Source organism: Mytilus californianus, unplaced genomic scaffold, assembly GCF_021869535.1.
Source record: "Mytilus californianus isolate M0D057914Y unplaced genomic scaffold, xbMytCali1.0.p SCAF_5, whole genome shotgun sequence".
Classification (NCBI taxonomy): domain Eukaryota; kingdom Metazoa; phylum Mollusca; class Bivalvia; order Mytilida; family Mytilidae; genus Mytilus; species Mytilus californianus.
In genome coordinates, this window is record NW_026262701.1 from 83,786,255 (window position 1) to 83,912,828 (window position 126,574).

Below are 126,574 nucleotides of genomic sequence, written 5' to 3' on the forward strand. Positions count from 1 at the left end.
GACCGGAGAAAATCAAAACTCATTCCATACTTTAGTTGGATAAGTGGCAGGCAACATGACAGGGCATGGAAACAAGATCCTGTCAGTTAACAATAGAATTTTAATGTCATTAATTTGGCTTCGTCAATATCCTATTATACCTATGCATTACTTTCGCTAAATTTCAGACAGCGTACCAACCATCAGTCACATCATAAGATATACATGGATAAAACTGTGGGAGGTTTTTCACCTATTGTAGTATGACCGACGCCAGCAGAGTGGCTTGACAAAAGGGGAAAATGGCATGAAATACCTAATGTCGTTTGCATGACAGATGGGACATCGCATAAAGATTAGTTCCAATGAATGAACCCCAACAAGACTTTTACAGCGGTCATCGTAATATCATTCTATACATACTCAGGTAATTATTGATCATTAAAAAGTTATTATGTAACGATAGAAAAAAAGGATATATGGTATCCATCCATGACACATTGTCAGTAAAAGCAAAGCGAAACCACAAAAAAAAACCAACAAAGGAACAACGCTCTTATTGCTGTTTTTCATCTCAGAGCCACAGTGACATCTAGCACATCTTACTTGGATGTAATGAACTGAAGTTTGGTTATTTACTAGGCGGACCATGGACACATTTACAAAAAAATACTGTTTACAGATGTAACGTCCAACTTTCACCATATGTCGTTTTTGATTGTGACTTTTGGAATGATAACATCCTTATTGATTATGGGGTCAAATATCAAGGTCACAGCAAGTTTCAAGTGTAAAACTTTGGTAAATTTGGGTTATCTTTTGAAACTTATAACAAATTTAACTTACTTGATTTGATTAAGCCCCATAAAATAGACAAGATCTCTATTGATTTTGAGGTCACTAGTTTACGGTTACAGCAGCCATTGATGGACTGATATTGGTTAAAATCTGGTTTCCTAATGTTATCTTTTGAATCATGTGTCCAACCTTCACCAAAATTCATGTGTCCAAACACTGATGAATTCAATGGCTTTGAAACAAGACATCGTTTCTAAGATTAAGATAAATAGCCGTTTATAATAAATACGTGAGTGTAGTGATGTCATTTATGTATCACAAAGAATATAACCGAGCGATATGTTGAGACTCTCAACGCATAGACTTCATTATTAAATATTGGCAAATCTAATACAAAAGTTAATCAATCCATAAACTATCTACTGATTGTCTCGTGCTGTTACATTTGTTACAGTCTAAATACGTTTTTATTTATTTAATTTGTTATTGTATTTGTACAAACATCCAAACATACTATCCACACTGATCTGTGTCCACACTTGTATTTCTAAAATATAAAGATTCTATACTATTGCTTATTTGATTGAAGGTTATTGCTGACATCGACAAGAATTTTTGCTTTGTACTTTCAGGTTTTCTTGGGCATGACAACGATGCGAACTGGTACCATCAAATAGGGCCGATTGGACCAAATCTGCCGTTAAACTTCCCTTTAAGTTGTTATATATTAGCGGATAGCATATATCCAAGCAATTATCCATCGATAACCCCGTATAAATCTACTGATATCAGAAATCAACAAAGACCAGAGAGACGTCGGCGACGTAAGTTGAATGCACTACATAGGAGGAGACGTGTATATATAGAACATGTTATAAAAGAGATAAAAACATTTAGGGCAATAGGATCGTTAAACACATATCGTCATTCCCGATGGCACATGTCATGTTTGGTAGAACTGTGCGCCAGTCTTTCCAAAAGACGAACAGATATTTTAAATACAGATAGATGAATAAAAAATCTTTGGTATTTTTATTATCTTCTTTTTTTAAGAAATATGTATTCATCTGTTTGAAATATAACTTGCAATAATTATTCACTATCATGTACAATTTCTGATATAGAGATTGAATTCATTAACTATAGTTTATATCAAATAAGGTGATGTGGAGCGTCAAACTATCAAACAGAGTCCAAATTGTGTGAATTGCAATTACAGGGGCTCGTACTATATCAGATACTAGTATATAAGGCATTGACTTGAAAAATGTAAACAGTTCAAACGAAATTTTTTTTTTACAATAGTAAAAATAACCCAAATATGACAGAAAGTAACCAACGTTAACCACTGAACTAAAAGCTCCTGACTTGAGAAAGCCAATGTAGAATTTGGCTTGATTAAACACGTTTATCAGCGCTCAACACTTTGGTGTAACAGCATATTAAAAAAAAACCTGTAAAATTCAGTTGGAAATAGCTCGACTAATCAAATTTGAATGAAACCCAAAAACAATTTCATTTTTTTAAAAGACACCAAGTACCGAACTTAAGGTACCCCCAGTTACTGAAAGCTGATTCTTTCTTGTTAAAATACCTAAGAATATTCAACGTATTTGATTTAAAAAAAAAATAAAAATAATAAGGAGATTGCCAATGAGAAATGAAGTGGATGTAAGCAATCATATTAGGCAACCGTACAGCCTTCATCAATGAGAAAAATCCATACCGTATAGTCGACTATAAAAGGGGCCAACTTGAAAAATATGAAGCATTTCAATTGAGAAAACTACCGGCCTGATTTACGAAAAACAAATATAACAGATATGAACCAACGACAACAACTGAACCACAGGCTCCTGAATTGGTACAGGTACATAAAGAATGTGGCCGGGTTAAACATGTTTGTGAGTGCTCAACCCCCCCCTAAACCTGGGACAGTGGTGCAACAGCACGACATAAGAACAACATAGAAAAACCTTCTTTGAGAGAGCTTGGTTTACACAAATATATACATATTTAAAGTAATTATGAATATAAAATGTGTTTTCAGCCGTGTATCACCTTCACTGGTGATCCAATGCATGGATCGGTCGTAGAGTTATATATATCTCTCTAAGGCGAGACAAAAATTGAAACTCAAAATTTTCGCTTTACTCAATCAGCATGTTATAGTTTTAGAATCCACTTTTAAGACAGACAGCTAGCGCTGCTGGATAACTCGGACTAAGACAAAATCGGCCTATCACAAAATCGGACTATCACAAACTCGGACTATAACAAACTCGGCCTACCACTATTTATATGCAAAATATATTGAACAAACTCGGACTACGATTATTAGATTGTGTTGTTAACGTTTGTTTTCTGACTTTAAAAAAAAACAACTTTATATATAAAAAATTATATACGAATTTATGAGAAAATGATAAATATTTAAAAAAAACAATATATAGAAATGAATTAAAATAAATGTAGGTCCATCATTAAATATGTGTTATATGAGTTGAATTTGATATTTTTGAATGAGGATTATTAACTTATATTTGAAATATTATTGTGATTTTTTCGTTTGTTATGTATATTAACAAAAGCTGTTTTAATGATTGTCGTGTGTGCATGTTTGTATTGTGTTTAATCCTTGGTGTTCATTATTAGTATACAAACAAAGAGAAATTTGATTGGCAGTGAATAGCTTCATTACAATTTCACTTATCTGTAATTCTTTATTAATGGAAAAGTAATTATATTTAAAATTAAATTGTCACATCAAACAGATACAATGTTTTTAGAAAGGCAAGCTGACGCAAACATTTATTATACATATTTCTCAAAACAGATGTGGAGTAAAATTGAAAAAACAACAGAGATTTCTTTTTCTCACAAACCGCTGGGATTCAACCGTTACCAATTAAAGTATGATCAGAAACATATAATTCACTACACTGTCTTATAATTACACAAGAATTGTAATCAAACTAAAGACAGCATTGGCATGAGGGCAGGCAATATAGACCCCAATCGTATGAAATAAAGATCATAAACGTTTTGGCTGCCAATACTGACCCAAAACAAGATACGGTTGTAATTATATGAAATAAAGATAATAAACGTTTTGGCAGGCAATACTGACCCCAAAACAAGCATAGCATTTTATTATTAAAGATCATATACTAGTAAACGTTTTGTCAGGCAATGCTGACCCAAGACAGAAGCATAGCATTTTATTACTAAAAATCATATAAACCGTTTTGGCAGGCAATGCTGACCCAAAACAAAATAGATGTAGTTGTATGAAATAAAGAGCATAAACGTTTTGACAGGCAATACTGACCCAAAACAGAAGCATAGCATTTTTTTTACTAAAGATCATTTACTAGTAAACGTTTTGTCAGGCAATTCTGACCCAAAACAAGACAGTTGTAATTATATGAAATAAAGATCATAAAACGTTTTGGCAGGCAATGCTGACCCAAAACAAAACAATTGTAATTGTATGAAATAAAGATCATAAAACGTTTTGGCAGGCAATGCTGACCCAAAACAAGGTAGTTGTAAATGTATGAAATAAAGATCATAAACGTTTTGTCAGGCAATACTGACCCGAAACAGCTGAAGCATAAAGTTCTGTTACTAACTTAATTCTTTTTATGCTGTAAAATTCCATAAACGCATTTGACTTCAATCCTTGAATCACGGATAGGACAATTCCATCCATGAACTGCAGCAAAAATCTTTGTTTCTTCCTTCTTCTAAAACTAAGTGCTGTATAGTTACGAGAGTCCAAGACAATTAACGAGATAGCCAACTTTAAAGAGATGGTGGAATAATAGCAATTGGTGCTTTGGACTTTCATTGGAACTAGGGTCCAGTTGTGTATCCAAATGCTGATCGAAGTCATATTTTGTAAATTTGTATTTATAAAACAGTCAAAGTAGGCTTTGGTAATCAATGATTCTTGTTCATATGACTCGTACGTCTTGATCAAAATTCTAATCTCGAAATTAGGTATTTGTCATTAAATAATGTCAGTGAAACAGCAACCCATCAACATTCGTATGTTTGTATTATCGGAACTATGGCATACCGCTGATATATGAAAGTATATGTAAGTTGTTGATATCACGCTTTATTGCACATTTCCTTCAATGGGAAAAAGTTCTTTCGTAGATCAATACCAGACTCAGCGCTCTTTGTCCATAGTTAAAGCATGAAATAAACAAAATTAGAATGTAAAAGAATGGAAAAACTTAAATTCTCATTAAAAAACAAAATTGATCTTACTCTAGGACCACAAACATAACGCATGTTAAGGAATAGTATGCGATGATTTAATTATCATAGTTTCTTCCTCTTCAATAATCAACCATTAAACAGACATGATTTTTATATATTATGTATTAAATGAAGAGTATGAACTTTAAAATATTATCAGTATGTCTTGTCCATTGTTATTTTTAATAATAAATCTAGTATAAAGTAAAAGCAAACGACCTTACAATGCATAAGTATTGGCATAAAAATTATCAATTACATTCATCGCAACCCAAACTATATCATGTACATGAATTATACTAGTAAACATAATTATAATAAAATAACACATTAAAAACATGTATTATAAACTGACAAACATGTGAATCTAGCTACATGTCTAAAAAATAATCGCAATTTTGTATGTAGCAAAAGGACTGATTACAAAAATAATTTATTCCAAACCAATCACCATGACGAAATAATAATTAAAAGTAGCATGAGTTTCATGACGAAGCATAAAACAATACAGAGATCATAGACCAAGCTACTACGACCTCTGCAAATAAGTGGAATGAGTTTCATGACGAAGCATAAAACAATACCCACTACATACTAACATATTTACAAAAGCAAATACACAGAGGTCATAGACCAAGCTACTACAACCTCTGCAAAAGTAGCATGAGTTTCATGACGAAGCATAAAACAATACCTACTACATAATAACATATTTGCAAAAGTAAATACACAGAGGTCATAGACCAAGCTACTAGACCTCTGCAAAAACAATACACAGAGGGCATAAGTACAAGCAACCTCGTCCTCTGCAAAAATTAAAATATCGTCCATACTACCCAAACAGACAAAGACAGGTAAATTGGTTCGTAATACATAGGCATTGGGTTGCGATATAGGTAAGAGACATATCCTTTTTATACAGTTAACATTAAGCAAACAAGGTACACCTGCATAAATTAAAATACTAACAATTATAGCGATTAGGCTAACTTGCAAATTTATAAGCTCCAAACAAACCACCGTGACGAGATTTACGAAAGTAGCATGAGTTTCGTGACATAGCATAAAACAATGAAGACTAAATAAAACATAATTGCAAAAGGAAATACACAGAGGTCATAAGTACAAGCAACCAAGCTCTCTGCACCAATTGAAATATCGTCCACCTTACCCAAACAAGTAAGGCAAATGGGTTTGTAGCCCAATAAATAAAAATATACACATCCCTTTGTCGTACGTATTCCCTGGGGAAAAATAAACAAGATTAACTGCAAAAGAAGAGAACGTTTGAAATGATGCTTAATAAAGTATGATGCAATCCCAGTAATCAACTTTAACAGAGACAAATTCTGACTAACACTTTGAATTCGATATTTCTAAAATTGCTAGAAAAATCTCTCTCTAATAATAAATACCCACGGAAATTAAATATAATAAAACATTAAAAGACGAAAGAAAGAAGGGACACCAATCTGAAAACGATAAATAAAAGCATGTAAAATATTATATAATAAAAGGTTCATTTACAAAGTATATCGAAAAACAAAGTCATGGTCAAAACCATGAGAGATAACTCAAATCAATCGTATGATAGGTAAAGATACGTATATATACGTGATCTTATGACAGTAAAGTTTAGGCGGGAATCTCAATAATCACGTGAAATATAAAAATCATGATTTCTTTCGTTTTTCATCATCTTAGAAATACTTGATATTGATAAAATTTATCATAAATGGGCTTAAGTTTAGGAATACTTAGTTAAAACTTGAGTCACGCATTTAACAAAATTAATAGGTTAGCAATAACCAGTCTCGTTAGGTGCGCACATTTTTTTTTTGTACGTCGAGTTAGGTACGTATGTCATTTTATTGGAAATCCCTAGTACTAAATAAGAATCTGTTACTTTAAATAAATATTATATTAACGTAAGGTATATTCATCTATCTTAGGTTAAAATCACACGTAGCGAGTAATATAGAATAATATTAACACTTTTTTGATAAAAAGAGGATGTTTGCAGAAGCTCCAAGGAAATAGTTCGTACTTAAAAAAAAAGTAGATTGAAGTAATCCTGATTAAATCGTAAGGAAAATAATTGCACAACAATATGTTTTGTATTGTGAATATAAAAGAAGTCTTGGACTGAAAGTCAATTAAGCTGGCTAGCATCACAGCGGAATGATAAGTTCAAACATGATTAATTTCTGTAAGAAGTTTTGAAAAATGACGTCTTTTCGAAACATGGCATATGTTTTTTTTTTAAGTTTCTATAGTTTTATAAAGGTTTCAATAACGGGATGAGGTGTCTAGTTCATAAAGACCTAATTTGTCTTTTCGTACAAAAAACACCCTTTTATCGGTCACATTATGACTAACGTAAAATATTTCCCTTTTAATTACGTTCTTCAGTTGGTACATGTAATTGAATAACACTGCTTTCTTTTTCGTATATTATTATTTTTTATATTATGTCGAAGCATACATATTAAATGCTTGATTTCTATATCAGGCGGTTAAAGGCTTGTAGCGTGCGTTTATCCTTTCCTCACATAACGCTTAGTTTTGAATTTTGTTTTGTGGTTTTGTTTTTGTGTCTCGATTTATATAATTCCTTATAGAGATCAGGTATTTTAACATCGGTAAACAACTAATGTTGCCTTTAAATGTTAACTAACTTACCCTGAAGCACTATTACTGTTTAGTTTAACATTTTTTTTATCGTAGACATATAACTTATATCATAGAGTTGAGTGGTTTTACCTAACTTTTTTGTATTGTTCTCTCTTTCATGTACTTTATCTTTTTCAAGTGATTGTGATTAAAAATACAATACATGCGGCGGGCTTAGTTTTAAACATAAATTGTAACACAATATAATCGTTGATAAAATGTCTATTCAAAATTAATGTAAATGGTGTCAGGGAGAAATTTTAGTGACTAAATCAATCGATTTGATCAAACAGAACATCAACGACAAAATGATGGCCCTGTGTTCTCTACATACTTACGTTTGAAGATGCTTCAGGAACCCTTATTTCTATTGGCACAACTACACGTTTAAATTGACATTTAAGTTGAACGAGTTATGTCTTCATTCTCACTGGCAAAGTTCCGATAGTGCCAACAGCAAAATGGGGTGGGGTGTTTTTTTATAATTTTTTTTTTTTTTTTAATTATTTTATTAATGTATTTTGTCAGTAATAAATATGCCTATGGTCGTAAAGGAATGGACTTTGGTCTAATCTACCTTGGTACAAGAATGAGTACTTCAATTGATTTGTACAATATTATTACATATCTATTATTTACAACTATACTATATCAATGAAACAAAAAGTGGTAAAATATCTATGGCAGTAAAAAGTGAAAAAATATCTATGGCAGTAAAACAGCAATTGATTTTTACAGATCATTTTTAAAGTGTATCAGCATATATTTATCAGTAATGTCATATTAAGCAAATGTTTTATTTAAGAGTACATGTATAAAGGAAATTAGCATCATACCATTTTGAGTCCAACTGAACCAAAAGCTCCATATGAGCTATTGTAATCACTTTGCGACCGTCGTCTGTCGTCGTCTCCTTAAAGTTGTCCGAAAATTACAGTTGTTATCAAATAGTTTGTTTCTATGTATGTTGGCGTTTGTTTTTGTTGCACTTCAGTGTTCCTGTTGTTCCTTTGTTTTCCTCTTATAGTTGATATGTTTCTCTCGGTTTTAGTTTGTAACCCGGATTTGTTTTCTCTCAATCAATTTATGACTTTTGAACACCAGTATACCACTGTTGCCTTTGTTTGCTCTGAAACTACCACACGGACTTGAACCAAATTTAGAGTGGGTCGTTCGTATGGCATCTTGATTATGAACTATATTTGACATGTCGACATGAGAAGGAAGCGTATTTATGCATTAGAGCGTCCTTGGATAGATGGAACATCAGACCAACTCATGACCTTAGGATAACGGAAAAACGAACCTTTGATCGGTCATTTTCTTAGCATCTTGTATAGTGAACTATACACATGATTCAGGATTAACATATGATTTTATTGATATCAATTATTTAAGTTATATTTGGAGTGATGAGTTCTCGGAATATTAGGCCGATATTTCCCCCTAGAATTAGACATGTACATATTTGAAATCATATTGTCCAACAAATTGTGTTGCCCGTTCATCTTTTTTCGTTCGGTCATGTATTTCTACAGCAAAACATTCTCTTGTATTTTTATTATACTAATGTAAAATAGTCTGATTCTTTCCCACGATCTCGCCTAATGGTTTTACAAATACCTTTAAATTTATTTGGAAGAGCAGTCATAAAGTTACATTTTTTAATCATAAACCATATATCACAATACAATTGATAATCTCGTAATTGGTGAATCACTTTTGTTACAATTATATATATATCGATCGACACATGCACCTGATTGTCACAGTATACACTGATCCATAAATGATGATTATTATCATATTTCTTTTGGGAGTTGTAAAAGGTAAATATTATAATACTTAATTGATAAATAAGTTCATTTTTTGTACGACTTTGGACCGTTGTAAAATATTAATACTGCTGCTATGAGATAAACTTATGGGTCAAGCAAGTAGGAAAAACATTCAAGTAAAAAAGAGATTTAAACAAGAGCTTACCAAGTGTGAACAAAAGAGTAAAGTCTCAACTTTGCAGAAATTAATGCAAACAATTTAAATGCAAGAGATTTAGGAAACCCGCGTTTCTTAACTGTGTAATAAAGGAAAATATCGGTTAAACTAGCGTATGCAGATGAAATCCTTGTATTTCTATTAGGCCTTGCATGTGGGAAAGGACGGCAACTAAATCAAAATCCATTGAGCAGAGACGAAGACCACGTTCTGGTCATGCACAATCTCTAAAAAAGGAGCATTTATCAATTTCATTTGTTATTCATCGTACCACTAAAAATGATAGTAACTCATTATATTATATTTGAGCTCATTTGGAAATTGAAATTAGTGACTGTGATATTTGTTCATATATATTATCATAGTTCTTTTAAATGATGTCAGTGCGTACGCGGAGTGTTTCTGAAATGAACTTCATGTAAACTAGTTGATCTTTTGAATAAACTTAGTAGTACTATCTTTGAATACCTTTAATACTTTGTGAGGTGTCCTTTTAGCTTGATAACATTTAATATCCTTTTTGGAATCGACTTGTTAAAACACTGAATAATGGCAGGAATAATGCTGACCCAAATACGGTGAATTTCTTGGAACAACTAATTTTTAGATTTAATCATCCAAGTACGTGTTTCAAGTTTTCATTTGATAGATAACCAAACGTTTTCAATCAAATTAAGGTCTGGAGACTGTGCAGGCCAGCTCAAACTGTTAATTCCGTTCCGGTCCACAAAATCTTTGGTAGACCGTGCACGATGGACAGGGTCGTTGTAATCCTAGAAGAAAACAATTTCCTCCCAAAAATGTCGAGCTATTACTGGCTATAAATGTTAATCGAGTATTTCTTGATATTAAATGGCATTAATATTTCCCTCAACCGGAGCAAGAGTTCCGACACAATTTCAGCAAGTACATCCGAAAATCATGATTTGGTATTTTGTTGATCAACGAGAAAATTGCCTTTTTCTAGTTGCCATTAACCGTCCATCGTCTTTTTGCTTTCCACCATGCAAGTCCTTTTTTAGGATTGACTTCTCTGATGACGATTTTCTTCTTGGAAACACGACTGTGATACCCATGTTTATGTAAATGTGCTGAATGGTACGTTTGGAATAAGGAACACCATTAAACGTGTTTGTTATGTCACTCAAAGAATTCCTACGACTTGTTTTTACACTGCGTTCAAGTTTGTGTCACCCGGGGAAAATGGGTGACTTGTAGGGTTGTAAGAGCCTGACTGAATGGCCTCTTGTTACTGAAACTGTGCGATGCGCCTGATCACACAACGAGCGAATACTCTGAATGACAATGAGAGGCTGGGTGACTGACCGAGTCGGTAGCATGGAACTCTGAAAATGAAATTCTGGGGCAAACTAACTCTTGAGACTCTGGAACACGCGATGAATAATTCAATAATTCAGCATGGAATACTTTTATTTCCGATGGACAGTGTTCTGTGTAAAGTCGTGAGTCCGATCTTATTCATTAAAATTATGAAAAGTATTTATACACAATTGAATTGACAAGAATAAACATAGCATTTAATCTGAGTGATATTGTTCACAAAGATTACACAATTTTTAGAACTTGGAAGAAAAACATACATTTATGAATTAGGTAAATAGTCACTAATTAGGTAACGGATTAAACATGTCACTCAATGTCCAAACTGAGAATTACAAATTACTAAGTTACACATCAAAACCACGGATGCCATTTGGTTATCGAGAGAAATGATCGTGAAAGAATACCTAACGGTGGTCAAGCATTGCGATCGGATCGTGAAAGATCTGGTATCGGATCGTGAATGTAATTAATTGAAATTTTACTTCAAAATCTTTTGAAAAATCTGTTATATTTTCAAAACGCGGAACAAATCCGAAAAAAAATATGTCTGTCAAAATGATTCAACATTCTCAATAATACTATGCAATAAGATCTATAAAATATGCAGAACTTTATGAGAAAACACAAAAGATGCAATACAAGTCTATGGGATTCATTAAAAAAGAACATGTTTTGTACTATAATAAAACCGTTCATTTTGTAATTAAAAACACTGAATGTGGTTGATTTTTCATTAAAATTGATCATGAAAGATCGGGCAACGCATTATCACGATAGTGAAAGACAATGCGTGACCAGACAGACACAGGACGTAATAAAACAGACTCGAAAACAATAGTTGAATAGATAAATAAGTATAATCTTCCTTATTTACCTGAGTTTACCTCTAAAAGGATGTGCGCAAATGTAATCAAAAGCTGTGCGCAAATGTAATCAAAAGCTGTGCGCAAACGTAATAATTTTGAGCACAAATGTAATGGTAATGCGCGCAAGTGTAATGCACAGGTTTCTCGGTAAACGACAGAGAAAACGAAACTTTTATGGATAGAATAATCAAATTTTGACCGAAATTTTTCAATAAGCTTCCTTATTAGTGGATTAAAATTGGAAACTACATTCCTCTTGTGGTTATTCTGTTGCATCGAAAGTTCGAGGAACTGTACCATCATAGTTTATCTAAGATTGTTTCAATTTGTGAAGACCGATATTTTATTCTTAAACCACCTGCTGTTGAATTTTAGAAAAAATCATGGTTGTTATAAGGAATTTACTCCAATCAACTCTCTTGGAGTGTTGTCGTCTTCATCTGACACAAGCATGATGGAGAAAGGTTGATGCTTTTAGTTGTAAATAAATGTATGAAATTTTGGCGTTTTTTTTTTATATATTAAATGATTTTTTATGTTATATTGAGAAAGCGCAAATGTCCTATTGAGAAAGCGCAAAGGTTTTTTTTTCAAAGTGCAAATGTCCTAAACATTTAAGCGCAAATGTCTATTTAAAAAGTGCAAATGTCCTGTCAAAAAGCGCAAACGTCCCGCGCCGGACCAGACTTTATAATCAGAAAACAATATTTCTTTTACCAATTGATATACCTGCAACTAGTATATATATATATATCTTTTATTCTTATAAACCAAAGTCCATTGTTTAGAGATATTACAAACATTAATAATATATCAATTAGTCAGAATTAATACAAATGTATGATCTACAACTAGAAAAAGAAAGAAATTCTAGCTTATATAAAAATACATTATATATCTATACAATATGATATAAATAATATTAAACAATGTTACTCCTAAGAGTCCAGCCGTTTGTTAATCAGTCTGATAAATTTGCACAAATAGTTCAGCATTCTGATGTTTCTAGTATTACATGATGAATTTTATACGAAAATTTGCATACAAGCTATTTTTCACCTAAGCAAATATGTAATAAGAAATATACCTTCATTTGCTACTTTAGGAGATAAAAGCGGTATTTTGTAAAAAAAATTATGAACATTTCTTCACATAAATATGCTCTTAATATGTATAACAATTCTTTGGAAATAATTGATTTTTAACAAAGTTTCAGGATTTTAGGGAAATTTTTGGCGATATATGTATCAAATTTAAACAAAATCATTGTTGACTTTTTCATTAAAATTGGCACAAATAATCTTCATACGTAATCAAACCTAATGCCATTTTTAAAAAAAGAGTGGTCAATGTACTCGTTTTCAAGTTAAATCAGTTCAAATGATAAAAAAATGGGCGTAAAATGCATCTTTTCCCGATATGTCACAGTTTGACGTCGCGAAAATAACATTTTACGTTAGCAACATCATTACATCCCCTCTTACTGTATTGTATGCCCTTAACATTGGGATATAACCATGATGTATTACTGACAAAGTACGGTGCATTCCAAACATATGACAATCCACAACTATCTAGAATAGATTTGATATTATTAAGCCATGTAATATTTATCCCATACTTTTTATATGCATAATTATACAAAATAACAGGAAGGTTTTCTTGCTTTACTAACAGAAGTTTTGACCAGTAATTTAAAACCCGCAATTCGATATTAATTTCTAAAAGATATCAACCAAGTTCTCCATAGATCATGAAATCTGGCGTTGACTTCTTTACATTCAACAAAATTTGACAGAATTTAAGGTGGACCCTTTCAATAACAGAATTATTGCCGACCCCCCCCCCCCCCCCCCCCCTTTTCCAAACTTCACATCTAGTTTAAGCGTGTAATTATTTTAACTAGAATGGACATTAATACTTTCATTTGTTTTTTCACTTTTATTTAATTCAACACTTTTCCTTCAAAGTTATTAAAATAACTGAAAACGTGTCTAGAAAAGTAGATCTACAAGATAAAAGGACCTTCAGGAGCGTAAATTTTGAAAAAGTAAAAGTATATATGTATCTGTAATGCATAATGCATCCGCCCTGGAAATATATCCATGTGTATGGTTTTTTTTTGTTATGTTACCTTCAGTTATAAGGAATATCGTTCATGCGTACATCGTATGACAATATTAGCTAATTAATTGTTTATTTCGTGGCTGCGCTGACATATACTAAAAAGGTACCAAGATAACGTTATTTATTCTATAAATATCATTTAATTCTTGTATCACTTACGTTGAACAAAGGTATACTCGATTGTCTGATCAGTTTGTTCACAATAGCTGTACGTCATTGTACCAACTTAGTGGGGAAATTACCAATCAACGTACCTCGCGATCGATTGTGCATGATGCCCAGCTTGAACTGTAATTTAGCCGATTAGGTTCTATTCTCAACCTGAAATTTGTATAAGAGATCAAAACTTTTGAAGGATGGAAAATAGGACTGATATTGCTATAAGGCACCTAGTCGGTTTGGTATTATAAGATAATCAGATCCAATGGCATTGAACGATTATAGCCCTTTTCACCAACATAAGAGAACCGGTATGAGTCATGCAAATCCGATATTTGCTATACCAATTAAAATATAAATTACCATATAATTAGATAATAAGTTGAACGTTTTCGTAGCATCAGATCTTTCACGATCCTTTTCACGATCTTCAAAAAGCGGTACACGATCTTTCACGATCCAAAAAAATAAATTTTTTGTAAATATTTCCATTTTTGCAGAATTTCTGATTGTGCTAAACACAAAATAACTGTAAGAACCATTTGAATCATTAAAATGGAATGACATTTTTCAAAGAAAAGTTGTTTAGTCATTCGAATTATGAAAAAAAAATCTTGTTTGTTTACATATTCAATGCCATTGAAATGGCGAGGAGCAATCTGCCTTTTGTAGTTTTGTTAAAAACGGTTTACTCCTAAATTTGATTTTTCTCAGATACTGATCATTATGTTGAACCATTTTGATAGACAGTTTTATTTTTTTGTAAATTTGTCTGCATAATTCATTATATTAGATTAATAATTGACCTTGCATATGTCTCCTCGATAAAATTGAATTCACGATCCTATACTAGAGCTTTCACGATCCAATCGTAATACTTGACCACCGTTAGGTATTCTTTCACGATCTTTTTTCTCTATAAACCGAATGACACCCGTGAAAACATGTTGATTAAAAGCTACGGATAAGAAATGTAAATAGAAACCAAAATATAAAATAAATTATCAAACACAATGAATTTAAGTCCAAAATGTTAGAATTTTAAATTTTAAGTAAAAGTCCAAAATAATATGAGAAGCGACTTCAAGCTTGGTCACATATGCCTCTCTTCCCAAAACAATTTGATTTTCATATTTTTGACATCTGTTGAGAGTTCCTGACCTTTTTCTTCCCATCTTGTTTTGTACTTTTTTTCAGCAATACTAAGTGGCAGACAAGAAAAAAAAAACGTCCCCTGACGGTAGACCATGTGATACATAACGCTCAAGATAAATACTTTAATCATTAGTGACGTGATTGACGTAGGGCATGGCCATTTAAAACATGAGTTAGTTGTAAGAACGTTAACATTCCACCATTATGACCAAACACTTTTTACACGTCATTGTAAACCATAACTAAATATGTATAGCTATAAAGTTAGGAACACCTTTACAAATGGTCTTATATCCTGTCGAAACTAATATTGTGGCTTTGCACAAAGTCGTGCCTTTCTCAGATTGTTTTTGACGTCTTTAACAAAATCTGTTGGATATGTACTTTTTTAGTCTGGCCTTGAATAATTAAGACGGCAGTAATTTAACGTTGTTCAAACCGCTTAAATAGATTAAGGAGAAGCAAATCAAGGTACTAAACAAAAACTGTGGAAACGTAATTCATTAATTAAAGAGGCGAAAGATACCAAGGTGACATTATAAGTTGCAGTTCACTTTGAAGTAACTTAAAGCAACTCCGAGTACAATTATATCGTAGCTGTGTGTCTTTTGTCTTTCTGTTAGTGGTTTTGTGCTTGTGCAAATCTAAAGTGTCTAGTTTTCTGCAACTGATTTTTTGGGGGGTTTGTTCTTATATTCTTAGAAAACCCTGATGGTACACTCACATGTCTAACCCCATTACATTCCTTAAGTTCCTGTCACATGTCGGAATTCCGAAGTGTTATTCAGTTGTTGTAATCGGTTCCTGTCTGCAATCATTGTTTTCGGTTTATATTGTTTTATAAATCGGACCCATGGTTTCTCGTTTTGTTGTTTGTTTCGTCTCTCTTTTAAATTTTGTCATGAGGGACGTATTATAGCTTATTATACGATATTTGTTTCGCTCATTGTTGAAGGAGTTCAGTTGCATATAGCTACTGCTAACATCAACGCTCTGGTGTCTGGTGGAAGTTATTCCAATCAGAAGCATACCACATCCTCTCATCTTTATATTCATCAGGTAATCTCTTTATCGAAAGTTTAAGAGCTAATGTCAACCACAATTCATGATTATCAAATGTGTAAAAACAAGTATAACAAAAATACCGAATTCGAACACAGAATAACTAATAGGCATGTTTTAAACAGGTCGAGACCACTAGAAATTGACGTCAGATTACATTTGCATAGCACTTTTCCAAATACAAAATGTAAACATGAAAATCTTACCAATCGATATAATGAAGCACAATGCATTGTGGATTACTACGAGATTTCTATCACTTAAGAACAGGTAGAATTTGGTTGAAAAGTGTCATTTTGCATTGTATCGCGGAATCTCATATGAAAATAAAGAGATGTGGCATGATTGCCAATGAGACAACTATCCCCCAAAGTTCAATTTAAGTGGATGTAAGCAATTATAGGCAACAGGCCTGCCTTAAACAATGAGAAAAACACATACCATATAGTCGGCTATAAAAGGCCCCGAAATGAAAGAGAGGCGAAAGATATCAAAAGGACATTCAAACTCATAAATCAAAAATAAACTGACAACGCCATGGCTAAAAAAGAAAAAAGACAAACAGACAAACAACAGTACACAAAACACAACATAGAAAACAAAAGACTGAGCAACGCGAACCCCACAAACTAGGGGTGATCTCAGGTGCTCCGGAAGGGTAAGCAGATCCTGCTCCACATGTGGCACCCGTTGTGTTGATCATGTTAGTACAAGCCAGGTGATAAGTCTTATTCGGTAGGTCACATTTGGGTAAAAGGGGAATGGGATTGTAGTTACGAAGATCACCCACAGTTTTTGGTGGGGTTCGTGTTGCTTAGTCTTTACTTTTCTATGTTGTGTCATCTGTACTATTATTTGTCTGTTTGTCTTTTTATTTTTGGCCATGGCGTTGTCAGTTTGTTTTCGATCTATGAGTTTGACTGTCCCTCTGGTATCTTTCTTCCCTCTTTTGGAACATATCCGTTGTCCTCTGTGAAATGGATATTCCATAGCGGATCAACCAACTCGTATTGGCGTCCGTAAAATTTAAATTAAAAAATTAAAAGGGATGATTTCAGCTTCACAACTTGGAACTCTTGGTTTAATAGCTTCATTGTGAGCAGCAACCCTCTATCAAGGAAATCATGATAGGAAATACAAGCCCTACAATATAGTATCTACTGGGAGATATATACTCCGTATGCAGGCGCTGTTTGACTGTTGCTACATAGAAATGAAAAATTCACAATTGGGAAGCTGAAATCAAATTTTTATCGTAAAGTTTTGTTTTCAGCCGACTCTCATTATCAATTTCTAGATGTAAATCAAGATATGAGACAGACTTAGCTGTATCATTTCTATCCTTTATCTCAAGTTCGATGGGATGAATGCGTTCAACATAGTCACCAAATTTTGAATTATTTAGTGAGAGAACATCATCTGTATAGCGGAAAGTAGAGTTAAAGGATATTGCTAACTTCTTTTTTTTCTTCCTAAGAAGTTCCTGTATGGGGTCAGCCTCATATGAATAAAGGAACAAGTCGACAAGAAGAGGGGCACAGTTGATTACAATGGGAATGCTGATTGTTTGTTGAAAAACACGTCCTCCAAATGTAACAAATACGTTGACAATCAAGAAACCAAGTATCTTGATAATGTCAGTTTCAGAGAATATTTTGTTTGAATCAGAGTGATTTTTTACAAAGTACGATTTATCCCTCCCCAAGACAAGATACTTGTATAGATCTAAGACAAAATATGAAAAAAATCAATTGAGAAAACTAACGGCCTCATTTATAACAAAACAATTTACGAAAAACAAATATGACAGAAATGAACCAACGACAACCACTGAACTACAGGTTCATGACTTTAAACAGGCACATAAAGAATGTGGCGCGGTTAAACATGTTAGAAGGAGTCAACCCTCCCCTTACCTGGGATAGTGGTGTAACAGTAACACATAAATACAAACTATAAAAATCAGCTGAAACGGGCTTAACTCGTCAGATCGATACAAAGCAGAAAAACATCTAACAAAAACACAGAATGGACGTGGCAGGGTATTTATACATCCCTGAAACAAACAAAAAAGACACAAAGTACTGATCTTAGAATACTCACAGTTACTACAGATAGTTCTAACCCAATAACAACTAATACAAAACTCATGCATTTAAGACTACAATGTCAATCAGTACACTTCCACATCCAATTCACTGTAAAAACGTCATTAACAGTCAGAGAAAAAAACATGACCTTGTGCAATGCCAAAATATAGGTATCGACAGATTGTAGTACCGTGAATGTGCATATGTGTATCACAATACTATTTAGTATTGTTTTAATTTACTGATAACAACATCAATACTTATACCAATAAAAACATTATGCAAATATCCAATTATTGTGTTGAATTGGTAAGCTTTTGGAATAAGTTAATTTCAAGGATTGATAAGTTTATCCGGATCGTATCTGAATTTCCAGGCTCGGTTAACAACATAACCGTAAAATTAAGATGTGCTATTCCGTTTGAAATAAGCTATGCCCGTGTCTGAGACGTTTTGTATTTCAATGAGCGTAATCTTTGTGGTATGTCAGGGATTTCGTTACAAATTACTTAAAACCTTTACTTAATTCTTCCATAGATACAAAGATTTGGTTTGGCTGTACCTGTAGAAAACTTGAATGTAGTTGAATGTAGAATTTCGTTCTTAAAGACTTTCATGTAGTAGTTATGTCATACCACCACCACACTATTGGCTGCTTTGTCGGCCGGTACAAACACTAAACGCTTTGCAAGTACTTTAGTTTTGTTTATAATCCTAGAAACGGGCTTATTACTTACTCTTTTAATTATTTCTAAATTATTAACAATAATCAGACATTTATTTAGATAGGAACCATGTGACTTTTCGTCAGATTTCTCCCGTTTACACCAATTATTACAATAGGATAAAAGAGCATCTTTAATGACCTAGGGACGCTTTTTCCAATGTTTTTGACGGTGGACGATATGTTGGTCCTTTTTGCGTAAAGTTTATTACCTCTCGGTCTTGAATTATGTTGAGGTCCATGTAAATACATGGCCATAGGTATCATATCTAAACTTTGATGTTTCATAGTCTAATGTTGAAGGAGCATTTTTGTATATGCTGACGTCTGATGTAACTGACTTATGGTTAAAAATTAAACTTCTACTGGGTATTTTCTACTAATAAGAAATTATAGGTGTCTCTAAGTTATCAAAATATGGAGGAATAAAGTTTTGACCGGTAGTAATTAAATATATTAGACAAATTAATAAAATCTATAAAAATCTAAATCTATATAAAGAATTTTTTTTTATGGTCTTCAGTTTTCTCACTTCGAGGGAACAGTCTATGGATTCAAAAAGCTATAATAATACGTGTACATTCATATTATAGACTGAAAAACGATATTGTATCACACTCGTTAAAAAAAATTAGTAATTTACTAATTGGCATTTGACAAACTTTGCATAATAACTGATATGTCTACCATTGTTTTTAAATATAGATAAGAGATCATCAAGTGTATAATTAGAACGATGTTTTATTTCGTTGATTGCAGTTAATATGATTGCAAAAAAACCTATGATTGTGTTGTCGTTTATCAGCAATAGTCATGATATCAATAGGAGAAGATTGAGAAATATTCCCTATGCCCATAATATTGTTATTTGGACGTGAGGATACGCTATCTGAAGTCGTTTAATCCAAGACAGTTCGCAAATTTTACGGGAATCTTCAAACTGTTTTGTGATTGTCCAGCTGGTTGTTTCTGGACGGTTTGAAGCGATTGGAATTTTATAAATTTAATATTGAGTTTGTGTTTTTTTTTATTTTTTTGTGTTAGTAAATTTAACTTTTGAATTTCTTCGGTCTGCGGAAGCGGTATAGATGTTCTTGTGTTAGTTTGAATAATTCACGTCCAGTTTGACCTACATATTGAATACTACATTTCGGTTTTGTTCATAAAGGCAACAGTAGTATACCGGTGTTCAAAAGTCATAAATCGATTGAGGGAAAACAAATCCGGGCTACAAACTAAAACCGAGGGAAACAAATCATGTTACAAGATATATGAGGCTTTGGGTCTTTCAAGTAATGTCATATGAATATGAGAGAGAAATTTTTTTAAAGTTCTTCCGTTCACTGATGATCAAACAGTATTATCTGAAGGTAATCTGGAGCAGGTTTGTCATTTCTGGCATTTCACGGAAATGTTTGTGGATATCCACGTGCGTTTTTGTTGAACAATCTAGATCCAGAGGCATTGCCTTCTTTAATACATTTGTGAAATGTGCTAAATTTGAAGGTGAATTTCAATTGATTAGCGTCAGTTGAATTTATATTAGGAATGCGTTTTTTTAAGCACGTGGATATTCGAGATGTGGAGAGGATTTTTGTAATTTTACCGTTTATCAATATCATTATATTTTATTGTATTAAAATAGATAAGTAACAGAGGCCGAAAGTCAAAGCTTTGAATTGGGATCTAAATTACTGAATGAGTAGACAATAGGTAGTGCAGTCGAAGAATTCTAATAAAAGTTTTGCATTTATTTTAGACAATAAACTCAAATTAAGAGATCGTTGCTGCTCTATCTCAAAAAGATTTTTACAGTGTAGAATAATACTTTAGGAACACATTATATAACATTTTTAGAAAGATCTCACAGCTCCAACACAACCAATGGACAATTCTATGTTAAGTGGGTCTATAATTTAGTATGACAGCTTCAGACTTTTGACCTAATTAAACTAAACCAAATCACTACTCTACCTAAAAATTCATCACCCAAGTGTTTTTAAAAACATATAATTCTATCCGCCTACCTTATATTTCCTGCATAGAATATAAAGACAAAAACTTGGAAAGTATGAGAAAAATATTTTGCAAGTTATACACTGTCCACAAACGAAAATCAAAAGACGATAACTGTGTCCTCGGACCAACTCCTCGACGTTCAGAAATGAGTAAAACATAACAAACATATAACAAAAACAGGGCAAAACAGAAAATATAAAAATTCTTAGTAAAACCATAAAAGGGAGAAAATATGATAAACTAAACTTAAATTTAAAGAAATAGAACAAATGTTATAATCAAAACAAACAGTAGACAGCTCTCTTACAAGCACAAAAAACCCATAACTGTAAAAATATGAGGGCATACACCATAAGCACCGGACACATTATACAGCATACGCATAACACGAGCAACAAACCCTGTAATCTATATGAAAGTGTCATTTTGCATTGTATCGCGGAATCTCATATAAAAATAAAGAGATGTGGTATGATTGTCAATGAGACATATATCCACCAAAGTTCAATTTAAGTGGATGTAAGCAATTTTGGGCAACCGTACGGCCTTCAACAATGAGAAAATCCCATGCCGTATAGTCGGTTATAAAAGGCAGGCCCGACGTAAAAAATATGAAACAATTCAAATGAGATAACCAACTTCCTAATTTATTACAAAACAATTTACGAAAAACAAATATGACAGAAATGAACCAATGACAACCACTGAACTACAAGTTCCTGACTTGCTTCTATTGCAAGCGAATGTTTATGTTCAAATTACAGTTTACATAACACACGGGTGGCATTCGGTTTATCGAGAAAAAAAATTGTGAAAGAATACCTAACTGTGGTCAAGTATTACGATTGGATCGTGAAAGCTCTGGTATAGGATCGTGAATTCAATTTTATCGAGAAGACATATGCAAGGTCAATTATTAATCTAATATAATGAATAATGCGGACAAATTTACAAAAAAATAAAACTGTCTATCAAAATGGTTCAACATAATGATCAGTATCTGAGAAAAATCAAATTTAGGAGTAAACCGTTTTTACAAAACTACAAAAGGCAGATTGCTCCTCGCCATTTCAATGGCATTGAATATGTAAACAAACAAGATTCATAACTTTCTATTGTTTTACAGACTTCATTGTTTTTTTCATTGTGTTCTCATTTTTCATTTCTTGTATGAATTTACTTGAATCGTCATTTGATACTGGGAGAAACCTCTCCTGATCGTCTAGCTGCTTCAGATGACATCTTGTTTACAAATAGTTTTTGATTGACAGGTTACCGGAAGTCAAATTCGGAGGCTCGATATGGATTTCGAGGGCTTATAACGATATTGGCCCCGAGGGCAAATAACCAACCTTGACTTCCGGCTATTATTGGCCATGCAAAAACGTACATATTAGTACAAAATGTGTGATAATAGCCAATATTGTCATACGATGTACGCATGAACGATACTCCTTATAACTGAAGGTAACATAACAAAAAAAAACATACACATGGATATATTTCCATTGCGGATGCATTATGCATTACAGGTACATAAATACTTTTACTTTTCCAAAAATTTACGCTCCTGAAGGTCCTTTTAACTTGTAGATCTACTTTTCTAGACAAATATTTAGTTATTTTAATAACCTTGAAGGAAAAGTGTTGAAAAAGTTTGGGGGTCGGCAATAATTCTGTTATTGAAAGGGTCCACCTTAAATTCTGTAAAATTTTGTTGAATGTAAAGAAGTCAACGCCAGATTTCATGATCTATGGAGAACTTGGTAGATATCTTTTAGAAATTAATATCAAATTGCGGGTTTTAAATTACTGGTCGAAACTTCTGTTAGTAAAGCAAGAAAAACTTCCTGTTATTTTGTATAATTATGCATATAAAAAGTATGGGATAAATATTCCATGGCTTAATAATATCAAATCTATTCTAGATAGTTGTGGATTGTCATATGTTTGGAATGCACCGTACTTTGTCAGTAATACATCATGGTTATATCCCAATGTTAAGGACATACAATACAGTTAGAGGGGAGGTAATGACGTTGCTAACGTAAAATGTTATTTTCGCGACATCAAACTGTGACATATCGGGAAAAGATGCATTTTCGACCGTTTTTTTTTATCATTTAAACTGATTTAACTTGAAAACGAGTACATGGACCACTCTTTTTTAAAATGGCATTAGGTTTGATTACGTATGAAGATTATTTGTACCAATTTTAATGAAAAAGTCAACAATGATATTTTTTTTTAAATTTGATAAATATATCGCAAAAAATGCCATTTTTTCCCTAAAATCCTTAAACTTTGTTAAAATGAAGGTATATTTCTTATTACATATTTGAATTGCTTAGGTGAAAAATAACTTGTACGCAAATTTTCGTATAAAATTCAACATGTAATATTAGAAACATCAGTATGCTGAACCATTTGTGCAAATTTATCAGACTGATTAACAAAGGGCTGGGCTCTTAGGGGTAACATTGTTTAATAATGTTTATATCATTTTGTATAGATATATAGTGTGTTTTATATAAGCTAGAATTTCTTTCTTTTTCTAGTTGTAGATCATACATTTGTATTAATTCTGACTTAGTGTTATATTATTAATGTTCATAACATCCCTCTACCATGGACTTTGGTTTCTGAGAATAAAGATATATATATATATGTATACTAGTTGCAGGTATATCAATTGGTAAAAGAAATATTGTTTTCTGATTATTAAGTCTGGTCCGGCGCGGGACGTTTGCGCTTTTTGACAGGACATTTGCACTTTTTAAATAGACATTTGCGCTTAAATGTTTAGGACATTTGCACTTTGAAAAAAAAATCTTTGCGCTTTCTGAATAGGACATTTGCGCTTTCTCAACATAACATAAAAAATCATTTAATATAAAAAAAAAACGCAAAAAATTCATACATTTATTTACAACTAAAAGCATCAACCTTTCTCCATCATGCTTGTGTCAGATGAAGACGACAACACTCTAAGAGAGTTGATTGGAGTAAATTCCTTATAACAACCATGACTCTTTCTAAAATTTAACAGGTACAGCAGGTGGTTTAAAAATAAAATTTCGGTCTTCACAAATTGAAACAATCTTAGATAAACTATGATGGTACAGTTTCTCGAACTTTCAATGCAACAGAATAACCACAAGAGGAATGTAGTTTCCAATTTTAATCAACTAATAAGGAAACTTATTGAAGAATTTCGGTCAAAATTTGATAATTCCATCCATAAAAGTTTCGTTTTCTCTATCGTTTATACCGAGAAACCTGTGCATTTCACTTACGCGCATTACCATTACATTTGTGCTCAAAATTATTACGTTTGCGCACAGCTTTTGATTACATTTGCGCGCATTTTTTTAGAGGTAAACTCAGGTAAATAAGGAAGATTATACTTATTTATCTATTCAACTATTATTTTCGAGTCTGTTTTATTACGCACACGCACTTAGTCCTGGAACAATATACAGACAAAAATGCAGAAAATAGTAAACCTAAAGATTAAAAGTACTAATTTCACACGTCGTAACATGCTAAAAAATATACGTAGTACGCTTAGATTCTACTGGATGCCCAAAGACTTGGAGGAAAATGAGAATCCGGTGAAATAACTTTGCAATTATTTACTATGCATCTCTATGAAATATCCCATGACTTAAGTGTTCTGTCTATACGGAAAGTAATTACATCGAACACAAATCCCCCCCCCCCCCCACTCCCCGATTTGTTTCTGACAAACGAACCTCCATGTGTGTGTCTTGGTGTAATTTTACAAGCTGAATCAAATTATTCAAATAATTAAAAAGGCCCTTTGGTGAAAAAATGAAACAGAATGCCATTTACTCTGAAATATTAGCAAATGTAAGCAAAGGCTGCGCGCAAACGTAAACAGAAATTAATCAAAGTATATGTAAACATCTGTCCATGACTTTGGTAAAATTTCTAAAGATTACAGGTATACAACTTTTATAGGTAAAAAGCGCAAATGTCTTGTCAATTTTGTTCAGGTGTATCAAAGTTAAAAGCGCAAATGTCCTTTAGTGTTACAGGTAAAAACAAAACACAAACGTCATGAGTCTGTCTGGTCACGCATTGTCTTTCACTATCGTGATAATGCGTTGCCCGATCTTTCACGATCAATTTTAAGGAAAAATCAACAAAATGCAGTGTTTTTAATAACAAAATGAACGGTTTCAAGGGAAAAAAACTTTTCTTTTACTGTATTATCTGTCACACCAATGATTCAGTTTCATATATATCATTATATATATTGAAATGTAGTCATTATAGTGCAAAACATGTTCTTTTTTTAATGAATCCCATAGACTTGTATTGCACTTTTTGTGTTTTCTCTTAAAGTTCTGCATATTTTATAGATCTTATTGCACAGTATTATTGCGAATGTTGAATCATTTTGACTGACATATTTTTTTTTCGGATTTGTCCCGCGTTTTGAAAATACAACAGATTTTTCAAAAGATTTTGAAGTAACATTTCAATTAATTTCATTCACGATCCGATACCAGATCTTTCACGATCCGATCGCAATGCTTGACCACCGTTAGGTATTCTTTCACGATCATTTCTCTCGATAAACCGAATGACACCCGTGTAACAGTTCCGTTTGGGTCCTCATCGCAGTCCGCGATTTAGTCATGTTGATTTCATTCAAAAATTCAATGATTTGGATTGAAAACAACCATACGTTTAAGTTCAATGTTAAATTGCAGGATAAAAATACAACATAAGTACAGTGTAAGAAAATATATAATTGATTTGAACTCGCTACGAAACAGGAGAATAGCTCGGCGAACCTCGCTTTTCTCTCTGTTTTTAAAGCTCGTCAAATAAATTTTATATATTCCTACACTGTACGAATATTGTATATTTGAACACGTAGTAGTCTATCATGTATAGCAACTCATTTGACAAATTGCTCAATGACCAAGGTAAAACAAATTAAGTATTACGTAAACAAACTATTAGACGTGTTACACTGTATCTAAACTACCCCGGCGAAAAATGTTTGGACTCAATAGTATCTAATGTCCGGTACGGTGACGGACAATAAACAGACAGAGAAATGTAGAAATTCTGTTTATTTATTTGTTGTTTTAATGATATTGAAGAATATACATACACATATAACTATTTTCGATAGTGTGATGTAATATTTTCTACCACCGTTCTAGATTTATGGAGAAATAAGTAAAAATGCACATCAAAATGGTGAATTGAGTGAACCCTGCCTCGAATTTGTTTAATTTCTCTTTAAATTGAGCACATTGTACGGAAAGAAAGGTACGGAAAGAAAGATATTAACACGGAGATTTCAAGACTTTTCACTATGATCGCCTCAATATTTGCATGTCTGTGCATGGAATGAAAGAAGTGGGTCATGTCAAAATTGAAGCACCCGGTTTTGTCAATGTGTACGACCCGGTTTTGTCCTTATATTTCACAAAGCAGACCCGGTTTTGTCATAGAAAATAATGCATAATCGCATGACGAAAATTAAAATATGGCGTTCAACAGCAGTTTGAGGGATCGTTGAAAAACATTTTCTTTCAGAGGATAACTTATAACCTTTTTGAATCCGTAAACACTTGAACTCCTGCTATATTAGAACAAAGCAAATTTCAATTTTGTTTTGTATAAAAAAAAAAAGGAAAAATTAAAAAGAAATGAAGGTTTTGAAACGGAATTAGATTTTTTTTATATCATCTATGTAAATTTAAGTGTTCAAACTTAATTAGGGTACGGCCTTGAAAATTTAAGGACACATTTGATATGTGATTTTTTTGGGACAACAAGATGGTTATCTTAGTGTTCCGCTCTACTTAAAGGGAAGACAGTATAATCGTTTGAAAATAAATATTCTGAAACTAAACGTTCATTATAATGCAAGAGAATAAGACAAATGTATGTGCATGCAGAATCGCCCAAGAAAAGGAATTTCCATGCGGCGCAAAGGATCACAATAATAGTGCGTTAAAAATCTGTTTACCCCTCCTTGTTATAATAATACTAAGTATAAATTAGTATAAAAGTCTTAGGCCATCCGGAAATTGCAATAATGATTATTTGATTAGTAATTTATATAAATAAACGATGTTTCATCTCTCTTTTTTTTTCTTTTTTTTCTTTTTTTTAGCATTAACAAATTCTTTAATGCACTAGTATCAAGTTGTTAACAACTGCCCTATATAATACAACTATTATATATAGGTTTATCTCTTCATTGTATAATGATTATCGTACATTGACAAATGTTCTACAATTTAAGCAATTTGGTCAAGTTTAAAATTGTCAATATGCAAGGGCGGACCGAGGCCATGATTTTTGAAAGGGACGTATTCATAAACGGATTTTATACCGCCGAGCGTAGCAAGGGGAACTTTTTTTAACGATTTAATGCTAAATAAAAAATCATATATAAATCCTAAAAGACATGATAAAATAATTATTTCTAGCCACCAAAAAGGGGGGGGGGGGGGGGGGGGTCGGCGTACTCCCTCTACTCCCCTGGATCCGCCACTGATATAATGTAACTATATCGTATACCATCATAAAAATTTTAAAAAAGACGAAAAAAACAGAGACAGCCGCCAATCCCATATTTACTATAGGGGCTCTGTAATCAAATGAGTTAAGCCTTTTTCAACTCACTGAATTTTATAGTTTGTTCATATGTTGTGCTGTTATATCACTTTTTTTTTTTTTTTTTGAAGGGGAGCGTGGGGGGGGGGGGGGGGGGGCTTACACGTTCAACCTCGCCATTCTGTATGTACCAGTACCGAAGGAGCCTGTAAATCGGTTGTTGTCTTTTGTTGCTATATATCACACATGTATTTGTTTTTCGTTTTTTATTTTGTACATAAATCTAGGTCGTTAGTTTCCACATTAGTTTTTTTTTACAGTTTTCATTTCGGGGCCTTTTTTAGCTTGCTATGCCGTATGGACGTTTCTCATTGTTGGATGCCATACGGTGTTCTATATTTGTTAACTTATACGTTATTTGGTCTCTGATGGAAAGTTGTCTCATTGTCATTTTTCACGGGCTAAATTGCCTATTAGGTTGTTCTACGAAGACGAAGACGAAGATATTGGACGTTATAATGTTGCAAACCAACTTTTATTTATAAAAAGAAATAATTCTTTCATGCCATGCTCAATGCTCATTTTAACATAGGAAGGCATTATATTTGTTAAAATTTTTAAACCAAGCGTTAGCCAGGTATAAAATATTGACAAATATAATGTCTACCTATGTTAAAATGAGCGTAGAGCATGGCATGATAGAATTATTTTGTTTCTAATGGGGAAGTTTAGAACTTGTGTATTTCGAAGCGGACATAAAATACACGTTCGAAAGGCAACCATTTTGATTGAGATATCCAAAACGTTCTAATAGATATAAGAAGATGTGGTATGAGTGCCAATGAGACAACTCTCCATCCAAGTCACAATTTGTAAAAGTAAACCATTATAGGTCAAAGTACGGCCTTCAAAACGGAGCTTTTTCTCTCACTGTCCGTCAATGGATGAACGAATGAGTAAATATTTTGTAAACATAGCGTATAGTGTAGTAAAGCATACTATCCTTACTCTTTTGATAAATTGATATGGTAACACAATCATTCCACATCTTCTTATTTTTACATCATTACAGTAGTATAGAAAACAAACAAACTTTTTTGAGATGTATTTCTATTTGTATCCATCTGATGACTTAAGCCTTTTTCTACTGATTTTATTAGTTCGTTCTTATGTTGTACTGTTACACCAATTTCCTAGGTTAGGGGGAGGGTTGGGATCCCGCTAAGATGTTTAGCCCCGCCCCATTCTGTATATATTTACCTGTCCCAAGCCAGGAGCCTGTATTTCAGTGGTTGTCGTTTGTTGCTGTGTTACATATTTGTTTTTCGTTCATTTTTTTGTACATAAATTAGGCCGTTAGTTTCCTCGTTTGAATTGTTTTACACTTGTCATTTGGGGGCCTTTATTGCTGACTATGTTGTATGAGCTTTGTTCATTGTTGAAGGCCGTACGGCGACCTATAGTTGTTAATTTCTGTGTCATTTGATCTCTTGTGACGAGCTGTCTCATTGGCAATCACACCACATCTTCTTTTTTCTATCATAAGGAATTAATGTAAGTACATGATATAAAGTATTTATTTCCATTTAAACTAAGTTCGAAGATAAGATCAATAAGGTATACGTATAGCATTCAAAAATGTCTACTCCCTATTACGAAAAGTTCCCGTTTGAAATATATTTTAACACATGTTTGTATTGCAATAACATCTTTATAACATCTTTTTGACTCAAATATTTAATTTCTTCCGATGGGCAATGTCCAGATCCGTGCTAAGGTAGCTTTTCATAAATTTGTGGTTTCAAAACAAAACAAAACCGGGTCCTATACTGAGACAAAACAGGGTCCTTGTGTAATAAACAACATTGACGAAACAGGGTCCTTCCATTTTGACATGACCCATTTATTTCGTTCCATGCATAGAAATGCAAATATTGAGGTGCTCATAGTGACTAGCCATGCAATCTCTGTGTTAATATCTTTCTTTCCGTACTTTTCTTTCCGTACAATGTGCACAATTTAAAGAGAAATTAAACAAATTCGTAGCAGTGTTCACTCAATTCACCATTTTCCTGTGCCTTTTTACTTATTTCTCCATTAATCTAGAACGGTTGTAGAAAATATTACATCACACAATCGAAAATAGTTATATGTGTATGTTTATTCTTCAATGTCATTAAATAACAAATAAATAAACAGAAATTCTACCTTTTCTCTGTCTGTTGATTGTCCGTCACCGTACCGGACATTAGATACTATCGAGTCCAAACATTTTTTGCCGGGGTAGTTTAGACACAGTGTGTTAGGAAAGGGATTTAAATACTGCGCTGATGTTAAATACCAATACCGATACAAGATTAAAGTGTGGACTTTCTCAAAATGCAATTGCATTGAAAAGTATCTCGGCGTTTGTGGTGTGTTTGATACAACATGAAGCGAACTGTTAACGTCGACTCCAAATTTTAAAGACGTGCATTGGGCTTACGTAGATCTTTATACATTCATTTGTATATGTTTGATTTAGGCGTGCAAAACAAAACTTAACAAAAATACATGCAAGAGTCAAGAATGGGAATGACGGATGTTACGGCCACAAGTCCAAATATATACATTGAGTGATATAAGAATATGTTGTTAAATAACTCAGTTTGTCTCTCCACAATAGATATGTCCTATTTTCGTTGCAAAATATAGTTAGCATGCTTATTGTGTCCGGGGATACAGGGACACGCATGTGTGGCTAAACAAATCAGTACTAATCTGAACACATCGTTATATCTATATATAAAAAAATAAATAAATAGTGGACACAAGTGGAAACAGTGCTATTTCTATATAAAACTTTAAGAAGCAGGGCTACAGAAAAGGTTGTCTTGCTGCGCATCGTTTTAATGTTAAAGAAGACCACTTTTCACGAGCTATATGTGATTCGTATTGTCTACTACTATCTGGGAATGAATGCAATGCATGGACAGAGGGACGAAAGAACGGACGGATGGACCCATTCACCCATCACTATATACCGTCCAATTGAGAAAGCGGAGTGTATAGTGAATATTAGGCAAAACAAAATGAAGGAAATAAAAGAAAATGCCCGACATATAATTTAGCAGACTTTGTTTTGCAAGAGGTGAACATGAATATTTTATTTTCAAAATATCCTCCTGACCCAAAGATAATAAAATTAACTTCTCCATGTGAAAGTTTAACGCCGCTTTCAGCAATATCTCAATTTAATCGTGGTACTCTGTTTTGTTGGTTGAGGAAGCCGTGATAACAAGAAAAAAAAACAACTTCCGACCCTTCACCGAAACGAAAATTTAACATGCTTTATAATGTCCAAACGTTGTAATCTTTTAAAACTTAATTCGATAACCTCTCTTTTCCGAAAAACTAACTTATAAAAGTTGATAGAAAGAAAATGTCAGGGAAAATGTGAATAAAAATAATTAATTCACACATTTTAACGTTTTTTTAGATATTGTCGCTTTTCAACATTACATTAAATTGCCAATGACCTTACTAGATAAAATAAAAATATAAAGATAATTAAATTGAAAACGCTTTTGTTTCATTCTTTTTCTTTTAATTGTCAAGTACACAAATTTCTAGTTTGGTTTATTTTTAGAATTTCACGCTACTGTGTGACACATTTCTCTATTCTAGAAAATGATATAAAATAAGGAGATGTGGTATGATGGCCAAAATAGACAACTGTCTACCAGAGACCAAATGACGTAAATGTTTGCAACTATAGGTCACCGTATGACCCCCAACATGGAGCAAAACCCATCCCGCATAAAAGCTAAGTAAAGAAAGGCCCCGACATGACAAGTATATTTTAAATAAATTTCAAATAAACGAACGTTTTGAACAAAGATTGATGTAGAGTTAAAAATTGGATTCGAATGTGATTTGATTCCTGTGGTTTTTTTTTTTTATTCTTTTATTTTGATCACTTTTTAGATTTTCCTTGTCGTTCAACAAAATAATAAGAATTTGGGGAACAACGATCTTAAACTTAATAGATCAGTACTATGAAACAATGCAATTTTAAGAATAACGATCGTGTTGTTTTAGACGTGTTAGGAAAGTCAATACGATTTTGACGCTGATGTTAAATACCAATACCACTACAGGCTATAGTGGGGACCATCTCAAAAAGCACAGATAATCATTCATTATAGTTACCTGTATGGGTTTGTTTGATAATGCTGACATGATTTTTAAACAATAAATAGTAACAATTTATTCCGCAATACACGGACGAGGATCCAGCAAAACAACACGATAATTATTCTTAAAAAGTAGTGATCGATTAAGTTTAAGATCGTTGTTCCCCCATTTCTTAACTATTTTGTTGAACGACTACTAGACAAGGAAAATCTACAAAGTGATCAAAATAAATGAATAAAAAAAACCCCACAGGAATCAAATCACATTCGAATCCGATTTTTTACTCTACATCAATCTTTGTTGAAAACGTTCATTTATTTAAAATATACTTGTCATGTCGGGGCCTTTCTTAGATTTTATGCAGGAAGGATTTTGCTGCATGTTGGGGGTCATACGGTGACCTATAGTTGCAAACATTTACGTCATTTGGTCTCTGGTAGACAGTTGTCTATTTTGGCAATCATACCACATCTCCTTACTTTATATCATTTTCTAGAATAGAGAAATGTGTTACACAGTAGCGTAAAATTCTAAAAATAAACTAAACTAGAAATGTGTGTACTTGACATTTAAAAAAAAGAATGAAACAAAAGCGTTTTTAATTTGATTATCTTTATATCTTTATTTATCTAGAAAGGTCACTGGCAATTTAATGTAATGTTGAAAAGCGACAATACCTAAAAAAAAAAAACCCGTTAAAATGTGTGAATTAATTACTCTTATTCACATTTTCCCTGACATTTTCTTTCTATCAACTTTTTTCAGATAGTTTTTCGGAAAAGAGAGGTTATCGAATTAAGTTTTAAACATTTGGACATTATCAAGCATGTTAAATTTACGTTTCGGTGAAGGGTCGGAAGTTGGGTATTTTTCTTGTTATCACGGCTTCCTTCACCAACAAAACAGAACACCACGATTAAATTGAGATATTGTTGAAAATGGTGTTAAATTTTCATATGGAGAAGTTAAGTTTATTATCTTTGGGTCAGGAGGATATTTAGAAAATTGGACGGTATATAGTGATGGGTGAATTGGTCCATCCATCCGTTCTTTCGTCCCTCTGTCCATGCATTGCATTCATACCCAGATAGTAGTAGACAATTCGAATCACATATAGCTCGTGAAAAGCGGTTTTCTTGACTGACATTAAAACGATGCGCAGCAAGACGACTTTCTTCTGTAGCCCCCTGCTTCTTAAAGTTTTATATAGAAATAGCACTGTGTCCACCTGTGCCAGCCTGTAGCCACCAGTTTCTATAATTTTATATAGAAATAATGTTGTGTGCACGTGTGTCCGCCTGAAGCCCCCTCTTTCTTAAACTTTTATTCAAAATTACAAGTTTCTATAATTTTATATAGAAGTAATGTTGTGAACACGTGTGTCCGCCTTTGGCCCTTTTTCTTAAACTTCTATATACAAATTACGCTATGTCCGTCTGTAAACCCCTGTTTCTGTAATTTTTATACAGAAATTACACTGTGTCCACTTGTGTCCGCCTGTATCCCCAGTTTCTTTAAGTTTTATATAGGAAATATCACTGTATCCACTTGTTTCCACTATTTATTTATTTTTTTATATATAGATATAACGATGTGTTCAGATTAGTACTGATTTGTTTAAGCCACACATACGTGTCCCTGTATCCCTGGACACAAAATGCATGCTAACTATATTTTGCAACGAAAATAGGACATATTGTGTAGAGACAAGCTGAGTTATTTAACTATTAAAAATATTCTAACCATATCACTTAATGCATATATTTGGACTTGTGGCCGTAACATCCGTCATTCCCATTCTTGACTCTTACATATATTTTTGTTAAGTTTTGTTTTGCACTCCTAAATCAAACAAATACAAATGAATGTATGAAGATCTCAGAGGCGGATTTAGAGGGTTTTTCAGGGGGCCCGGGCCCCCCCTTTTGTGGGAAAAATTTGGTTGCTTATATAGGTAATCACTGAAGCATGACTGGAGCGGGGCCCCCTCTTTGGTAGTCAGTGGGCCCCCTCTTATGAAAATTTCTGGATCCGCCACTGGATCTACGTAAGGCCAATGCACGTCTTAAAATTTAGAGTCGACATTAACCGTTCGCTTCATGTTGTATCAAACACAACACATAGCTAAACTAGACTTAGCCGGGATACTTTTCAATGCAATTGCATTTTGAGAAAGTCCACACTTAAATCTTGTATCGGTATTGGTATTTAACATCAGCGCAGTATTTAAATCCCTTTCCTGACATGTCTAATATAACGACGGAACATTAGTATGCTTAATTATGCATACCGGTTTAAGGCGATCTATCCGACCTGTTAAAACGGAGTTTTTACTTTCAAAGATAGGAAAAGGTGAATATTCATCAATCAATAATAGAGAAAAATTACATCCATATTCTACTACTACATTGTATGAGCCCATGTTTTGAAGGAAAGGAATTGATAAATAGTGTTGAATGATATTCAAAGGCAAATATGTTTTTATATACTGGAGCGTTCTGGCAACATTTATTCTTTAAATAATCTAGTGTATTATTCATGCATTTAAATAAAACTAAAATTATGTCCTTCATGTGACTACATTTGAGCATCTGCAATAACATGTTACACGTATGTATAAACTATTATAATGGATGCAATATATATATAAATGTGTTTTATGTTTGTAATAGTATCAACAGCGTTAATGATTGAAATGCATCAAAATGGTCATCCTGTCTTGGGATCCAATGATTTGCAACTATCGTGTATTATGCATGAAGAAGCCAACGAAACCATGAGGAGTGTTTATTTGTCTACCAGGTTGAATGGAATTGAATTTAAGCGTGTTATACTTTTCGATAGTGATACCAATTTTGGCGAAATTAATACACCTGATGGCGATTATTTGCAGGGAAGAGTTACACTTAGGAATTTATTATCGTCAGAAAATCGTACATTAGTAGAATTTGATAGGATAGCATGTGAAGACAATACTACATATAGATGTGAAGTAGAGTACCGAATTTCCGGTATTCCCGGTCTTAAAACAGAAACATCGAATATGCATGAAATTGAAGTTAAAGGTATAGTTGATGTCACATATATCATAATGTCAAACAAAAAGTATAAGTCTTTCTTTTTCTGTTTGATATTTGCACACTTAACAAGTTTCTGGAATAACCTACATCAAGATTACAAGTATATATTAAACGTTGGTGGGCATACACATTAATTGAATTTTATAAGGATAGCTTAAACTAACAGCAGTACCAACCCGGTAGTAGTACAATATTATGATATAATTATCCTGCACACAACACGTCCTTTGGAATAACCTTCATCAGGTAGCAATGTCTATAAAGATTTAACGTTCAAAAGCCTATTCGGTTCCATTTTATCATTTGGTATTCGTCTCGGTGGTACCATTCCACAACCACAATCACATGGGAAACTCGTATTGCTCCACGTCTAGACAGATTAAAATGCTTTTTTTGAAAGCCATAGATGATAGTAAGCAGACAATCCAGTAAAATAAATCAACAACACCAGGACAAAATAGAAAGACTATAAAATGATAAACAATAATAACAAAACATCTTACATAAAACTAAATATTGAGCAAAACAAACCCAACCAAAACGGGGATTAAGTCAGGTGCTCCATAAGGGTAAGCAGATTAGGCTTCACTAGTGGCACCCTTCGTGTTACTCATTACACCAAGTAAACATTACGACGGTGATAAGTCAGATTTAGTAGTGTCATTAAATTGTAAATACGTCCAGTTGAACATATCCGTGTGACACAGATATTCTATAAATGTAGAACAAACCATAATGACCTCCGTACAACTTTAGAAGATATGATTTCAACTTTACCATATGGAACCCGTAATGCAGTTACTCCTATGCAAGCGGTAGTCGTCTATCATGAAAATCTTGATAGTCAAACATTATCAAAGTATTGATACCAAACATTATTTTTGGACACATTCAACATTTACAGAATGAAACAATTCATGACTTCTGACATATGAAAGATAAAATCTTCAATATAATTACATATGATGGCTAGTATATTTTCTTTGGTTTACGCAGTTTATTATATAATTTATATCTTGTGCTTACATTGTGTATGTATCATTAGTACCGCAATAGTTATAACATTTGTCTTGCCGTACAATAGTAAGGGTTATTGATCTCTTAAATCAAAAATCAGAATAAACATATTCAATTCATCTTTGGCTGTACATTTAAGCTATTTGATGTTACCTGACGATTTTTAAATAATTCTTTGAATTGTTTATATTATTATAGATTTTGTACATTAAGGTTCGAATGTTAGTAAAACGATATCAATTAACGAAGTCAAGAATACAGTATCGCATATTTAGATACGTAAAATCTCAATGCATGTATTTGAATTGTACAAACTGAATTATTTATGTACTCTTTCATTTGAATTAGAATTTCGATTTTTCCAGGTACACCTGGCATACCAGACAGAATTCCAATAAGGACACCAGATTTCAATATGTGTTCAGGACTGAATGTCGACTTTATTTGTACTGGTAATATTGGCACACCACCTGGTTATTTTCGATGGACCAAATTTAGCAGTGGGTCAACAACTACATACAATGACAGCAATGATTTTGACATGAAAATACCAGGGACATGCGTTTTTAACAGAACAAGCATATTGTCGATTGAAGTACAAAGGGAAGATAACAATGCTATTTTCAAATGCGAAGTTATCCATGATTTAGCAACAGCTGATATGTATCAACAAACGATTCCCGAGATATTTGTATTTGGTAATTGTTTCTAGAATAATGTTGTTTTTAGCATTTTTTTCAGAAAAAAACGGTATACAAGTTTAAGAGATAGCGCATACCCCAAATGGGGGCAAAGTCCGATATGTCTTAAGTAGAATCTACTTTGTCACAAAGGCAGTCTTAAAAGTTAAATGCAACATTATTCTTATCATTGTACTGATAGTCAGAATTTAAACCAAATCCGTAAGATAAAAATCTCAGAATATTCCTTAACCAACAAAAGTTCTTAAATTCGTAAACAAAGAAATTCTAAAAAAAGTATAATAATAATATATCCTCATAACTTCTTTAAAGGAAAGCATTGGAAATTTAAGATTACAAGTAATATACTACAAATTCAGGAGACAGTAGTTTACCGATGTTCAAATCTCGTAAATCGAACATTCAGTCAAAATGTAACAATCGGGAATAGGACACAATCGGTAGAATTAAAGATCAGACTGTTATATATATATTGTTTGTATGATACACTTAATTCTAGTGACTGTATAACATATGTAAGATATGAAGCAAACCTTTTATTTTCGGTAGTATCTGTGATATAAAGTACAAACGTAACAAATAATTAATACTCGAAAAAGTTAAATATTGCTAGATATTTTCCTGAGTGGGTAAACTTTATAGATTAACATGTTATCGCTAATTGGAGCAGATTTAATTGTAAATACTAGGTTCTGGTACTGGTGTTACAAATGCATACTGTTCATGCAATTTAAAATACAACTTTCCCCCTTCAAACTTCTTGTTTAGTGACATAACTATCGTTCTAGATCCTGTAGAATATATTATAATAACAAAGGAACCAGATAGAAGCTATTACGACCTGACAACGCAATTTATAGAATTGACTTGCTTTGCTGAGGGTTGTAATTTGTCAAGTTACACATGGTACAAAGATACAGATCTGAATACAACTATAGGAAACGATAGTCTATACAGAATATCTGATATTGAAATGGAAAACAGTGGAAATTACATATGTATTGTCCAAACAGTTATAAACGGAATAGAACACAACTACAACCAAACAGTTACTATAGACATTCGAAATCTAGGTGAAGCATGTAGTTATCAATTTGAGTATACGTGTTACATTTTGTACATTCCTCAAATGATTTCATAAACTTTCTGCCTAAATCACAACTAACGACGTGAAAGAATCATCTATCTGATAAAATAAGTTTGAGATTTTCCGGACTATGTAAATTTTAAATTTTAGGCAAACACACACTTTTTATTTGATATTTTAATAGAAACGACAATACATAAGCAGTGGAACGCCAATGTATTACTAATGTATAATTAACTTTATTTTAAATATATATAAAAATATATATTTTACAAATTATATACTACCACATATTTTGCTTTATATATGTTATAATAAGTATGCAGACTTGCAGGGAAAACTTTTGCAATTTTACTAAAAATGTCATTTTATAGTTATACGCCCCATGGAAATGGTATATATAAAACATAAAAATGCAATTTTTTATAAGTTCATGTACATGGATTAAGTATTTATTCTTATAAATGGTTTTGAATACATTTTATTATTCTAAGACCTATTTATCAGTTAATTGCATCTTCTGAGTGGTAAACGTCAGAAGAGTTTTGCTGTTCATGCATGTAGGCCATTTGCAGTTTCATTGATTTTTTATACCAGAATTCTTTTTCATTAATCCAACTAAAGTTAATCATTATACTCTTTTGTTGTTTTGAAATATTAATATTAATATACCGGTACTTTTTTCAGATCAGCCTGAAGCATTTCCTGTTGGTAAGTTCATTCCGTTAGAGAGCTCAAACTTCTAAATTCCTATATATTGAGTTACCAACGATGTGTTATCTAAGAATCATAGAAAGAACTTTAAATAAAGTTAAAATCAAATGATAACTATGATTAGTTTTTATTTTGAGAATATTCAAATAGACGTTTAAAATTATTCAAATTGGCCAATTACAAAAGATGTCATCAAAACGACAGCAAAATAATGATATTAAAAAACCGTTATTATAGATCTTACTTTGCTGAACATTATTGCTGCTTACAGTTTATATATATCTATAATAATATTCAAAATAATAACAAAAAACTGCAAAATTTTGTTAAAACTACCAATTCGGTGGCAGCAACCCAACAATGGGTTGTTCGATTCGTCTGATAATTTCAGGGCCGATAGATCTTGACCAATTAAACAATTTTACCCCATGTCACATTTGCTCTAAAAGATTTAGTTTTTGAGATATAAGCCAAAAAATGCATTTGACCTTTATGTTCTATTTTTAGCCATGGCGGCCATGTTTGTCGATGGATACAAACTTCAGATACATTTATAAACTAGATACCCTAAGGAACATTTAGTTAAAGTTTGAAGGTAATTGGCCCAGTAGTTTCAGAGGAGAAGATTTTTAAATGTTAGCAAACTTGAAGAACAAATTATGTAAAATTGTTTTTAAAGGGCAATAACTCCTTAAGGGGTCAATTGACAATTATGGTCATATTAACTTTTTTGTAGATCTTACTTTGCTGAACATTATTGCTGCTTACAGTTTATATATATCTATAATAATATTCAAAATAATAACAAAAAACTGCAAAATTTTGTTAAAACTACCAATTCGGTGGCAGCAACCCAACAATGGGTTGTTCGATTCGTCTGATAATTTCAGAGCTGATAGATCTTGACCAATTGAACAAATTTACCCCATGTCAGATTTGCTCTAAAAGCTTTAGTTTTTGAGATATAAGCCAAAAACTGCACTTGACCCCTATGTTCTATTTTTAGCCATGGCGGCCATGTTTGTCGATGGATCAAAACGTCGGATACAATTTATAAATTAGATACCCTAAGGAACATTTAGTTAAAGTTTGAAGGTATTTGGCCCAGTAGTTTCAGAGGAGAAGATTTTTGAAATAGTTTACGCCGACAGACGACGACAGACGACAACAGACGACGACAACGACAGACGACGGACGACGACAGACGCCAAGTGATGGCATAAGCTCACATAGGGCGCTTCGGGCCCTTTTTGGTGGTGAAGTCTTTATCACTTTAAGCAGTAGGTCCAGTATTTTTGTCGTATGGAATGATTGTAAGGTGTACATGTCCATCTGGCAGGTGTCATCTGACCTTGACCTCATTTTCATGGTTCAGTGGTTATAGTTAAGCTTTTGTGTTTTGGTTATTTTTTCTTTTACTATGAGCAATAGGTCAACTATATTTAGTGTATGGAATAATTGTAAGGTGTACATGTATTTCTTGTTTGGTTTATATTACCTTGACCTGATTTTTATACTCATGTTTATGTGATAGTTAAGCTTTCTATTTAGGACTATCAACATATTATCAATGTTTAGTAAAGAAGGCGAGACATTTCAGTGTGTGCACTCTTGTCATGTATTAGTTTGTGATTAGGTCAGTTTATGGGGAATCACTAATGGTAAGTTAATGATAATAGGTATGCAGTTGTATCAGCATTGGCATATGTCATTTCCATGGAGATTATTTGGCCCCGCCCCCTCAGTCATGGTCTATTGACTTTGAATTTTTTGCTTAATTTCAATGTATTTGTTTGTGATTAGGTCAGTTTATGGGGAACCACTAGTGGTAAGTTAATGACAATTGGTATGCAGTTGTATAAGCATTGGCATATGTCATTTCCATGGAGATTATTTGGCCCCGCCCCTCAGTCATGGTCTATTGACTTAAGCTTTTGCTTAGTTTTCATGCATTAGTTTGTGATTAGGTTGGTTTATCGGGAACCACCAGTGGTAGGTCAATGATATTTGGTATGCAGTTGTCATAAAATTTGTACACCTCATTACCACAAAGATAATTTGACCTTGCCCCCTCAGTTATGGTTTATTGACTTTGAAATTTTGCTTAGTTTACATGTATTAGTTTGTGTTTAAGTTTGTTTAAAGGGAATTATGATAAGTCAATGGTATTTGGTATTAGCATTGGCACATCTCATTTCCATGGAGATTGTTTAGCCATGCACCTTCAGTCATGGTTCATTGACTTTGAATATTTGCAAAACTTGCATGTTAAAGTGTTGCTATTTTAATTTCAACATATGCATTATAAAAATTACCAAAAAGGGAGACATATCTCTATGATAACAGTTTATGCTCTCCAAACCCTCTTAGAAAATTTCTCGAATTTGGCCCTCAACAGTGATACTACTAAAAAAAACTGAGAACATTCAAATATTACTGATAGACTAACTTTAGATAAACACCTCTGCGTTATAGATGAGCATCACCACACAAGTCGGAGACTGTTCTTAGTGGGAGAACGGTAGAAGATGCCTTGAAATGAAATTTAGCTCAAGTTCAAGATAGGTGATACTCCTATATAGCCAAATTTAATCACTGGAAAGCTTTTTCGCAAATATTAGCATTGATTTCATTACATTAAAAATGCTTTTAACCCAAGTCTAATAGTAAAAATAAGTACATTCAGCTACATACTAGTACCTCGGACAGTTTCGAAAAGTACATGTTCGCTAAAGCTTGCCGACACATTTTTTTTTAAAATCAATGGACTTGTGTACTCCCGCAATACTTGTGACACAGAAAAACCTGTCTAAACCGAACCGATTACAGTTAGTTGAAGTAGAGACATATAGAACAAGAGATTGGAAACTCTGAATATTATAGATAGGAAAATTGAAGAGGTTTCGGTCTGGAACATTTTATGACAAAATGAAGTTTTCATATTATCACGACAATATTTTGAAACTTACTAAATAACAAAGTATTGAGGGCATGTGTTGATTTTTGATACTTCTTTTACAACTTCTGTGATCGGTAAATTTAGATATCTTGTTAAGTTTTTGAAAAATTAAGGAATATTTCTGAAAACTTCTCAAAAAACATGTTTAACCCCGCCGCATTTTTGCGCCTGTCCCAAGTCAGGAGCCTCTGTCCTTTGTTAGTCTTGTATCATTTTTAATTTTAGTTTCTTGTGTATAATTTGGAGTTTAGTATGACGTCCATTATCACTGAACTAGTATACATATTTGTTTAGGGGCCAGCTGAAGGACGCCTCCGGGTGCGGGAGTTTCTCGCTGCATTGAAGACCCATTGGTGCCCTTCGGCTGATATCTGCTCTATGGTCGGGTTGTTGTCTCTTTGACACATTCCCCATTTCCATTCTCAATTTTACATACAGCGACAACACAAAAAGGAAAATGTACAGAAGGTAGAGAGAAGTCCCGACTTGGTACAGGCACTCTGGCAAAACTTGGCAGAGTGGTGGGGTTGAACCATGTTTATGGGTACACTAACCTTGCCCCTCAATCTACTCGACTTCCTATCAATATTCGAAAGACACGCAGCAAAAAGACTTGCACAATACAATTGCCAACTCAGCGTCCATATAAGTTAGAAAAATTGGTTATAATAAATACTAAAATAGTTAGAGGATATACAGATCTGTACATTGTACATGTACTACCTCTACACAAAATGATACAGTTACAAGCTTGAAGTTGCTGAAAAGTCATGGGGTTTTATAAGATTAAGTATATAAAGAAGTTATGCAGTTATCCATTTACGTTCAAGATATGAAGGCAATAAATAAGTTTTAATAACCAGTTTAGTTATTTCTTTCAATGACTTCCAAACATTCAAGATACTAATCTATTCCAAAGTTAGTATTGCTTCTTATCAATTGTCAAGTTAAATCCAACCTGCATTGATCACTTATCATGTGTGCAAGGGGTCCAAATATTGGTCTCTCGCCCTCTTCTACATCATTTGGATCCACATAGCCTTCAATTCCATAATCTTGCAAATTTGCTTCTCCTTCGGTAATTCCTACGACATTTTGAAGTTGACCTGAAGTCCACAAGCTCAATGGAGATGAATTAACAGTGCGTAGTCTATGACCAGCCCATGCCTCTGCCCAAAATTGCAGCTTCCTGTTTATTTCGTTCATGAAAACAAAGTGGAGAGCAGCTAAGTTTGTCAGTTTTAGTGGGTCTAGATAACCTTCATCTTCCATGAAATAAAACAAGTTGTAAAAGTAACTAAGCACACCTTCATACACATCTCTCCATAGTCTCTAAATCAGTTGATAATGAGTGCTTTTTCCCGTTACCATACTGTTTGGGCCTTTTTGAATCAACATGTAGTTTGCCACAGAAACATTTTCCAATCCTTAGTCAGACCTAACTTTATTGGGTATCCCATTCTTTGCAACACCGGAGAAGAAACAATCCAAAACTGTTCTTGATGTGTTGTTGTCGGTACATTTTTAAAATGTTATCAATCGACTAAACCCGTCAATGCAACCTACAATAACAAATCTCCACCGGACAAGTTTATGATTTGTATCTATGTGCCAGAGGTGATTTGGACCCATTACATTGTAAACACGCCTATGAAGCCTACCAGTACGTCTCGCCTGTACACCGGCGGTATCTAATCGATGCATACACTCCCTCAGTCTCCATCTCTACTCTTATGCCTTTTAATAGAAGCATCTGTTGCAATAGTGTTTCGCCACACAATGGAAACTCTTTCATTATTTGTCCAAGTGTCAAGTATAAATCACTGTCATCAATTTGTGTAAAACTCATTTTGCTTAATCCGAACTGGGACATTCTTCGGTAAATGGTGCTTTCAGACACGAACAACAATTTAGAAATGTCGGATATTTTAAATCCATTTCAAGAACATTTTTTAGAACAGACTTTGGAATATCAAATTTCGGAGGGCCGCATTCAGAGTTTATTTTATTAGGGGCAGACGTTCCATATTTTACACATTCAGTTCTTAACTTCATCATATCTGCCCTACTAGATACACCTCATATTTCTATTTTATGTGTCGAAAGCCTACATACAATGTCTGGAGTGATTTTCTCTCTCTCAAAGTTTGGAAATGCTTGCTGCAAGTTTAATTTCTGTAAAACGTTTAACATTTTAGTATTCACAGCCATGGCCGCCATGTTGGTTCGGTGAGATTCAAATACACGCCACGCATCCGGTTAATCACGGGAACCACCATCACATAATAAAAAAGCACCTTATTATAATAAAAAAGCACCATCGTATAATAGAAAAGCACCTTCGTATAATAGAAAACCACCATCGTATAATAGAAAAGCACCTTCGTATAATAGAAACGCACAATCGTATAATACAAAAGCACCTTCGTATAATACAAAAGCACCATCGTATAATAGAAAAGCACCTTCGTATACTGTGGATTCATTATTATTCGTTGGATACCAATTTTCGTGGATTTCGTGGGTACAGGTGAACCACGAAATTAAATGTTCTACGAATAACAAAATTTCTATAGGCTTGTATAAAGACTTCGGCAAAACCACGAAATTAAATATCCACTAACATGTGAGTTTTCCTTCATCCACGAAAATTGGTACCCACGAAAATAAATGAATCCACAGTAATAGAAAAGCAATAAAAAAGACACATAAGACAGCTATGGCGTTCCATACGTACTTAATAAGCTTGTTCTTATTCGCTAGTAAAAATGCAAATATCTGAATGTAAAACATGTTTTTATATATTTAAATCTGTTTACAAAGCATTCTAAATTATACAATTTACATTATGGAAATTTGTCGGCAGAAGTCTGAAAGTTTCAGAAATCAGATGAAAAGAATCAGAAAAAGTATAAATAAATATAAGAATAAAACGCTTACCTCAGAAATGATGCACAATGTGCAAAAAATACCAGCAGAACTACTGTAGATTAAATCTTATTATCAAAATATAAATGATCTGACGGGTGTGGCATCCTTCCACACCAAAACCTCGTGCAGAAATAAATCTACCTGAATAGGTGTGTAAACCTGTCCGAAGAACTCGACTGACCACTATTTAAAAATGGCGAACATGTATATATCAGTGTGCGTTTTAACACAGGTGAAGCAAACTTAGGCCAAACGTGAATATATGTATAAAAGCGTATGGTAAAACTATGTACAATAGAACTATGAAAAGGGCAGGGGGGGGGGGGGGGAATCCAGCCATTTATAAAAGGGGGTCCTAACCCAGGATAAAAGGGGGGGTTCCAAATATATGTTCCCATTACAACCCCCGGACCCCCCCCCCTGGATCCGCCACTGAAGGGCGTCTCGCGCAAAGACCGCAAGTGCAAATCTTTGTTCTTGACGACAATTTCACAAATCATATTATTTATATACATGTCTGACTGAACAATTATCTGTATAAATATCTATAAAATTCATCTGGATCGTGACAGAAAGCAAATCCTATTACAGATCGACTGGTCATTTTTGCAAAAGTTAAAGGACGACGAAGGTCATCGGACGCCACGTGATGAGCTAATGACATAATCTAAACCATTTGATTATTTTTCTCTAATAAATAAAATATATCTTTCGTCGTCATTTTGTAAATACAACTATAGTTATTTTTTCGTTTCAAAAAAGAAATCCTCGTAAGAAAGTTTAAAGTTATGCAGATCCCAGTGAACGTTCATTAAAACAACAACATAATCATTGTATAAACAACAAACTTACCAATTGTTGGATGCATATGTTGAATAAAGTTAACATGTATAATGTTGGAAAAATTTGAATAAACCAAATCATATAGATAATGCTTAAAACTGTCATTAACTAAGCAATTCATTCTGTCATAGGACAGACTCACTGTGTCTAAACTACCCGGCAAAAAATGTTTGGACTCGATGGTATCTAATATCCGGCACGGTGACGGAACATCAATAGACAGAGAAAAGGTAGTTTTCTGTTTATTTATTTGTTATTGTTATGATATCAAAAAATATTTATACATATATAACTATTTTCTATTGTGAGATGTAATATTTTCTACAACCGTTCTAGATTAACGGAGAAATAAGTGAAAATGCACGTCAAAATGACGAATTGAGTGAACCTTGCCTCGAATTTGTTTAATTTCTCCTTAAATTGTTCACATGGTACGGAAAGAAAGATATTGACATGGAGATTGCAAAACTAATCACTTTGAGCACCTCAATCCTTGTATTACTGCGTATGGAACGAAAGAAATGGGTCATGTCAAAATGGAAGCACCCGGTTTTGTCAATGTTGTTTACTACACAATGACCCGGTTTTGTCTTTGTATAGAACCCGGTTTTGTTTATTTTATGAAAAGCAACGTTAACACTGGTACCCTGAAACAAAAAATAAATTAATTTACAAATGGCTGATCATGTGGGTTTTCAAACCAGATACCTCACTAAAGGGTGTGGTCAAGTTTATTTAAATTGTTAAAGAGGAGAAGATTTTTGTAAGATAATTGGCAAAAACGCAAAGAAATTGTTAAAATTTTAAATAAAGGATATCGACCAAGTCGACTTATTCGTATATATTGTCTTGCTGATCATTTTTGCTATATAACTTTTATTTATTTCAAGATAACAGACAAAAATGGAAAAAAGGAGAAATTTGTCATTCAAGGACATTAACTTCTATAAGAATTCGTGTGAGAGTTTTGATGTGTATGGACAAAATGTAGAGCTCAACATTATGAGCATATCTGCCCCTGTTAAATTTTCTCTTTCTATAGCTATTTTCAAATAATAGACAAAACTTGCATCCCCCTATGTTCTATTTTAAGCCATGTCGGCCATCTTTGTTGACAAGCGGGGTCATCACAAACTTTTTAAACTAGATACCCCAATGATGATGAAAAACAGTTAAACATAAGTTCGTTAAACCTTTTAAACCCGACATAAGATTGTGGATAAGGTTTGATAAATGTATTGTAGCCCAGTAATTTCAGAGGAGAAGATTATGTAAAAAATTAACAGAAGACGACGGACGACGGGGGACAAGTGATGAAAAAAGCTCACTTTTCCCTTGGGGTCAGGTAAGCTAAAACCAACCAAGAATTCCAAACAAGATTGCACCGTTCTTGAATTAAAAATAAAGTCTAAAAATTCATAATTAAGGCTTACACGAACGAGATAAACTAATCAGACATGGCAAAACAACTTCAATTGCGTGTTTTTTAACAAAAATAAATACTACGTACTAGTATTATTTATACAAGAGTGACTGTACGCACTGACATGTCGCGACTGCTGGAATGATCGTTATCGAATTTATTTTGAAGGTCTGTAAGATAAATAATTTAATAAAAGTATCTCATGAAATTAACATTGTTCATGGAACCATAAAAAAGTCAAGGTCTGATGAAACCTGCCAGACGGACATGAACACATTACAATCATTAAAACCAACCAAAAAAAAAACCCTGAACATTTACCAATTAATCAAAAAAATTAGTTCAAGGTCACTTAAATAGTCATATGCGCCATACGAGCAAATATAGTTGACCTATTACTTATGGTATTAGAGATACGGACTTGAACACGAAATGTTAACCTTGATCATAGATATCAACCATTATCAGTTATTCATTTTGTTAGGAATTCGCTGAACCATGAAAATGAGGTCAAGGGCAATGGACATATGACAGATAGAAACATTATTACATAAAAGATCTGTGTGCGAGGTATGTTGCATTCAGGCCTTCTAACTTCTGACATATGAAGCTTCATACAAATAGTTCAAGCCGCCACGAATTTGCATCCCTTGCGCTCGCATTTCCGACAATTCCAAAATATCAATGTGAATTTTTAGAATAAACATGATAATCCTACTCACATACATCCAATTTCGCGGGTGTCCCTGCTTTCTTATTTCTTATAAAATTTTAAGTTGGTATACGATTTAGTTATATAACATCAGTGGCGAATCCAGGCGGCGTATAGGTCACACGCCCCCACCCCCGCCTATGATGGCCCAAAAAGTTAAATTTTTTTTTTACGATTTTTTTTAGCTTAATTCGTCCAAAACATTGTTCGCTTCGCTACGCTCTGCGGTATGTAAGCTGTTTGAATTACGCCCTCATTGAAAAAACCTGAATCCGTCCCTATATATTGTCAATAATATATTGACCAACGTCAATGTACGATAATCATACCACAATGGAGAGATAACAGAACCGTTTATTTATACAACTATTAATAATCATTATTGCATTTTCTCGATGGCCTGAGACTATTATACTAATTTATGCTTAGTATTATAGTTACAATTAGGGATAGATGGATTTGATTTTTAATGCATGATTATTGTAATCCTTTTCTCACCATAAACATTCATTTGCTATGGCGATTCTGCAAGCATATATATATTTGTCTGATTATCATGCCATATAATGAACATTTAGCCTTAAGAAGATTTATTTTAAACGATCATAGGAAATAGTACACCCCTAGGTAGATTGGATTACTTATAAAGATAACCATCCTGTTGTTCAAGAAAATCACATATCAAATGTGCGTTCTTCAATTTTTAAGACCATAAACTCTAATTTTAAGTTTAAACACTAAAATTTACATAATTCATATAAAAAATAGGTATAGAGAGCTTAAACCTCAATTTGCGGTTTAACCTTCAATTCTATCTATTTCGCAGTTAGGGTATTTTTTTTAAATGCAAAGCAAAATTATAATTATTTTTGTTTCAATAAAGTAGGAATTCAAGTGTTTACAGATTCAAATAAATGATAAGTTGTCCTCTGTAAGAAATCGTGTTCCAACCAGCCAACAAACTCCGTTTAATTGCTGAAATTCAATTATGTTATGTGATTATGCCTTTTTTTTCTTTGACAAACCGGGTTCTGCCTTGTGAAACCTATGACAAAACCGGGTTGTACACATTGACAAAACCGGGTGCTTCCATTTTGACATGACCCATTTCTTTCGTTCCATACGCAGAAATAAAAGTATTGAGGTGCTCAAAGTGACTAGTTTTGCAATCTCCATGTCAATATCTTTCTTTCCGTGCCTTTCTTTCCGTACCATGTGAAAATTTAAGGAGAAATTAAACAAATTCGAGGCAAGGTTCACTCAATTCGTCATTTTGACGTGTATTTTTACTTATTTCTCCGTTAATCTAGAACGGTTGTAGAAAATATTACATCTCACAATAGAAAATAGTTATATATGTATAAATATTTTTCGATATCATAACAATAACAAATAAATAAACAGAAAACTACCTTTTCTCTATCTATTGATGTTCCGTCACCGTGCCCGATATTAGATACCATCGAGTCCAAACATTTTTTGCCGGGGTAGTTTAGACACAGTGAGACTATCGGTACAAGTGAATCATTTAATATCGCAAATTACGTTTTACTTTAATCAGTGTATGTAATGTGCGAATCTTAAAATGTCATTTCTACTGTATCCGTGATGAATTTCTGATGTAGAATGATAAATAAACAGACGACAAATTCAAGATTTTTGAATAAAATAAGATATAATATATAATGTGTACTGTTTTTATAAATTCATGATATAGGTATAAGATGCGGACTGGTTTTCATCGCGCCTACAGCATTCCAGGTGCAAAATTGATACACAAATAGATAAATACTAAGAATAGTTCACGAACAGAGCGTACACGAGATTTAAAAGTAGCAGTTAAGTTTAATTTGCAGAAAAATGTACCTTTTAACATAATTATCAATGTTGTTTAACTTAAAACGGTTTTCTTATTCAGCTTGTTGATATTGGATCAAATTCTACTATGCAGTTTTCGTTACGCGATTCATGTTTACAGTCGAATAATGATACTAGACTTTCATTTTCACTGTAGGGCGATTCATTTCTATTGTATATGCGATGCATTTTCACAGACGGGAACTAATTAATTTTCATTACATAAAGTTTTAATTCAGCCGACTCTCTAACAAAATGTATGAAGTCAGAAGGATTGATTATATATTCATACTAAGTGAGTGAAAGTCTGAGGTAATATATCAATAAATTCCTTAAACATAGTATTTATTGCTAATAAAGTCAATTCTATTTTCTCAAATAATTTTCCCTGATCTATATGTAGGATAACATATCATTCTTTCCTATGACACGTCATCATTAAATACATATATCTTGGACAGTTTAGCCAATCCACATCACCGGAAAAACAAAGTTTCTGTTTCGGTCTAAATCTACATCGCATACTAATAAATTAAACGTCATTAGAGCTTATTTCCTAATGCTTGTAGTTAAAAGGTGTGGTTGGCCTTGATTTTGTAAATGTTTCCTAAGCATTGTAATTAAGATTGAGCAAACGTTTATACAAACAAAGCAAGCAAGCCAACCAAACCTTTAAACTACAAGTGTTAGGAAAATAGCTCTAATGGATGCATTTGAGATAACAAAGAGCATTCACAAAACGATCTTCATTTCACGATCGAATGAGTGGAAACGTTTTCATCTTGCACAAACAATTGATGCTTGGATGACTGGATAATTGATATTTATCATGCCATTGTGTATAAATCTTGTACAGTAAAGAAAGTTCAAGCAACAGTCGAGTCACCTTAAATATGCTTGAATTTCTTATAAGTCGGTGTTACAAATAAGCCAATACGCAATTGAAAGAATACAAATAAATATTGAAAGCAGTTTATTGTTACATGTTTAAATGGTTATATACCACGGGGTATAACCGCCGTACAGTTGATTCCGGACGTTAATCGCTACATCGCGAAGCAATGTTGGTAGATATACCGTTCTTATATTTACACCAAAGACTAATTGACTAACTGTTCAGTTAAGTATTCAATGTTTATGAAAACAAAGTTTACTGCTCCTGGCCGCATTGTATATCATTTATATTACATGAACACCATGTGACTATTTTAAATAGACAGGTCTGTGAATTACTTGTAAACATCGCGAAACAAACACTATGTGTAACTCAAACTTGATTAAAATACAAATAGAGCATAGTTGGTTGGTTTTTTCACTAAACGCGACCGTGTATTTTGTGCTTTGTTGTTGTTAAAATACATAATAATAATGAGAAACCCGTTGATTTAATTTTATTTGAAGACATTTACTTGAAAAACTGACCTCAGAATTTTGACACTGTACGATTCATTCGCTTTGTAGTTTGTTTTCTTTCTTTAGTAGTGTTCGTTGTACATTCTTGTACTGTTCGTTGTGCAAAAGCCTATCAATAGGTAGAAATATGTATGACACGGCGTGACAAATGTTCAAAGCTTTTTTAAGCGAGTTAAAAAACTTTTCAAAGAAAATTCGTCGTAGAAAAATGTTATATTCATGGATGTTCTGCTCCAGTAAATTTTCGGATCCATGACAAGCTAATAGCAAACTCACCAACAATATTTAAATATTCATGATATGAACGTGGTTTAAACCCGTGTATATTCAAGTAAACATCTACGACTAGCTTGCATTTCAAATTGTAAATATCATCAATATTAAAGTCATTTAAAAACTATTTCCAGTTGTTGTATGTCGAATAATCATATAAAACGAGAATGAAAATTCATCGCACTTCCAAAAATTCCTCATCAGAAATGATTGCACTTACAATGATAATTCATCGCATCTATAGTTAAAATGAATCGCATTCAGTAATCAATATTATGGATTCTGCTACTTAAATAACACTTTTTGGACTTTAATCCTGCTATTATACATTAAAAAGTTATATTCTAATGAAATTCTGTTAAAACATACATTCAAATCTATTATTTTGTATTTTCAAAAAGTAAACAAACGCAGTTTTTCCCATCATTCTTTATTCTACAATAGACATACTCGCATACAACAGTGAAAATGAACAAACTGGATTCGCCTTTTATATACACTGTTAATTATCTTCTGTAATTATTATTATCAATAACATTGACCAACATACGTAAATGTAATTCTTTTATTGTGATTATGTACACATATGTGACTTTTTTAGCATGCAATGTGGTAATTTTTCAGAAGGTGGTTTTCCAGAAACAGCAGCTGGTGAGATGATTTTAGATATTTTAAAGTTTGAATAAATCAACATTAAAAGTTGTGTCCAATTATAATTAGATAATTAGGAACCAAAACAAATGCTTTTTAAGTACTTATTACATGATGCCTTTATAGATATTTTAAAAAAGGCATATGATTCAATTAATGGAGTATTTATATTGAGCAAATTGGAAAACTTGGGGATCAGTTCAAAATTAATGTATGCCCTTAAAGGGCTTTAATCAAAGTAGCGTGCAGTGTACGTCTTAATGGTATTATGACGGAATGGTGAAACTGGTTTGAAACAAGGTTGACGTATATTATCGTCTGTTATGTTTACATATATATAAACACTCTGATGATATAAATGGATATAGGAAGATGTGGTATGAGTGCCAATGAGACAACCCTCCATCCAAGTTACAATTTATAAGGTAGTAAACCATTATAGGTCAAGGTACGGCCTTCAACACGGAGCATTGGCTCACACCGAACAGCAAGCTATAAAGGGCCCCAAAAAATTACTAGTGTAAAACCATTCAAACGGAAAGACCAACGGTCTAATCTATATAAAAACGAGAAACGAGAAACATGTATGAACTACATAAACAGACGACAACTACTGTAATCAGATTCCTGACTTAGGACAGGTGCAAACATTTGCAGCGGGATTAAACGTTTTAATGGTACCAAACCTTCTCTTTTTTTCTGAAACAATAGTATAACATCATAACATAGAAAAACACACTATAAAATATCAATTGGAAGGCTTAACTCAATCAAAAAACGTAAATTAACACACAATGAACGAATAAATTTGACCTGTGACACCTGAACGCAAATACACAGTTAATAAAAAAATTACAAGGGATAAATAGTTAAAGTCAAAAGTAAATAAACAGGTTTAAACATAGTTAAAGTATGATATCACTGTGAAATTTCAAACAATTTATAGAAAATCATCATGTACTTTTGAAGAAACCTGCGTCATATTATACACAGGTAAATGAAAATAATTTTGTTGTTAAGTATACTTCTTCTTCTGTGTGTATAAAATCTTCCGTTTAGGAATACCAAGAAATTTCTTTAATATCAATAAAACTAATCTAACACTTGGTACATATGGGATGAATATCAACAATAAAAATATACAATTAGTGCTAGATAAAACTTCCTGTACAGGTCCAAGAACAGCATCTAAGGAAAAATGAAATAATTTTGATGTTCATAGTACGAAGAAGTGAAAAATTGTAGTAATTAAATACCAAATAATCAAATTAACTAATTACTATATTGGTATATAGACAAGATCCATGTTAGCATTAAATAACAAAAAAGCATTACAAATAGTATCAACAGGTCAAATTAAAAAGAAAGTACGATTTGAGAGTACTCGCAGTTACTGACAGCTAGTTAAAAGCCAAAACAATTAATAATAAAAAAAATCATGCATCAGAGACTAAAATCAACTAAAATACATCCCAGGGATTAAGTATTTTAACGTCAAAGAAGACATGACTTGTGCAATGCCAAAAATAGATGTATCGACAGGTAGTAAGATAGTTAGGAGTGACTTCTTTATAGATAAAAAATGGTCTAGATGTTGGTAAAAATATTGATGATGAAAAATTAGCAATTGTATTGTATGCTGATGATATGGTATCAATAAAGATTTACAGAAAATGTCAAATATTCTTAACAATTGGTGTATCACTAATGGACTTAATGTCAGCATTAATAAGTCCAAAATTATGCATTTTAGAAATCCATATGTACCTCGGACTGAATGTAGTTTTGCAATAGGTAGTAATGCAATGGAATGTCTTAATAACTATCAATACCTGTGATTGTTGTTTAGACTATCAATTAATGGCTAAGGCAGTAGCTAAATCAGCCAGTAGAGCATGTGGTTTATTGATTGTAAAAAGTAAAACACATGATGGTTTCCAACATGATATTTTTTCTAAATCATACAACACTATGGTCTGGTCAGTTATTGATTATGGGTCGTGTATTTGGGGTACACGCGATTACTCATGTAATAATGCTGTCCAAAATAGTGCCATAAGATTTTTTTATATACCCCAAATGATGCCATACATGGAGATATGGGTTGGAAACCACCATCTGTAAAACAATGGACAAGTGTATTTAGACATTGGACAAGATGTACAAATATGAGTCATGACAGAATAAATTTTAAAGTTTTCAAATGGTCGATGAAGAAAGCTAGAGGTAGAATTAAGAATTGGAACCATAGAGTTATGGAAATGTTTAAAACTCATAATGTTCAAGACTATTTTAACTTTGAAACCAATGCATTAAATAATATTTTATAAATTGATAATATAATGTTTGATAAATATAAAATAGATTGGAGTAATAGAGTATCTACGTATGCTCAAGGTAATAAACTAAGAACATATAAGTTATTCAAATATGATTATTGTACTGAACTTTACTTAAAATGTAAATTGCCACCTAAATTTAGGAGCACTTTTACAAAATTTAGATGTGGCGTTTCTCCCCTTAGAATAGAAACAGGAAGAAAAATATTGTAATAATAGTATCGAAGATGAACTGCATATATATTAAAATGTCCACTATACGAAGATCTTGGACGTATATATTGTTTTATGAAGCTGCAAATTTTAATGTGGATTTTAACGTTTTATCAGATAATGAAAAGTTGATTGTATTATTCAATAACGATAAAGTTTTTGAAAGTGTGGCCAGAACCTGCTATAACATTTTAATCAGGAGAAATGTTTTTTTATATCATTAATTATGCTGTATTTTAATGATATTATAGTCTGACTCAGACTATTTGCTGGGTATTAAATGAAGATTCAAGTCGGTATAAAGTTTAACAATTTAATAAACGATCCAACAAGAATATAAACGATGTTACAATATTGAGTCCGGTATTTACGGTTCGAGAACCATTCCAAAACTGAATATAAATTATTTTTAAGAAGTATATAAAACAGAATAATAAAGAAATACATGTAACTACGGATTAAGCAATTATTGTCCATTGTTTAGATAATCTGCTAAAACTGTCTTTGACACGTAGATACGAAGTCCATTATCGGATTAGTAGAAACATACATTTTTAACCAAAAGATAATTGTGTGGGAATATTTGAGCTAGTAATGACAATTAAAAGATATAATAATTAAAGTCCGAAAGATGATAGTCCAAATAATTAACATGCTTTTCATCCGGTCATAATATTCTTAAACAACTATATTTCATATATAATATGTAAATTATCAATCTGTATTTAAATATTGCTAGTACAGTCTCTCATAAATCTTTTAAGATTGACACATACAATGTTAATGTAATGTTTCTTGTTATCTGTTTTATGTACCTGTATGAATATTTTATTGTGTAAATATATGTAATTGTATGTGGTGAGACTATAATAAAAATATGAATCGGAATCGGAATCTGCCTGTTAAAAATATTTGAAATTTATTGCTAATTCTTAAAAAAACATTATATTACATTATATTGGCTCTCAATAATGACGACTTCAGTGTGTATACTGAAGAAATTTATCCTGTTGAACTTACTTTAAATAAAGCTAATACAAACAATGACCACTGTCCTTAATTTTCCTCGATCTTGATATCTATATCATAAACGGGAAGCTTAATACAAAAATTTATGATAAAAGAGATGATTTTTCATTTCCTATCGTTAATTATCCATTTTTAGATGGTGACGTTCCCTTGTCACCATCTTATGGTGTTTATATATCTCAACTTGTACGATTCGTTCGTGTTTGTAACAACGTAGTAGATTTTAGCGAAAGAAATTTATGTTTTACTGAAAAATTATTACACCAGGGTTTTCGATATCATAAACTAGTCAAAACATTTACTAAATTTTATCATCGGTATAAAGACATCATTCGTAAATATAACTCAACATGCAGACATCTTATACGTTCGGGTAATTCACATCCAATCTTTTATGGTAATATTCTTTACAAAGCACAAAAATGTCACCTCAAAAGCTAACAAAACCTTTAAACAGACTTATTAAGAAGGGGTATAGTTACGATACTGTTGTCAGGTCATTAAAAATTGCATGTTTTGGCTTTAATATTGATTCATTGATAGGGTCTTTGCATCGGAATTAAACTCATTTATTCTAAAACCAGTTGTTGGCATGACACGGGTTATGTTCTTCTCATATATTTTATGATCATAGTATAATACTAAACCCCTAACAGGAGGGATTGTGCCTGATATTCATATGATGAAGACATAATCTTTCAATCAGTTTAATTGAGGTCTGGAGCTGGCATGTCAGTAACTACTAGTAGTCTGTTGTTATTTATGTATTATTGTCATTTTGTTTATTTTCTTTTGTTTCCTATTCTGACATCGGACTCGGACTTCTCTTAAACTGAGTTTTACTGTGCGTACTGTTGTGCGTTTGTTTTTTCTACATAGGCTAGAGGTATAGGGGGAGGGTTGAGATCTCAAAAAACATGTTTAACCCCGCCGCATTTTTGCGCCTGTCCCAAGTCAGGAGCCTCTGGCCTTTGTTAGTCTTGTATCCTTTTTAATTTTAGTTTCTTGTGTATAATTTGCAGTTTAGTATGACGTTCATTATCACTGAACTAGTATACATATTTGTTTAGAGGCCAGCTGAAGGATGCCTCCGGGTGCGGGAGTTTCTCGCTGCATTGAAGACCCATTGGTGGCCTTCGGCTGTTGTCTGCTCTATGGTCGGGTTGTTGTCTCTTTGACACATTCCCCATTTCCATTCTCAATTTTATTATGTCGTTCGTCAAGCTTAATTTTACATTTCATTAGTTGAACTTTGTGTCCACAATAATCTGGACGTTTAAAACATGTATTTTACAGGAATAGCTACGATAACAATTATATCTGTTGGTGGCGCTGTTCTTACTTCAATTGTTTTATTCAAGATAATTAAAAAAGTCTCATACTTACGAATGTTGAAAACAGTTGCTATACAGGTAATCTTACAATAACAATCTAGAAATGATTGCTATTGCATCAGATAAAATACAAGCACATATAATATTATTCAGAATAATATTAAAAAAGAACACTCACGTTAAAATTTTCACGTTATCTCATTCAACTATTCCACATGAACTCTACATATACATGCATTTATACAAAGGATCAAAAACGGAAGACAAGTAAAATGATATGAATCTGTTTTTAAGATTTAAAAAAAATATGGCACTGCTAGAAGAGCATCATTATCCGTAAGTGACCGGTATGTCTTGTATTAGCTTCAAATTATAAAATTTAATTGGTACATGTAATCATAAGTGAATACAAACATCGTTTAACTTATATGATTAATACATCTTAATATATTTGATAATGATTTATTGACCTTTTGGAAATGCAACCTACGTATACAAATAAAAAGATATGTAGGGTATACGCCAATTAAACAGCAACATAAACAAATAACCAAACACTGTGTTGAGTTTTATACAAAAGACAGGAGTCCGTACAATATTGCAAGCTCCTTGAAGTGTATATTCATCATTTTATAGATTTTCATGTATAAACGTTGAAGCTCTGAATAGCATGTATAGTTTTGAAAACCAAACATTTTGTCTATCAACATTTGTTCCTTTTTAATTTTTTACTTTTTTGCTTTGTTATCACAGGATGTTGAGACTGTTGTTAATAATGCAGAAGAAGACAAGGAGGCCACACAAGGCATTGATGATGAAGGATTTGTGTCAGAAGTATCTCAACAATGACAAAAAAAAGCTCCAATTCAAAGTACTATGTAAAATAATTCATCAATTGCTGATAATCTTTACTGTTATAAGTAGTATATATTTCAAAGCCACAATGACAGAAAATCACAAACCATCAAAGTCTTGTATACTATTTTCGTAATATACAAAAATGTCTTTTGAATAAAGCAAATCAACTTTATTACTTTAGCTGTGTTTGTGGTGTTAATTTTATGTGTTTGTGTGGAAAAACCCCTAGCTTTTCACTCTTTTTTTTATCTTAAATGTTTTAAGAGGGAAAATATTATGGCACTCATTGATGCTTCGATTGATATAAACGTGTCACATTTTTTTGGAATATTTTAGTCCCGTTCAATGATATGAGCTCCACGAGGTTGATTTGGCGATGTTAAATAAATATTGTTTATTCATATCAAGTTGTGAGCTACAGTGGGTTTTTTTTCCTAAGAGAAGTAAGAAGTTATCTTAAGATGAAAAGCAAAAACAAAAAATAGGTAGAACTGTTTTGGTAGACTAATATCTTCCCTTTATCTGTAGAGGTCACTTCAGTAAAAAAAAGGCCCAACAACCACATTTTAGTACTGAAAGGATATTTTCATCGAAAATCAGAATATATATATATCTATATGTCTAATGGATGGGAATCTTAACTGATTATATATGGGGCATGACCATCAACAAAACATTGTACTCAAAGGTGTTATCATGCTTATTAAGAATATATTATATGGTTTAGGGATAAGGTTATGAACAGTTTTCAAGCTATTTAATTGTCAATGGTATACAGGGCGGGGTATATCCACCAGGACCAAACTTTTGGTCAACTAGAAAGTTTAATTATGGATATTAAGATGATAAATGGTTTATGGTGAGGATTGTTTTAACCATTTTTATATAGATTTCAAATTAGTTATATAATTGTAGGGGCATGACCCAAGGGAAAACCCACAGAAAAGGTTTTTCATGTCATGGAGAAAATATATGGTCTTAAGGTGAAGAAATAAAAATTCAATATCACCTTGACCTTTTATTTGACCAAAATGAACAAAGGTCAAGATCATTGTCCATGGTACGCGACACAATATATCGAGATGCTGCACCCATGTACAAAATAATATCGAAGGCGTATCTCAAAAGACAAAAAGGGATGTTTCAGACACGAAAATGCAAAAGCAATCAAGTACTTTACATTGAGATCAAAGTTCAAGGTTAGATAACGGTTATGATGATATGAGACTTACCATGTAATTGCAATACGCCTTCGTGCCAACACATAACGGTCATGATGATATAAGACACATCGTCTTATTGAAAGACACCTTCGTGTCAAATATTATATGACAGTGTCAAAAAAAATTAAAAAAAGTTATTCCACGGACAATGTTGTATGAGAAGCAGAAGAAATACTACACATATCATATGAAAGTATGACAGTGTCAAAAGAGAAAAAGAAGTTATTCCCCGGACAAGGTTGTATGAGAAGTTGAAGAAGAAGAAATACTACAAAAACTTCGAAAGGGGGAAATAAATATTAGCTAAAACAAGCATGCCAAGAGTATCTGCACGTCAACATTATTTAAGTTTTTATCAACGATACATGTATATTGTGACCGTCTTCAGTTCCATGTGTCGAACTGATTGTTGTTTAAAAACCTGCGTGTGGTTTAACACAAATAAAACTAATAGTATGTGTTTTAACATAAGAAGACACATGTCTGATTCAGCTGATCCATAGCTTGACATTCGATACTTTGTCATATTTTGAATGCATACCAAACCAGGAGACTTTTTATTTTTTCGTTCATGTCATATTGAAATAGAATATTGGGCCTTTCTTGGAGTTTCTAAAGTTGATGGCGGTATATGACACAAAATGTTGTCAAATTAACAAAGTATCTACCATTACCGCCACTTACGAAAATACAACTACATTAGTAATTGAGACCAAAGTTTTATTCTAAACATATATAAGATTAACAATATATAATAAAAATTCTAACAATTCATAATAATAATGACAACAAAATGATATCAGTATAAAACAAACAATCTGATTAAGTGTTGCTGCTATATTAGTAAAGTAAAATAAAAACTGGCAATTTTTTTTGATATATGATAAGAGTAGCATTTTGCAACCCTCATATCAAGGTAAAGGTTTGCTGCGCGCCCTCGGTTCTGTGTCATTGTTGTTCGCTGTTATTTGTTATTCGCCATATTGCTATAGTGTTCAACTCAGTTGATAATATAAATGTAAACTGTGTGTATAAGATATTGTTACAGCACTATTAATTTAATTTTTCTATCAAATCATTTTTTTCAAATATAATCTATCACAGTGTAAATTGAGCATCGGATCCCATTTCAAAGCGGAAGACTACGGCTTATATAAGAAATCACTACATTATTTTCTATACTGAAAGCAAGTTCTTTTTATATTTGTATTAAACGCAACTAAATTAAATTTTAATGAACAAATTGTTCTAACTATAAAATAAAATTATCAACGTCATGGCTCAATGTCAATGTTTGCGTAGCCAGTAATATCTTTGATCTCTTTGCAATCCAAAGTGACATTCATTGTTCTTTTCCCCGATCTGTTGGCCTTTATTGTCAGTGAGTGCTTCCATGTTGAATTTGCAGCAATGTCGCTATAGAATAAAATGAAATAGGATTTAGAATTGATAACTATAACGATACATTCACATAACATATCTCAAAATTAATGATCTGTAACCTTCACCTGGCGGAATACGTGTTACGTGGAGTAAAACGTTGTTGCTTTTCTTATACATTGTTACAACTACATATACATGTATGTATTTATGTCAAATGACATCACGCACACTGAACATTTAGCAATTGATCCCTAATATTCTTCTGAAAGTCTACTTTTTGTTCACACATTTCGTAAAAGTTAAACAAACCTAAAGGTCATATTAAAACATATTTTTACTGCATGTTGGTACAAGCGAAATGTTTCCCATTATGAAATTAGATGCACTCATATTTTGGTGCACTTCAAACTTTTGTCGGTAAACAGGGCAAGCTGTTGTAGTTTATTGAATAAGTTTAAGCTTTTGGCATTTTTATTTAGCTTTTCATTCAAGCAGGTAGATTGAATAAAAAGGGATCGTTAATGTTAAATTATTCACTTGAAGGGATTGATTGAATGTTGGTTGCTTAACGTCCAAGGGCAACACTTGAAATGAAGCTTAGATAAAGGCAACAGTAGTATACCGGTGTTCAAAAGTCATAAATCGATTCAGAGAAAACAAATCCTGGTTACAAACTAAAATCGAGGGAAACACATCAACTGTAAGAGGAAAACAAAGGAACAACAGGTACACTGAAGTTCAACAAAAACAAACGCCAACATACATAGAAACGAACTATTTGATAACAACTGCTATATTTCTGACTTGATACAAGACATTTTAAGAACAAATGGTGGGTTGAACCTGGTTTTATGGCTAGCCAAACCTCCCGCTTATATGACAATGTTAACAAACATCGCTTAAATGACAAGACTACGTGACAGAAATACAGTGACGCACTTACTTAACGAACATGCAATCTCGAACGTTATACAATTTTTTTCACAATACCAGTCCCAACAATTTTCATGACAATGATGGTATTGAAAGGCAATTTTATACTTATTTGGACTACAAACGATAAGACATAACACATTATCCAACCGAAACTATATCAGAAACATCAAAAATGAATACATGAATGTTGGATGTACAAAATACCGAGACACGTCGTATAGCAATGCAAATTCATACTCGGTATAACAGTCATATTCGGGAATAGGTCACGTTCTTGTACTTAGCAGACAGACGACATAGATGTTAAACCACAATAAATGTCATAAGTTAGTTGTATATATCAACCAATTTGTGATATAAAATTTACGGAGTGTCATTTTTAATCTTTCTCCTCATAACTCTGTTGGAGCAGTTTCTGCGTAAGGAGCACACTCCTGTATATGAAGTCAGTATATAATAGTGTGAACATGCACGAGCATAACGTTAGAACAGGACGCAGACAATAATTAGAAATTTTCCTTGTAATTCAATGGAGTTTGGTAAATACAAAGTAAAATTAAACAAACAGTTAAAAAATAGCGTATTTTTTGTATAAAAATAATAGTATTGTTTACGAATATATAGATTCTACACTCACTACACCGTTGATAACGACATTTATCCACTTTAGATACTTAAATTTTCTAACTTTAAAATGCGAGTTTTAATGAGCACTTTAAAATTTCTTTATGAAAGGAAATTAAACACAGTCTTACCTGATCTTTTCTTCAACGTTCACTATACCGTTACCTTCCACATGAACAACACATTGCGTCATTGGTTTAGATAACGGGTTTTTCAGAGACACGTTTATTTCATACGGTTTGTATCTTTTTCCAGATTTTGGAGCCTAAAATATATTGGATGGTATCTGATAAGAAAGTACATGATTTCAGTCAATAAATTTCGCATGTCTTCATTGTAGGATTTCAATCTTTTCTTGTTACCCAATCATTGGAATTTTCATGGCCTTCAAAATCTAACTAGTAAACATAAACTTCTTTGTAAATTTGATTTAACATAACAATGCTTACTTTAATTTTAGCATTTATATACTTTGTATTCCTTTTATAGTTTATTATTTTCTATGTGTGCGAGACTTTCCAGGCATACTTACAAATACCTTATTTTTTTATAATGTCATTTCGTTTATCGTTACCATACCTCAACTTCTATATCTGGCCTTCTAAGTCTGAAATCATCTTCTTTAATATGTACTTTGCCGGTCTCTTTGACTTGAGCAGTAGCAGTTATATTCATCATATACTGCTCTGTGAGATGGTCTAGATAGTCATCTGGTTTCAGGGTAAACTTAAATGTTTCCTCTAAAAAAAGGTCCACTCATGTATTCATTTATTTCGATGAAGTCATTTAAAGATAGGTATTCTTAGTTTCTTAATTCATAAAAGGGGATAAACTCTATGACTGAACTTATCATGTTTGTGGCTTTTATTTCAAAACTAACTAAAGTATAATTGACCATCGTACATTCGTATAATTATATATATATAAAGAACAGTCCGTTTTTACAAGAATTAAAAATTTTTATAACAGCATTTTGAGATATCATCAAAAGGTATTGTAATATTTCGACAACTATCGTTTTAAATCGTCTGTGATAAGTTAAAAGAAAATCTAATTAACGATACCTGGGTTTAAGCAAGGAGTGTTTAACAATATCTTTGTATGAAAACTATTTTTCAATGACTTTGAATGAATATGAGATAAATTTCGTTTCTTGTGGAAACCATGAATGAAACCCATCAAAAGTTAGGTTTACAGAAGGAGTTTAGACCCCATCATAAATGTCTTTTCATATCTTTTTGCATAAAGAAGACTCTTGGTTTTGTTTGATTTGCATTATATGCAAAATATACAACACACGGGGAAATTAATAAAGAACTAAAAAATTAAATACCTTCTTCATATTTCAATCGGATGTCATTGTACCGCTTTTCAGCAAATTCGTCGCCAGTTTCACCAGTATACAGCTTTGGTTCTACACCTACATCCAGAACTGTGATGGTCCTTACTTTACGATCCTTAGATTGGTTTTTCACCTTGACCTCCACGTCAAAATTGCTTCCAAGTAAAGTACCATCTTTATGAACAATCTCCATCACCACATCCTTCAACAAAATACATGGCACTATTTAAATATCCAACGAAAAACATGATATATCATATATACTATATAATGTTCACCATATTTATAAACATGGTGGACATTATAAAATATACTACTGGCTGAACATACTAAACCTTTATATATCTCTTTAAAGAATGTATATAGAATTTTATGACGTGAGATATTGTTTACAAGCACAGCCAATTAAATTACAATTTTTTTTCTTGATCTCCATTTTGTAATCATAAGGTGACAAAAATGGGTCTGCAGCAATTGAGAAGTTTTTAATCTTATCTCGTAACGTTTGAATTTACATTATTCGTTGATACAACTTCTTGTTGAAATTACCATATGTTCAGCTTCTTCAACTTGTCGTACTTTCTTTGATGCTTTACCAGCATTTTGTACTGCTAGTCTTTCTTCTAGAGTTCCTGTCGACAAAACATATAATGAACATTTTACCTTGGAACAAAATAAGGATGATATAAATAAAAACAAAATAGTTGGTTAGCATTTGTAAGATCTGTATCTACTGGAGAATAATATGGACTCTGATGGATAGTATCATTGTCAATCATACCAAATCTCCTTTTTATAGACAAGAGAGAGAGAGAGAGAGAGAGAGAGAGAGCTATTATAAATACAATAATGAACAAATATTTCGAATAAACCTATATGACATCAGAATCTGTTGGTGACAAAGGTATTGTATCACAATCCTAAAAGTCATACAAACAGAGCACAAAAAAAGGAATATATTTCAAGAAACGACACAAACTCCCGAACTATGTAATCTTGAAAGTCATACAAATTTAACATAAAATATGGAGGGAAAATTTTCATAACCAATTTAGGGATATATCATTATAATATAATAATCAGGAATATGTATTTATAAGTAGAATACTGATAAACAAAATAAACAATTAACACAAAGATATGTCTCACTCCTTTAATTGTGTGTAACTTCTACGGATGTCATCGGTAGTTCGGCTATGAAATACGAAAATGATATTCGACTAATAAGATTCCTGTTAGGACATTGTCCCCTACTTTTCATAAAATTGGTTTTCGTGGGAACACTTGTGACTTCTTATGTTCACGCCTGTGTAAATGTGTTTTCTTTACGATTTCAAATTGTAATTGTTGTTTGATCTTTTTTGACTTATTACTTATATTCAAAACGTGTTTGATAGATTATTGATTAAAATTTAGTTTACTTAATAAGCACATGTAGTAAATCAGCTATAGATCCAGTATGGTAATAGGTAATTCGAGGGACAATTATTTAATCTCCGTTAATAACATAGAGGGGTGGGTTAACGTCCATTAAAAACCGACCCACAAAACGCAAAAAGCGTACAAACGTCTTCCAATTTTGTAGTGATTTTCCGAGCGATTATAAAACTGCCAAAAATCATTGGCTTCCATTATTTCCATTATTACTCTAAAACTCGTAATCACTGATTCAAACAAGAATGTGTCCATAGTACACGGATGCCCCACTCGCACTATCATTTTCTACGTTCAGTGGACCCTGAAATTGTGGTCAAAACTATAATTTGACATTTAAATTGGAAAGATCATATCATAGGGAACATGTGTACGACGTTTCAAGTTGATTGGACTTCAACTTCATCAAAAACTACCTTTACCAAAATCTTTAACCTGAAACGGGACAGACGAACGAACGAACGAACGCACATACCAGAAAACATAATGCCCCTACTGCTATAGTAGGTGGGGCTTTAAATCGCTGCCCCATCAACGTCGACTCCAGTATGCCTAAGTTTCGCTTCCGCAACTTCGTCGTAAACAAGACAAATAAATCACAACACCAGATTGTATTTCGAAAAAAACTAAAGGATTCATACTTTGTTCACATTCATGTCGGCCCGTTCCGAAAAAAATCTAAATGTAAACAACTGACCTCCAGAGATTCCCATACAATAAATATTAAAGTCTTGTCATTCAGATCTAAATTGTCTTGTAAAACCAGGCTGATCATCAGCTTGCAAGAGTTGTGGAAACAAACGATTTGTATATTTTAACAAATGCTGCATACCTATATTGGGACAACAACAATCATACTCTGTGATACCTATGATGGCGGTCGCCGTAGATGCTCAGTCGTATATTCGGGTTCTTAACCTATGTTTTGCAATGTACTAGTAATCTGCTTTAATTATTTGATAACAGTTAAATAAGGCTTAGCGTAAATGTACCTTCTTTGTATTTGTATTCATGTGTAATGTCAAGACGTCCATCATCTTTACCCCAATTCCATGGAAATAATGAAGTATTTTTATCGTATGGTTTACCATCTGGCTCTTTCGTACTAATATTTTTACCAACTCTGAAATATAGGGAAAGGTGAAGATGCTATATTTTTTTATTTTGATTTCTTTACCACTGTTGTGATATAAATACTTCTTACTCGTATGTGAAAGTGTGATATATTCTTTAAGGGAGCAACCATTCAACTTCAGGGGGGGGGGTATGATTGTCATCTGCTTGACCAGAATACTTTTTTTCATCAAATTGGGGATCAGAATATTTTTTTAGTAAAAAGCCATAACCCCCCCCCCCCCCCCCCCCTTTTGAAGTTAAATGGTCGTTCCCTAAATTCAAACTGTTAATTTTATAACTGTAGGTGTTTTTGTGACCAAATCAGGGTTGAAACTATAAATGTTTGATTTTACCCGACGGACGTTTTATATTTCACTTTAATTGTCAATATTTTAAATGTAAAATACCCACCTAAGTAAGGGTACTGCCAGATATAAAACCCTTTCTTAAATCAAAATGATGATATTAACGCCTTGATTAATGCTTTTTTTCAATCAAGTTCTTTAAACGAAATATGTGAAAAAAGTTATTAACGAGGGAAAAAGTTACCAATGATTTATTATATTTTGAAGGCTGTCAATTTAATCTTAGTTGAAATTCTAAAAAGAGTAAAATAAAACGATTCTACCTGGATGTGTCTACATCAAGTTTTTCCCATTTCGATGGTGAAAGTTTAACCCATTTAACAACATCAGCGTTAACCTCAGCAAATACAAATGGAAGGTCATACTGCATTCTCCCAAGTTCCCCACGCTTGATTGCAGTTACTGGAGCAGGTCCACATCTGAATACACCTGTTGTAAAAAGTGGAGTTTGCGTTAATGGGTTACATTGTTATATATGAAACTCCCAAGAAACACTTAACGATCAACATGTTGATTGTCCCAAAGCGGATTCCATCTCAAATTGTTGTTTCAATAATCTGTTGGAATTCTTTTGATATATACATGTACATTGAAATGTTGTATTGACTCATTTATTTTGATTTATCTCTCGTACCCGGTATTGTATTGCATAGCATGAACTGTAAATATAGTATCATTTACCGCCACTTAATTCCTGTGGTGTTGCATCAATGACTTGCCAACCATCATATCCGTTCCCAAGATCATTCCGTGACATCCAACACTCATTCCATACATGGAAATTCCTGTAAAATGTACAATCAAAAATATTGTTTTACTTCTTTATCATACCAGTCTAAGAGTTAACTTTCTGGCTTTTCAAAATGGAAAGATCGTTTTCTTGAACTTTCATATTTTTGTTTTTTTTTGCTGTACCTTTCGTTAATCGATATCTTGTCTTTATCAAAACAATACTACAACGGGAATATTGTTGTTTTTTTCTAAAATAAAGAGACAGAAGAAACCAAGAGGACGGTAGAAAACAACTTAATTGCTCGACTACACAAAGTTTGACCGAGAGAAACCATAAGCTTAACAAAGACAGACTTTCAATTGGTCGAAACTGTACGAAAAAGGCTGATGAAGGCTCAACCACCCTGAGTCAAATAATTTTCTTCTTTTAATGTTGGCTACGTTTTATGCTGATGAAGCTAGTTTTATTGTGAGTAGAATCATCATTGAATTGTCATCCATATTAAAACACCAGTTGCTATGCGTCAATTCATGGCCGTTGTTTGTTCTTTTATAGTCTAAAATGTATCAGATCTTACCTGTTCAAATCAATTGGCGCAAATGAAAAGTTAATAATTGGCGCGAATGACAATTTTGTTTTGGCGCAAATGAAAAAAATGATATTTTCAATATTGGCGCAAATGTCATACGCTCAATTACAATGCACCGCTGTTTTTCGGAGGATTTTAGTTAAAGGACTGGGTTAGATATACTGGAACAAAATTAACAAAACTTGAATGCAAACCGTGAACTTGTCTTGTTTGTATATATATACATACAAATTAAACTAATCTTCTGTATGTCAATGATTGTTTTTCTTTTGTCCTACGTTTTGACCAACTGTTTCTTTTTACTTTTTTTTTAGAATCCATCCTTCCTTCTGTTTTTGGCTAACTTATAGCTTTTACGTTGCTAGCGTTTTTTTTTTTTTTTTGTCTAAACCAAAGAAACTAACCATACTGAATCGCCAGTTTTAAGTCTTTTAAGTTTTCCAGTCTTTTTATCTTTTGCATATTCTTCATCAATAGCTACACTTCCATCTGAGTCGTGGGCCGAACTAAAGTTTGTTACACTCCGACACGGCAGTCCTAGTGCGCGACATACTGAAATATAACGATTAAATATTTTACATATAAATGAAGCATACTTGTGTATCAAATAATATGTTCACATGCTTTATCATATAGAACACTTCTTTTAATGGAGTTACGTACGCTACGACTGCTTTTGACATACAAATACAAAATGTAAAATGAAATAATTAACCAGACAAATTCGACAGAGCCATTATACTTTTAGTGTGTAAACAATGATCGTTTGTATAGATCTTCTTCAAGGTTTTACAAATTATATGGGAGTAGTGTAGTTGGAAATATACATATTAGTTAAAGAATATACAAACTAGTTGTAGTTATTGCTGAGAAAACCCAACACTGTCCGTATTTGACACTCTCATTAGTCTCGTCATATTTGTTGAGAATACTCTCACTGCTAGACCACATGGTTGGAGAAACTCCATCGGCATATTTGCCGCTCCAATTTCCGACCAGAACGCCACCATCATTTGCATTTACCTTCAAAAGGAATATAACTTATGATACGTTAAGTTGGACTTTATCTTTAATGTATAGAAGACAATTATCTATTTTTTTCTTTTTATTTTACAGTACACGAGGTACCGTAAATCGTATAATAGAAGAGGATTATTGAAGAGGCAAATCATTATGAATGAATGAATCAATCAATCAATCAATCAATCAATCAATCAATGTAAAATATATCAATCAATCAATCAATCAATGTAAAATATATCAATCAATCAATCAATCAATTTAAAATATAAGAAATACAAAGGCAAATAAAACTTTTTATATATGCATTCAAACTTTTTACAATTGAAATAGATGGCCACATAGTATAGAAATAAGAAGATGTGGTAAACTATGATTGCCTTTTGAGACTACTCTCCACAAGAGATCAAATGAATAGAAATTTACAACACAGGTTACAGTACGGCCTTCAACAATGAGCAAATACCATACCGTATAGTAATGCCCCAAAATGACAAATGTAAAACAATTCAAACAAGAAAACTAACGGCCTGATTTAAGTACAAAATAATAAATGAAAAAAAATATGATTTAAAGCAACAAACGATAACCACTGAATTACAGGCTCCTGACTTGGGACAGGCACATACAGAATGTAGCAGAGTTAAAAATATGAGGTTCATTTTATCTATTGTTTTTTTTTTGATGCGGAGACCGTTGGTCAAGTATTTTAAATGAGTAAACGAAATATCAATAGATACATGTATATAGTAAGTTCACTGTTTTATAGACTGTCATTAAAACAATTATGGGGCTGACACTAAAAAGATTTACGAAGATTTCCAAATGCATGATGCTTATACAATTTTGCACCTTTATCAAAGGTATAATATATAACTTACAACTTCTGTGATAGCTCTTGACAGCTTAATGGGGTCACTCATATCAATTGTTGGCTGACCACCAAAATGTTCCAATAAAAGATCCAAACTTATCTCCAAAACCTTATTTTCAAACTACAATAAAGCAATTAATAGATCGAATCAAACATGAGATAATTGCTAACAAATATCATATATGATAATTTCCGGTAAAATAATATACCGATTTTCAGTCATCAAATTATCTATTCGAATTCGTATGTATATGACCATTTCAAATCCACTGTCACTTCCGGTGCACCTACGTTCATTCCCGGTTTTTGGCGATAATCGCATCGGTCAATACAAAAATGTATTTACTTTAGTTTTTTTTTTGTGTCGTACTTTTAAGACTGCTGTTTTTCTTTTCGACATGTTTTTGCTTTGGCTATGGTTTTTAATTGTTTCCTTGGTATTTCAATTCCTTTTCAGCATACAAGCTAGGAATCTGATTAAAATATATATAAAAAAAGAGAAGTGTTGCTTATAGAAGGATATTGGTTGCTATATTTTACTTCTAGTAAAATCGGACATCGTAATTAATTTTAAAGATATTTTGAAACTTAGTACTAGTATACAACAAAAGGTACTTCTCAACTCACTAGCGACATGTTTTTCACGGTCTTAGATCTCTAGATACCGGGATAGTCGCCTGGCCTGTAAATACAGATTGTGTCCTCTTGCCGAATGTGACATTTTGACTCAGTTTGGATTCAAATGGCGGTTAGTGCATGGGTAGCAGGAGACACTTACCCTGTCGACACAGTTTGTTTCGCTCCTCTTAGAGTTCATGTGATTCCCCCAGTTTTTCGGGTTGTTTTTTTTACCTTGATTTGTGTCTTCTACGTGGAATTGTGAGATTTTCTTCATTCAAACGCAGTAGATACAATAAACATATTATTATACTAGTATTTAAAAGTATAATTATACCTGAGCAAAGTTCCAAACTTTTGCGTTGATTTGTTTGTAGTTGCCTTGAAAAACAGCTCCAGTGTCATTTAAAACATATTCATTTAAAAGACTTGTTGTTGCTAGGTAACATTCGTCATCTATAGTAGACAAAGCCTTCATGATTTTGGGTACCATGATTAAAATAACACGTAAACTGGTGTATCAGACTTTATATTTTTTAATATTGTCAAATCAGTATTTACAGAAAATAACAAACTAGAGATTTGAGAAAAATGATGGGGCGATAGAATTTATCCATTCTTAATCATTTTCAATATAAAATAGTACATTTTGTAGATACATTAGGTAAATTATAAAAAAAAGTAATTTTTTTTTAAATTGCATGCATTATTTATTCAAAAACTTTATAGAGAAAATGTAATTAAAATTACGGTATTGAAATTTGTTTTATAAATAACGTAACATTGTAGATATATTTCATAAATCAGAAATAATTTTTTTTTAATCAAAAGTGCATTAATCTAATGATTTAAAAAACATTTTTTTTATACTTCTATAAAATTAATATTAAATGTGCAATAAATTAATTCTTGTTTATTTAGCAAAACAAACAACAGTTACATTGTTTATCTAAGAACATTTTACTTCATAAAATAATGTGGGACAATCAGAACTTTTCATGTGGGACAATCAGAACTCTAAAATTTTAAAAAGTGGGACAATCGGGAATAAACCATTATGTGTAGGTAGCCGATCAAAAAGAGGGTGCCACTGGGTAAGTTGACCCCAAACCCTAACTCTTAAATAAGGTGTACAAAACTATACCCCACATTCTTACAAAAATATATAGTTTTAAGTCTAACGCGGTAAGTTTTTAATAACATTAAATGATACTGCATTATGGACTTTAAAATCTCACAAAATCAACAAATTTGTAAAATGAACCACTGCAACAATCTGTTTTTACAATCTCTATTTTATCATCACATTGTTCTGTCTATCAAAAAATGCTTTCGCCAAATAGAAGAAATTATAACAATATCAAAAAATCATCGTTGGAGTAATGGAGGATCAGATCTGTATATATATACAAGATTTAAATATATTTACTACATATATAAAGTAAGGAATTAAATGGATTTTTTTAGTCTTTGTTAAAAACAGTTTTATTATCTTATATTTTCTCAGTTCTATATTTTTTTTGGAATTTGCATTGATAAATGTAGTCAACTAGCGGTTTTCAAAAATTGAAAGTGTAAAGTCTGTGGCAAACCCGAGAAAAGATGACAAAATAGTGTTATAGTTTTTGGCACTTGACCAAACATTATATGCATTATAAATCATATTATGCAAACCCAGAAACACACAAAAAGTTACAAAACTTTGAATATTGAGCTCTATTTAACCTTCCAAAATGTATCTGTCCTCCTATAAAATTCGAAACAATTATTTTTCGCATGTCGTGGTTTATTTACATGTAGTATTATAATATTACTTACGTTCACACCATGGATTCAATAAAATGGTGATATCGCTGCCACTTGTATACTTAAATAACATGGGGTCGTCCTCTGGTTGGATTTTCGATGACGTTAGAATGGAGAATTCCCATTCACCAATAATACAGTTGCATGCAGGTGTAATCTCTACTTTGATTGTGTTATTTTTTTTCTCAACCATCTTTGCATACCATTCTGAGTGATGACCAGTACCATCGGTATTTTCGTCCATATCGAATTCAACAGCTGTACCTTTCGGTGGTTTTGGGGTAGATCCTTTAAAAAAGAACTACATTAAACTTTAACATTTTTATATCATATAGCATCTTGATCTGTTATTGTTTAAACGGAAATAAATACACGTATAACCAATAAACTGTAAAATGTGTTACTTTAGCGCAGTTTAAATATCCCGATTTCTAGGGCCAAACGCATTCGTGAGGTTTCATTTAATTTTTTTTCTTGTCTTCTTTAAAACACATTTATGCGAGGGAATATTTTCGCGATTTTATCTTTATCGCAAAATTATACTCCGTACATTAAAGTACATGTACAATATCAATGAATTGTAATGACAATTTTAATTATATACTACTAAAACACATTTTTGAAACACTTCCATAGAGATAAATGGAGGTCAAACTTTGAGGGCTCAAATCTTTGAAGAATTTGATCTGAAATTAACAGCATTTTTTAAAGGATGTTAAATATATATAAGAAGAAAACTAAAAAATATTATTAAAAAAAGGGGGGGGGGGGCTCTTAATTTGTTTCATCTTTTTGCGAGGGAAATGTTAGTTTCAGGTCATATCTAATCAATTATGCCATCATATTCACCTCTTCGTTAATTTTGTGTGTTGTATCGTTTTTAACTAGATCATTATGATTATTTTCAGTCAGGAGTTGTTTTTCTAAACTTTTTTTAGTAGTATATATAAAAGTACAATAATGAATGTTTGATGCTTTAATAGTATAACCATTCATATAAATTATCTAGTGTTAATTAAGAGAATAGCATTCAAAACCTTCATTCATTGATTGTCAGGTGTCTTTCTATGTTATATATGTTGTGTACAAGTTGTAATTTCGTACAAATTATAATTTGTACAGGGTTTTTGTTATCAGTATTTTGACACACACCTTCTTTCACCAGGTGATACAATTTTATCTTCAATAATTATCCAGTTCGATGTTTTACTCTCAAATTTATAAACTTCAACCTAACATTAAGCACTGTCCTCTATGTCATAAAACTACACCTGATTGGTTTAGATTATATTTTTATTTTTTGACTAATACCAAATTCTATGTCCACATAAAATATTTTAGTGTTTTTATATAAACTTGTCAGTGTCAGTACTATGTGCAAGACTATAGCATGTAGTTGTGGAAATAAAACAGTGATACATGTATAAATTTTGGCTTGGATGGAGAGTTGTCTCATTGGCACTCATACCACATCTTCTTATATCTATTTACTGCAGGGTTTGTTGCTCGTGCTGTGTGGATGCAGTAGAATGTGTCCCCGTGCTTGTGGTGTATGCCCTTACATTTTCAATTATGGGCTGTTTGCCTGTGAGAGAGCGTTCACATGTATAAATTTTGACTTGGATGGAGAGTTGTCTCATTGGCACTCATACCACATCTTCTTATATCTATTTACTGCAGGGTTTGTTGCTCGTGCTGTGTGGATGTAGTAGAATGTGTCCTCGTGCTTGTGGTGTATGCCCTTATAATTTTCAATTATGGGTTGTTTGCCTGTGAGAGAGCTTTCACATGTATAAATTTTGACTTGGATGGAGAGTTGTCTCATTGGCACTCATACCACATCTTCTTATATCTATTCACTGCAAGGTTTGTTGCTCGTGCTGTGTGGATGCAGTAGAATGTGTCCCGTGCTTGTGGTGTATGCCCTTATATTTTTCAATTATGGATTGTTTGCCTGTGAGAGAGCGTTCACATGTATAATTTTTTACTTGGATGGAGAGTTGTCTCATTGGCAGTCATACCACATCTTCTTATATCTATAAGCTTAACCAAAGACACTGTGCTTATTTTATCTAATCATATAAAGAGATTAACAAAATACTGATAACTTGTACAAAAATACTGTACAAATTATAATTATAGTGATACTACATTCGTACATCTAATTTACAGAAAATTAAAACATGCATACCGACCGTGCGAGACCCCCATGGGTAGTCAAGGCCGTAAAACACCCCCTAGTAGTAACACATGCAGCAGATGTCTAAATTTTAATTGATGTTTATCTGCCTTCAAATCCGAAACGTGTAGTTTCAAAAGAGATTTAACGTTGTGATAAGAAGGAAACATTTTCTAATACCAATTATGATGGTAATTAATACCTGTTATTCTTCCATTCCCAACAACTGGAAAACGATCGGTGAATTGATTGCAATGGTTGTTGAATGCGTGTAAGATCCAGGGACAAATATTTGAAGCATGATCAATTCACGGAGATAGACCTTTATAAAATGGAGAAAATTACTAAACATCCAGTGACCTGTTTTTTAGAATATTATTAATTTCGACACGATAAACTGGTATCCAACCAAAACAGCAGTAGGGAAATTTATAGTCATTTCTATTACATTTCGTTTTATTCTTTCATTATTTACTTCTCGAAGTAGGCGGAGCCAGACTGTGCATTAACAAGTTTTGAGATTGAAGTTAGAGCACTGGTTTAAGCTCCTCCCACTCTTTGTTATTCCAACGAGAAGCGGTCAATGGCGGTATTGGAGAGAGCAAAAACAACAAAAATCATTCAGTTAACGCACTCCTCTAAAAATAACAGAAGTTAACTTACTTGAAGATCAAAGGAAAAATTACCATTCATGTTACAATTTATCATTACTTTTTTAAGAAGTTTACCTGTTGTGAAAGTGAACTCTAAATCGTTCTCCTTCTTGTCATATTCTCTGTCGAAAGTAATGGTCAGTGTGAAAGACTGTCCCCTGCGAACAACCAATTCAGGTGGAAGTTTTTTGCCATCGCTTTCTGTTACTCTTTCCTCGGTGCATTCGAATTTGTCTGTGTGATGATCCTTGGTGTTAAGCGGAATGTTAAAATCGATACCAAGAACATGAAAGCGTTTGTTGACTTCCTCTTCATTTACACGTTTCTCTACAAAACAATATAAAGGAGAAGATTGTAATCAAAGTTCAACTCAGGTTTTGTTTTGCTCAGATTTTTCGTCTTTTTTTTTAAGGTTTCAGTGGTGTAGTCTGTTTTTTCGTCTTATCATGTTGTTGTTTTCTTCTTCTGCAAATATTCGTCGTACTATGATCATAAATGTTCCATTACAATGGTCTTTATGGTCGTTATAATATTCCTGCTCATAACAAACTTGGTTCGGTGTGTTAAAAAACACCAAGTACGTTACATATAGATGTTGTTAAATAAGCTAGCTTGCTTAGTGATATGGGTTTTGATCATTGTTGAAGGACGTGCGGTGGTCTATAGTTGCTAACATCTACGTAATTTGGTCTCTGGTAGATAGTTGTCTCATCGGCAATCATACCACAACTTCTTATTTTGTATGAATTATATTTTAAAATTATTTTGAAAAAAAAATCATATTGTCTATAAACACCAAAATGCAAATGAAAACATTTTTGTTTTTTTGTTTTTGTTTTTTTTTTTGTAAAGAATATACATGTAAAGCAAGTACCTTCCTCATCTTGTACATCAGGTTTTTGGGGTCTTTGGTCGTTTATTACAGGTGGACTTTTGCTTCTTCGCCCCCGACTTCCTGATCGACCGCGACTTCCATGTCTATGACGACTTCCACTTCTATGCCGACTTCCACTTCTATGACGACTTCCATGTCTATGACGACTTCCACTTCTATTACGACTTCCACTTCTATGACGACTTCCATGTCTATGACGACTTCCACTTCTATGGCGACTTACACTTCTATGACGACTTCCATGTCTATGACGACTTCCACTTCTATGACGACTTCCACTTCTGTGACGCCCACGTGGTCCACATCCACGTCTCCCCCGCCTATTGTTCCTTTCCCAACCACATAATTTGTCTTTTGGGGGTCCGTAACATACCACTTTGCAGTTACTTGAGGAATATTTTGCATCTCTTTCTGGATTTCTACGTCTTCTTCTGTGTGGAGAATGCTTTCTCCTCTTGTCTTTCATCCGTCTCTTATACATCTGAATTAAATAAGCAAACTATCAAAAAGAAAAAGCTAGTCCGTCATGAAATTTTAACGCTCTCTCTCTCTCTCCTCTGTGATTTTATCTACATTAAATTCGTGTTTAGTAGATTAATATGAGTGATTTGCAGATACTATTGAATTAAATGTAATATATCCGTAAAATCTCTATTCTCAGCAGAAATCACAGTTAAAAAAAAAATCGTTTTCTAAAATTTAGATTTCAGTTTTTCATAGAAAAAGTATATTATAAGCAAGCTAGCTATTCCTGAGTATTACTTTTTATGGACAGAATTTGAAAAAAAAACTGTTTTAGTTAATATTCTTCGGTTACAAATCAAAATTATGCTCCATTTCATTTTTTAATTAACGTACAAATAACTTTGCGACATGTTGTATTTATTAAGAAGCGATCTGATTCTCTGCTTTTTTCAAAGAATTCATTACGCATATCAATGAAAATCCTGCAGAATTCAAGGGGTGGCAAAATATTAAGTGTATAATTATGTATGAGGGTCTAAATTGGGGGGGGGGGGTCCTTCATGTCCGTATTCTTTAATTTTCAAGGCCATTTTTCTCTATTCTTTATACTTATTGCCCATTATTCTCTATTTTCTTTATATTTTAGCACCTCATTATTCTCTATTCTTTACTTTTTGGTCCAATTTTCTCTATTCTTTAAATTTTTTGCCCATTATTCTCTATTCTGTATACCCCCATCCACACCCTCATGTATTGTTCTCTCAGCTTTGTGTAATTACTTACTAATCACTAATTGTAATCTGTGCTATAATATTCAGGGTAAGGTATATGATTTTATGTATTTGATATAATTGTGTTCTAGTAAGCAGAAATTTAAACAAGACCTTGACTTCGAAATAAAGATATACACAAACAGTTAAGTTCAATAATTCAATATGCCGTATATTTTAAAAATAATCAATTTACAATGACTCTTTGTTATCATTTCTTAAATGTCTTGTTTAGATAGAAAATATACCGATTTAATAAAGTAAAATTGACTCACTTTGGTTTGGAAATGAAGCAGTCCTCTTAAAATTTTACGCAACTACCAATTGCTTGTTGTTCTATCTTGTTGACATACGGTTTCCGTAGAGACTGGCATCACTTCACGGATAGACGGTTACACTTGAGAAAAATTGGGTTGAATAAAATTGAATTCTATTTTTAAAGTATTTATTTATTTTTACATTGAATAGAAATTTGATTTGCTTACATGAACATAAAAAAGTTAAATAGACAGGTAAAATCAATGAGCATGTGCTTCAAGACAGAAACTATATGCTTGGTACAGATCGAAATCTTCTTAATAATGAGATTGTGATATATATAGGTAGTTGGGTTGCTTTCTCTTAATGAACTATGAGTTCCTCCAATTTCCTTTACATTTAGGGTACACGTGTACTTTTCAAACTTTGGTTATTACTGCTCGTGTTTACAGTAACTGACAAATATTTACTTTTGAAGGGTATGGTGGAGGGGCGCCTTTACTTTTCGAAATATTGTGAATAACGGAGACTTATATAAAGACGATGTCCTTAAAGTCAATCGAAACAAGAAGTCTAAAAAAAAATTAAGAAAACCCCATCATTGTTAAACTAGAAAGTGAGATTACCTCTTAAGACTAGATGTCTATAGATTTAAGTACTATTAGGTTGCTGTTTAATTCATCTCCCAAGTTTATTCATAATTGCGCCGCAAATAAATATGCTATACTAAAATGCAGAACTGTGTCCCTGACAGATTTACATTTAAAGGAATCTTTTGGTACTCGGGAACCTAATATAATGGAAAAGTATGATGTGGTCTATTAATTTATGAAACAAAATCTTTATTCATGCAGTTGACAAAACACAAAACAGATTTTTAACACACTTTTAATGCTACCTTGTATTTGTATTTACCAAACTTTTAAACGTTTTACTACCCTCAAGTACTAATTAAATAGGAAATAATTTTGAAAAGACTTGTTGGTAGTACAGTTACAAAAAATATCAACTAACTCGAACTAAGATTATAATAAAGAGCAATAATGCACCTACCTTCAAAAAATGTTTTTTTTTGTTTTTTTTTGGCAAGTATATTTGAATTTAACCATCAGATAAGCAGACTTTGTCAAAATCAAAAACCTCATTGCAAACGATACACGAAGAATACAAAAATGAAGGACCTTCATCCAGACCCTCATTAACTAAAACGTTGTCATAATTACATTATATTTGTCTACAATATGCAGTATTTGGAATGGGGAATAGATTAATAGATTCATGTGTACTTCTGATAAATGGCTTTATATAAAAATTATGTACAGTGTAAAGAGTAAGAAAGTATTTTCTCTCGGTCATGTATAAACGTTTTTGTTATACGGTTGTTGGCCAACTTCAGTGACATAATCGGTTTTTCCATATAGGATTTTCAACTGGTTCATACCCCAATTCGTGAACCATTTGTGTCCTGAAATCTATTGCTGCCAACACGATGCGACGATGGATTCTTGATGAGATTATAAAGTTATATCGTCTTGTAAATGTCAGTATATAATCTTAATAAACCGCTTGTAAACTTTCAGAGTCTCAATTTGTTAAAGATCTGGCACGCAATTGATTTTCAACATTTTTCAATACTGACAGCTGAAACAGGGATATCAACTTACACATTACAACTCTTCTGTAACTAAGGTTCGAAACTACAGATACTTTATTGATCTTTGTTTTATTTCATAAAACATCAGTTGGACAGTATACGGTGCAATAAATTTCAGTATTGTTTATTCAGAACACCTACGATTAAGGTTTAAACCATATATTTCAAACTACCTGTTTGCGTTGCAATGTTTTGACACACTCCTCCTAGCGATGTGGATAAATATTGTGCATACGTAGCATATATTTAAATAAAAATATTTAAATTTCTATAGCTTGTTAAACGGAGTATATAAGTGGAAAATTATGATATTAAGTACATTTCACCGTTAATATGTATTGTACATAAATGAAAAATACCCAAAGTTTAATGCACTAATACATGCATGCATGCACATATATATATATATATATATATATATATATATATATATATATATATATATATATATATATATATAACAGCTTGTAGGTAACTTTGTTTTCTATGTAACATTGAATTAAAGGATATTAGGTATACGTCAACGAGACAACAACCTAACAACACAATAAACATAGAAGATATCCAGAGGTTAACATAGTACGATCTTCAACAATAGACGAGACGATACTTCATCTAAAAACTTTAGACAAGTTGTGAATGAAATTTACTGAGCTATAGACAAAAAAAGAATAAATAAATCTACCACTACTTTTTTTCTTTGACACACTGACAGAAATATACCACCACTTCTCTTTCTTTGACACACTGACAGAAATCTACCACCACTTCTCTTTCTTTGACACACTGACTAGAGTTTTTTTTTTCATTTTATAATACGTCACTATAGACTTAAAATATTTAAGTGATTTCTACGATATTTGTTTTCATGTTCTATAGATGCATGCACGCATAAACGGATAATGCTTAAATATCACATGTACATCACAAAGCATGAAAACAGTACTAAAAGGGTCTGGACGGAGTTTACAGTTTACCAATAGTCCAGAAAAATTTTAAAAGCATAAAGAATGGCGAAAATAGAATAAAATAATGGGGTGCAAAATATAGATTAGAGGATAATTGTCAAGATAAAAAGATAATATAGAAAACGGGCTAAATAAAATGAATACAGAAATAAAAAAAAAAAACCATCCAGACCCTCTACTAGTGCAGGTACAGCATGTGGTTTTCAATTATTTTAATATGAAATACTTCATTTCGTGCCAAAATACAAAATTCTATTGTTAAATTCGTTATCATTATGAATATTTTTGATGTTTTTTTTACATATATTATATTCATGATTAATATCTATCGTGATCACAGTCTCTGAATAACAAATATTGAAAGTTGATTTAAAATACTGTTGTTGCTAGATGAATTGATGAAATGTATCATTGATTCTATTTAAGTGGTCACACTCGAATAAAATATCCATCAGTATGTAATCAATTGAATTTATATGGAAAATAAATGGCTTTAACGATATTACAATATTATGGTTAAAATAAGAAGAGAAAAGTAAAACTGCAGCAATTCATAACTTCAAATTTAAACATGTCTTTATTGCTACACAATACGTTATACTGCAAATGTCATTGTTTATCAGTAATTGTAAAGGTAGTAGAATTGTCATCAAATGATGTGCATCCGATCAAGGAGATGATCATGATGGATGGCTGCTTAACGTCCATCGGCAAATTAATATGCATATTCAGGACGAGAACATGTTAATGTAATATGAATATTAACCACCGACATGCTGAGCCGGATTTTTAACGTGCTAGTTCACAAGGGAACAGCCCGCAGGAAGACATGTCACCTTACCCAGACACATTATTCTTACTCCGAGCCGACCAGTCTTTGCTCTCTCTGACTCCTTAATGCCGCGTGCTAAGCGGAGAAGCAGCAAATACCATTTTTTTTAAGTCTTTGGTTTGACATGGCCGGGGTTGATGTAGATTAAGACTTCTAGACAATTGATCATGTACTATAGAACTCGAAAATTATATTAATATAGTTACTTTAATGATCTTATATCTAAACAAGTTATTTGGGATGATAGTAAAAACATCTTCGTGCTGAATTCCCTTATAAAATGGCAGCATAAGTGTGTAAACAGAAACCCCTGACTTGTTGAAACCTTATTTTTTGGAAATCTACAGTATTTTTTAAACAGAAAATATAATTTTCAATCACAATAAATCGTTTTCTTATGTCAATAACTACATGTATGCACTGCCCTTTACGAATATTATTTCTTATATAGGGATCGGCCTACAAACATATAGCATTTGCATGGGATCAAGCCAGCTTGACATTTTGGCTTACTGAGGAAAACATAACATGCAAGCTATATGGTGTGTATGCAGTTCAAAGGTTAACTAAAACTTAAATGCCACTGTTAGGTCTTCAAACAACAATTAGACTTCAAAACCCATAAGAAGTCAAATTCAATAAATACGTACATGTGCTGAAATATGACGGTATAATATTAATTGCTATATATATTCAATTAAAAAAAGACAAAGATAACAAAAGGTCACAAAACAACATACAGAAATCTGATAGTTGAGTTATTGAGTAACACGAACCTACCAAACACTTAAGACCAATTAAAGTGCTACCACAATGGAAATTTAATAAATTGCAGTTTCTGTTCTACTAGTGACACACATATCGGGTTCATATTTTTTCTTCTGCTTTTTTCTTTGTTAAAATCAGATAACACACAGTCAAGTTATAGTATGTGTTGAGGCATCATACAAGAAATAGCATGTTGCATTTAATTAAATTATGTTTTTATTCATTAACAATGAGCGTTACGCTTTCAATATTTTAATAGTAAGTCTATACTTAAAGATATATCTAAATAACACGAAAAATTACCTTCGGTAAACATATAATGTAAAACTGCACTTCAATAAATAAATTTAGACCTACATTATTAATATAAATATATAAATGCAATGATAAATTATATTGGTGTAATATTACATATCAAAATAAAGTCAGTCTGTACTTTGACAAATATTCTTATATGGATAACAGTGTTTTTTAATCTTTAGCATTTACGACGACTAAACCAACAATATCTCTCAGTTCATCACAATCAAAACTAGCGTTGATCTGAAGTTCACCACTTGTTTCTGCTTCCAACGTCTCTGCAGTACTCCATTCGGATTTTGGGGGTACATCACTATTCACAAGAAAATAGAACATATTATGCTGTTAATTCACCACGATTGCTGACAAAATGATGCAAACCTGGGGCGTTTCATTGGGAATAACTAATCACAACTTTAGAGATTTATTCATCAAAGAGGACCAAGTTTGTCCACATTGACCTGTTATTGTTATTTTGTACAGTTTCCCGATTGAATAATTTTATAAAAGGTTTAAAACCTATGGAGCAGCCTACTGAATATGCATGAAATATTTGCCACTGTACATTAAATTAGCAATAACCAATCAACCTATAAAACACATCCCTTAGTCAAATTTTACAAAAGGTGACTTTGCACGTCTTGGACTGTCCGATCGTTTAGAATTTGTTTTGAACGCAGTGTTAAACAAACTATGCGTTGCAAGCATCTTTTTTTTTAATTTCAGCGTCTTATTAACGATTTACAACTGAGTTATCTTCAATTAAAATTGTCACTCAAAATACCTTAGATCATAATATCTAGTCATATATAGGTAACTGAAAGAATAGATTATTTGTATTTAACGGATCCATCGCTTATGCATTGCGCCACATTTTCTCTGTGATTTTTACCTTAGTTATCTATGGAAATGTTTGCTCATTATTTATGCGTAAACTTGTTTATTTGTTGTTGTTAAACAAATAGTTTTAACTTGTAATACTAACCTCTCCTCGGTCTTTTTATGTTTAATTCCGTTTCCTTCAATCAGCAGAGAACAGTTTGTAAGCGGTACTGGTAATGTATTTTTGAACGAAAGTTTCAATTCAAAGGGATCTTTCACCTGAACAACCCTTGGAGCCTATGAAAAGACATTGATGTTTTATTTATCTTCTAGTTCTCTTCGAAGACATACGGATGATTAAAATTATGTAAAATTATATAAGCAATTATGCATATGTTTGTACATATATAATAATAAAACATGATACATATTATTTTCTTATTAAGTGTTTCCCATTTTTGTTCAAAAACCTATGAAATCTCTTTATATGAAACTTTGATATTGTCATTAGCAAATCTTTTCTACGGACTGATGATAAAATGTCGATTAAGAGGTGAAATAAAGTGCATGAAGGTTTGCAGTTATCCTATTCAGATAAAACAACAAAATGTATATACCTCTACTACAATGTCTGGACGTCTTAACCGGAAGTCATCCTTTTTCAAATAATAGTTGCCAGTCTCTTTAACATATGCAAATGCTGTTATTTCCATACCAAAGAGTTCATACATTTTGTCCCAATATTCATCCGTTTTTACCGTAAACGTCACTTTCCTCTCTACAGAATAAATATCCTTGTTTACTACGAGTGTGGACACACATCAGTGTGGATTGTAAATGTAAAATTTGTGTTATTATGTTTGACAGTGTTATCTCCAATGAGTTCATATGTTGGTTGTGCTACCGTCAGATGTTTTTTGGACTATTTGTATGTCTTTCTCTTAGACTTCTATGTTAATTGTTTACTACAATGTAAAACACGTCGTATACTAGTAGTCCCTATTATTTTAATTCCTTTTTCTAAATTATTTTAGTAATACAATCAGTATATACTAGTTTGAGTGCTAGCTTAGAAGATGAATGTTTATCAGATCGATATGGTTATTTTCGTAACATTGCTTTGAATTGAAATTGGTTAAATTTTTAAAAACATGCATACACTTTCATAGTGAAAATTAACTACAATGATCAGAATAAATCAGCAACGAGTGTCGAACAACGTTACTATATACTGGTAGATCGATGAACTTTTTTTATTATGAATATAACACATTAGAAAGATTTGATCACTCATTGTATTTGTATCAGACAATAGATATCTCGACCGCTCGACCAAAGAGGCGCCATCAGTTTTCATGGAAACTTCACATGTGACAGCTAATCCTAAATACATATAACAGAAAATACAAACCTTCACTGAAATCTAATTTGATGTTCTCAAATGTTTTCTTGACAATATTCTGTCGGCTTTGACCGGTGTATTTCAAAGAATCAACAATAACTTGTAAATGTCCAATAGTTCGTCGACCCCTCTCCGATTTGACATTCTTCAACTGAACTTCGACTTCAAAATCATTGCCAACCAAAAACCCATCTTTATTTGCAATCGTCATTGAAACATCCTGTAAATGGTAAAACACAGCGACATACAATAATACGTTTCTTATCACTAAGTGTGTCATTCTTATCACTACGTGTATCATTTTTCAATTAATCAATCACATCTGCATGATACAATAATCAAAAACATTTTTTAAACTATGCCTGTTTCACATTTTTCATGTCTGGGCATTTTATAGCTTACGGCATGAGTTTTTCTCAATGTTAAGGGCCGTACGGTAACCTATAATTGCCTATATCTATGTCATTTTAACTCTAAGGCTACTGGATAGTTGTCTCATTGACAATCATACAACATCTCCTTATTTTATACTTATAAGATAAATTAAAGTAATATTGTGTTAACTTTTTCGTCATGCCTGCTTCCTTCTGATATCTTTTTCGGCTGATGAGGTACATGGAGCTTTATTTCAGTAACTGCATCGTAGTATTTGATTTTTTTTTTTTTTTTTTGTACATCATTTTTGGTCGTCTGTATTATTCATATATAAGAGTTTTTCTGGAACCTTTTAGATGTCTGTTTTGGTGTTGTCAATTATGAATTATAGAATATTGTGCTTACATATGACTCGGAAACTTTAAACACATCCCTTCCGAGTTTGGCGGCTCTGTCGGCTTTTTCCACTGCCAAACGTTCCTCTAAAGAACCTTAAATATATGAAAAGGAATATTTATACTCATCAATATAAGGTTTTTCTCTACTGACTATTAAAATTTATAAAATTACGCGGTTGAGTATTTAGTCATTTTCTTTTGAAACAAACAAAATCAACCCAAAATAATTCATTGCAGCATTTTTGTGTCTGTTTGTTTTGTTCACGTATCGTTGTCAATATAATGAAATTTGATGCGACTGCCATACAAGTGAGAGGTTTAGCTAGCTATAAAACCAGGTTCAATCCACCATTTTCTACATAAGAAAATGCCTGTACCAAGTCAGGAATATGACAGTTGTTATCCATTCGTTTGATGTGTTTGTTTTTTTGATTTTGCCATTTGATTGGGGACTTTCCTTTTTGAACTTTCCTCGGAGTTCAGTATTTTTGTGATTTTACTTTTGGTAAACAATATATCAATCAGCACAACAAACTAGCCATCATCTGATGTAGCTTTGTGCCATTTAGTTGTGCATATGAGCTTTCATTATTATGAAGTGATGGTTTGGTTTCAATTGCCATGTCTAATGTTGGAATCATGATTGCGCGAATAATTTATTCCACGAAATTTATGTTAGAATTTACATATAATTTATTATTGTTTGCTGAACGTCCAGTGGTAAATATGTCAAGCATATTTAGAACAAATTAAATATTTCACCAAAGTGGTCAGACATTTATTAAGGGCATTCTTTTTTAAATTCCATTTGAAAACGAGGTTAAATAGGAAATGATCAGACATTTTATCTTGCTACAGTATATTTACGGACGTTAACCACCTTGACAAAAATAACTGACCTCAATCCATTAACGTTAGCAATTGCTTATTTTGATTTTGTGATAACATTATTTTAAATGGAGATGGTTATCATACTTCAAGTACCTGCAATATTTCGGGTGATTTAAAGTATTATTATTTATTGCAAGGTGTACTACATTTCTAAATCTGACCATTTTTTATCTAAATATACCTTCAGGAAATTTATATTCACTAGTAAGGTCAAGTCGATAATCTTCATCATCTCGCCAAATTGACACATTTCCATTGTATGGTTTTCCGTCCGGCTTCTTTGTACTAATATATCTACCAACTCTATTAAAACAAACAAAACAATATTACCAAAATGTCACACAACATGTACACCATTATCTACAAAATTACCAAAACAGGGGCGAAAGATACCAAATAGATATTCAAACTCACAAGTCGAAAACACAAACTGACAATGCCATGGAAAAAAATTAAATACGCTCAAAAGACAAACAACATTATACTAAACACAAAATATAAACTAAATACATATATATATATATATATATAACTTGCTCCGTGTTGAAGGCCTCACTGTGATTTAGAGATGAAAAACAGCAATAAAAGCGCTATTCCTTTGCTTTTTGTGTGTTTTTTGCTGTGCATGTACTGATATTGTGTCATGGATGAATACCCCCCATATACTTTGTTTTTCCATTAAAGACTGAGCAACACGATCCTCGCCAAAACAGGTAGTGATCACAGGTACTCCGGAAGTTTTGCCAAAACAATTAAATTTAAAAACATCACAGTGAAAAAACATGGCTTTGTAGAAAAACAAGTTTGGAGGAATTCAACTCGGGAGTACGGGAGTAAGTGCAAAATTGCCTTAAATCTAACCGTTAAAGTCCCGTAACTCTGGAACGACAAAGCCAAAACTGGTTAAAATCGAAAGCGATCTTTCTTCAGTCAATCCAAATGTTATGTTAACATTTTATTAGAATTTGTTATAGCAAACTTGAAGTCTTTACGAACGGACATAAGTTTTATCATAAAACATCCTGTTTTCGACGAGCGTTACAAATTTTGATCACTGTACAATATGCGACTAGAGCTACATGCAAAGCATGATATACTTACGTTTTGGAGTCCGATTGTGGAAATTCATATTTGAAAAGGTTTAAGTTTTGGTTTTTGTTAAACAAATAAGAATTTGGAATGTACTTAACCGCAAAGTATCCAAATTTAATGCTTATCAGTTGCTGTTAGTTTTCGGGAACATTCCTTATTGCAACACTAATTTGGGGATTGGTCAACTTGAACCTATATAAAGAAAAGATTTCTACAACTAATCTATATCGTTTTTAACTTACTCATTAGTTTCTGCTTTTAAAACTGTCCAGTCATTTACCGGCGGACCATGCACCTCCCAGCTAACAATGTCTGCGTTTACCTCGGCAAATATGAACGGGGCATCGTATTTTACTTTTGATATATCTCCGTGTTTTATTGCAATGACAGGTGCCGGACCACAACAATATATGCCTGTTTTTGATAAGACGTAAGAAAGTAAACTATTGAACCAAGTTGTTTTAATATATTTACTTAGATGTTCGATACAACAAGTGATTCTTCTGAGACGTAATTATAATTATTCAATACTACTACCACTATCACTCTTATATGCATTTTATCTTCTCTTTTTATTATTTTTAATCTCATCACTCCTCCATGATTACTCTTAATTCTTAATATTGAAAATAGTTCATCTCAGCTTCGTGGCACCTTCAGCCAGTATACGTGCACAATGTACCCATTAAAAAAATACTCGTTTTCTTTTCATCCACCTGATGGACTTGAAAAAGAAATCTGTTTCATTAAGGATTCTGATGATAACTGACCACGTCAAAAGGTCACGATTTAAAAACAGTCAAAATTAATTGCAAAACTTCGGATAACTTTGGATTTCTTTTACAAACTTCGGAACAATATTTAATTTGTATATTTCGGTACAATGACTATTTACTTATCCGACTTGTAAAATTAAAAAAGAGGCAGAAAAAACAACAGAACAATTACAGCTAACATCACAGATAAGTCATAATAGTACCACATTTTAAATATGGAACAGATTAAACTTGGTAATCCGTTGACACAGAAGCCTTAAAAAGACAACACTTACATAAGTGTTCTGACAAACAAAATTTCAAGTATTGTTTGACATGGATCTTAATGTTAAACAACAGGTGAATAGGTTTTTGTCTTATATTTGTCATATAGAAGATGTCCCATTTTTCAGAGACTATCATTTTAAATTTAGATTCACGAAATTGACTTAATCGTCTCGCTATATCATGTAGGAGTTTTCACTCATTTGATGATAATTCAGTCCAAAAAGCAGCGTAAAGAACACAAGCATTTGTCTTTGAAAAAAAATACCTTTTTATTTTTTTTCAAAGATAAGTGCTTGTGTTCTTTTGGACTGAATTATCATCAAATGAGTGAACACTCCTACATGATACAGCGAGACGATTAAGTCAATTTCGTGAATCTAAAAAAAAAATGTTCAGGCTTAATACGTATTTCTATGTCTTACCCTTATTTAAAAAGCGTTCAATAAAACCTAAACAATATGTTGAAGTATTATGCTTGACATCTTATCGTTCAAATGTACCATATGTTTTGTAATCGATGATAATATAATGTTGTTTATAAAACCAAAACAAAGGAAACCCGATCATTATATAAAATATACTTGAGAACGCCCCTATACAAATTCATGTTAATACCTTCACTAGTTTCCTGTGGGGTTGCATCGATAACTTGCCAGCCATCGTAACCTTTCCCGAGGTCAGGTCTTGACAACCATACTTCATTCCAAACGTGAAAATTCCTGTTTCCATAAAATATTATTATATTACCATTTTTCATTGAACAATAGAAATCAGTTTGATTAAGTGTGTGATAATCAAATTAAAGGAAAATTGCAATTAAAATTATTTCTATTTTTCTTTTCTTTTATGGATTATTTGGAGTTTTTTTTTTATATTAAAAGGAAGAAAAATTGTAAATTATATATATTTTTTCATCTGAAAATTATACCAAATTGAGTCTGGCATTTTCTTCTCGACTAATTCATTTCCATCTTTAACAAATACTTTGTCAATGGTCGTGGTTCCGTCTGTATCATGCGCTGATGAGAAATTAGACAAACTTCTCGCAGGCAGTCCAATAGCTCGGCAAACTGAAAGAGAATAAATACTCAGATTCAAGAGTTTACAAACGACAAACGTTTATTGTATCACCGATTTAAAGAGTCGGTTAACATTACAAAAAAAACCTCACAGCTGAAGATATTATACAATAATTCAGATTTCACTTAAAAATTCTGATTCTTTAATGTTATGATGTTTTATTATTACGTTTTTAGCTTGTATCTTAAAATGCAACCCCATGATAGGAATATGACCACCTTGACTTTTCTCCACCGAAAGTAAGCCATATGATAAGTATGTCTGTTACGCTGTGTTGGGTGTATAAATATGCAACAGCAGCCAGCAGAAAAGTGGACTTTAAAAACGACCCCCACGTTTGGGGCACGACTTGCTTCCTGTACAAAAAACTTTTAAAGTTTACTTTGATATATACAATATTAGCTTTACACTTTCTATGTCGGAAGGACTCTTTCGGAGGTAACAGAGATAAATCAAAGCAATTTTCTTAGGAAAGATAGAAATGGGGGTTGCTTGTAGCAAATATTAGATATTAGAACTAGAAATGTAAAAGGAAACTGACTTTTTTTTAATGATTCAATTTTGAATTGAAGAAAGAAATAAAACTTCAATGATACCATTTTTTTTGGGTCATTATTTATACCCGCGCCCTCGGACATTGTCCATTGACTTTGAAACTAGTTCATACTTTGCATGTTACTTTTAAGGATTAGGTCAATTTATATACTAATTCATACGACCTCTTAAACTGAAAACTTTTGTGTATGATTCAACTCTTCTAAATATACCTGTAGTAGTTATTCCTGAAAATACCCAACACTGTCCAAACTTAACTGGGGTTCCATTATTATCTTCATACTCTTTCAACATGGCAACACTTCCAACCCATTTTGTAGGAGAAGTTCCACCAGTGTAATCACCGCTCCAGTTACCAGATACAATACCATTGTCATCTTGGGCATTTACCTACAGTTGTTGTGATTTTAAAACATTCGTAATTATTAAAATGGTAATATACCGTTAATTGAATTGTCAGATCCTAGCTCAAATTGTTTAAGCTATCAGATTAAGATTTATTAGTGATGCAAAGTTTATTTATCAAGAAAAAATTAATGTTTTGGTAATTTTGGTCAGCAATTGAGAGAAAAACACATAGTCTGAAATGTAAAATGTTATGCAATTTTTTGTTTAACATGCGGGTATCTTGTATATGACTTGGGCTGTATAATTATAAAACTTAACATTTCCCTGTATATAGGTTGCAATTATATTAGAGGTATTAGAAGTATACATATAGAATAGACTGAAGTAGTATTTATATTCCATGTGATCTTACGACCTTGCATAAAAGCATACTACTTCTTATAAACTGATTTTTAATGTGAGTTTACAGTGTGTTTGTTTATTCCACATTCAATTTGGCTAATGGTATAGGGGAGGGTGGAGATCTCACAAAACATGTTTATCCGCGCCGAATGTTTGCGCCTGTCCCAAGTCAGGAACCTTTAGTCTTGTTTTTTTTTTTAATTTTTGTTCATTTGTATGTTTCGGAGTTTAGTGTGGAGTCCATTTAGCAGAACTAGACAAGTATTATTGTTTAGGGAACAGCTGAAGCCCGCCTCCGTGTGTGCAAGATTTTCTCGCTGCGTGTGTGAAGACCCATTGGTGCCCTTGGGATATTTTCTGCTCTTTGGTCGGGTTGTTGTCTTTTTGACACATTCCGCGTTTCCATTCTCTATTCTAAATTTACCATTTTGGATATAACTCGAGATAGTTTTATAACATCTCCCATTCCTGGATCTATCATATTATTGAACCCTTTCCTGATCAGATGTAGGCATATACTTAAAATGTCATCGTGAAACTAAAATGAAAATATGCAAACTATTATGCCTTTATATCAGAATGATATGTGAACAATATATAAGGTAGACCATCAAGTAAATTAAGGTTTAAACAAATTTAACATAAATTTTACCGAAATCAGAAACAGTTAAAAGTTAAGGCGCCTTAATAATGACAAATAAATACCAACTATACTGTAAGTAAATTATATACGATTCCCTTTTATTTTATATGTATACATTACACTTTTGTGTCCCTTTTTTTCTTTCAATTTAAAGATTTCCTGGTTTTGCCCTTTTTTCATTGAATAGAAAAATATGTTATACCTGTCCAAAGTTCCATGGTTTGATTGCCCGCTGATAATAATTACCAACAAATATTGCACCAGATTCATTTAATATATATTCATCTAGTAATGATTCTCTTTCCATGTACACCTGATCATCTGTATATATGAAAAAATAAGAGAACATTGCACATGACTTTGTATAAGGCGGTCGAATGATCCAGTTAACCCGAAAAACGGATGCACATAGCTCAACATATTAGATTTCATAATCAATATTTTCTCTAATATGTATATGTTTTGTATGGTTTATTGTCGAATACAATTAAGCGACTGATGTCAATTCAGATATCAACATATTATATTCATCACACAATCTATTTTTTCAAAACTAAAATGCTATTGTTGTTGAACTCAAATGGTATCAAAAGTTACACAATTGAAATCAATATAAAAGGATACCGGCATGTTTCTTTTTTACTTCCTATGGACATAATCCATCACGTATTAGAGGATGAATTGACAGGTAAAAATCGACTAGTGAATTACATGTTATACATGTGCTTTATAGTAGTAATTAAAGTATGACGAAATACTAGCGTTTTTAGGATATGATTACCAACCTTTACACCAAGGGTTTAAGATGACAATCACATCCTCGTTATGTTCATACATAAGTGATATTGGCTCGTCCTCTTCCTTAAGTTTAGATTCTGTCTGTATTGTGAATCGCCATTCGCCGATGATACAGTTACACGGAGGCTTTATTTCTACATCAATTGAAGTATCAGTCTTATAAACCATCTTTGCAAACCACTTATCAGGATCACTAGTACTTGTGGAGTCTTCACTCATGTCTAGTTTAATGGCAGTACTTTTGGATGTCATTGGACGTTTACCTAAAATAAAATTATTTGCTATTATTAATATTTGTAAAACTTAAATCAATACATGTATACATACATATCATATGCTTTAAGTTAATTATAATTGCACTTGTATTGATCTAAAGTTATATTCGTAAAATTGAAAAAAGAACATGTGTAAAATGAAAAAAAATAAAATGACTGTCATTACTATATATACCTGTTTTAAAATGGAAAAATATTTCATTTTCCTCATTTTTATATGGTCTGTCAAAAGTTATCGTCATTATGAAAGGCTGTCCTCTTCTTACAACCAGCTCCACATTCTTTTCTCTCTTGGTACACATAAACATATCTGTGTGATGTTCTTTCGTGTTTTTCCGTATATTCAGATTAACATTTCTTACGTGAAACTTCGTATTAACTCTTTCATCTGAATCTGATAATGGAAAAAATATTCATTCATAAACGGTCAAGATAGAGTAAAACAATAAATACTATTATCATCAATTTATAAGGCCAGGCTTTATGCATTAATTGTTGAGTTTGCAGAGTTCAGTATTTAATTTCACGTATCTTAGAATAATGACAAACTCGGTATTTGTTTTCAGATGTGACTTCTGTTCTGGTATCTTTAGATCTAAGACAGTAAAAGCATGCCTTTCGTCTATGCTTTAAGTTTGATGGAGGTATTTAGATTTCGAGTGGATCACTACTATACGGATTAAGTAAAATCAGAACTGCTTCCAGTTAACAATGGCAACGTAATGTAAAATCATACAGAGTACAAACAAACCATTAGATACGATGTCTTCTCGTCTTCGTCTTTCATTAAAAGCATCTTCTTCTTCAAATCTCCTTCTTCTTCTAGCCAATCTTTCTTCCCTTCCTCTGTCCAGATCTTCATCTCTCTCCCAAGGAAAGCGATAATCTTCGCCTCGTTCTGGGCCGTAAAATAAATTTCGGAAGAAACCGAACATCGTATAGCGGCTACCCCACAGTGGATTACCCTCGCAGAAGTTGGCTACACAATACTTGTATTTACAGACAGCCTGGATGTTCGTCCTACCAACATACTTGCTTACGCAACGTAGTATAACGTGATTAAACTGTTGTAACATAAAAATTATATAGTGTAAACAATAATTGTTTGTTCCGTTGTGGTTAGACGCAAACAAGAAACGGAACACAAACAGATATATATATTATACGCAATACGTATAAACAGGAAGTTAAAACATCTTTGATACTTGGTACTCGTTATGTTATTTTTCGTGAAGAGGAAATCGTTGCACTAATGGTATTCACAAGTTTAACCTTCCCAAAAATATATGGAGTGCTTTGCAGTACCATAAAGTAACATTCATTTTTTTTTTTTGTTGTTTTCTTGTGATCTAAGAAGAAAAGACACTTCTTTTATAGAAGTATTTATCTTTTTTTTTTATTTTCGGATACTTTTATTTAGGTTTCAGTATCATTATTATTAGTAATATGATACAAAATGCGACCTCACAAGGAATAGGCTCTGTCCAGGGGGTCACAAATAAGGACTGAGAAGGGGAAATGTAACATCAAATGGTTAGACTAACAAATTATTCATTAGACGAGGGTTATATTAGTATCTCCTGGAATAACTGACACGCGATACTGGTAATTCTGAGTTGATATTTTTACTCTCTCTCTCTCCAATGAATTAAATTATTTCAGTCTGATAAAACTATATTTATACTTATCACTTCATTATCATCTAAAGTATACAAAGAGAGTTATTGATGCTTTCAATTTACTTTGTTCCGAAGGTTTCACCTACAATACTGACGTTATACATACTTCTGTATTGATTGGTTTGTTGTATTGTTTTTAAATGCTGTTTTAAACCAATACTTTTTAAATTGTATAATGTGAAAGTTTGATAAATACTTTTAACAAATAAATATCTGATAATTACATATCGGTTTAGAAACGAGTAATGACCAGATCTATCATGTTCGTATATTATATGTAATTACTAAAGATATGATATAAATACTATACTCATCATACATATGAAATCATGTGAATACAACTAAACGTGTTACAAAGGAATTGCACAATAATAAATATAACAGCAGTTATCCAGCAATATGTGATCATAAAGCAACATCATCATCGATCGAGTCTGAATTACCCATATTGTTGGACCATCCGTACATAATTTCTTCTCACCTCCCTGACGTGTTTTTTCTTTAATAGCTCAATCAAGTCAATATAATATATTACCCACAACAGTAAGCAACGAATCAGAACTAACATTGGTTTAGTTATAATTTTAAGATCGCGTGTATATCAACAGAAACTAATAGCTTCGCACCGTGATACGAAACAAAAATTAGCACTATCCTGTAAGAACTTCAAAATTGAAAAAAAAACTTTAGAAAAAGAATATCTTACTAAATGTCAAGAAATGTCAAATTTGTCCAATATCAAGTTTCCTGAAAAGAAATGACGAAAATTTAAAAAAATGAAATGTTAAAAGTGAGGAATAATTGTTGCTCGGGAAATGTAATGTAAATGTATAGAATAGGCAATGTGTAATTTGGAGAAGATTTTGCTTGCCCTCTGGTATAAAAATGTCTCAATTGCACTGTTTTTCATTTTGTGTATCGTGCGTAGCGTACTGATTTGTCTAATCGTTTGCATTGCGTGCACTTAATTTTTATTTTTAGGATAAAGAGTAAAATTTCTAGGAATAATTCTTGGTTATTAGTTTATATGCTAAAGGGTTTCTCAGACTAAAACATCATTACCTTATCTTGAAAGCGACAGAACACCATCTCACAGAAAACAAGACTATTAAAGAACTAACATATTTTTTTAAATAAAAAGAAAGTACACTTCCGATCTTCTAAAGCAAAAAATGAGATAAGACACATAAGTAAAGTGATTATTTCTACATGTATTTTTAGGTTTTTAAACGTGTTTAGGATTAATCGTTGTCTCATTTGCGTATACAGTAAAATAACAAAAATATCGAACTCCAATGAAAACTCAAAACGGAAAGTCCCTTATCAAATGGCAAAATCAAAAGCTCAAAAACATCAAACGAATGGAAAACAGCTGTCATACACCCTTTTATCGGCATTTGGTTTTATGATCTTTTCCGTGAAATTCCCGTGACAGGAAAGTATACATTTATTAAGCTGTTACCATTGGAGAACTTCATTACAGGTTTATACGGGATACATTTACATGTAGTAAAATTATGTTTCCTCTATTTTGTCTTCTTCTTTTCTTTTTTGTTATCCATCACACATTCCTCATACATTACATTCATTTATATTTTTTTTAAATATGAAATATGCTCCGGAAAAGCATGTTGAGCTCTAAGTGACACCCGTAATTGTCAAATGAAGCCAATGAAATGTGCAGTAATGTAAACATTCGGTGTCAGAAAGGAACAAAGAAAAATAATAGACAGAAAATACCGACCCATCTTCATGTGCTCATATTACTTTTTTTACTATCATTTGGTCGATCGGTACAGCTACCGGAGGACTGCCCGACCACCCCCTGATAGAGAACAGGGAGATTTTGTCTGACGTACGGTACTAATGGCCCAACATCCCTTTCGTGTCACGAACCATTCTGCTAACCCTTGAGTTTACTCCTGTTAATAGTGTTCGTGTTGTTAAGTATTTGGTCTCCTGGGAATTGTTTTTTAAATTTGATTTGGTTTTCCGTCTTTTTGTTTTGAGTAAGTTGTTCGCTTCTTATAATTTTTGAATGCCCAATTAGTATCTCATTACTGCTTTCAATTTTTGTAGGTTCATGTATACTCATGTCAGGTTATGAATGAGAAGATATTATTGATCTTTTATATATTTTATGTTTATCTATAGGAGAAAATAAAAAAAAATGCATAATAATCTTTACAAAATTATTGTAACATGTATTTGTCCTGTCGACGCACCCGGTCTTGCTGGTATTCATTCAATTCGTTAAGCTTTTTTTTTTTTATCTTGGTTGATATATTTAAAATTAATTTAGGGGTTTTGAACATCGATAAATACTGTGTACTCGTCCTTGGGGATGGCACATTATCTATGCGACTGAATGAGAAATCAAGCAAGCACCTCTATTCATCTTTCTGAAAAGTACTCCAATCAACTCTTTTTGATACGAATAAAAAAGAACTGTCTGCGGAGTAGGAGAAATAGCCTCGGCTTTAACTTTCTGTTAGCCACAATATATATCTCTTTGAATTCATATTTATTGCTCAGCTAGCCCAAACGGCCAACTGAGTTTTTCTCATCACTAGTCGTCGCCGTTGTCGTCGTGATCAACTATTACAAAAATATCGTCTCCTCTGAAACTACTGGGCCAAATCTAACCAAATTTGGACAAAATCATCATTGGGGTATAAAAAATTACTTATCGTGTTATACAGATTAAAGCAAAGGAAATATGTAATATCAAATGTATCAGTTTCGACTGTCAGCGCTAAACCAACATGTTATTCGATCAGGTCTCAAATACCCATACTGTCAGTCCATCAGTACATTTCTCCCTTTCATAACGTTTTCCAAATTTTAGAACTCATTCTAGACAATAAAATCTTAGCCACACAAATATGCAACCAATCAGAACTAACTGTTGTTTAGCAATAATTTTAAGATGGTGTTTATATCGACTGCAACGTTTAGCTTCGCACTGTGATGCGAAACCAAAAAACATTTGCAAAGAGCATAACTTTGGGTTTGTCAACGGACCACGATTTTCTAATATGCGCATGTTATTTTATGATATAACAATGAAAAGTTTCATGAACATCTGATGATTCGTGTAAGAGGAATTACGTTCACATAGTGCATACTAACAAGTTTTTTTTCTAAATTCAAAGGACATAACTACATAATTTGTCAACGGAAAAGATTGCACCAAAGGGTATCTACATAATAAGATATTACAAGGTAAAAAGTATCATGAACATTTGATGATACGTGTTTGTGAAATATCGTCCAAAATGTGTATACTGAATAGTATTAACAATTTTCAGTAAAAAGAGACATAATAACTCTTTGATTTATCAATGGACCAAAATTGCCTTCATACATGCAGACTTCTTTTAAACTGAGTTTTACTGTGCGTATTGCTTATGTTTCTTTTATTCTACATTGGCTAAAGGTATAGGGGGAGGGTTGAGATGTCACATAACATGTTTAACCCCGCCGCATTTTTGCGCCTGTCCCAAGTCAGGAGCCTCTGGCCTTTGTTAGTCTTGTATGTTTTTTAATTTTAGTTCCTTTATATGTTTTGGAGTTAAGTGTGACGTCCATTTTCACTGAACCAGTACACAATTTTATTTAGGGGCCAGCTGAGGACCACCTCCGGGTGCAGGATTTTCTCGCTGCGTTGAAGACCCATTGGTGGCCCTCGGCTGTTAGCTGCTCTTTGGTCGGGTTGTTGTCTCTTTGACATATTCCCTATTTCCATTCTCAATTTTATGCGTATTTTCATGTTAAGATCTTAATGTAAAAAGTTTTCAAGAACATCTAATGACATTCAAGGGCAAAATTCTGGAAAATAATACATGAACAAAAAATCCTTCATGTTGCACACTTGACACACCATAACCTATATAAACATAAAATGTGTTAAAAGTAGTTGTAGAGCTCAAAAGATGAACAAATAGACAGACGAACGACCAGATGGACATGGTGATTTCTATATACCCACAAAATTAGTTTGTGATTGGGCGTGCAAAGGAAAGTGGTAACGCACAGTTAGTGCCCATAAGTTTGGTAAAAAACTATGTTCTTTTAAATAAACGTAAATAATTTAATTGTAATTGAAATGAATAATAAGGTATCGAATGCAAAATTCTACATAAATACTGTAAACCAAGTTATTTTCTCGAGCGATTTATTTTCGCGAGCAATTTATTTTCGCGACTTTCGCGAGTAAAAAAATAACGCGAACATAAATCGTCGCAAATATATGAAACTTGAATCTTTCCTTATTTAACTACATCAAACACATTAGAAATTTGCGAAAATAAATCGCCGCGATGTGGACCAAAAAGGGCTAAACGCGAAATAAAGTATCAGCGAAAATAAGTTGGTTTACAGTATGCAATTACTTTTAACGTTCAAAATTGTTCTCAATAACTTCATAGATAATATCAAAATTCTTTTTTGAAGTACATGTATAGATATTGAGACAGTTCGCAAATTTTGAAATTTAAATAAGTTGTTAAAAGATAATCACCATTCTCATTTACTTTCCAAATATAGGTAAAATACATCAAATTGACAATGAAAAATCATGTCCAATATTATAGTAAAAAGTGAAAAACTATGAAAATACAAACCAGTCTACAAAACACTTAACAAAAAAAATTAAAGACTGAGCAACTCGATTCCTAACAAAAAAAAATTAAAGACTGAGCAACTCGATTCCTAACAAAAAAAGGACGACCTCAGGCGCTTCCGGAAAGGTGAGCAGATCCTACCTCGCATATGGCACCCGCCGTGTTGACCATGCCAAGTCAAATGTCGATGATAAGTTTCATTTAGTAGTGTCACAATGTAGGAAAAGAGTACAAGATGGTGGTAACGACCATTGGCACAAAACATTTTTCAACTTTTAGTGCCAGTTAAATGATTAAACAAGACAAATATTAGGTTTTGACCTGCGTCGCTATTTAAATGTAATTTAAATTCTAAACTATCGGAAAACCAAAAGTAGCTATATGGAATATATAAAAACTGCTTACACGCCACAACTCAACATTCTCAAGCTGCAGGGTAAATATAAAATCACACCCTTTCATAAAAGCCACTAAAGTTTTCTATCCAAAGTCAGACGTAATAACAGAATTACTAGACCTGCTTTCACTGTTGGCGATGCAAGTAAAAATTAAATTGCTAAAGCAAGAAATAGTTCAGTGAAATATTATGTATTTGATAAAAGTTTGACAAATACAACTTTCAAACTTTGTGGAAATATTCAAATAAATCATCTGAAGCAACATAGATTATAACAAGTGATGATGTTCCTATGTCTAAGTATAAACATACATTTCTTTTTCGTAAACAAAATTTGTCCATACAAATATATTATTGATACTTTGATATTCTCTTATCAAGTATGCTAGTGCATGAAGGAACCTCATTAACATCAACAATGCAAACAAAATTTTTAAACGGTTTCATTGTAAATGAGATCAATTTGTTCCTAGAAGGACTAGACGATGCGCCAAAGATATGGAGACATAAACTCTACACATTCCCTTTTGGGCAAACATGTATAACAATTCATGTATGCCCCAATGTAATATGTTTTTTTTATAAAAACAGACCATACAAGTAGAGTAAATAAGACAAATTGAATATCGAAGGTTCCAACTCCCTCGGGCAAAGTTGACCTAAGATGAACTTGGCTTTTGTATTAGATTCCTTTTGGTCATTTAGCCCATCGCATGTTTAGGTCTTACATCCTTGGTATTCAAATATTTGGGTTTGAGCGTTTCGGGTGAAGGTAAATCCAAAATAGCGTTTGTGACGCATGACATTGTTTAAGCGTTATCTTCGCTAACAAAGTTTATATAGAATATTTCAACACAGCCTGGATCAATGTAAAAATAAATGTACTTCTATTTTTGACATTCTTGAAAATTATAGGGAAATACAAATATTTATTTGGCATATGTTATAAAAGATAAGTCGCTTTTGATTTCATTAAATTAAGTATAGTAATTATTTTTTTATTAAAACGATGAGAGAACTGTAAAAGGGTTAAACATATTAAAAAGGTAACACTTTCATGTCGGTTAGTATAAATATATTAATATAAGTTGTTTAAAGGAAGACAAAAAAGTTGTAATCTCAATGGAAGTCATTTACATAATGGAAAGTACAATAATCTTAATACTAATTATGCTAAAAAAATCAAATACATTGTTTTAGATAATATAAAAACTAATATTGATATACACTTAATATCACATGCTGCTCTTGATTTGAGTAAAATGTATCATTTTGGTCCAATAATTTTCCTTGCATTGTAATTATTCTGATTTTACAGATACCATCCCAATAATGTCCCTCAATTCTTCACAATCAAAACTACAGTTGATTTGAATTTCACCCTCTGTTTCAGCTACAAGTTCTTCCATAGTACTCCATTCTGACTTAGCAGGAACATCACTATAAAATTCAATAAGTTTGTTGTCATTATGTATATATTCTGAATGTTTGGATAATATGAAATAAATGGGAAACTGCGCATTATCAAATGTTTCAACTGGAATAAATCCTGAATTGTCAATCCTTATAATTTCTGCATGCTGAGATCAATAATGATGTACGAAATACATATAACCAATAAAGATGATTTTAGTTTTTTAACTATACATACTTAAAATTGCTGAATAAAATGAATCTAATATGTATGTAAATATTTGTTTTCTGTGCATTATTTAGAAGGTAAATCTGTATGTATACGGATTATTTTTTTTGCAATGCGTTGTTTAAAACGTAAGCGAAAACAAGGTCCATATTACTAAGTTAAAGCTCGTACTTGATTGTTATTGGGTAATAATCAAAGACATAAAATCGTTCAACTAAATAACAAATCTTCTTAAGTCGAATGTCATTACCTTGCTGGGTTTGATTTATTTTCAATTCCATTTCCTTCGATGAGGTAGGAACATTTAGTTAGAGGTTTTGGTAAAGGATTCTTAAATGTCAGTTTCACTTTGAAAGGATTTCCAACTTTGACCTTTGATGGAACCTAAAACAAATACAAATCATTAAAATTAAACAAACAAACATTAATAATAGAGAGAGCTTAGTACTAAAACATTAGTTTATGACATCCGGAACACCTGAGATCACCCCCAGTTTTTGGTGGGGTTCGTGTTGCTTAGTCTTTAGTTTTCTATGTTGTGTCATCTGTACTATTATTTGTCTGTTTGTCTTTTTATTTTTGGCAATGGCGGTGTCAGTTTGTTTTCGATCTATGAGCTTGACTGTCCCTCTGGTATCTTTCGTCCCTCTGTTAATGTGCCTTTCTTACCTGATTATTCGTAATTGACTGTCTATGTATTGTTTGTCCTTTGTAGAAGTTATGGTTGACTTTGTTAATCTCAGTTAAACTAACTTATTTAAATCACATCAAGACTGAGCTGATATATATATATCAAAGACTCTTTTCTATTGTTGAGGACCAAATGTTGACTTAGAACTGTCTTGTGGTTTTTCTGTTGTTGAGGTCCTTTATAATTGACGTATACCCCATGATTGCCATTTTCAGTTCTAATTTTCAGTGCATATTGTAGTCAACATCTCCAAACAGAGTAGATGATAGAGTGTATTTGTTATGATAAGTCACCATAAAAAGACCTTCCACAGCTAGAGATATGTTGAGGTATTTTGTACATGTAGATTATATGATCTAGGAAATCGTTATTTATAATGTAAACTTGTAAACTTGTAAATTTGTTTGACTGAATATGGTCCAACACATGGTGTAACATCATTAATGTACCTCTATAGTAATATCTGGACGTCTCAAACGGAAATCATCTGTCTTGACGTAACAATTTTCAGTCTCCTTGATATGAGCATATGCCATTATTTCCATTCCAAACAATTCATACATTTTGTCCAGATATTCATCTGTCTTTACTGTAAATTTGACTGTTTTCTCTGAACAAAATGATAGAAGAGGAAGAAACACGATTACATCTTTTGCAGAATCAGACGGAATAATTACTTTTTGAAAAGGTTGAACAATATACAAATAAACTCATCATAGATACCAGGATTGCACCTTTCGTCTACAAAAGACTCATCAGTGACGCTCGAATCAAAAAAAGTTAAAAAGGCCAAATAAAATACGAAGTTGAAGAGCATTGAGGACCAAAAATTCCTAAAAGTTTTGCCAAATACAGCTAAGGTAATCTATTCCTGAGGTAGAAAAGCCTTAGTATTTCAAAAATGTAAAGTTTTGTAAACAGTTAATTTATAATTATGACCATATCAATGATAATTCATGTCAACACAGAAGTGCTGACTACTGGGCTGGTGATACTATCGGGGAATAAAAACTCCACCAGCAGTGGCATCGACCTAGTGGTTGTAAACAAACTCATCGTAGATACCAGGATTAATATTTTGTATTTGCGCCAGACGCGCCTTTTCTCTACAAAAGACTCGTAAGTGACGCTCGAATAAAAAAACGATAAAAAGGCCAAATAAAGTAAGACGTTGAAGAGCATTAAGGACCAAAAATTCCTAAAAGTTTTGCTAAATATATAGATAAGGTATTCTATTCCTGAGGTAGAAAAGCCTTAGTATTTCAAAAATGTAAAATTTTGTAAACAGTTAATTTATAACTATGACCATATCAATGATAATAATTCATGTCAACACAGAAGTGCTGACTACTGGGCTGGTGATACCCTCGGGGAATAAAAACTCCACCAGAAGTAGCATCGACCCAGTGGTTGTAAATAAACTCATCATAGATACCAGAATTGAAATTTTTATTTGCGCCAGACGCGCGTTTCGTCTACAAAAGACTCATCAGTGACGCTCGAATAAAAAAAAAAGATAAAAAGGCCAAATAAAGTACGAAGTGAAAGAGCATTGAGGACCAAAACTTCCTAAAAGTTTTGCCAAATACAGCTAAGGTAATCTATTCCTGAGGTAGAAAAGCCTTAGTATTTCAAAAATGTAAAGTTTTGTAAACAGTTAATTTATAATTATGACCATTTCAATGATAATTCATGTCAACACAGAAGTGCTGACTACTGGGCTGGTGATACCCTCGGGGAATGAAAACTCCACCACCAGTGGCATCGACCCAATGGTTGTAAATAAACTCATCATAGATACCAGGATTGAAATTTTGTATTTGCGCCAAACGCGCGTTTCGTCTACAAAAGACTCATCAGTGACGCTCGAATCAAAAAAAGTTAAAAAGGCCAAATAAAGTACGAAGTTGAAGAGCATTGAGGACCAAAAATTCCTGAAAGTTTGGCCAAATACAGCTAAAGTAATCTATTCCTGAGGTAGAAAAGCCTTAGTATTTCAAAAATGTAAAGTTTTGTAAACAGTTAATTTAAAAGATTGAACCAACCAATAATTTATTTATTTCTTCTAAACATACCATCTGAACATACTCTCCTTTAATTCAACGTTAACAGTCGTTCTCCCTTATAGACCTTGAAATTATAATTGTTCATGGTAATCTTCAAGCCAAACTTTTGAACAATTGGATTACTATTCCTTACCTGTGTTATATTTTCTTTTTCTTTGCTCTTTCCAATTGAGTGAACATTTCAAAGTTAGTTTTATATACTTGAGTTTACAATGACGTCTAAGAATTCAATAAAAGTGAAAATCCAATACCATTTTGTACAGCAGGGATACAGATAATCATAAATTAGTCAAAACGTCAAGTAAATGTTATCACTAATACAGGAATTTACTATAATGGAAGTTTGAATTCACCTACAGCAATTGAATTTAAAACCTGCTCTGTTCAAGATATTAAATTGCTGTATGAAATGAACTCAACGGTACAGACGCCGATATGAGACTGTAAGACGACGTAATTTATATATCAGCAGAAAAGAACTTTGAACGTGTTTTCATGTGCAAGCAAAAAAAGTGATAATGCTTTACTTTTATTTGTATATACAAAATAAGGGGTTCTGAAATGAATGTCAATGAACAACTATTCACCAGAGACCAAAAGACGAGGATAAAACAGCTGAAAACAACTAAAAACATATACCGCATAGGCGGCTATAAAAGGCTCCAGCATGACAAAATGTAAAAAGAGGAAACCAACCGAAAAAAAACAAAGCAAAAAACAACCAACAACTACCACTGAAAGTTATGCTCCTGATGTAGGACATTCACAAGGAATTGTCCATTGATCCGGTATGGAAGTTTTCTCTGAACTGTTTCTAATTTTTATTTACAACAGGAGACGCTTACTGTGTAGCTGTACCCAGTATCGCAAAGGACACCCGATTCCCTCGGTGTTTGTTGATTGGTTGCTTGGTCTGTCTTCTGAATCGATTGATGAGATTTGAACATCGGTAATCTATTGCTGCCTAAACTTATGGAACGTTTTTTAAGGACCGTTTGTTATTCCGCATATCAGGTTTAAAAAGGGGTAGGGTAAAGTGCACAAAACAAAATGCTTAACCGAGTCACATGTTCATGTATCTTTGTCTAGTCTGGAACATAAGTTACATTTGTCTTTAGTGAAATATAACTTTTATGATATCTGAAGAAATTTTGGTGTAAATGACTGATTTCTGATAGTTCCTTTTAACATTTTCACAATTGTCTACACTCTTGACAATTTAGAGCTCGACATATTGCAGAGACACTTGTGATTGTTGATGACCGTATGTTTGGTTGACACCTAGTCGTTTTATTTTGTGTCACTTTATTGATGTCTTATTCCCGATTGTGAATTCGCATGGCTGGTGACGCATGCATAGCAAGAGAGGCTTTCCTGTCGACACACTAAGAATCGCTCATTTAAGATCCATACCATTCATCAAGGCTTTTGTTTGTTCCCTTGAATTTATCTTTCTAATCGATTAATTAGATTTTCACATTGGTAAACTATTGCGGCCTTACTTTATAGAGGTATATACTGCAGCCCCGTTTATTCATATATACTTTAATTTCTTTCATTTCAAACAGCAACAAAAACACTGAAGAAACCTACCTTCATCAAAATCTAGACGAATATCATCAAAACTTTTTTTTATAACATTACGTCTCCCATCTCCAGTATATTTTACGCTATCCACAACTACTTGTAAATGCTTTACAGTTCTCAGTGCCTTTTTCTTTTTGATATTTTTTAGTTTGAGTTCTACTTCGAAGTCATTGCCCACTAAAATACCATCTTTTTCTTCAATCTCCACCGATATATCCTAAAAGGTACAATATATTTAATTATACATATTTAAAAATATCCTGTAAGTATTAATGTATTGAATATATGATTGTTTGTGGAACAAAGTTGTTAACAGCTATTTTGATTTTTTGGATACCTTTGATATAGCAATGGTATATAAATAAAGGCAACAGCAGTATACCGCTTTTCGAAAGTTATAAATCGATTGAGACAAAAACAAATCCGGGTTACAAACTAAAACCGAGGGAAACACATCAACTATAAGAGGAAAACAACGAAACAACAGAAACAGAACAAAAAACAAACGACAATGCAACACACACAGAAACAAACTATAAGATAACAACTGCCGTTTTCCTGAATTGGTACAGTCATAAAAGGTAAAAATGTCAAAATAGGGGTACAGCAGTCAACACCGTGTCACCACCTTAATCACAACAAAAACAAACAAATATTTAACAAAGAAGCACAAAAAGCATATATCACATTTTACAACCTCGTTTATTGCTAACTTATGTTTGTATTTTGTAATGCCTGTTTTGTAAACAATATCTATCAGAGGGACATGCATCCCTTTATAAACATACCATTTTGTCACCTGTAGCAAATACATCACGTCCACCTTTCGCCTCATTGTCGGCATTCTGAACTGCAAGCCGTTCCTCTAAACTACCCTCGGGATACTTGTATTCACTTGTTACATCTAGTCGATATTTTTCTCCGTACCCTCTCCATATAGATGCTTCTCCGTTATATGGTTTTCCGTCTGGTTTCTTTGTACTTATTTTTTTACCAACACTTGAATATAAATATAACATAAAAAGGAACTACCAAACACTCGTATTGGACAGTACAATATACCACGCCAGGGTCGTAGCTGCCGTCATGCAATTTAAGCACGTGCCTACACATAATTTTTCAAAACATGCTCAAAACCCTGACATTTTATTCTTAGATACATAATTTTTTTTTAATGAGTCGTTGGCTTTCAAATAGCTTTCCACTTGGTCTTCATCCGACCTACAATAAAATCCTTGCCAAAGTTGGGCTTACGTTTCGCTGTGCGGGATGTATAAATACGCAGTCACGTCTGGTCAGAATGGGGACATTAAATCCGATGCCTAGTGTAGAGAGATTGTCATGCTTTCTGTACGTTAAGAACAATTGCAACAACTTTTTGAGGAGTTCGTAGGTGGTTCCTTCTACAGGACCTAGCTACCTGTTTTATTTATTGTAAATTTGTTTTTGTCCTGCATTTGCATGAATTATTTGCCACTGCACGTTTAGCAATCAATCAATCAATCAACCAATCAACTAGCTTTCAGTAACTTCGAGTACTCTCAGATCTACGTGTAATTACCATAATAATTCAAATTCCTAAACAGGTAGGGATTTTACAGTACAGCATGTACAGGATATCAGAACATATGAATTTCTTGAATTTTGTTAGATAGTACGAACAGAACAGAACTTCTCCATGAGGCATCGACTGTGTGTGTGTGTGTGTGTTTGTGTGGTCGGGGGAGGGTGAAGGTTTAAGAATCAAAAGATGAATGGTCGATGCCTAGTCCAAAGGAAAGTATTATTATAAAGTATCTCAGTGTTTAAATGCCTATTTTTTGAATGAAGGATCGTCAATATGTACTATCAATTGACGTATATATCAATTATCCTCAATCAGAAAGGAATAGATATGAAATACTAAACAGGATGTACTGCATAATTAAAGGGCTACGCTGATCTACGCTAGGCAATGCATACTGTAAATATTTTTTTTTTTATTTCCGATTGTACTGCCGGTTAATTCATCAGTCAGACGTTATTGTAAAATTATGCATAATTCTTCGAACTTTTCTTCATGTATATTATCATGATAAAATGACCAGTAAATTTTATGTTTCTTTTTATACAAAATTTGCAACTAAAAAGGCCAAAACCGTTTCGCCCCCCTGAACCCCTGGCCTCAATTAGTGCCTACAGTTTATTGGATATCTAGCTACGCCCCTGCACGCCAACTAATAAAACCCACCTTCTACGGAAACGATGTATTTAGCAATTAAATGCAGGGAGAATTATTCAGAGACAAAGAAACTCATAGCCGGCAAACTTGGAAAAGGGGTTACTCCCGTGAAAAATCTCTTTTGGAGGAAATGTTTCCTTATTCAAGCCAAATATTTTGTTTAAAAATAAACTGGTAAACAAATTTGTAGTATGTAAAGCCCCTAAGAAATAATGAATGCCGAAAAGGTTTTTTTCGGTTATCAAAGCAACATGTTTTATTAAACTTTAAAAGTCTTCTAGTGACTATATATAATATTACTATTGAAGTTCATATTTGCCATAAAAAATGTAATTGGATGAAATACGATAGCTCTTAGTGCAGTTCGAGTTTGAGCTCGAGATCATAGTTGATAATTATGAAGTAAGATTCAGCTGTTGTGTTTTCAACTTTAATAATACATGGCATATGCAGGGTTCTCACTAAGGCGAGTCCCTGAGTCATTTTATAGCAAAAGTTTAAAAGAAATCAAAATTTAATTTGATGTCAATTTCTTCCTCTATTTTGTCATGGCGACTTAAATAATAAATAACATAGCAATGAAATTTCACTATTAGACTCGCCATGGCCACAAATGACGAGTCCCTGGACTCGCCTTTAAAAATCCTTTGTAAGAACCCTGTCTATGTTTACATGCATCTTTCTTTAAAACTATAGCAAATGCATACTCGTTACTGTCAATTTTAATGATAACCCATGAATCATTAGGAAGTATTTCCCAATGAACAATATCTGCATTTACTTCGGCAAATATAAAAGGAGCATCAAATGGTCGTCCAATTTCTCCTTTCTTTATAGCAGTAACAGGTGCTGGTCCACACTGGTAAACACCTAAATGAAAATAACACTTTATGAATTTGGTGTGTCAGAAGCTCTTTTCTGAATTTACCATCATCAGGAGCTTTTAGGAGTTTTGTCTTTTTTTTAGTCAATCTAACTTGAGTCTAATATATTCTATTTTTAAAGAACAGGAATTGGCTCTTATTGGTTGGAATCAAAGACTGATAAAATTTCATACAATTTTATGATAGAAAACTGAGCATTGAACAAGACACATCTGAGCTATTGTTACACACAAAAGTCCCAACGCTGGATCAAACAATTAAAAAGGGATCTGAACTGGTCGTTATTGAACCAACACATGCGTTTAGATTAAAGTAAACCTATCAAGAATTGTGCTCTTAATTAAGTGTCGATTTATTATTCATTAAATCCAAAACCTTGACTTCTAGAGATTCAAATATCGTCAAAATCGAAAGGATGCTTGCTTATGTAGAACATTATATAGAATACAAATTTCAGAAAGACGCAATCAAACTATATTGAAACGTGCTACAATTATCCAAAATTTAAACAATGAAATTCCCACCATTCATGAAATTCTAGTTCGCACATTAATTATTCGGTAAAGATATCTTTAGGTATTGTACGACGTAGGTTGGCCGGATGCACAGAGTGATAATGGTTTTATATAATTATTCGTGATACGTTTGTGTGCAATAAATTTCAATATTGTTAGCTATGAAAAACGGAAACCTTGATGAATATATTTAATTTTCACATAAAAAATACTCATTCGTGTGATTAAATAGGTCGTCCAACGGTTATCTTATTATTCAGCAACATCTCCGAGTAACGATATATACAGTATATAAAAAAATCAGATAAGCTGCACAAATTACCTGAACTTAATTCTTGTGGTGTTGCATCAATAACCTGCCAACCATCATAACCTTTACCAAGATCAGGTCTTGATATCCATGCTTCATTCCATACGTGGAAATTCCTGTATTTGAAACATTAATTATTCAAAGGAATAAAAAAGTAATTATGTTAGTTCAGAATATTACCAAATTGAATAAAGAAAACTACAAACCAGTCTTTTAGTGTATATCGCTAGCTGTTTTAGTCAAGTTTCAAAAAGATTCTAATTTTTTTCCGTTAATCATTCATTATCACTTCCTTCAATCATCAAGCAAACACATGTAATTTGTTCCAAGTGGTTTTAAAAATTTTCAAATTATGATTAGCTTTACACAATTCAGATCGATTCCTGGAATGTTTGTAGACTGTTCAATTAATTAAGATTGACTCCTGGAATATATGTAACATATACAACTGTTCTCTTTGGACAGGAAAAATAATGAATGAAAACAGGACAAAGGCTGATTTAATCTTTAAACTTCAATCATACATATATTGAAATGCAAAATGTTTAATCGTACCATATGGAATCACTTGAACCCGCAATGTCAACCTTTTCTAAATCCTCGCCTTTCCTTACGAAAGCTTTATCAATACACGTTGATCCATCCGTATCGTGAGCTGAGGCAAAATTTGTTACGCTTCGTGCTGGCAATCCAATGGCTCTGCACACTAAAATATCAAAACATGCATTAAAATTATTATTTTCATTATTATATTAAGTCCTTTCCATATTAATATGATTGATTGTTGGTTGCTTAATGTCCAGTGGCTGATATTTCATGTACGTCAGGACGATCAATATCATTATGAAAACTAAGGTATTATTTTAACATGTAAATCATGCGAAACTTTCATATTCATATAATGAAAGAATTACCTAAAACAAGAAAAAAAATTATTTTGCATTCGTAGGATTCTTTCTTTTGGTGAAAAATTTCACCAGTATCCGCCTCTCGCAATAAAATATAAAGCAATTAAATGCATTTATCTCCCTTTATGTTGTTACCTGTAGTAGTCAGTCCTGAAAATACCCAACATTGTCCGAACTTAACTGGTGTACCCTGGTTCTTGGCATATTCCTCCAATATTGCCACACTTCCAACCCATTTCATTGGTGGAGTCCCGCCACTGTAATCACCACTCCAATTCCCAATCAGAACACCATTGTCATCTGGAGCATTCACCTTTCAGGACAATAAACAGCATTGTAATCAAGCAATGTTCTAACTTAGAATTAGTTCCGATATTGCAACATGGTATGAACGTGAATCCCATTTTATGCACAATTCAAATTTAGAATAGTTCATGTCTGTACACAGACATTCACAATTGGGTTACACGAAATTTACACTGTTCAGAAACGGATTTAGGTGGGGGAGTCGATAAACTGTTTTAAAAAATATAACCAGTGTCCAGCAAAATTTAAGGGCATGATTCAAACCCCTACGAGCAGGTTAGAAAACATATACACAATGTAGCATCAAAACCGGATCTTGGTACCCCCGAAGCGGTGGAAAAAACTAATGTGAAATCAGGTAAGGTCAAATTCTTCTTTTTTTCATTATATTCCACGTTTTGCTGACAAGTTAAAATTTGTGATACTGATTCCTAATAACGAAGCTACTATTTAGGGCTAATAATGATCCTTAATTGGCTTTACCTTTCTTCAAATCGTCAGAATCGGACCGGGTGGTACCTGTTCAAAGCCGAAGCATCTGACGAGTTCAAACTTGTTAACAAATACTTATCCTTCAACTATTCATTTGACGTTTTCGTAGAATAGAATCATTTCATATTCAAGATTGGAGAACACTGTATTTCCAAATAAACTGTTGTTTTAAAAAAAATCATGTAAATAAAGTGGATAAATTGTACGGCGAATAGCTTTTTATTACTGAACGGGGAATAGAATAGATACTTTTTGCTATCATTGTTTCTATGCTTCGTTGGTACCTATATCCGGTGGTGATGCAATACCATGATGTATGACATTTGGTATCGCGGAGGAATGATTAAATCCATTATATCAAATATAATGGAACTGGATTTCTCAGAGATAATTCGATCAAACTATCATAGTTTAACTGTAGCAATTATTTTAAGGAGTACAAAAAATGTAGCTGTTGAAGGCAAAGAAGACATGACTGTCAATTGAAGGTATTGGCTATTTAAACAATTGTATTTAATCAAATGCCGGTGAAGATTTATCCCCGCTTATAATGATGGGGTTACAGATCATCTTATATGAATAAAAGAAGATGTAAGCCAAGATTCAATGAAACAGCAACCGACTGACACAAGTTAAACAAAAAAAAATTAAATGTTACCAGATGTTTATATTTATTTTGAAGAGTACTGTCAATGTGTAATCACAAGAACTCACCTACAATAATTTTAAATAAATTATAGCAACTTACTGGATTAAGTACTTACCATTTTTGATATTGCACGAGCGAGTTTAATAGGGTCGGACATCGCAGGATCGACTGTGTTGTTGTAGGCCTTCCTAATAAGATGTAAGCATGTGTCAAGTATACCATCGCGGAACTGAAAAGTTTAATGATTGATTATTAAAGTTTAACTGAAATGATTAGTTTCCACTTTTTTGACAATGTATAAATTTCAGATGAGACAGGCCATGATGGCCATGAGATACATTTTCAAAAATATCAAACAAAAACAAGTACATCAGTATAAGTGAATTAATACAAGAAATCAGTATTTTTCGTTCAAAATTATTCTTTAATAAAAATTGTCTATTATCCGTTTCAGTCTTTTTCTAGTCAAATAGTTGAGAAACATTTATTTTACGCTCAAATTATACATATTCAAACTTTTAAATTCAATTTTGAACATGAGAACACAATTTCGAATAACCAAATAGGATATTTTAGTCATACTGCTAAAATGGTTTCATACAATTCATACGCAGTTTCAATTTGTACGACGAAATCATGACAAAGAAACATTTATTTTATTGATATTCGTCTTCAAAATCAAGACAACGTTTTCAAGTCAAAATAATTACCTGTCCAAAATTCCATGGTTTGACTCCCATCTGTCTGTAATTACCACTCCATATGGCACCAGACTCATTAAGTATGTACTCGTTCAATAGTTCCTCTGTTCCCATGTAAACTAGATCATCTGTAAATCATTGATACACTGTTTTGGTAGTAAATATCAGAAGACATCTAGGGCTTATTAAAAGGGGGGGAATTACAGTAGGAAACGGAAGGCTTAATTGGTTGACAGACTCAAAGATGGGTATCATGCTTAGTAGGCAAAAGAACAACTATTATATGAAACATGTATTCTTTATAAAGAGTTATTGAAGTGCACCAAACAATGAGTTGCTTTTTACTTCTGTTAACGATCAGCAAATGATTGATTGATTGTTGGTTGATTAACGTCCAGTGGCAAATATTTCATGGATGTTCAGGTCGAGATGAACAAATGAAAAATAAAACATTCACATCATGCAAGTAAAAAAGTAACATTTTGACGGTTAATTCCATATAGCATTAGAAACAATTAAAATGATCGACGGTTATTAGCCGTCGACATCCATTAAAATCAGATTTTTTAAAGCAGATTTTCTTCACAACAATAAATTTAAATACAAGGAAAAAAAACCTAATAATTCGAAATACTAAATAATGATTGTCTTTACATAAACTGACCTGGGCACCAAGGGTTGAGAAGAATAATAACATCCTCGTTGTGTTTATACGTAAGTATTAACTTGTCTCCGTCTTCTTTTATTTTAGATTCTGTCTGTATTGTAAACCTCCACTCTCCAATGACACAGGTACATGGCGGTGTAATCTCTACTTCGATACTGTTTTCTTTCTTATTCAATAATTTGGCGAACCATTCTTTTTTATCTTCGCCTCTACTACTTGTGTTTTCATGCATGATAATCTGGGCTTGTGTTTTGTTTGAAGGTCTTGGTGATTTACCTAAATACACAGAAGAAAAATATCCAAGCATGATCTAGGTTGTAACAATGTTAATTGTGATATATGAAAGATATTTTTTTCTAGAAAGTCGTGTATATTAAAGGCTTATAAGTCTCCCTTTAGGTCACTTCATTATATTTTTATGTTTCAAATGTTCATGTATACATAATTATGACAAGATGAGAATTAATTTTACTGAAGGAATTTCATTTCCACGTTTGTAGTTAACTCCGCCACATGTGTATGCGCATGTCAAAGGCACGAACCTCGACATCGGTTGTCTTTTGTCATAATGTTGTATTGTGTTGTTATTCCGAGAATTTAGTTTGATGTTTGATCGTTCAAAGTCTACGTTATCTTTATTCAGAATCTTTCTTAGACTCGTGCCGAGGCGATTTAAAAGAGGAAGGGCCAATTTATTCTGTTTTTGTTTAACTCAAATGGTCTTAATATAAAGGTATTCAAATAAAACTGGAAGATGAATATTATAAAGTCTATATCATATAGTTGAATATTTATTCATCAATTTTACATATTTCCATAAAGTCAAAATACTATTCAGCGTTAACGTTGAGGGCATTTTGACACAAAATTGCCAAATTACATTTTTTTTGTAAAATTTTGCAGTGAAGGACATTGCTAAAAAAAAACTTTCAACATGGTTTTGGTTTTAGTTTACGAAAATACACAACATTTGCCAAAAACCGTCAAAATTGCATTTATGGGGCTATCATCTTGTGTTTATTATAAGGTGATCCGTTTTGAAATAAGCCATAATATTGTTGAAACCTTATTAGCCCCCTTTTTAGAGTACACACACTGGGCTGTAATACTATGAATTCAAGAAAGTAAAAATTAGAGATTCTTTGAAAATGACCTGTTTCAGGTAGGGTGAAGGTTGGCGCCTATTTAAAACGTTTAAACCCGCTGCATTTGTTTGCACCTGTCCTAAGTCAGGAACCTGATGTTCAGTGGTTGTCGTTTGTTGATGTGGTTCATAATTGTTTCTCGTTTCTCGTTTTTTATATAGATTAGACCTTTGGTTTTCCTGTTTGAATGGTTTTACACTACTCATTCTTGGGGCTCTTTATGGCTTGCTGTTCTATATGAGCCAAGGCTCCGTGTTGAGGGCAATACTTTGACCTATAATGGTTTACTTTTACAAATTGTGACTTGGATGGAGAGTTGTCTCATTGGCACTCATACCAAATCTCCTTATATCTATTAGAAAGAAACAAATTTCAAGGAAATTGGACCTACCTCTTTGAAATATTGAATGGACACCTGTCTATTAATGAAGACTGTAAGTAGACAAAGTCATAAAGATGTCTATTAGTTACATATATGTTTACTGCTTAGTTGCTTTCTCATTGACGTTTACCCCCATGTAGTCATCAGAACCTATTTAAAACGCAGTGGTCAAATGTACATATTAAACACACTTATCTATTCCTAGAAAACTTTACGTATATAAATTTTTTCTACTACTATGAAATTCTTTTTAAAGGCACACGTTCTAATGCGTTTTTCTCACTCTAAACCAACTTGTTTCTGCGGATACTTTATTTCGTATTTAACCCTTTCTAGCCCACTTCGCAATTTTCAAATTCACTTGATGTGGTTAAATAAGTAAAGTAAAAGTTTTACATTATATGCGCAACGATTTATATTCGCGTTATTTTTTCTTCTCGCGAAAGTAGCGAAAATTAGTTAGTTTACAGTAACTTGACCATAGATATATTTATAACCTGTTTTGAAGGTGAACAGAATTTCATTTTGGTCGTTATTATATGGCCTGTCAAAAGTAATGGTCATTTTAAAGGATTGTCCTCTCCGAATTACAAGGTCTGGATCCTTCTTCCTCTTTGTGCACATGTATTTATCTGTGTGGTGATCTTCCGTGTTACTTTTGATATTCAAATCAACCTTGTTCACGTGAAATTTCTTGTTGACTTCTTCATCTTTTTCTGGAATAGTAAAATACCTATTGCTTTTTAATTTATGAATTTTTATTCATTTAATTTTCGAATTTAACTGTATTGTGTAAAATATTAATATGCCATTTTACGGCAATATTGTTTACCGTGCCCGGAAATTTAGAAACGATCCTGGTAAACTTATCGATCCTTTAAATAAACTTACTCTAAAAGGTTACCAATTCAACACTGTAATTAGATCATTAAATATTGTTTTTATTGGTACTGATATTGATTTTGTTGTCAGTAAATTAAAAGCAAACTAAATATTATTGTTATATACATATACACATTCATGGATCTACAATCTGTCGATACCTGTGTCTTGGCATTGCGCAAGGTCATGTTTTTCTCTGACTGTTAATGACGTCTTAACACTAAATCCATTGGATGTTGGATGTGTACGGATTGATAATTTAGTCTTGGATGCATGATTTTTTTTATTAGTTGTTAGTGGCTTTGAACTAGCTGTCAGTAACTGCGAGTACTCTCAGGTCTGTACTTAGTATCTTTTTGTTGTTTGGATGTACAAGTACCCGACCACGTCCACTTGTATTTGTATTTTTATCCATCTGATGAGTTTAGTCTTTTTCAACTGATTTTTATAGTTCGTTCTTATGTTGTACTGTTACACCACTGTACCAGGTTAGGGGAGGGTTGGGATCCCGCTAACATGTTTAACCTCGCCACATTCTGTATGTATGTGCCTGTCCCAAGTCAGGAGCCTGTAATTCAGTGGTAGTCGTTTGTTTATGTGTTACATATTTGTTTTTCGTTATTTTTTTGTACATAAATTAGGCCGTTAGTTTTCTCGTTTGAATTGTTTTACATTGTCATTTCGGGGCCTTTTATAGCTGACTGTGCGGTTTGGGGCTTTGCTCATTATTGAAGGCCGTACGGTGACCTATAGTTGTTAATTTCTGTGTCATTTGGTCTCTTGTGGAGAGTTGTCTCATTGGCAATCATACCACATCTTCTTTTTTTATATAATAACCACAGACATATAGTACAAAGTCTCTGGTGCAACTAAGGAAAATAAGAGTACATGTACTAAAATAGACAATACAACTACGCACAATAAAAGCTCCAACTTTATAAGTCACGATTTGTTCGATCTTCTCATTTGGCTTATTTCATAGATTTAGATAATAATTGTAAACTTATAATTTGTAACAGTAAATGAATAAGCGCACATAGACAGCATTATAAGGTTATAGCTTCAATCCAAATAGATTAACAAAAAGACATCATATTTGCGTAAAATGTAATAAATTGTAATGCATAGATGCCAAAATTAAATCATTGTTGACATTTTTACCACAAACAATCCAATAATTTGTATGTTATGTTATGGTATGTTATGTTACCAGGTATCGTTATTTTATGAAACTTTGTTTCAGTGTTCTTCTCCTATATCTTACATGTTTGATGGAAAAGAAAGGAATTGTTCACTTAACAGATTTTTAAATATTTTTATAGAAACAAAATGAGGGAGGTAAATACCATATAAGATATGTGTACAATTAGCATACCGGTATTTCCAATTAAAGATATCTAGTACAATTAGCATACCGGTATTTCCAATTAAAGATATCTAGTACAATTAACATACCGGTATTTCCAATTAAAGATATCTAGTACAATTAGCATACCGGTATTTCCAATAAAAGATATCTAAAGATAATGTATTAATTGTCACTTTTTCAGATGCGTTTTATTATATATATACATTGTAAGTAACTAAAGGCAAACAGATTACATTACCAGGTTCTCTAAGTTCCTCGTCTCTTTCGTCTCTCGTAACTTCTCGGCTTTCATTTCTGTTTTCCTCGCGTCTTGTTCTCCATTCATGATCCCTTTCCCATGGATATGAATAATCAGGTCTGCGGCTATATCCATAATAGAGGGGATTAAATGTACTGTCGCGGTATCTGTTCCCATAGCTGCTATATGGGCGAATATCGCTATCATCATATGAACGACGTGTGTAGTTCGATCTGTAGGGGTCGCGGTCGTAGTAAGTTCTTCTAAACATATTGGTCCTTAAAAGAAAATCTGTAAATGTAATCAGATCAGATGAATCGTATATACGAATAAGACATGTACAGCAGCTCGTTGTAAAGATAAAATACATGTCACCTTCATTGTCTTCTTTACACACTCACTCAAAATAAACCCGATATAATCTTTCAATACACAACATTTATTCACCTATTTCTTTTTTTATTTTCGTCGATTTTCGTTCTTTTTTTCCACGGCTTTGTCAGTTTCTCATTTACTTTGATTGTTCCCTTGATATATCTCGCCTTTTTTTCTATCTATAAAAGGCATAACGATGAAGATGAACAAAGAAGTGAAAATGCGAAAAGTTTTTAAAAAGTGTTGTTTTTACATCCTTTTATTTGTCAAATGGGTCATTTTCAAAAAAATATCGAATTTTGAAATTGAAAAATTTATTAAAAGTTACTTATTCAAACAACCTTCTACATAAGCAAATCAAAACAAACAGTACTTATAGAACAACATATTAAAAGATGCAATCTTAATAATGTCATACAAGAATATCTTGGAACATTTTTTGATAGGTGGTACAATATTTTGTCTCTCCTGTTACCATTTTCAAAAGAAATTTTGGATTATTTAGAAAAGGTTTAGATAAAATTTTAAGCTTGTTTTTCGTAGCCAATTAGATGGTTTTCAAGAGAATAAACTTCTATATATATTCATTTTGTGAAATAATAGATTATTTGCCAATTTTCCAGGTTGTACTGAAAAATGCCTCTAAAAATTGGTTTCAAAGGTTGTAAAAATTACCACCAGTAATGCAAGTCTAAGATAGAATTCATATTGTTCGGCATTTTTTCTCTCTTTCAAATAAACCCAACATCAAGTAAATCCCTCACATTATAGTTTACTTTTGTCTTTATTTCATTGGTAACAGGAACGTACGTTAATGATATATCACTATATAATGTTCTATCCTGTTACCTTTTTGTCTATCCTGTTGCCGATATCAGTATTGCACATGCAAATGCTAAATTGGGAAGATTAAGACGTTATAACCTTAAGATGCGTTTAAACAACGAAAGATTTCATTCTGTTTACAACTATATGTTATGATAAACTTTTTAACTACGTTTCTGTCTACAATTGTCTATCCTGTTACTGTAACCATAGTAACCATAGTAACAGGATAGACAAATTTCTTCATTTTCGAATGCTGTTGTGAAATAACTACTCCCTTTGGTGAGGTGATAATGTTTTTCTGTTGTGAATTTGGTTTCCAACACGCTATTGCACTTTTTACAAGTATACTTTTGGTGTAATTAATCAAAATTGTTGGTAACAGCATAGACATGAAAAAAAGTACTCTCTATTTTTTTTCACTAAATGTCTTGAAATTTCTTTTCTCTACACTGTCGTTCAAGAAACGTGCTATGTTAAATGTAAAGGTTACTTTGCACTTTTGAAATCAACACTGACTAATTCAATATCCATAGGGAGAATAATTTAACGGCTGATTTAAGTAGCGGTAACAGGATGGACATGAACTTTATGTACGCGGATTGAATTAAGTTTGTAGATAAAATGTTACATATAATGATAAAGAAGCTACGATTTTTCGTTAGAGTAATTATTAACGTTCTTAAAAAGTCCCTTTTGCAGATATCAAGGCGATCAGAAAATCGGAAAAAAATCATTTGAAATGTAATTTTCTGAAACTGTACGCGCACAAATTACCCCAAAATCGGACTTAAATACATTTTAATCTTATGAAAATAGATGTAAATCGTGTTTATTATTAATGTTCTGAATCATAAATTCTACAAGCTTTCATTTAAACAATTACAACTGAAATTTCCATTAGAAATAAAAAATTTAGCATGGGTGTACTGAAAATTCGACATTTTTTGAAAATGACCCAAATACTGACTCTATTTATCCATACTCTATAAGTGTATGTGTATAGCGATGTGTTTGTTTATTCTACATTGGCTAGAGGTATAGGGGAGGGTTGAGATCTCACAAAACATGTTTAACCTCGCCGTATTTTTGCGCCTGTCCCAAGTCAGGAGCCTCTGGCCTTTGTTAGTCTTGTATGTTTTTTTCGGCGTTTTGCATTTGCGCCGATTTGCATTTCATTTGCGCCGATTTTTTCATTTGCGCCGATTGTGTACAGGTAGATTACAGATGAATGTTATTTCTTATTTATCATTATAAATCTCTTCTGTTGACAATTATAACATGTATATAGCTGTTGGCCCCTGCTCACCACGGGGAGGTGAAAAAGGATTTCAAGCAATAGAAGTCAATTTATGCGAATGAAACGATTCAGGACTGTTATTCGTCCTCTTACAATTTTCAACGAGTGTAGCTGCCCAGGAATAAGGTGAATAACGTGCCCAAAAATTGAGATAGCCATTTACCAGTGTCACTTGATTTGTCTTTATACTCTGTTTAAAAATGTATACTTAAACCAACAGACTGGATTTTCATCCACCAGTTTATGTGCCAGATGAAAACGACAACAATATTTTTGCAGGGGACAACAGTTATATACATGTTATAATTGACAATTTATAACATATGTACAACTGGCTAACGGAAGAGGTTTACATTGATAACTAAAAAATAACATTCACCTGCATGTAATTTACCTGTACTTAATCGGCGCAAATGAAAGAATCAAATCGGCGCAAATGAAAGATCGAAACTTTTTTAAATTGGCGCAAATTTCATACGCCCGTTTTTTTAAATTTTAGTTCATGTTTCGGAGTTTAGTGTGACGTCCATTTTCATTGACCTAGTACACATTTTGTTAAGGGGCCAGCTGAAGCCCGCCTCTGGGTGCGGGATTTTCTCGCTGTGTTGAAGAACCATTGGTGGCCTTCGGCTGTTTTCTGCTCTTTGGTCGGGTTGTTGTCTCTTAGACACATTCTCAATTTTATTGTAAGAATACTCTAGAAAATATGAATTCCTGTGTTAAAGAGAGGCGGAACATACCAAAGGGGTATTGATGTGTGTTTGTTTTTTCTACATTGGCTAGAGGTATTGGGGGAGGGTTGGGATCTCACTAAACATGTTTAAACCCGCCGCATTTTTGCGCCTGTCCCAAGTCAGGAGCCTCTATCCTTTGTTAGTCTTGTATAATTTTTAATTTTAGTTCATTTTTATGTTTCGGAGTTTAGTATGACGTCCATTTTCACTGAACTAGTACACATTTTTGTTTAGGGGCCAGCTGAATCCCGCCTTTGGGTGCGGGATTTTCTCGCTGTGTTGAAGATCCATTGGTGGCCTTCGGCTGTTTTCTGCTCTTTGGTCGGGTTGTTGTCTCTTTGACACATTCCTCATTTCCATTCATTTTATCATAAACAACTGCATTGATAAAAACGAAAAACGAACAAAAGACAAACCACATTATATCATACAAAACACAAAATAGAAAAATAAAGACTGAGCGATACGAACCCACGCAAAAAAAAACCGGAGGTGATCTCAGGATCTCCGGAAGGGTAATCAGATTCTGATCAACATATGTCACAAACTCGGTGATCTGTCTAATTGGTAATAAGATGAAGTTTGCTTAGAATAATGCAGCCTAAACCACTCGGCACGCAATGACCCTATTGACAAAAAGTTAGCTCACTGTGCGTGCGCACTTGGCCTTCCTGTGAATATCTAAATTCATACCAATACAAGGTAGATTATTTGATTTGAAGAACTAAAATATATTGCCTTGTTAAAGTTAAAAAGCATAATCTTATATAAATGTTATACTAAGACAATGACAGATATATCATTATAATATTTAAATACAAAACAATTACCATCACACATCAGCTTACTCTCAACGAACCAATACACTGACCAAGTTATCTATCAACTGACCATTTATAAATTTCCTTACAACGGGAAATAAGTCTTCGCTTAACTGAATGACGCACTTGATTATAATGGGATACATATTTTATTACTTTTTATCATTAGTTTCTGTTTTCACAAGGAAAATTAAAGGAACTTTAAGTCTTCTAAAACACATCATTTAAAAAGGGCGAACAAAATATTGATTTGTTATAAACCTTTATGTCATATTTGCTTCCGTTAAAGGTTCGTAGCGAGGAAGGATTTGTTTGCATATATCAATTATATCCACGACTGCAATATTATTCATCTATATGAAAATAAGTGTCTTGTTTCTTCATGCGGCAACACATATTTTCTGGTCAAATGGGAAACAAATCTAGAACTGTATTTAGATTAAAAAAAATCAAACGGACCCACAAAAAATAACATGAAAGTCTTGCTGAACTTATAATTTACCTTATAATGGGATTTGTTCAGGGCTAAGTTACCTAGAGTTGCTAACATGCTTACATCATATTGTATGTGATAGATAATGTTTTCCTTTAAGAAATTTAACCACATCTCCGTATTTTTTAATAAAGTTATGACTGTAAACAAGAGAGGCAGAAGATAATTTCAGTTGACTTTCTCGTTACAATACTGGAATACGTTTCAAAGTCTTATATTCTGAAAGACTACCAGTTTGACGAACATCTAGATCTTTGAAGCAATTTTTTTTTTTAATTTGAATTTTTCGTTTATTTTTATTTTTTTTTGTCTCTTTGCAGTATCTTATATTTCAAAGTATCAACTAAACGTGGGCTGTAATGATTAACTGCAAAAATATAACTGGTGGAAAGTAAATCATACATATATCTTAAAATAAAATTTAAGAATTTTGCCAGAAACCTTTTTGTCGTTAAGAAGTTTTCATATAAATCTTTTTAATGCGATTACACAAAAAGACGTCGCCGACTTGTAAGGGGAAACAATTCGAAAAAGAATGGTAAAAAATCCAAAGATATATTCGAACTCATCAGTCGAAAACGAACAGAAAGCTACGAAAATCATGAAGCGACTTAGGTAACAGGTACGCAAATGGGCAACCAGGTACTTTTAGTCGCATGGATTTACGAAGTAAAATGAAATATAATACTTCCATGGTAATACATAGAAACGTAACTGTTTTTCTTTCCTTTTTGATTGGTGGTAAAATAAAACACGAAGGCTTTTATGATTTATGATTCATTGCATCGATAATATATACATGCTTTACATCTATTTTGATGATATTATTAGGATTTCATTCTCGTTTTTAACGCAAGTTTCATGCGTACGGTGTCAGAGTACCGTAATTCAAATGTTTTTGTCTGTTTTCTGATTGATCTGAACACTGCAAATTGTAATATATTGGTAACTAAATAATATATCTTACTAACAGAAAAACACTACTTATTTAGTATTCGATGGAACATTTTTTTCTACAAATTAAATTTAGTCGGCGTACATGAGTATGTCTATCCTGTTACCGATACTTATCTAGATCAACTGTGAAATAGTTTATCCCTATAAATATATATAGAACTTTATTGTGATAAGTTCAAAAGCTCATTCCATTATTTAAATTTCAGACTATACTTTTCTTGCATAACAGTGCAGCAAAAAAAAAGTAGTGATTTAGAAAGTGAAATTATGTGGTTGCCCAGCTGTTACCAACACATTCATCATCCAAAACAATGATACACTTATTTAAAGAACAATTTCGTCTCGGAAAACGAGATCACAAAAGAAAACAGAGTTAGGTTTTAAAAAGGGAGTATTTCACAGCAGCATTCACAAATATAAAAATTTGTCTATCCTGTTACAGGCTTAAACATTCTATCATGTTACTATTATTTAAGCAACAGGATTGACAATCCTTGTCTGAAACCTGTTCAAATAGTTCATAATTGTATCTTTCATTTCCACAAAACTATAGGTTTGTTCATTTTAACTCATCTAAAGGTTACACCATCTTCATTGTCCAAAAATAACACCGTAATTTGCAGCACTTCTTATTCGGAACAGGATAGAACTACATTTGGCGTTATATAGTAAGCGTACGTTCCTGTTACACAAAAATAATCGCAAAATTAAAACTATATACGATGGAAATAATCTATATTGTAATGATTTTTTTAGAGAGATAAAACAAAACTGTATATGAAGGACTGGTCTCGAAGACTTGCCATTTGGTTTTTTTATACCCCCGCTTTAAAAAAGGGGGGTATACTGTTTTACCTCTGTCTGTCCATCCATCCATCCATCCGTCAGTCCGTCCGTCCGTCCCATGAATATTTTTCGTCGCATCTTTCTCAGGAACTACATTACCAGGATTTCTGAAATTGGTTTTCAGGGGTTATATGAGTCAGCTATACCGTGTGATGCGTTATCAGATTCATCACTTATCAACTTCCTGTTTACCGAACATTTATATCATTTTATACATGACATCCAAGTTGAAAATTTTAGTCACATTTTTCTCAGGAACTACATTACAAGGATTTCTGAAATTTGGTTTCAGTGTTTATATAAGTCAGTTTTATGGTGTGATGCGTTTTCAGATTTATCACTCAACAACTTCCTGTTTACCGTCAAGTATTTGGGCTGGGGGTATCATCAGTGAGCAGTAGCTCGCAGTTTCACTTGTTTTACAACCTCTGCAAACCAATTGTTAGTACAACATTAAATTTCAGTACAGAGGCAGAAATTGTATATATACCTTTTCCCTAAATACCACTTTATTGTCAATGAAAACACTTGAATTCGTATTCCTATCAATACTAAAAAGTCGAAAATATGCTTTCTGAAAATTGTAACTACAGGATAGACAAAATATTGCACAACCAACAAACAGTGTTTGAAATAAATACTTGTATGACATCTTTAAAATTGCATTTAAAATTGCATTTTATAAAATAGTGTTCTGAAAGTATTTTATGTTTTCATTTTTCCAAAAAATAATAATAAATAGTTTAAGCAAATTCATATTATCAAATATTGCATCTTAAAAAGTCGATATTTTCAGAAAATGACCCATATAGTGGTGAAGTAGAACATAGCTTTAATCCATACATTGGTGTAGAACAAATTTTCGAAATTTCTAGGGGATGGATTTATGGTCAAATATAACAACCTTGCTGTTAAGGGAATGGATGAAACCGGATGCAAAAGGTTCTGTTGCAGAAACTGGCGAAGATACATAAACGACACAGAGTGATCGACGACTGCTCACTTGCCTATAGAATACAAACCCACTGGCGGACAGGTAGGGCGATTACAAACAATGACTTTCGGTATGAAATTTTATTTTCATTTTCAAATGACGGAATAACAATTAAGATACCACTTTTAAAGTCTGACTCCGACTGAAGCCCAAACTTTAAATCATACAGTCAATGTTTACATTTTGCCACAGAATTAGGATCAACATATTAACAACAAAATTGAGAAAGTTTACACAACATACAATTAGCACTTTAAGTAGGCTTAAGGGCAACAATAGACGATGATTGAAAAACGGTTTAATATTATATCGAAAAGATATATGCATTTACTGATTAATACAAGATTGAACTGGTAAGCGTAAATTCACATAATCTCTTAAAAGGTAGGGGGTTTTCAACAATATTACAAAGAGACAGTGACCTGATAAATCCTAAATAAAACGAAAAATAACAAAGTTGTTCAAAGCATTACGACTTTTGGATTCTAAAATGTCAGAAAATAAACAGCATTAATTATAAAAGTTTTTGATTTTTAATACTAAGTAAACTAAAAGTCCAATTGTTTGAAACCAGAGAAACACAGATTTCAATAAATTGTTTTATCTATCATGATAGTATCTATAGAGATTTATTACTTTTTTTCAGGGAGGCATTTTTTTTCTTCAAAATCAATAACGTCCATTAAACATTATCAGCACGTGGTGATAGCACGCATATAAAAAAAAATAAAACCAAATCGCTTAGAATTGGCCTTGAACCTTTGACCTCAGACCTAAAGCATAAATAACTCGGTGTTTGTATGCATTGGTATTGCATTCGCCGATGTAGCCCATACGTATCGCGTTGAACGTTTTTCTATTTGCCGTCGCAAATATACCGTGGCCTTGAATTATTGTAAAATTTGAAGGAATCGTTGGAATCTAAGAATTCCCATCTTTGTATTTCCATGTCACTGAAACATTGCTTTTCCTTAACTACATAATCGGGATTCAATAATTAATATTTAAAAAATAATGCTTTATATCAAGGGATTGTATACGATACAAATAAAATATTCTCTTACCTGTTTTAATCCCTTTTTAAGGTAATATATGTATATGAAAGATGTTTGTTTATAACCAACGTTTCCCCAGTTACTCGCTCATCATTTTTAAAGGACGTGTTTACTCGGGTAGAAAAGTTTTTAAATCAATAACAACACATTCACTTCTCGATAGACAACCGTATATAAAATGTACGTAATTAAAAAACTGTCCGACTTTTTTGGGGTGTTATATCCTGTAACTCTATATTTTTGTAGCTAAATATAGCAATAACTATATATTTATAACTCTTTTTTATTGATATCCAACAATAAGCTGTGACAATACGGGTATTGACAGGATAAATTATATCAAGCGATTAATAAGAATATTAAACAGATTATAGTTATTCATCCTTTAAAGAAAGCATCCATTTCTCGAATGCCTAGGCAAAATGAATATGCTTTAACAAGCTGATAATTTTACCCGTGCACAGCTTTCTGCAATGTTTTCTCTGTATATAAGTTAATAAGAACATTTATTTTTTCTGACTGACCTTGACAGTGCTTACAAATGTACTTATTACAACAAATAGTAACGAAAAATCAATCGCATAACGGAAACTCATTTAACCGTCACGGTGTTGTTATTTTCTTAAAGGTTAATTAAATAATGTAATTGCGTTTAATAATGTAATTGCATTTTACGTCACAATTATTCAATACACAAAACGTAATTACATTTAATGTTGTTATAATTAAACATATCTACCCGACTTAATAAACATCTTATCAACCAATTCATTCTGTGAGAAAAGGCATATTATCGGACAGAGAAAATGATGCATTACATCTGCTAAAGAAAAATACAAATTTACAAACAATGAAATGACTCGCAGTGAAGTATTAATGTTTTTGTGGCCTGTTCTTTTTTTCCTGGCGTTTTTCTTTTGGTAATGGTTTTCTGTCTTTTTTTCAACTTTAAAAAGCTATTCTGTCTTTTTTTTCCAACTTTTAAAAGCTTTCGTTGACCTTTTGCTTTCTTCTTACTTTTTCTTACTTACCGGTATGGAAAACATTTTTTTCTGGAAGATATCATATTTGTTTGTTTTGCTTCATGTTGGGTAAATTTAAGATGTAAATTTCTTGGTCCATCTTGATTAAAGTTTTTTTTTTATTATGTCATCCAGTGATCTGGGAATTTGATCTTGACAATTGAAGCTGCTTCAATGACCAAGGAGTTTGGAGAATTGATGATGTTAGAAAATCTTAATTGTAAGCGACTCGTTGTACTATACCATCTCTGCATTGTGTCTCCAGGGGATTGAAAAAAGAATATGCAACTACTGGTATACTGTCTAGCTTACTACATATATAAAAATATATCCACCTCCACCACTCGAGTGTCAAATATCTACATTTTGTGTCAAAGACCAGTGACAAATATTTCATGTTTATTCATCATGATCAAAGTATACCAAGTGTGTACATGTTTGATTGCACATATGTAATTCAGCAATACAGTCATACATGTATTAGGTTCTTCTGTGTGATGTGCATGTTAAAATGCGAGGGGAGAGGGCGGGTAAGTGTTTAAATTTTCTATTTGATCCTAATGTATTTTCTTTATTTTGTTACGTTCACCTATCCCAGTTTGGACATTGTGAACAATCGCCATTACTTGGCGTCCGTCGTCGCTAGCTGTCACTATAAATAGAATAAAGGGGTCAAATGCATATATGTGTCAATGACTCTGATGTGATGAAATATTACAATGCCCATTGAGAAAATAGAAAATTCGGTTAAAACATGTTCATAAATTCTTATTAAATCTTTTATACGCAGTTTGTATAATCTGTTAGTTAAATAATCTAAATATAAATGTCTTCTACTAGTAGAAACTTTTTCTCTGGATCTTCAGTGGCGGATCCAGAACTTTTCATAAGGGGGGAGGGGGGGAAAGGGGGGGGGAGGGCGCTGACTGACCTAAGAGGGGGCCGCTCCAGTCATGCTTCAGTGATTCCCTATATAATCAACCAAATTTTTCCCACGAAAGGGGGGGGGGGGGGGGTCCGCCCCCCCTGGATCCGCCTATGATCTTAACATCCTTTATAGGATAACCATACCATGTATGTATGTAGGACAGCTCCACAACCATTATCATAGCTGATGAGCAGTCCACTTGTCCAAAATGGCCACAACCGAGGAACCAGGTTTCCGTACAGACAAATAATCCTCTGTCAGAAATACAGCCAATAACCCTGTAACTTGTCCCCTATGACTGCCATTTTTAAAAATGTTTATATATAAATTATGGGAAACAATACAGCTATAAAAAAAACATTTTTATTTAAAATCAATGTTCCAATCTAGAGCAAACTCAACCACAATCAGCCTAATGGTGTCTATTATTAAAAAATACTAACATGGCATATGC

At 32.6% G+C, this 126,574-nt stretch overlaps 2 protein-coding genes and 1 long non-coding RNA gene across 3 annotated transcripts; 1 reads left to right on the plus strand and 2 right to left on the minus strand.

Moving 5' to 3' along the window:
- Positions 1 to 56,589: 56,589 nt before the first annotated feature.
- LOC127703234 (uncharacterized) lies at positions 56,590 to 57,665 on the plus strand. The gene is made up of 2 exons (XR_007982834.1): positions 56,590 to 56,705; positions 57,381 to 57,665. It is a non-coding gene; the product is annotated as an uncharacterized LOC127703234 (long non-coding RNA).
- Positions 57,666 to 59,414: 1,749 nt separating this feature from the next.
- Positions 59,415 to 76,920, minus strand: LOC127703215 (annulin-like). Its single transcript, XM_052207740.1, has 16 exons — positions 76,786 to 76,920; positions 75,255 to 75,756; positions 74,456 to 74,707; positions 71,561 to 71,836; positions 70,080 to 70,198; positions 69,132 to 69,245; positions 68,082 to 68,253; positions 67,635 to 67,782; positions 66,590 to 66,693; positions 66,172 to 66,337; positions 65,420 to 65,550; positions 63,543 to 63,625; positions 62,985 to 63,195; positions 62,231 to 62,391; positions 61,783 to 61,916; positions 59,415 to 60,124 (listed from the first exon to the last, which is right to left on the minus strand). Exons 2-16 carry the CDS (start codon positions 75,754 to 75,756, stop codon positions 59,983 to 59,985), a joined length of 2,715 nt encoding a protein of 904 aa, XP_052063700.1. The 5' UTR covers positions 76,786 to 76,920; the 3' UTR covers positions 59,415 to 59,982.
- A 3,924-nt stretch (positions 76,921 to 80,844) lies between these two features.
- LOC127702791 (uncharacterized) lies at positions 80,845 to 119,926 on the minus strand. The gene is made up of 30 exons (XM_052207095.1): positions 119,835 to 119,926; positions 115,771 to 116,061; positions 113,779 to 113,997; positions 111,752 to 112,030; positions 111,097 to 111,215; positions 110,502 to 110,615; positions 109,075 to 109,252; positions 108,587 to 108,737; positions 108,044 to 108,147; positions 107,030 to 107,192; positions 104,890 to 105,100; positions 104,108 to 104,318; positions 100,898 to 101,058; positions 100,008 to 100,141; positions 99,419 to 99,555; positions 92,166 to 92,564; positions 91,590 to 91,808; positions 91,127 to 91,402; positions 90,544 to 90,662; positions 90,123 to 90,236; positions 89,161 to 89,338; positions 88,242 to 88,383; positions 87,929 to 88,032; positions 86,513 to 86,684; positions 85,360 to 85,481; positions 84,295 to 84,380; positions 83,524 to 83,734; positions 82,730 to 82,890; positions 82,276 to 82,409; positions 80,845 to 81,603 (listed from the first exon to the last, which is right to left on the minus strand). The coding sequence occupies exons 1-30, from the start codon at positions 119,842 to 119,844 to the stop codon at positions 81,462 to 81,464; spliced, it is 5,061 nt and encodes a 1,686-aa protein (XP_052063055.1). The 5' UTR covers positions 119,845 to 119,926; the 3' UTR covers positions 80,845 to 81,461.
- Between the last annotated feature and the right edge of the window lie 6,648 nt (positions 119,927 to 126,574).

What these genes read in the sequence shown, in the direction of transcription:
- LOC127703215 (XM_052207740.1), bottom strand. Translation starts at nt 75,756, where the DNA reads ATGTATAAGAGACGGATGAAAGACAAGAGGAGAAAGCATTCTCCACAC. An exon ending in TGATGTACAAGATGAGGAAG is followed by an intron (nt 74,708 to 75,254) that starts GTACTTGCTTTA and finishes ATTGTTTTGTAG; the next exon opens with AGAAACGTGTAAATGAAGAG. An exon ending in TTGAAGAAGCTGAACATATG is followed by an intron (nt 63,196 to 63,542) that starts GTAATTTCAACA and finishes ATTTTGTTGAAG; the next exon opens with GATGTGGTGATGGAGATTGT.
- LOC127702791 (XM_052207095.1), bottom strand. An exon ending in CCCACAGGAAACTAGTGAAG is followed by an intron (nt 86,685 to 87,928) that starts GTATTAACATGA and finishes TATCAAAAACAG; the next exon opens with GCATATATTGTTGTGGTCCG. An exon ending in TTAAAGTTTCCGAGTCATAT is followed by an intron (nt 83,735 to 84,294) that starts GTAAGCACAATA and finishes TACCATTTACAG; the next exon opens with GATGTTTCAATGACGATTGC.